Source organism: Cupressus sempervirens, chromosome 2 (genome assembly GCF_028749045.1).
Source record: "Cupressus sempervirens isolate cs-2001-9-10 chromosome 2, ASM2874904v1, whole genome shotgun sequence".
Taxonomy (NCBI): Eukaryota; Viridiplantae; Streptophyta; class Pinopsida; order Cupressales; family Cupressaceae; genus Cupressus; species Cupressus sempervirens.
Window position 1 is genome coordinate 552,436,532 of NC_143119.1, and position 144,179 is coordinate 552,580,710.

The 144,179-nt window shown below is 35.7% G+C and overlaps 2 protein-coding genes across 3 annotated transcripts; both read right to left on the bottom strand.

The window, feature by feature from the left end:
• Window positions 1-32,707: 32,707 nt before the first annotated feature.
• Window positions 32,708-86,263, bottom strand: SYP32 (syntaxin of plants 32). Of its 2 annotated transcripts, none has more exons than XM_089814529.1 (6): window positions 86,054-86,263; window positions 85,249-85,765; window positions 69,730-69,980; window positions 69,351-69,520; window positions 33,559-33,756; window positions 32,708-33,474 (listed from the first exon to the last, which is right to left on the bottom strand). In XM_089814529.1, exons 2-6 carry the CDS (start codon window positions 85,490-85,492, stop codon window positions 33,315-33,317), a joined length of 1,023 nt encoding a protein of 340 aa, XP_089670655.1. In that variant the 5' UTR covers window positions 85,493-85,765; window positions 86,054-86,263; the 3' UTR covers window positions 32,708-33,314. The 2 variants fall into 2 exon arrangements, with proteins under 2 accessions (XP_089670655.1, XP_089670656.1); XM_089814530.1 differs by having other exon boundaries at window positions 85,913-86,241.
• LOC149573560 (uncharacterized) lies at window positions 35,397-38,402 on the bottom strand. Its single transcript, XM_089814531.1, has one exon. The coding sequence runs from the start codon at window positions 37,742-37,744 to the stop codon at window positions 37,280-37,282; it is 465 nt and encodes a 154-aa protein (XP_089670657.1). The 5' UTR covers window positions 37,745-38,402; the 3' UTR covers window positions 35,397-37,279.
• Window positions 86,264-144,179: the final 57,916 nt, after the last annotated feature.

A 144,179-nucleotide genomic window follows, 5' to 3' on the forward strand; every position in this document is an offset into this window, starting at 1 on the left:
CTTTCTAGAATGTACTCCTAGTCCTTAACCCTCCGGGGTCTATTTAAGGAGATTTCTGGCATTGTAAAAGGAGTTCGGATTGGAGCTTGAGAGGAGGTGCTAAAAGGAGAAATATTCTCCAGATTTATGCTATTGTAAGCCCGCAGGGCATGTTTTGAGTTTATTTTCTCTGCACTGTTTGTACCAGCTTATTTTCTTAGTTAATATAATTTCCCCTTTCTTTTGTGTCTATTCGGGTTGTTGGGTTGTGTCCCCATCACATTTCCAGTGCTTATGGGGGACAATAGGTGTCAATTGGGTCCAAAACTTGTATATCTGATTTGTCCACCCATTCAATTGACTCACACTCATCCCAAATTTTCTTTGCACATGATGGACAATAACATGTCATTTTTCATGTGTGGATACTCCATGAACCTACATTAGAGCTTCTAAAAGAGTACTTGATCCTGTTAATGTGGAACAATCCTCGTATGGTGTAATGTTAGTATTATCTATCAACCAAAAAAACCTATGAACTATAGACTCACCTTCCTTACCTAGATAGACTCGCCTTCCTTACCTAGACCCATTGTAGTGTTACACCACTAGATGATGGATTTTGCATCTGTCAATATTGCTCCATCTTTGTACCTTAGATCTTCACATGCTAAGGCTCTTTTGATGCATGTCTCTACACCATCATGCTCTCCCTTTCCATGACTAGCCTCTATGAAATTCCACATATTATTGAATTCTAGACAACCTGTGCATCCTTCTCAACCAATAGAACATCTATGCATTCTTGAATTGAGATGTAAAATTCTCTAACCAAATAATGTGATGATGATATGGTATGCCTTTGTTATCCAAATCTCCATAAAATAGTTGAAAACAACCATGCACAAACTCCATATAATGTGATCAATCATTGCTGATGTAAAAATGGTACTCCCTCAAAATCTTCTTGTCATCCTCTATACTTGTAGGTGAATGCATGAATCTTATGTGAACAAATATGGAAACCTATTGAGAAGTATAATACTTTTCTTGCACCTAATATTGTGGTTGTAGTGTATAGTTCTCTGCAAATTCTACAACTAGAACAATGGTATCTAGTGGAAACATATCCTTGCACAACTTGAATTGCAAATCTAGCCATCGATCTCTATGTGTATGCCTTGCATACTTATAAATAATTTTTTCACAAAAAATCTCCATGAACTCATACACTAGAATGTTTTCAATGACTAAATCACATATTTTACCCTATTTCCCATCTTTTAGATCATATGTCACTGTCTTATATTTTCTGTAATCTACTATTTCATTTCCAATTGCATGTGTGTTATCCATATGTTCACAAGTTGATAAAAGTTGAAAAGAACCACAAAATAAGCATGTACCATCCAAGAATGTATCTTATAAAATTGTTGGTCATCCCCTATTTCACATAAAATGTTGGATATGAATTTCTTTGAAGATCTAGGTGGCTCATTCATGGCACAATCCTGCGAAACAAACTTAGAATGCAAAAACACACATATATGCTTAAAAACATCAAAATGGTTAGAAAATTCAATATGTATCCTAAAAAAAGTTGTGTGTGATTTATCTTCACATAAAAAGGTTTACCTATCTCAAAAAATCTTTGACTTATTCAAATTTGATGATACATACCAATAAATTTTGCAAAAAATTGTGTCTAATGTTGAGTCTAAAAAATGTTTCACATGTGGATCATGATTTTGGCTACCAATCCTCCTTCTTACAACATCTATTTGATTAGAGGAAAAAAGTGTGTTATTTGTCCAAAAATCTTCGATCAATAATTTTAAAGCTTAACTAATTTCTTTATCCTTTCATGGTAGTCTACTGCTAAATGTCCATAACTCATTTTTTGTTAGATCTTCCAATCTCTCACACCTTATCATGGCTCTCCTTAGAGTACCTCTATCTATTTTCAATGTTTTTCCTGTCTTTCTCATGAGTCAAACTTTCTTCATCTGGGTACTTAGTATTGTTGATGTAAGTATTCGTCTTGTGATATTACTATCTTTCATACATGATTTAGAACCCAATTTGTCATAAGCACTCATTAGATTTTTTATAACATTTTTTTTATTTGAATCACCCATTTTAATTAGCCCAATAATCTTCATGATAGGCCTAAATTTCAAATTCTTCATCATTTCAACAAATAATTGGCATTGACTTGTAATACTTAATTCTTCAAAGAATAATCTCCAAATACGATTAACTTTTTTTTGACAAGTATGCTTGCTAATCTTGTCAAGCAATGATTTCAAAATGTTAGTATCAATATTAATCAAATATTTTGGTCTTCTAAAATGAATTTTAGAAGGTGTTATAATCTCTTCCATTCCATCAACATTTTGAACATCAACATAAGGTTGACTACTTTGTGTACCTTGAACTGAAGATGATGTACCTTGGAAATAAGATGGAATATCATGTACTTGATATGTTTATGGTGTGCCTTTGACATGACATGATGGTGTGTGTATATTGTTGAATCTAAAAATTATTGTCTCTTCAACATGAGATGATGATATGACTCCAACATTGGATGATGGGTGTAGCTTCACAAATCAATTGTCTCCTTGAGTGTAACAATCTCATTCGTTCTCTTTTTCTTTCCAATTCTTCCTCTTTGTTTCTTTGTATCAGTAGTTTGCGTTCCTCTTCAAAAGATAATTGTTCATTATTGCTTTGCAATTTTCTTTGTTCACCCAATAGTTTCATTTTATCTCTTTTAATTGCCAAATCTCTCTCCCTCTTTTCTGTTGTTTGAGTTTTTGGTTTCTTCCTTGGCATGATGATGATTTTTATATGTCAAATTATTCAAATATCTAAAATACTTACAATTTATAAATTAAAAATCATTAAAATACATATACAAATTACAATTATTTCAATGAATACACAATATATATTAAACAACTTGTCAAATTTCTAACCATTTCCCAATAACAATTCATTCAAAGATACAAATTTCAATGAATTCACTATATATTAAACATGTCAAATTATAATCAAATTTGTCTCTATATAATAACAAAGAATATTTAAAAAGGACTGCACTAACCTTTTATATAGAAAGAATATTCAAAAAGCCTTAAAATAGTGTATCCAATTATTGAATTTGGTGTTTGCTAGCTTCAAATAGAATGAAAGAATGTTCAAAAAGCCTTCAAATAGTGTTTGCTAACTTCCAACATCTTGAAACCCATGTTTTCTGTCAGAACAACGGAATACACAATAGACAAAAAGTAGAATATGGATCAATGGGCACCCAAACTTTTGTTATGACCATTTTTTGGTGTTTTCATAAAGTGCATATGCACTATAGCACGTACACACTATAAAATGAATGCACATGCACTATGTGAAAAATAATCTCTCCCTATCCCACCATCCCCCATTCCCTGCTCTCTATCCTAACTCTCTTTGTCACTCTCTCTTGTCTCCTATCCCCTACTCTCTCTTGCTCTCTCTCCTCTCCCATCCCCTACTCTCTCTCAAGCTACTTTATCTCTCTATCTATCTCCCTCTCCCACTCCCTACTCTCCCTCTCACTGTCTCTCTCATCCCTTACTCTCTCTCACTCTCCGTCTACCATTGCCTACTCTCTCTCTCTCTCTCTCTCTCTCTCTCTCTCTCTCTCTCTCTCTCTCCTACTCTCTCTTGCTCTCCCTCTCCCACCACCTACTCTCTCTCACTCTCTCTCTCATCCCTTTTTCTCACATTCTCCTACCTCTACTCTCTTTATCTATCTATCTCCCTCTCCCACTGCCTACTCTCTCTCCCATCCCCTACTCAATCTCTCTCGCTCTCCCTCTCCCACTCCCTCTCCCACTACCTACTCTCTCTCACTCTCTCTCCCATCCCCTACTCTCTCTCTCTCTCTCAATCTCTCTCTCCCATCACCTCTCTCTCTCTCGCTCACTCTCCCACTCCCTCTCCCACTACCTACTCTCTCTCATTGTCTAGACCTCTCGCATCCCCTAATCTCTCTCCCAAGCTACTCTCACTCTCTCTCCTCTCCCATCCCCTACTCTATCTCTCTCTTGAGTTACTCTCTCTCTATCTATCTCCCTCTCCCACTCCCTCTCCATCTGCCTACTCTCTCTCACTCTCTCTCTCGCTCTCCCTCTCCTGCCGCTTACTCTCTCTCTCTCACTCTCTCTCTCTCCCATCCCTTACTCTCTTGCTCTCCCTCTCCCACTCCCTCTCTCAATGCCTACTTTCTCTCGCTCTCCCTCTCCCATTCCCTCCCCCACCACCTACTCTCTCTCACTCGCTCTCTCCCATCTCTCTCTCTCTCTCATTCTCTCCCTCTCTACTCTCTCTCTCCCATCCCCTACTCACTCTCTCTCTCCCATCTCGTACTCTCTCTATGCCACCCCCTACTCTCTCTCACTCACACTATCTCCCATCCCCTACTCTCTCTCTTACACACACTCTCATCCCCCGCTCTCTCCCTCTCCCACTCCATCTCCCATTGCCCACTCTCTCTCACTCTCTCTGTCATCCCCTACTCCCTCTCTTTCACACACACACACTCCCACCCCCCTCTCTCTGTCACTCTCCCTCTCCCACCGCCTACTCTCTCTCATTCTCTCTCTCTCCCTCTCTACTCTCTCTCCCATCCCCTACTCTCACTCTCTCTCATTCCTTACTCTCTCTCTCTCTGTCACCCCCTACTCTCTCTCATGCACACTTCCTCTCTACCATCCCCTACTCTCTGTCTTGCTCTCTCTCTCCCCTCTCCCATCCCCTACTCTCTCTCTCTCTCTCTCTCTCTCTCTCTCTCTCTCTCTCTCTCTCTCTCACACACACACACACACACACACACACACACTCCCATCCCCCCTCTCCTCTCTCTCTCTCTCTAACTCTCGCTCTCACTCTTGCTCTCCCACTCCCTCTCCCACCACCTACTCTCTCACACTCTCACTCCCCCATCCCCTACTCTCTCACTCTCACTCTCTATCACATCCCATCTCTCTCTCTCTTTCTCTCCCTCTCTCACTCCCTCTCCCATTGCCTACTCTCTCTCTCTCACATCCCCTACTCTCTCTCACTCTCTCTCCCATCCCCTACTCTCTCTTTATCTCTCACTCTCTCCCAACCCCTCTCTCTTGCTCTCCCTCTCCCACTACCTACTCTCTCTCTCTCCCCATCCCCTACTCTCTCTCACTCTCTCTCTCCCTCCCTACTCTCACTCTCTCTCTCCCACTCTCTCTCCCATCCCCTACTCTCTCTCTCTACCACCCCCTACTCTCTCTTACTCTCACTCTCTCCCTCTCTACTCTCTCTCCCATCCCCTACTCTCACTCTCTCTCTCCCATCCTATACTCTCTCTGCCACCCCCTACTCTCTCTCTCTCACTCTCACACTTTCTCCCATCCCCTACTCTCTCTCTTACACACACTCCCATCCCCCTCTCTCTCTCCCTCTCCCACTCTCTCTCCCACCACCTATTCTCTCTCTATCTCCCATCCCCTACTCTCTCTCTCTTTCACACATACACTCCTATCCCCCTCTCCCTCCTCTCCCATCCCCCTCTATCTCCTCTCTCCCATCCTCTACTCTCTCTCACACACACACTCACATCCCCCCTCTCTTTCTATTGCTCTCCCTCTCCCACAGCCTACTCTCTCTCACTCTCTCTCCCTCTCTACTCTCTCTCCCATCCCCTACTCACTCTCTCTCTCATCCCCTAATCTCTCTCTATCACTCCCTACTCTCTCTCACACACTTCCTCTCTGCCATCCCCTACTCTCTCTTGCTCTCTCTTCCCTCTCTTATCCCCTACTTTCCCTCTCTCACACACTCACTCTCCCATTCCCCCTATCCTCTCTCTCTCTTGCTCTCATTCTCCCACCACCTACTCTCTCTCACTCTGACTCCCTCATCCCCTACTCTCTCTTTCATCCCCTACTCTCTCTCACTCTCACTCTTTATCTCATCCCCTCTCTCTCTCTCTTGCTCTCCCTCTCCCATTGCCTATAATCTCTCTCACAACCCCTTCTCTCTCTCTCTCTCTCTCTCTCTCTCTCTCTCTCTCTCCCATCCCCATCCCCTACTCTCTCTTTATCTCTCTCTCATCCCCTCTCTCTTGCTCTCCCTCTCCCACTGCCTACTCTCTCTCTCCTCCATCCCCTACTCTTTCTCACACTCTCTCTCCCATCCCCTACTCTATCTCTCCCACTCTCTCCCATCCCCTACTCCCCCTCTCTCTCTCTCTCTCTCTCTCTCTCTCTCTCTCTCTCTCTCTCTCTCTCTCTCTCTCTCTCTCCCCCTTCCTCTCTCCCTATGCCACCTCCTACTCTCTTCCCATCTTATAATCTCTCATTGTCTACCCTCTCTACCTCTCTCCTTCCCTCTCTATTAAAATTTAGGTCTTAATAGTGTGTTTGAACTAAAGTGTGTACATGCTATTAGGACCAAAAGTTTAAAAATCTTTAAATAGCATACATGTGCTATAGTGCCCACGTTCTTTTCAAAGTTTTGCATTCTACCAAGCCTAAGGCTTGGTTTTTCCTTAGGGATCCAACCCAAAGATTTGGAGTCTCTAAACTAGTCTGAGACGTGTTTTGCTAAAAACATACAAAAAATGATTAATTTTTCTTGTGTGCTCTCCTTCAAGTTTCTTCATGGTTGAGCATCCATAAAATCAGGTTACATGACATTATAGGTCTCAATGTTAGTTATATAACCCTATAATTTATTTTTTATTTGAACTATTTCAAGCCTTTCAACTATAATTTCTTTTGAATGTATGTTCATTTTTTATCAAAAACCAACATGTATTGATTGGGCTATAGATTCTAGCTTGTTCATTGAATTTCGCAACAACTTAATTTTTTAGAAACTAGACTTCATTCTATACACTTTGAAAAAAAAGATGTTTTGATTTTAGATTACTTTTCAATCATTTGTAGGGGGAGGACACAAATAATTCACGTTTTTGGGATGTGTCCAATTAAAAATTTTATTTAAAAACAATACACATAATAAAATTACTTGAAAAATCTGGGATAAACTACAGTGTTAGGTAACTTTTGACGATAACAATTAAAGAATTTTTTTTTAAAAGTTAAAATTTTAGGGGGTGACACTTTGTACTATGTTATGTATTTTCTGAATAAATAGTACCACTTTCTATGGCCCCCTTTTTTGAGGACCTAAAACTAAATCATTTTGAAAAAAAATAGTAGTTTAGAAACTAAATTCAAAGAACTACTACTTTTGTTTTTATCATTTCTTAATATTTTTTGTAACTATGTTCAAATTCTTTTTGGAGTTTAGAGATTGTTGATTTTAGAAAAAAAAAGTTTCTACTTATACCCCTTTTGGCACCACAACTTGGTGCACTTACCCCTCTGACCTTTAGCTAGAGAGTAATGCATGATATGTAAATCATTCAAAGTTTAAAATGAGATAGTGTTTTCAGTTTATTATCTGTATCTATTATATTTGATTTAGTGATTGTTTGTCTATCCATGTGAGTGTTGTTGTCAAGATATTACTATTGAAGATATTCTTTCTTTATGTCAATTTGAATTGGATATTGTAGTAAACATGTATGGGTTGCGAGATTCCTTCGTGCCTTCTATAACTATCAATTTTGATAGTGGAAGAAGAATTAGTTAGGAAACTTCATGTTTTCCTTATGAATGCCTTTGTGTCTGAGAAGAGGAGGTGACTTATTATACCACCATGGGATGGAAAAATCTATGAGGCTTAGTCCTGCATAGGACGTGAGTAATGGTCATAGTGAAAGGTGGCGGATTATGGATGCCCTACATCTGCACATCCCGATCATGGCAGGGCTCGACAACTTGGGGATGAACTGCATGGGTGTTGATATTGAAAAATTTACTCGCTATCGAGACAAGGGTGGTGATTCTATTAGATCAAAGAGATGCATTGCAAGAGGGGAGACATGTTGGAAGAAGTTGACAATGGAGATAGAGTGGACAAATCCCTCACCAAATAGCTGCTAGGAAAAATGGCAATCTCAATTTTGTTCCTTGGCAATAACTGAAAGGTGGCAATTTCATTATTGAAATCCAATGGAACTAGGGAGAAGACTCAGATTTATTTGAGGAACTCGATATCTCTTTAAGAGATTGCAAATACATTTCATTTTGAGTCCTTGTTTCAACAACCTCATTACAAGGATGCTCATGGTGGATTCAAACAATGATTTTGGCATTATTGAATTTAGTGCCCACATGGAATTTGAAGACCCTTTGAAGGAGATAAGAGTCAAGATCATCGAGTGCAAACCTGTTTGCAACTTGGCCATGGAAATGGAAAAGGTGGCAACAAGGTTTTAGCCATGAGGTGGTGTTGGTGTTTGTAAACACTGGAGGGTTTTCAATTATCCTAATGAGAAGATGACATATCTAGGGGCAGCTAACTCCCATTTTTAATATGCCATTTTAGACATCAAGCCAACTATAAGGCTTGACCCTTTTTCTATTTCAGGTTTTGCAAGACCTAGGCGAGTAGACCTCAGATTCAATTGATATCGTACCGGTGCAAAACAAATCCCTAAATCTATTTACTACAAATGAAACCCCTCATATCTCCTAATTACTCATGAAATGACACAGATCTACAGTAGCTAAATGCAATTCTATGACATTCATAAGCTGAGTGAGGGTTAATTCCTTTTAGCCCACTACAAGACATGAAAAATGAATTTATTTGAATAAAAGATTTCTGCAAATGACATTCATATCAACTTGCATCTAATTTAGTGATTAGTGCCTTATCCATTGAAACATAGAGTCATTACCAGTAGGATGACCTAACTTGTTTGCATTACAATCAAGTTTATCAATCGAAATCCCATTCTTATGCAATATCCCCTTCATGCACCCAGAAACCCTATCAGAACACTGAAACATTTACCTAACTCCTTGAATTAGAAGCAACAAAAAATTTGATACACAACTCATCCAAGCTTCCTTAAAGCAAACAAACCTTATCCATTTAATCTCAAAGTTAATAGCACATGAAGAACTAGGAGATAGAATTAGAAGAATCAGATAATTCATGTAAATCCCCTATTGTATTTATCCATGGAAAGACCAAATACATAAAATGATAACACTAAATGAAACTCTAGACAATTCACATAATCCAGCAGCAATCTCCATTTAGGCTTACCAATCATAGGATCAAAGTTATAATGTTTCAAACAAGGGTACGGATCAATCAAGATACCTTAGCCGTAATAAAACAATGTAAATTGGGTTTTTAATCATGTTAGTAAACTGATCAAATGGATTCGTCATGATCTCAAAATTGGAACATATGAAGTATCTGACACCTAGAACATAGTGAAAAAATAATTTCTTCATTTGGGTCAACTAGGCCAAAGATATCATTGGTCGAACAAGGCTTCCCAAAATTGTGAATAACTACACATGCACGAAACAATAAATGACCAAATTTGAGGGGTTCAAAACCTATTCAAATGGATTCAAAATGGGCTAAAAATTGGAACACATGTTCTTTGATATGCATAATAAACATCCCCAAAGTGGTGGGTCATGAAACATTCTTGGGTAAAAGATATTCAAAGACAACCTAGGCCTCCTGTCACTATTTGACACTTGGGCAGAATTGCCAATTTTGACACTAGCTCAAAATGGGACTTCACCAAATCATTCAGGATGAAAAAATAACATTGTGGATCATATGCATATGTTAGATGAAAGGTGTTAAGCCACTCAAACACCATATAGGCCTCAAAAAAACAACTAGCTACATATGCATATAAAGCATCCATCGGGCATTGATTCTTCAAAAATTTCAATATGTGACTCAAAATTGACCATGCAATTTTTAGTCCCAACAGTGGCTCTATTTGGGAATGCATGTCCCTTGTGGGCATGGCAAGGATTCAAATCTCTGGAGGAAGCAGACCACTCACAACAATAACAAAAACTTCCTCTTGAACAACTTTATTGAAAGCAAAAACAACTCCTAAGGTTACGTACGAACGATGGCCCTGGGCCACCGAACTTCAAAAAAATTGTTTACCTCTATCATAAACATGATTCTCACCTGAACTTGCATGAAGTAAACTAAAATTGTCACTCATATCGGTTTCACCAATTAGATAAACATCTTGAATCTCACCACTTAGCAAAACTAAATCATCATCCCTACTTTCATAGTGCATGTAAAAACTTGGCATAACTTTAACCTCTTGCTCACTATGAAAAAGAACATCAGCATGCTCATGAATCTCAACATCAAACTGAAAATGATCTCTAGAAACTGACTCATGAACATCATCCAATGGAAATACAAAAGCCTTATACTCAACTTCATGAAATGAACTATATATGTCACTCATACCTTGACTTTGCATTTCCTCCCATGTTCTTTCTCACTATGAAAAAGAACATCAGCATGCTCATGAATCTCAACATCAAACTGAAAATGATCTCTAGAAACTGACTCATGAACATCATCAAATGGAAATACAAAAGCCTTATACTCAACTTCATGAAATGAACTATATATGTCACTCATACCTTGACTTTGCATTTCCTCCCATGTTCTTGGCTGAATTTCAAATGAGCAATTAGATTTGTATTGACACATAACATCATCATCACAATCTGAAAACATTTCATAACCTTCTGATGTATTTTCATAATTGAAGTGTTGATTGGATTTTACCTCATTTGAATCATCATAAAACTTACTATGAAGTGTCGATTTCTCTTCAAAGACAACTCCATCGAACACTTCATCTTCAAACTCACAAAATGCAGCATCATTAGAAGATTCAATGTCACAAATGGAAGAGCAATATTCTGACTTATCACAATAGTATGACAGTGTATCACCATTTACATCTAACCCTGCTAAATCTAAAACCTCCACCTCTTCCAAAAAAGGGTTAATGACTCCATGCAAGGATCCTCTTTGAACATTTGGACAAAAGATAGGTTGATCATCCTTAGGATTTTCATCATATAAAGCATTAGTATATACTTTAAAACCATTACCCATCTTTTCTTCATGGAGACTTTCAGCGTATGAAGAAAAGTCAAAATTATATGAAGACTCACTTGCTATTTCTTCTACCAGACATATAGTGTCAATAATAGCATTCTCTTCATTATCTTTTTTAGGATAACCATTATGAACAAACCCTGATTCATTCCTAAACCCCTCACTACATGCTGCAAATTTACTTTCTAATGTAGGAACTATTGACAACCCTTCACTGAAATATTCATATTCAAATTCATTAACATTAACTAGATTCAACATTTCTTTATATTCATACTTCAAGGACAAATCACTCTTAAATTCTTCCTTGGCTAACTGATTTGTATGATGCAAAAACTCAGATGCACTTTCCTTTTCAGATTCAAAAAAAGAAGTCATACCTTCAGCTTTGGATGAATGTTCACTGCCATCATTTCTTTCTTCTTCCCAATCAACATCAGACTCATATGAAGGTGAACATATTGTGTCATTTTCCTCACTTTGATTTGAGTAACCACTCTCATCATCTCCTTCATATGATGCTTCTTGATTATACATCAGATCAACAACTTCATTGTCATCACTTGGAAGATGACTTTTAGCTTTTTTGTACTCATATTGAGATGCATATCTTTCAACTTCAACCTTTGTAACATTTTCAACATAATGCAATCTCTCAATAAGATAATTCATTTCTTGTGTATCTGATTGATCAAGTGAATCTATCTTATCATCCACTGCTGAAACATTACAAACATATCTGCTTTGTTCCTCTAATTGTGACTAAGATAAATGTGACTGACATTTTTCATCTTGTGTTATCTCTCCATGACATGTCGGATCAGCAACATTAAACTCATGATCATAGAGATAACTCTCAACCTCCTCACTTGCACAAAACTAAGATGTAGGTGCAACAATCTCAAACTTTGAAGTGTTAGTTACATCATCATACATATAATCATCTTGATAAGAACTTACTGTTGTAACTAAACCTTGATTCGTAAAATCAACACAATGTTGAACTCTATCAAATTTTGAGATACATCCTACTACTATAACATCATGAACATGTGTGTTGTCATTTGTAACCAAACTAACCTTACTTATACACATATTTTGATCTGAATTTTTCACTTGATTAAAACCTACAGTAGGGGTATTGATATGCTTATTTGAAATTGAAGCATCAACACCATGTTCAAATTTTATTTCATGACCATTATACTAGAAATCATTCATAGAAAAATGACCTCTAATCAATCCATACTTCATATTATTCTCAATATCCCTAGCGGTCACAAAAGCCTAATACAATGTATGTGGTTCTTTATCCCTTAGTAGGTAATTCATTTTTTTGTCAAATGCATCAAGGTAAACAGCTAAACACATTTTATCATCAGGTCTATAACTCTCAGGGATCTCATTTAGAACCTTTGCAAATCTGATGTTAAATTGAGGAACAAGTTCATCACTCTCAATGTGAATCTTCAAGAACTTATCATAGGAATCAGATATGCTTATTCTTTCTCCAAATTGCTCCATGAAGGAGGAATGCAACTCACCCCAAGATGAAATGAAACGTGCTGGTAAAAAAGAAAACCAGTCTCTAGCATCACCTTCTAGGGTTTGAACAAATAATTTCATGTGAATGTCTTCATGAGCCATCTCATAGTCACCCATAAAATCATTGAACAATTCAACATGATGACTGGCTGAAACAAGATGGTTCCCACTAAACTTAGGCAAACATTTTCTAATATCATTAGGAATCACATTCGGGAAACCATAAATACCATCAAAACATAATGGTATATATCTCTTGGTAGAAATAGGTCTAAAAACTTTATTGATAGGCTACATCTTAGGTGAAATGAATCTTGACATCCTCTAAAAAATCTGAACTTTATTCACCCATATCCTAATTTGTAATTTGCAGCAAATCTACACCCTTCTACCAATGAATCACTTCAAACTATACACTTCACAAACTTATCATAACAAGCTGAAACTAATCTAGTGAAATATATAAAACTTATCAAATCATTCTCCTCCTCTTTGTGCTAAATTTCACTTGATGGAGAATACACTTTTCACAATCAATTTTCATGAAAAGAAAATACATGAAAATGAGAATACCTCAAGATCCAGATGGCTGAAAGTTCTCGGTCCACCTTTTACAATAGCAGACCCAAAGTTTTATCAAATCTTTACTAAGCCTTTTGAATCAACACACCACAAATCTTGCAACCATTTAAGTTGTTTCAACCTCTTCAAATTTTCTCTTCTCCTACAGTAACTAACCACAATTCATGCATAGAACTGCACTGGTACAGAGATTAATTTTGAGTCACCACTCACATTAAGTGAGACATGAATTGCATTAGATTTGAACATAACTACAAACTAATTTGCAACAATAGTAGGTAGAAGAACCCCTCTTCAGATTTATCTTGAAATTGAAACCTTTATACAGAGCTGAAACATGACTCTCTCAACATCATCAGATCAGGACTACACTTCTCTTTTCAAACAAAAATTTCAACAATGAATTCAAATCTACCCAAGAATGTGCTGAAAACCCTCAACAAAATACACATACAATTAAATGCCACTGGTTGCAGAGATAGAGTTGCCACTCACAATTGTGAGAAAAGATTGAAACATAGATTATTACTAATCTAATTCTGAACCAGACTTTAGCATGAAATAAAATTGCAAATCCTCAAATATTTTGAAAAGAGAACAAGATATTGATCAATCCTTTGACTTTGAAACTTTATAACAGCACTTCTAGAGACTGAACTGATTGAATACAAATTTATGGCATTCATAAAACACAATTTAAATCCAAGTCTCACAACATACTACCATAAAGGGATAAAACTTATTGGGGTGCATAAAACCTTGCATACAAAATTGAATATGCACAATGTATCAGAGATTTTCAACTCCTTATCAATGAATTCCTTCATAGACTACCCAACAGAGTCACCATTTTGTTGGTGTTTGAAAATACTGGAGGGTTTTCAATTATCCCAATGAGAAGATGGCATATCTAGGGGTAGCTAACTCCCATTTTCAACATACCATTTTAGACATCGGCCCAACTATAAGGCTTGACCCTTCTTCTACTTCAGGCTCTGCAAGACCTAGGCGGATAAACCTCAAATTCAATTGATATCATACCAATGCAAAACAAATCCTTGAATCTATTTATTGCAGATGAAACTCCTTATATCTCCTAATTACTCATGAAATGACATAGATCTACAGTAGCTAAATGCAATTCTATGACATTCATAAGCTGAGTGAGGGTTAATTCATTTTAGCCCACTACAAGACATGGAAAACTAAATTTATTTGAATAAAAGATTTGTACAAATGACATTCATATCAACTTGCATCTAATTTAGTGATCAATGCCTTATCCATTGAAACATAGAGTCATTACCAGTAGGATGACGTAACTTGTTTGCATTACAATCAAGTTTATCAACTAAAATCCCCAAATCCCATTCTTATGCAATATCCGCTTCATGCACCTAGAAACCCTATCAGAACACTGAAGCATTTACCTAACTCCTTGAATCATAAGCAACAACAAATCTGATACACAACTCATCCAATCTTCCTTAAATCAAATGAACCTTATCCATTTAATCTCAAAGTTAATAGCACATGAAGAACTAGGAGATAGAATTAGAAGACTCAGATAATTCATGTAAATCCCCTTTTGTATTCATCCATGGAAAGACCAAATACATAAACTGGTAACACTAAATGAAACTCTAGACAATTCACATAATCTAGCATCAATCTCCATTTAGGCTTACCAATCACAAGATCAAAGTTATAATGTTTCAAACAGGGGTACGGATCAATCAGGATACCTTAGTTGTAACAAAACAATGTAAACTAGGTTTTTAATCATGTTAGTAAACTGATCAAATGGATTCATAATTATCTCAAAATTGGAACATATGAAGTATTTGACCCCTAGAACACAGTGCAAAAATAATTTCTTCATTTGGGTCAACTGGGTCAAAGATATCATTGGTCGAACATGGTTTCCCAGAATTGTGAATAACTACCCAAATGCATAAAATAGTAAATGACCAACTTTGAGGGATTTGAAACCTATTCAAATGGATTCAAAATGGGCTGAAAATTGGAACACATGTTCTTTGATATTCATACTAAACATCCCCAAAGTGGTGGGTCATGAAACATTTTTGGGTAAAAGATATTCAAAGACAAACTAGGCCTCCTGTCGCTATTTGACATGGGCAGAATTGCCAATTTTGACACTAGCTCAAAATGGGACTTCACTGAATGATTCAGGATGGAAAAATAACATTTTGGATCACATGCATATGTTAGATGAAAGGTGTTAAGCCACCCAAACACCATCTAGGCCTCAAACTGACAACCAGCTACATATGCATAAAAAGCATCCATAGGGCATTGATTCTTCAAAATTTTCAATATGCAACTCAAAATTGACCATGCAATTTTTAATCCCAACAGGTGGTGAGGATGGTCTGACCATGAATGACCCACATGACACGCATAAGCAACAAAGATAAAACACCATTCGTGATTATGATTCAATGAGGTATTGAGTTCAATCTCGACCTGGTGGGAGGTGAAGTTGAATTGGTGAGTTTGATATGAGACTGGTATTTTCATTCAAGCAATAATTTTATTGTTATTAAAATATTAAAAGATGGTGAGCCTCTTATTTCAGTGTTTATTAAGACAATCTCAATCATATATGCAGATGATGATGGATCGACCACTTCTCTCTCTATCATGACCACTAAGAGGTGCCCACTCAATAAGAATTAACTCAACATTGTAGATAGATACATAAGAATGCATAATGATATTTTAGGACTTCAAAAAAAGATCACTTACCTTTACCTCATTGGCAGTCACTATTGCAGACAGAAAAAATGGTTGTTCCTAGTCTAAATCATCTTTGTTTATCCAAATTGAGAGCTTAAAACCAACCAAATTATGTAAAATAAAATTTATCTTGATTATATTTATACCAAACCTTATTTGGAGACTTCAAAGAAAATTTTATATGGTATACCAATATTTGGTGAACCCCAGTTAAGTATAACATGTCAAATAAACTAGCTATTATTATAGAGCTTCATAAGTGTTAGGTGAATTTGAGTCCTGCAAATAGATATTTATATGACTAAAAATGAGTTGTGGTCATTGATTAAGATAAGCTTCAAAATTGTAGGAGAAAATTTTTAATTTATCATGTGGAAAAGAAGATTCTATTGGTGAAATCGTGATAAAGATACAAATAATTACATGAAATAATGGGTGATAGGTTTGCGCATTGAACTGAACATTTATTAACTCTAGAAGACATGGGAACCTCAATAGGTTCAATTTATTTATCAAATTTGAGTCACCAAATGAAAATTTCTCATTTGTAGAATATTTGTCTCTAAATTAAATCGTGGAGTCCATAAAGACTTTCCTCAATCTACACACAAAATCTTGATTCCCATACAATTAAAAATATTCTAGTTTATCAAGATACACTACTTCTAATTCACCATTTAGAAATTTTAATTTGACAACCATTTGATATACCTTAAAATTCTCAAATGTTGATAAAGCTAAAAACGTTCTAATTGCTTCTAATCTAGCTACCAAAGAAAACAACCGTTCAAAATCAATTCCTTTCATTCATTCATGGGCATAGAAAATTAATCTAGCATTATTTCTAATTAATTTTTCTTATTCATTCAAATTTTATTTAGAACCCCACATTCTTACAAGAAAATTCTTCACTATTGATCTTGGAACAAGTTCCCAAGTCTATTTATCTCAATCTAGTACATGGTTCATTCATTACATCTAATATAATTTTCATCTTTGCTAGCTTCTGCAAAATCTCTTAGATCAATTTTTATAACAAAGAAAAATGTACCTATTAGGTTTTTATTGCTAACATTCTTCTAATTTAGACTTTAGTACCTATCTCCAAGAATTTAATTCTCAAAATAAATTTTCTAGACATATTTTATCAAGAATTTGTCAACTATCCTCTCAAGTTCATATTTAGTGTGTTTTTCACTATTATTGAGGTGTTCTTTTCAATGTCATCATCATTAAATTTGACTAAAGAAAAATTTATCATTAAATTTGACTAAAGTGAAATGTCTCACTGAGTTGCTATGTAGACAACACAGTTAGCACTCCCTTTTTAGCACATGTTGTCTACAACACTGATTTGTGTGATACACCATTGTAGGCTTATCCTCTCATCATCACACTTACTTCTTTGCTTAATGAAGGATAACCCATATCTAGTGGACATGTGCCTGGTTGTATGACTTATAATGTTGTTGACTTCTATGCATTCTAGAAGCTCTCTAGAGGCCTTTATATATAGGCACTCCTAGTGTACTTTCATATGGCATATTGAATGAATATATCGTCATTCTAATAATACTCTCTTTGGTCTACTGTTGTGCTTGTGTTTGAGTTCCTTGGTCTTGGGTGAATTCTACCCTAAGCCAAACTGTTACATGGTATCAAAGCTTAGGGAGATTCTCTACATAGCCATTCAAGACCATTCATACTATAGCACCTTGACCTGAATCTAGAGTACTATAGAAATTGGGAGTGTTTAGAGCCAGATATTATCTTGCCATTGCGTTCAGAACATTGATTTGGTGAAGATCGACTATAAATTTTCCTATTCTAAGCTAAAGTTGATTGCGAGGCAAAAAAAAATTGCAAAGCGACACCCGAAGGCACTGATTTGCAATTGGGTATGATCTAATCTATCTATTTTGATTAAGTAAAAGCAAGTTTTAAAGGACCCAAAACCTATACAACAGAAAAATTCTAGAAATAAGCAAGAGAAAAGAACTACAGAGAAAAGAAACCAAGACCAAGCATGAAATAGACCTCAGACAACAAAAAGAGGTCATAGAGGACAATGCTAGAAAAAATAGCAAAAGTCTAGCAAAGGAATAGCAACCGACTAGCTAAGGAGTATTGATCAAATTCACAACCTGGTCCACCAGAGAATGCATGGTTTCGGTAGCAGCTTTGACCTCATCTTTCCTACCGATTTCCTCAATCTTCTTCGAATGGGCCCAGGTACACATACTTGGTCCATGAGAATCAGCCCCCAAGGGAGAATCCTGGTTTTTACCTGCCTCGTTCTTCTTCAGGAAGATAGAAACATTTTCCACCATCTACTTAAGTTGTTTGTCCATGTTGCCTAGTCTAGATTCAAGTTTTGACACCTTCCCTAAGACACTACTAATATCCTTTTCCATAACCCTTTATTTAGCTTCCAACATAGGAATCTTATACATCAAATTTTTAACTTCTTCAACATTTCCTATGACCTCTGAGAGCTTGTCAATATGTTATCCTAGGAATCTTTCCCTTCGGCCATTTTGGAAAATTATTTCATTTCCTTGTTTAGAAAAAACATTTTATTCTTTAAGATGCCAATGTCCTTCTGAATAGAGCCTAGGTTGCCAAACATACCTTTACAAAACCCTAACCCACTATCACCCCCTCCAGATTTAGATCCCTACTCATCAATATCAGCATCAAAATCATCTTTAACTTTCTTAGCATTTTTATTGACCTGACACTGCACAGGCTTTCTTTTCCTCTCCAAGCATTGAGCCAAAGGCTCATCATCAGAATGCATAGACACTCTCTCATCTAGACAACCCTTACATTTACCTTTACTGCCTCCCCTATTTTTTATGTGCTCGTGAACAATTTCTTCAACAAAATCACTTTCCCTCTCCCGGTCAGAATCCTCCTTCTTAGTATTCTTCTTCTTTTTCTTATTGCTACCACTAGAACCAATTATAGGGCTAGATAGACCTCCTTTAGCCTCATGTTGTGTATCAGAGTCATAGCCTTTTTCTTGAATGCTCCCTTCAGTATCTTGATCTTCCACTTTAAAATTCCTCAGTTTCTGGATTTTTTCAGATTTGAGCACATTTTTTATCAAAACCATAAGCCCTTCATGGCATACATATTCCCCAGTTGGGTCACGTTGAATGGCTTGAGTAGAAATGGCAAAAGATTGCAATAGCTAGGAAGGAAAATTCACCCTAATACTATGTCAAAAATGCTTTGCAAGCACAAAGTGATAACCATAAAATTTGGTATATCTACCATCCAAAGTTAAATATTCCATAATGACAAAGAAAATAAACTGCCACAGATGAGACACAGAAGCCAAGTTAAATTAAGAAGTACCTATCTTAACCAGACAGTTTCTTTCCTATTCAGTTTCAACAAAATCATCAATTGCCTTGTTCGATATCTTCCTTTCCCTGTAGAAATTCATCCTATCCAAATCCAACCCAATAGCCTCTACAATGGTCTCAACTGTAACCTCCATCCTTTGATTCCCGACCAAAATCGAGCCATCCTTCCAAGATTTTACAAATTGGTGCATGATAGCAGGATTATTTCCTTTAAGTCTCTCCATGTAGTTGGTAAAATTTTCATGCCTAAGGATATCCCAAACCTCTGGTTTATTCTTCCATTCTACACAACTAGGCAATTCGACCCATTTTTGCTTTTCCCCCATAATCTCTACAACAAACACCCTAATTTTCTCTAATTGAGAAACCCAAACTCTCTACAAGATGAAGCTCTGGTTTCCTCACACTGAAGAACCCCAATCATCCTGCAATCACCACAACCTAAACACTAATAGAAAGAATTAATCCATAATTCGTGCGAGCTGCCCGCATTTCCAAAAATAATTTTCCACTTCACTACAAAGAGGTAAAAATCATAATTCCCTAACAGCATCATTATTAAAAGATGTTTGTTGGGATTTCCATTTGTCATGCTTGACAAACTCGCAGCCACCAGCAAGTAAAGTGGCATATGAATCCCATATGATTTTTTAATCATTATAAAATGCCACATTGGAAGCCCAATAGGCTAAGCCATTTGCTTCCCTATAATTATGAGAAATAATGCAATTTTGAAAAGAATTAATAATATCCCCAGCCTTAGATATAATGTTACTAATGTTCCATGATGGTGGGTATATCTTCTTTAAGAAATTTATAATGTTGAGGGAATCACGTTCAATCCAAATATTTACTAGATTTAAGTTTTTGGCATACATAAGACCATAAAGAGCAGTTGAGGCTTCCGTAATGTGATTGGTTTGACACCCCAAAGTTATAGCCATACTACCAACAAAATCACCATTAGAATTCCTAATCACCACTCCACAGCCAGCAATGCCCGGGTTCCCTTTTGAGGCCCCATCGAAGTTCAACTTAAACTAATTAGTTGAAGGACAATCCCATCTAGCACTTTCCCTTGGGTTAGGATCCTTTGTATCCAAAATTGGGCTCCTTGTATTCCAATTATTCATCACTCCCACATCCCAATCATTAGAAGGTTGCTATATCTTACCGCAAATTTTGATATTTTCATGTAGAAGGACCTTGATTTTATGGAAAACTTGAATAGAGTTGGATTCCACTCCTCTGAAGATCCTATCATTACATTCTTTCTAGACCCCCCAGCAAAGATAAGGAAGTATAAAATCCCACAATTCAATAATCAGAGGGTTCTTAGAAGGAGCTTTCCAAGACAAAGAGAACAGCTGGATAGTAGCATGAGGGACCCAGTCCATATTCATTAAGTCCCAAATTTTATCCCAAACCTCAATAGTAAAGGGATAATGGAGAATTAAATGATCCATTGATTCCTCATCATTCTTACAAAGAACACACCAATTAACAATGAAGAATCCTCTCTTCTTGAGATTATCTAGGGTTAAAATTTTGTTTTGCAAAAGGATCCAAAAAAAGATATTAATTTTAGGAGTCATACCTTTTACCCAAGCCATTGCCTAGCAAGGAACCTCATAATCTTCAAAAGAATTAGCAAAAGCTGACAAAGTAGAGTACACACACTAGGATCCTTTTTCCAAATCAAAACATCATCTTCATGGTTCAGACAATAAGCATTCAAGCATTTAGCGAGCTCAGCAAGATTCAAATCCACACTAAGAAGATTCACCCATGAGTCATTCTTCTAGTAATCACTAACTAGAGTACCAAACTGAGTCTTGCACTACTCCATTAATCCATTCCATCTTAGATCCTCACGAAGGGGTAATCCAAAATCCAAATATCTTCCCAAAAAAGTATCTAATCGATCTGTTAATCTATTGTTCAAATCTTATTATTAATTTTAATCTCTACAATTTTTTTGTTTGAATTTTATTTTTCAAAAAATTATTCTGCCCAGTTAGGTTGTCAAAGAAAAAAAATTTCCGAATTGGGCAATCACATCCCAACCCTGCAAAGGAATATTTGTATTTATTTTGCAAGGAATATTTTGATTTTCATCAGTGGGCTAATTTTTTCCGTCCTTACTAAATTTGGCCGAGAACAATTTTTGGCCATAGCCCTTACATTTTTTTCAATGGACATAGCACACTAGTGACATCAAATTTTGAGCCGGCAGCTTTTTATCATAAGCCTTGCAGGTTGTTTCTTTTATTCCTTGTGCTCTTTACAATTCCCACAAATGTGGGACTAACATATCAAAGTAAGGCAATGTGTTAAAATCCAGTGATGGCGCACATAAAATCTAATAGTCAAGTTTTTCAACAGGCGAAAATCTTTGTCATGCATTTTTTCTCCTCTCTGGCAGTGGCATTCAAAACTCTAACATGTTTTCATATATTCTGGTGACCATAGAGTTTACTCTAGCCACCCTTGCAACTCGCCACATGACCACTCCAAGTGCGCCATGCAGCACACCTTCAATGGGCCACATCAATATCCACGCGAACATGATCCATTTGAATGCAGACACGCAGGCTTGCCAATGTGGCAAACTAGTCACCAACCAATGTCAATAGATTGTACAATGTCCAATCAATAGTACATTTGATTAGAGTTAGTTATGGAAAATCATGCGCATAGTCACACAGTGACTTGACAACATGTTAGCACCAATGCAAAACCATATCGGACATGACAACAGCCACATCATTTTTGCCCTCCCTATCTGTACAGTTTGTATGGTTTGTATGATGATGATGTCATGCTGACATCATCATAAGTGTATAAGTCACTGACATCATCATTTTATGAGCTCAAATTTGACAACCATCTGACTGTCATTCCAAGGAAAATTAGAACTATTGCGATAGCCATATGACCATCAAATTTAACCCCGTCTTTTGCAGATGCAAACCCTCTCCAAATTGATTTTTTATTTTGTAGTCTGACTTTGGGAGGCCATATCTCAATCATTTGGACTCCAAATCAAGTGCAATTTTTTTTTGAAATTGGGTAGAATTTCCTAAAAAAATTAGTGATGTAGCTCTTTTTGGTTTTGGTGCATGGATTTATCAAAAATTGCATCTTTTGATGATTGTACCTGTTCAATCCTACATTCTACAACTTCAAACGCTCCGTACGGGCACATCTGGACTCAAAAATAGGGTCTTTTTTTTTTTAAGTGCATTATTTTTTTTCTACTTTCCATATCTATAGTCAAATTGTAGGGTTGTGTGGACAAAAGTTTCACTTTCATAAATAGGGCCTTTCTTTGCTTTGTATTACTTCAGAATTGTTGTACATTGTAAAGTTCCAGACTTGTAATTCATTAAGAGGTTGTAACAAGTAAAATCAGAAGTCCACCAAGGCCAAAATTGGCAAGTTTCCATTGTAATCACACTACTTATAAAGTGCCAAAAAAGCATCTCTTTTAGGGGGGTAACTTAATTTAGTGAAAAGGGGGGGTGTTCTTGGTGTTGTGTTTTTTCTTTTCAGCAATTTTCTTTCATTTTTTCCATCATGGGAAATTTTAAGTTTACAAAATTAACTCTACATAATTGTGCTACATGGTCCATCAAAATGTGATATCATTTAATGCACAATGGAGTTTCTCAATATGTAGATGGTACCCTTCCTAAACTAGCAAGTGATAATGTATTAGCAAGTAATATTTCAGCTTGGGTTGCAATGGATATGAAAGCGCTAGGTGATATATGTTTCGAGGTTGATCACAAGATCATGTATCAATTAAGAAGTCTTCTACATCCAAGGAAGATTGGGATACCCTCAAAAACCTATATGGTAAAGTGTTTGAAGAGGATGTTTTCAAAATTGAAGATGAGCTTGTCTCCTTAGATTCTAAGTCATTTAATTCTATACAGGATTTCATCATCAAGGTGAATGAACTAAGGACAAAGCTTAGTGATTGTGGGAGTTCTATCAAAGATGACAAATTGATCTATCTCATACATAACAAGCTGCCATTGGAGTATTCCACATTTGTATCTTCTTGTAACACCTCAAAGACTACATTAGGGTCTGCCTATAAGAAAGTCTCTTTTGATGAATATGCTAATCTATTAGATATAGAAGAAAAGAAGTTGAAATCAATGGGGATTCTCAAATCACCTAAGTGTAAAGCATTGGTCGCCAATAATGAGGATTCTCAAAATTTTAGTTGGGCAATATTCAAATAAAGGAATGGTAAGAATAAGAAGTGGAAGGAAAAATCAAAGGATGCAGAAAAGACAACACCACAATCCAATCAACAAGGCAAGTCTTCCTTGAGTTCCAACAACAAGGGGGACAAAATAAAGAGAAGAAAAAGTCTGCCTATTGCAAGAAAATGGGTCATGAAGAACATGAGTGTTATCATAAGAAGATTGATGAATTGACCAACATCATAAAGAAGCATAATGTTCTACTACTTAATGCTTGTAAGGATAAAGGGTCTTCTTCAGATTCAAAGGGAAAAGGGCAAGCACTCATGGAAAATTCAAATTCTTCAAAGGAATGGATTCTTGACTTGGGTGCCTCTTATCACATGGGTTCTTCAAAGGAGGATTTTTCTTCAATGAAGCAATCAAAGGTATCACACTTCTTTGTGGGAGATGATACTAAAATGGAAGTTGAAGGAAAAGGAAACATGGAAATGGAAAATGGAGAGTTTCAAGATGTTCTCTATGTTCCAAACCTAATTTCTAATCTCCTCTCAATTTTTCAAATCACTCACCTTGAAGATGGACATAGAGTTGAGTTTTTTCCAGACTTAGTACAAGTGCACAGTCTTAAAGATGACTCCTTGGTTGTAGTGGGGAAAGTGAATCATAACAAAAGGTTGTACTCTTTCTCCCATTTTGTTCCCAAGTCTCCTTCAAAGGCCTTGTTATCTCAATCAACTTCACAAATCCAATTATGGCATGAGCAGTTTGGACATCTTTCCTTCCGCTATCTTCAGCAATTTTGCACAAACAGAATGGTCAAAGGTCTACCTCAAATCAACTTTTTCCATGGTGAATGTTCAAGAGATTTAGTGGATATGTATCTAGAAGGGAAGTTACAAAAAGGGAATTCTTCAAGAGCATAATTTGTTCTACAGATGGTTCACATGGTATTAGTAGGACCTTTTGCAGTCAGCCAGGGTCGCCATATACTTACTTTCGTTGATGACTTTTCAAGATACACTTGGGTCTACTTTCTTTGTCATAAGAATGAAGTGTTGAACAAGTTTCTAGCCTTCAAGACTCATGTTGAATAGAAATCGAGGAAAGCTATCAAAATTCTATGATTGGACAATGGAAGCATGTATGTGAACAAAAGACTTAACTTTTATAGACTTAAGGGCATTGATCTTCAGAATCCACCGGCATTTAGTCTACATAAGACAAATGTTGCAGCAATGAGGATCCGCACTCTTAAGTCTATGGCAAGTTGCATGATACAGGCCAAGTCTCTAGATCCATCACTTGAAGTCAAAGCAATTAGCAGTGCCACTCACATTCTTAACTGATCTCCTCATCCAGGTTTAAATGGAAAGAATCCTTTTGAGGCATGGTGCAGCAAAAAACCTATTGTGACACACTTCAAATTCTTCGATTGTCCTACATGGGCAAACACATCTTCCAGGGGTTGCAAGGCATATTCACCTCAGCCTTGTACTTTCATTGGTTATGAAGACGATGTGAAGGCATACAGACTATTGAATCCAGAGACACATTAGATTTTTGTGGAGAAGGATGTACACTTTGAGGAAAGTTCACCAAGCTTGTCCTCTAATCCTCTCCACACATCATATCATGTGGAAACTAATAGTGACACCAGTGATAGTGCTTCAATAGATTTAGACACGTGGGGTTCTATCGACAGTTGCAGTGAGAGGTCACTACATCAATCTAGTTCACATGCATATATCACCACAATGATAGGTCTAGCACAGCAAGGTACATCCAATCTTCCAGGTCCAATATCAGTGACAGATTTGGGAGACAGTATTGATGATTTGCCTCTTCTTCTTGATGTAGCAGTACCTTCTTCAGTTGTCATCAAGCATCCATCTGACTCTCTTGTTCATTCTCTACATGATTGATTGTTGCATGTTGAAGTGATTGTGGATACTTATGATCAGCAATTGCAGAAGGATTCTTCATCAGTTTAGTAGATAGAGAGTTCTTTGAGACAAGTTCTTCAGCCAATTGAGCAAGTTTCAGAGACATCGCTTATCTATGGGATTATTTCCATGCATAGTGGAAGCGTCTCATTTGTACCCTTGGCATTATTTCTTCCTAAGGGGAGGAACACCATTTTGCAATCTTGGATCAACTTCTTCATCAGAGTAGTCACTAGTAGGCATTCTTCTTTGGGGGGGAGCCTATCCTGTCTCTCTTTCTTTTCTCATCATTCTCTTATGTATATACTAGATGTACGTTGTAATGGGGGGGTCTTGATTACTCCATCCATCCATACATCATATGTGTTTTTCATCTCTCTTTTTGGGGGAGGATTTTTCCCATGAGGTTTACCCTCTTTCTCTGCTTTATGAGAGATTGAATTTCATTATGTACATGGGTACCTAACATGACCTAGTAGCCGGGACCCATCATGCACTTCATCCTAGTTTTTGTAAGCTTACAGACCTTCCCCTAAGTTGCACTTAAGGGGGGGTTGGTGTAAATAAGTATTTACTATTTACACTTTACTTAAGTTCACTTAGGTTAATGCATTATTTTATTATTTTGCATTATTTTATTATTTATTTAGGTGAAACACTTAGGAGTTTGTGTACTCTCATGAGTTGTCATGTTGACAACACAAAAATACGCAACTCTATTTCAGCACATGGTGTCTACAACACTAGAGTTTGCATCATTCACTAAGTTGTCATGTAGACAACATAGTTATTCGCACTCCCTTTTTAGCACATGTTGTCTACAACATTGATTTGTGTGATACACCATTGTAGGCTTATCCTCTCATCATCGCACTTACTTATGTACTTAATGGAGGATAACCCATATCTGGTGGACATGTGCTTGGTTGTATGACTTATCATGTTGCTAACTTCTATGCATTCAAGAAGCTCTCCAAAGGCCTTTATAAACAAGCACTCCTAGTGTAATTTCATATGACATTAAATGAATATATCATCATTTTGATCATACTCTCTCTTTGGTCTACTGTTGTGCTTGTGTTTGAGTTCCTTGGTCTTGGGTGAATTCTGCCCTAAGCCAAATTCTTACATCTTCAAATCCAACAAAATTAAATTCACAGTCTTTATCAAATCTATGACATTTTATAGTGTGGTCAATCTTATTCTATATTATACTTTTCAAATTTATTTTGAACTTCTCAAAGGCCTTATATATTTCATTTATGAGGGTAAGAAGGTAAATCATGAACTTTAACAACTAATCAACAAGCATCATAGATTACCTCTCACCTTGTAGGATCGTTGCCCTCATTTGTCTACATAGGTTAGTGTAAAAACTCCAATGGCTTGAAAGATGAATATTTATTTTTCAGAAACTATACTCTTGTTTTCTTTTCATATTGACATTTTTTCTAGAAATTACATGGAGGTTTTACAATTACATGGACGTTTTACAATTTTAGCCATATAGCTTACTCTTTGTTTAGAACTAATCTTCACAAGATTATAAAAAATTGCATGATGCATCCTTCATAACTAGTTTTTATATTTATTTCCTATGAGACACTTCTTTCCATTAACTTCACTAAGGTTTTACCCTATTACAAAAAATTGTAAATTTTTCAACAAGCATCATAAAAATACCTCACTTTGTAAGCTCTTGGTCCTTATTTTCCTACGTAGGTCTGTGCAATAGCTCCAATGGGGAGTTGAATATTTTTCTTTCAAAAAGATTCTCTTGTTTTCTTTTCATCTAGACAATTCTTATAGAGATTGCATGGAGTTCTACAATTTTAGCCATAGTTCTCATTGTTTTCTTTGAACTAATCTCTGCAAGATTATTAAACTTTGTGTGACCTATCCTTCTATGAAATAATCAATTTTCAACATTTTTTTCTTGCAAGGTACTTGTTATTATTAACTTCACTAAGATTATAAACATCACGTTTAGTCTTACTTCCTCCTACAAAAATTGGCTAATACTTAAAGTACTAATTTCGCATCCATCCACATTGAATGAGAAAATGTAGTCTTTTTCATACATATTACACTCAAAAGATAATGTTTAACTAGATATAGAATATCAAATGTCTTGATTTTTCAACCATCAAGACTTTAGATGGCCTTGCCAAAAATCTTTGCAACTAAGTTGTTAGCATGAGGTATTACTATTGCATCATTTTACATTTTTAGATTGCTAATTCTACTTTATCTTTAATCATGTAACTAGAACATTTGCTTCAATGTTATAGAATTTTTTCTTTGTGTATTAAATATGGTATATGAATCAAATATTTCTTTCATCTCTTGTCTACTTTTTTCCTTTTCTAAAATTTCTCATACATTATCTTCTAATTAAAATAGTATTTTTTCCTCATCTTCTGATTAGAAGATATCCCAAAATCAGTTTTACAATGTCTTGAAATATGTCCAAAATTGTTGCACTTGTAAAAAAAATTAACATTGAAAAAGAAAGATGCAAATACATTTTTTTTACAAAGTTATTCTTTGTTGTAGGAAACCTTCTACAATATAATTTCATGTGATCAAAATTATTTTAATTATAACAATACATCAAACAAGAATTGTAGTTCTTATATGATATTTTTTTCTTCATTTTTTGAATATCATCTTCCCCTTGTAAACTTGAATTAAAGTATCGTCTTCCTTTAGTAGTCAAAGATCTCTTTAAATTTGATCGGACTAAACTTTGGGAAGCATTCTCATATAGGTTATTTGTAGTTCTCTTCATTTGATGTTTAGTAGTCTTAATCTTTTAACTTTCATCAAATAAAATGCTTGTCTTGATATGTGATGACCTCTTACTATTAATAATATCATCCATAATCATTGTGTTCTTTTTACACTTCAAATTATCTTTCGTCTTTTTTATAATTCTATGTTGTTGAGGGTATCATGTAGTTATGCTATTTTATACCATTATCTTTAAAATGGTACACTAGTTTTCAAAACTTGGATTTTTTTACAAGTTCAATTTTTCAAAGCTTTAAACTATTTAAGACTAAGCAATTCAATTTATGTTAAGCTTTAAACTATTTAAGACTAAGAAATTCGATTTATGTTTGGGAAAATAATCTCATGTCCTATTGTGGTCATCAATGAGATATACATAATATATAGATTTATAAGCTAGAAGAGCATTTAGAAGGCTAAAAGTCTAATATACAAAAAAAAAATTATGGAAAAAAAATAGAATGAAAATGAACACAATTTTTTATCATAAATGTAGTATTCACAAAACTTTAAGTCAAGATTGAAATTATTTAGTCACTAAATAAGCTTTTTATTTTTCACGTTTTGAAGAGCCTTCTCACATATTTGATCAAGCATCTAATGTTAAGACACTATTTTCTCAACATGACCTTTTTTATTCAAGCAATGAACACCTTTAGTTACCCAAGAAGTCATTGCAAGTGTGTACAAAACACATTTTTGTTGTGAGTTCCAATAGTGAAGATGAAGATTATAGACCTTTTCCCTTAAGCAAAATAAATATTGCACTATATTATACATGCACCAAGATAAAATAGAGTGTCAATATAAAAACCCTTAAATAGGACTATAGCTCCTTAAATGATCTTACATCTTACTTGTGAAAATAACTTACACTTCCACATCCTTTGTTATAGTTATAAATAAAATATTGCGTAAAATAAAGGATATATAACTCAAGGCAAGAGCCCACAACACAATAGTAAATTGTGAACCTCTTATTTGGGAGGTCTTGTGTTCAACTCTACTCGAGCTTAACAAATAATAATAACTAACATTGGTTTCAACCTAACCCCATTAAAAAAGAGAGATTATAACATTTCATTGACATTTGTCACTCATCTATTTGGAAATCTAATCAAAACTCTCCAAGAGTAATGATTTGCAACTGCAAATCATCTTCGCAATAGATGCACTCATCATCATTTTCTTCATAGATTGTTAACAAATCCCAACACATTCATATGGAACAAATATTTTCTAGAATTGATAATTCATTCACTTCCTTGTGTATGTAAGGCCAAGTATCCAAGGTATCGTTGTCATTTGAGGGGTATGTATTGCATTCATGATTAAAATCATTTACCTTTTATGTTTTCTTTTCTTTTTCTTACCCTCTTTGCAATATTTTAAATATGTCTAGGTTTACCATAGTTCTAACTAATATATTGTTAGACTTACTAGGAGACTTAGATATCCCAAAAGATTTACACATCAACTTCTCTTTTTTTCTATCATTGTTCATATCTTTTTCATTTTACTCTTGCATCTTGAACTTTATTATGGGCAAACATTAATTATCATAAGATCGTACCCTCAATCAATTAACATGGTAGAGCCATGCAATAGCCCTACTCCTTTATTTCCACTCCAACATAGCCCCACTAGGCAACTTGTATATTGGAGGCATTCAAATAAAAGATGTAGATACATCATGCATTCCAAGACACCTCAAATGTTTTTGGGAATAACTTATCTCTAGGGATTTAACCTAATAAATTTTACCAATATTCTTTTAAAATATTTTTGTATTAGTCTATCTAAGAAAATTCAAAACAAATGAATTCATCAAGTAGAGTCTCATAAGATTAAAGGTTCTCTATGTCCTAATCTTCCAATTCCATGCTTGATTTCACAATGAATTGTAACCTATAGACCTCTATCCACTACATATCCTTTACCTTAAATTTTTATTAATTAAAATTAACCCCATTCAACTTACCCATTTCTATGCTTGTCTTAAATATGTACATACTAAACATTAAATGCTTAAGATTTGATTGAGGCAATGAATTTAGGTCAAAAGAGTTCGACAAATATTGTAGAGCTCATGGTATTAGGAGACATCTATATTTTGTTAGGACACATCAACGGAATGGGGTAGAGAAAAAAATAGAACAATTCAAGAGATAAAAAGGACAATGATGAAATATGCAAATCCACCTAACCAAGGTATTTTTAAGTGGTTAATATTCGTAAATTGGCTAAATTTAGAATTGTTTGGCTAGTAATTTGTCTAATAATTTAAGATTTGATACAACCTAAATTGCCATAGTTTTATAAATTTAGTTCTAGAACATTTAAAATCACTCAATAATTTATTTTATTGAAAATTTTTAACTCAAATATTCGCCACAAAATTCATTACATGACTAGATTTGAACCACCTAAATATAATATATTATTGAAAAAATTAAATTAAATTGACCAATAATTATTATAATTATTAGTTACTTTAGGAATATATCACCAATATTTAGTTTTACTATTAATTTAACGTATATGTAATGATCCTCAACATATTCTACAAGGTAAAAAAATGTTCAATTTCGATTTGTAATATTCCATGGTGATTAATGAACTTTCTATTATTATTAAGATTCATCAATATTTTATATTAAAAAATTATAATTCAAAAATAATCACTAATATTATGCATATTTAGAATAATAAAATTGAAAAATTCACCAATAGAAATAACTTATTTTGAAAATAATAAAAGATTCCCCAATATTTTATATCTTTTTTAAAGGCGGATTTTTTAAAGTTTACCCTACTCCTGACATATATTGGAATTGAACAATTAATAATCTAGTCTATATTTTAAACGAAGTTTAATTGACGGTCAATAGCTCTAAGACCCCTTATGAGCTATTAAATGGGAAAATTGCTGCAATCAAGTATTTCGGAATTAAGACTTCTCAAGTTTAGAATCAAGATATGATGAAGAGATATTTCTTGTTTACTCAACTAATGCAAAGCTTATAAATGCTACAACAAGAATCTTGGGAGGATACTTGAAAGTACAAATGTCTAAGATATATGAAGATCGGTACATGTATTTATTGTTTGCGGCCACATTGGAAGATGTAATAAATTTGAGGTCCACTCTCTCCTCGTTTAGGCCACTTTCTCTACAATATGTTGTTCAAACTGACTTGTTAAGGTGTTCACCTCAAGTCAACCCAATTGATGTTTTTCTTGTTGATAGGATATGTGTCTAGAGAGAGGATTGAAGGCTTATATGCTATGATGTCTAAGTGTATCTTGCACTAAGATAGCGAGTCCCCTCAACAAGTCCTCTAAATAAGTCTTTGCAACAAGTCTACCAATAAGCTTTATTGTAATCAGTGTCTCTTACCATTTCTTTTTCACGTACATAATTTGATATTGTCTTGTAAATAGAGTGTTAGTTGCTTTATCTTTTATTGCCGCAGATTAAGGTTATATGTTTTGAAATTTGATTAAAAGAAATAAATTTGAATAAAGATTAAATCACCACGGTAACCGCAGAAAGAATGACGTTTGAAATAATTTAGAAACTTTTTGCTTTAACTCCTCCATGGAGATTTCATGTTGTAAGAACAAAAAAGAAATAACCAACGAAAAAACTGTTTGCCATATAGCTGAAAGAACAAAATATAAAATATTGTTCAAAATAATTTTGAAACTTTTCGCTTCAACTCTATCGAGACTTCACCTTGTAAGAACAAAATAAAAATAACTAACGAAATAATGTTTCCTAAATAACTGAGGGAACAGCTATCGGAACCAAAAGGGTAAAGTTGGTTATATGTAGACATGAGATGGGACACTTCATGCAAACCATCTATAGGTGCGAACAGACAATGTTACAAATCCCTATAATAAGATTCCCATTTTTTGTGGAATTTCACTAGTATGTTTCTTATCCATCTCCAGATGTATCTCTATCAGTATGTCTCCATTTTTGTTGGTAATAATTAAAATATACCTAGTTAGTAAAACGAATTTGATGCGTTAATTTGTTTGATAAAACCAAAATCTAAAAATACACACAAGAAACTAACTGAAATTTACTGAAATTTGGACGTAGGCTAGTGTCTGATGAATAGTTCTATTTAAATGGCATACCCCATCATTGATAATTAAAGTGATGGATGCACGCTACATTATTTATTTCATCGGGCTCAGATATACTATATACACGCACACACACAGAGGAATGGTATGTTCTGTTTCTGTTGCATATCAAATATTCTTATTGTAGTTGAGAGCAAGAGAGAAGTAGAGAGTCTGAAAAGATAGGGGATGATATTTGAATGTGCATAATGTCATTATAAGAGCTGAATAAAAGTATGAATGTGTAGTCTTTTTGATACAAGATAAAACAGCAAGGTGAAGCTCAAAGTTTTATAGGATAATATTGTTCATTTTTATTACAAAATAACTCTTGAAAACAGGACTTCATAAAAATCTTATGGGCCATGTCTTTCATTAGAGGCGGGAGTTCCAGAGAATATCACTGCCAGATTCAAGATATTTCACAATACATTAACAAATTGTCAAAAAGAGGAGAATATTGTCCCACGTTCATTTTCCTAACCTATGTTCACTAGGACTCAATATTTGTGCAATCCATCTACTGTGCTCATATATCTTACAAAGCAAAGGCTTGGAATAAGAAAAAGTTGACCATGAGAGAGTTGAATGCCATTCAAGTGGAACTCAAATAAGGCACTAAGAAGACACGAACTCAATCATTTTGGCTGGTACAAATGATATCTGCACATCTCAATAGCATTTGTTCCCAACATTTATAATGTAAGCCATAATGCTCAGGGTTGATACGATTCTGTCTGTCATGAAAGGAATTAAGGTGCCAGAGACTGCCACTAAAAATTTTGGAGCACTACAGAATTTTTATGCTATGTGTCACAAACTTAGCCTTCTCCAAAGCTAAGATTCTCCAGGAACTCGCATTTATGCCAAGGGATGATGCGTAACAAAGAATGACTTCAGGCAACAAAAACAACAAAGATTAGTAAAAAAATAATCAATACAAAAAATATCTTAATCATCAACCATCGATTTGATGATATGCGATTTAGATACTTCAGCAATGCTCCTTGTGCTCCCTCAACATTTCCCAATGTATCATCCATATTCTCATCAATCCTGCATGTAAGTAATCTGTCAAAATCATCATCCTTTAGATTATTATCTGATTAATATAAACAAAATATAAAATGAATAAAGCACCTAATTGCCAATTCGCCTTGCTGAGAAACCATGGTAGCCAACTGTGTGAAGATATTACTCAGCTCCAGGATGGTTGATTCCACATTTTGAAGAGCTTCAGCTCTGCTTTGAATATAGGTGTCTTGCAAAGGAACCATTTGCTGTTGAAGCTGTGTTTGTGTCCTTGCAGGGGCAGAAGACTCTCCCTCTGACTGCCGCCTATTGCACATAAATGGAAATAGTAAATTAAGCTTAAGCATTGATAAAATGTAACTATAAAACAGTCTAAATAAGTGATCATCATCTATCAATTCAAGCATACATGATGTGATAGAACATATAAACTTTGCTGAAAGTTCGAAAAACCAAGAAGATAGCAACCTTTCAATCTGAACATTTTTAAAATTGAAATTGTCTAACTTTTAGTTTTTCCCTCCTGCAACTTACAGGAAGCATTTTTTATTTATGGTTTTTTGGCTTTGTCTCTCAGACTCTTTAGACTTTTAGGTGCTTAATGGCTTTGGTTTAATGCTTGTAGTTAAGGCTTTCTAGTTTTTGGCTGTAGTTGAAGTTTCTGGTCCTTCAGGAGAATGTCTGTTCAGTCGGTTCTCTGTAGTTTATCTGGTAAGTGTCAGTTTCAGACTCGAGATGTTCTAATTTTGCTTGATAATGAATATACCATTTCCAGCCTTGGCCCCTTTATTTATCAAATAATAATAATTCCAAACAGATCAAGTATTTAATCTTATAGATAACTTGTTTGTAAAAGTGAAGTTGATGAAAATGGACCGGTGAATAAGTCATTCATAACAGCAATATTGATAAAACAAAAAATGATGGAATTTCCAATGTCTTCTTAAAAGCAGTTACCGGATCAAGAGATATGAAATCAAGACAAACTGAACATCCATTTTTGAGTATGCTGCATAATTGTAAACCAGAAGTTCATCTTGAATCATCACAGGACTCTCACCTTGCTTTGTGTAACATAATGTACAACTTTTCAAAAGACAACATCTGGTACACGTTGGCAGATTTATAGGTATATCCATTCATGTAGGAATCTCACACCAGAGCAACAAGATCAATAGTACGAAACTATAATCTGCTTTTAGTTCACACATGGTGATGTTTGGTAGCTTCAGTTGGATAAACTATGAGACTGAAGTGCAGAAAGAATTTTTTTTGTGTGTGTGTGTGTAATATATATGAGATATTATGCAATTAAAAAATCATTTGTTATTATGTTAATTAGATAATAATGCATAGACATGTCTCATGAGGAGACATGTCTCTCCATGTCTCTTCCTTAATATAAACTAGCACTTGCACCGAAAGAAGGTGCAAGGGTAAGCCAACAAGTTGTAATTGTGAAAGCAATAGTCAAAAAATAAATGTGATATTATGAAATGGCGGCTTGTACCATTTCAATCATTTCTACATATTAAAATTTCAAGTGAAAAAAATAATTATAAAATATTTTCTATTAACTAGATTTTTGAAAAAAAAAAAAAAAAAAGTGTATTGTAAGTAAAGCAAGGTTACTTTAAAGCCAACATAGTCTTAAAAAGAAATACAAAATAAAGCATAAAAGGAAACCACATTCTAGAGAGTGAAAATTGAATTGCAACTATTTTTTATCTTTTTTTTAAATCATTATTTTAAATGTGGTAGCTATCTTCAGTAAAACTCTATAGGACATGCATTACAATTTGAAAATTAATTGTCATAACATACTAAATACTTATTTTAAAATGGATGTCTATATTACATTAATTTATAAATTATAACTAAGAAATTATTTATTTATTATATATTAGTTATGTCTTCAAGTGAAAGGAACTTCAAAGCTATGTTGATTTTTTATTTTTATTTTATATTTAATTAAATTTAATGAAATTAAATTCTTATTTGATAGCGCAATCATTTTTCTTTTCTTGTAAATCAGAGCATGCATAAGTAGTTACTTTAAAATGGTTCTAGTTCTATAGACCATTCATCTAGTTATAACATAAAAATAAATTTATTTGAAGAATCGTGTGATGTTATCACTTACAACAATAGTATGTCGAGATCTTGTTTACTAGTATATGTTTTATAGAATAGAAATCATGGATAAATAGTTTAATCTCATATATTTGTGCCATGTCCTCAATATGCCTTATCATTTGATCATTAGCAAAGAATACCAATATTGTTTCACGAACATGTATATTTCTCTAATTTTTATCATTTCACGGTCTCATATTTCTTGGATAATTAAGCAACCCCTTGTTATGTACCTAATTTTTACTTTTAAGTCACAAGCTACTCTTGCAATGCATTCTCTCTAGTAAAACAAATTATAATATGTATACTTGAACATTGACGCATTTTAGGATCTATTATATTATATTAAACATCTTTGTATAATCTGATCAATAAATAATTACTGTACATATTTATTTAAGAATGTTAATACTTTGAGACGCACACTCAGTTTAGAATTTTGTTGGTAAACAGATTTGTTTCTTAGAAAGTACGTAATTTGGCCCAATGGAATGCATGGCAAATCAATTTCTCCAACAGTTGGATAGGTCCTTGGTATACGGCCTTCCTCTACATTTGAGAGGGGCAGCTCCCTCGCAAGATATAATTTTTTATTTTCAAATAAAGACGATTATAACTTAGCAGATTAAAAGAAAGCTATTGATGACGAATGCACCACACGAATTCAATCCTTCCCTATAACAACTTAAATTGCTAATAAGAACGATCATGAACTACGCTTGAAGGCTAGCATTAACTCAGTGATGATTCGATGGTTCACTAACAGATACACCATACCATGAGAACATTAATTACAACGAGAATCAACACCCAAACAGTTCAGACTTTGTAGAAAAGAGAATACAAAATGCACTTCCTTTTATTTCTTAGCACCAAGAACATGAGAGAATTGCTGATTACAAGAATAAGAATTGTAAGCACTTTTCAAAAAATGCCTTGCTATCATAAGTGTCCCTTGGTCTCTAAATCCAAAATGTCCCCCTTTTACATGACATGAGCCTTGTATTTATAAGCTTTAGAAGGTAACTACCTAGAGGTTACCCTTTCGGGTTTGTAACTACCTAAAAGGTTAGAGTTTGGAGGTTTGGAATACATTAATAACTCTAACTCATGTAAAGTTCAGGTTTTAAAAGCTAACCTCAACTAAGGGAAAGTTATCATCTTAATTTTGAATTACAATAAGTTTCATGTGTCACTTTTTAATGCAGGGTAATTAAAAATCTACAAGGAATGACCAGATTATTTCATTTTCCAAGATTGTCTTCCATTGTACTCCACCAAGTATGCATATCACTGTCCATGAATATAGCACACAAATTAATACCAATAGAGAGCTATTTCAAATTATCATCCTTTAGAATGAGAAGACCAAGTCCAAAGATTGAGGGTCGAGCACATTATATACTTCATTGGCAAGACTTAGCAGAACATGAGTCCAGTGATGATTATATCTGTCATTCACGAGTGCAACAAAGTCATTCCCATAGCATCTAAACTACGTAACTTTACATCCAATAGTGTGCCTACAGTAGCTGACATTGATAAACTGTGACCCCAAATTCAAGTGTGACCATCATGTGGTATTATATACCATGAGATTCATACAGACCATCAGAATCCCTTGATTACTAAACTCTGCACATTTCAAATTTCTAAATGCAGCCAGTGCTTCACCTTGACCCTCATCAGTGTTTCAACTTATATTCTGAGCATCTCTGCCCTGAATAGGACCACTCCTGTTAGTTCTTACCCCAAGTCCATCACATACTGTCCTAACATGCCTCACATCTGCATCATAAGGTAGCAGTGTTGGTGGAGCTCGATATACATCAGGAATTGATGTATCCAAAGATGTCCCAAATAAAAGCCCTGCAGAGACTGAAGATGACTCACCTTGCACAAACGATGAAGAATCCTGCTCTTCAGTATTAGAAGCACACATGTCACAGCAACACCCAAGGCTTGGAGGGCAACAGCAAAGTGTGCAGCAGCCTCCCAAACCTCCATCATTAAAATCATCTGCCCTCGAGCAGCAGCAACAACATCCTCCCATTTCTTGACTTGATTCTTTCCTTTTCAACTTGCTCCAGAAGCTTCTAGCTGTTCTTTGCACTACTCCATGTATGATTACGTGACCATGGCAAACTATGGACGGCATTCAACAACACTCAATAGACCTTCACCTTTTAAGTCAAATGCAGCTTGACACCACCTAAGCAACCCAATATCACTTGTCACTGTCAACTATGATCAGGTACTTCACCTGCTATAAGCTGTAGCTTGTATCAGGTGTACCCCTACCAATTTCACCTCCAACTTCATGCCTGCAAATTTCATTCTCCATACATGCATATACTGTAAGGTTATTGGATCTCGAAGTAGAGTCATTCTATCAAACATGTCGCATCCTTATCTTCATGGTTCCAAATGTTACTCACACTTTATCAGAGCTTCTTTGCCATCTATATTCGGTTGATAGTCCCTAAGCGGCTTCCAACATGCTGCATATGTCTCTCAATGAGCCATGAAGACTATTGTGCAAGTCCTTTTGAGCATATTCTTGACTATTTTATCCACCAAGCTGACATTTCATAAAGTATTTTGTCAAGTAATTGAAGTTCATTTGATGATCTAATATTGGGCAGGCGTGTCTTCTTGAATTTCATCACAAATGGAATTGGAGTCTCATTGACACCATTCTGTCAAATGGTTCCCAAACCTTGTGAATGCTACTGCACATACATGTTCATCACTCTAGCATCACACATAGAAGTGACCGAATTCTTTTCAGTCTTCTAAGCTCTACCTCAGGTACTTATTAGAAGCACAGATACCAGCGGTGACACTTATTTATGAAATATTGCAAAATAGTTTCCAAACCAAGTACACTTATGAGTCATAAACCTATTTTTGACAATATTTATGCATTTCTAATTGTTCAATCACCAAATAGCCACGACAGACCCCTTGAGCTCCTACATATGTTGCACAATATAATAAAGGACATGTGACGATGACATTTTGTCATATAATTACCATGCAAGCCCGGCAGGCTCCCTTCCTCATGGCTCGAACATGGACTCACCATTCTTGAAAATTTTGCATCTTAGCATCGATCTCTTGTCAACTATGTTGTGTGATTAATGAAATAGCTCCTCCATTATACGCTCAGCCAAATACATGGCATTGTGTGATCATTTTGAACTTAGAGAAATATAGTTAAGAGCACTGCTTGCATATAGCAATGTGGGTAGCAAGAACATTGGAAGCATCAAACATGATCTCAATCATCTTTAATTCACAGCTGGATTTGGAATTCAGCAAGGGTTCCATGAATAGGAGACCACACCATGCTCAACAGGATATTTGGGTGTCAAAATTCCATGCTTGATGTAGTGCCTCTCCCATTTGAATTCTGTAAGTCATCCTGATGGATGCAACCTTGGTGATCTTTCTTTGTGAAGTGATCGTGATTGGGACTATTAGTGGTGTACACCCTTGAAGTGATTAGATTTATATTACTATATCAATTGTTTTGATTATGCTTATGGCTGATTTATGAGATTATGATGTGTAAGATGGTTTCATTGAGGTTTGTGCCAGTGGTTACCAGGATTGATGTGGTATCATGATGTTGTTCCATGATTACCCTAAGATGTGTGTAGAGATTGCACTGTGTACTATTATCCTGCTACACTAGACTAGGTTCTTGTAGCAATGGTTAGTCATGTATTTGATCATGTTCACTTATGTGTTTTAAGTGTCTTATGTTGTTTAAACAACCATTATTAAATGCTTAAATAATTAGATATGAATGGTCCATGTCGGATTCATTGGTTATGTGCTACGGATATTTACCTTGTTCATTTTAGTAATTTATGCAAAATGGGTTATTTAAATAGATGATTTTAATGTGATTTGATGCATTTATCACTTCGGCTATATTATTATATGCAATTGCACTTGACTGTGTTGTTCAGTGTGTAGGATTTATGTCCCCAGCAGTGACACATGGAGTTAGTGATTCAGCTGTTCATATTTAGCCAATGTCATCCCTGTATGGTCGATGTATCCTATTTAATTGTTTAAATTAAACCCTCTAGCGATTTAATTAATTCAGACTCATTTACATTATGTGATTAGACCCGTGAGTGTGTCTATGCATTTTAGAGGTTAACAATTGTCACGAAAGTTATTAAGGAATTTTGTAGTTGTTGGTTTAAGGAAATTTTGAGCTTTATCTTATTTAATTGAATTCCTGACAACTTTGTCGTAATTGAATTCCAATTACTTGTAATACCTTGTTTTCATTTGGATGTATTTAGGTTTTAACTGGGTGATCTAATTAATAACCCTAATCCTCTATTCACTTAAAAAGTGAATATATATCCAAAAATAAATTTTATTTCTGACTTCTCACTTTTTGAAATAGAAATTTGAGAGCAAATTCCAAATCCTCTTCAAAAGGAAATACTGTTATGTTCGTTGTGAGAGCTACGGGTGTGGGATCATCGCGAGGTTTGTCTCATTGGATCCAACTCGAGGAAATCTTGGATAATCGTGATTTTCTGCAATTTATGCAGGGTTTTTATTTTACTGTTCAGATTCCTGTATTTGCCCTTTTGGCTGTCATGTAGAACTCTCCTATTTTACTTTTTCCGCTTTGTCTCTATTTTTGTTTTTGGTAGTTGTTTGTTAAGAGGTTGAGAACTAGTGTTCCCTCTATTTCTAAGTGTTGGCTCTACCCGGTTGGGAGGGTATGAGCATTTCCCTTATTTTTGGGATGGGGGTTTGGAGTTTTGCACCGTTATGCTAGCCGTTTTTGCATATGGTGGTCAAACCCGATTTTTATTGGATTTCTATGGCTCATTCACCCATGGGTTTGGTTTTATTTTTGTTGAGTTTCATCAACAATGGGTTTTTGAGATTTTTGCCTCGATTTGTGTGCCACCCAATTTTCTCGAGTTTTCTTAGCATGGTGTTGGTTGTGGATTTAGATTATCAGTAGGATTTTAATCCGACCATTGTTGCATCTTTTTGTTTGCATTGGGATTCGTGTCAAATTCTACACTCTTGACTATGTGTTTGGTTGGGTGATTTCATACCTGGTGTCATTGTTTCTGATCAAACCCTTGTTATTTCATGGATGCATGGATTCGTGTAGAATCCATACTCCTGGATTTAGGCCGGTGGAGTGAGTCATGATGTTTGGCTTTATTGTTCATTGGGATTCGTGTAGAACCCGTGCTCCCGGATATAGGTCGATTGAATGATTGTTATACTTGGTATTTTGCTTGTGTTCTCATCCAACCCTTGTTATTTATGATCTTCGTGTTGTTGGTGTGCCCACACAAACATGTGTGTGCGTTCATCGGGTGCTTACGAGGCTCGATCTCTCAGGTGTCATCTGTGGAGTTATGTTCATTGGGGTTGGGTTGGGAATATGCATTGCCCACAGGTACTCATCATGTGATGAGCATGGGTATGTAGGGTAGCACCATGGAGGGGCTTCTCTCGCAACCTTGGTGACTATTTCCCAAGTTGGCGTGAAGAAGTTTCACAATAACTAAATAAATTACTAGATAATAAATCTAAGATTAATAAAAATGTGAGCACTCGAAGTTGATTTAAGGACATGGTGTGTGAACCTCCCTGGGGAATTGATTCCGCAAGATACTTAGCTTGGGCTTCATGATGCCAAGCAACTTACTCTCCACCAAGTCCCTACATAGTTGACCCATAGAGTGTCTAACTAGACCCTATTGTACTTGCATTGTCTCATAATCTTGGTTTCTTTCCTCTTTACTATCTAGCGTGAGTGTTAGCCATGGACGTTGTTTATGTGTGTTTGTGGTTGGATCATTATCTCTATCAACATGGCAAGAGTGGGCCTACAGGTTCCACATGGTTGGGAGGTGTAGCTACCTATACCACTACTAGGGACTAGTGTACAGAGACGGTCTATTTCTCGTTGAGAGCGATGCTTGATGTTCGCTTGGTATTTCAAGTTTCTGGAGTATTTCCTTATGATTTATGCTTTAATTGGAACGGTTGGTTATCATGTTTAGATGACGTTAGTTTTCACTTGACGCATTCTTTATTATGATGTTGTAGCATATGGTTAGATGATGTGATTCACTACTAGTTGGAGTATCTATGCTTTGATGGATTAGCATGTGAGATCTTCTTGTTCTTATGATGTTATTTACGTTTGTAGCAGTAACACCCTCATAAGACAGCTCTGACTATCTGGTTGGCAATTTGGGATGTTACGCAAGGGGGATCGCAAGGGGGATGACTAGGGCCTTTGAGATTTCATGATATTATTATAGTTGGGAGGAACCAAGCACAAGTTTCAGTTATGTTGGTGCTTAGATGTTTATGGTTTCCTTCATATGACGTTTGGTTTATGAACCATGTATTTGCATTGCGATGTTGCTTTTCGCATGTTCTTTCATATGCTGTTATGGAATAGATGGATAGATATTTTTCTCCTTCGTGTTGCATGGTGTCTTGTCTCTTATGCTCTCGAGTGTTCATTCCTCGATTTACATGGATCCAGTACTCCCTAATGTGGAGGTTTTGTGTTTTTATGTTTTTCCATCTTGCCTTGTTATTGCGTTGTTGGAGTTTCTAGCATGGGAAGGGCAGTTCCTCGCGCGAGAATGTATTGTCTCACCCGAACATACATTCTCCCTCACACGAGCATGTACTTCCTCGCGTGGAGTGTGTACTTCCTTGCACGGCATGATGCAAATCCTTGCGCGGAGTAAAGCATTTTCTTGCACGCAGTGATGCAAAGTTCCGCGCGAGGCTAGAGATTGGTGCACTTCCTCGCTCAAGAAACAGTCGGCATTTAGACTTGGCGGAGGAAAGTTTGGAAGTTGGTTTTGGACACCCTGTTGAGTTTCACACCTTCCCAATTCAAAACAAATATATTTAATTCCTTATAATTAAGATATATTTTAATATATGGGACGATTCATTTGAGATAGGTTCCAGACCTCTCTGAGTTAAGATAAAGATTCTAGGAAATTTCAAGGCTTCAAAAATTCAGACTTAGCCAAATTTCAGGGATTCAAGATTTCTGACTTAGCCAAATTTCAGGAGTCAACAATTATCTTTCAGCATGGTGTTTAGTAGATGAGTGGTTGTAACTTGAGCCCTCGTCTTTTGCATGACCGTTGTAAGTCTCTGCTTGTGATTCTTGATTGTGACATGTTTAGTGGATATGGACTTGTATGTCTAACCATGCTAGGAGCTTTTACTTTGGGTTTGAAAGAGAACATCCCATTACTATATTCTCATGCTTCATGCAATCTTTGGTTCGTGTGTTGCAGTTTAGTGCTTGGAGATCTTTGGAACTAGTTGTAAGACTTCCGCTAGTGTAGGTGAACAAGTGAGTCTTGCCATGTTCCCTATTCTTATCACTTTGTTTTGATGCTTCACTCTTGCACTTGGTTACTTTATGTTGTTGTTAAGTAACTTATCTTAAGAAAAAAATTACTCAGTGCATGTTTTATCCTTGTGTTCCAAGGATTTCCGAGCAGGGCATTACACTTGAACTGCGCCTTATCACCCACATAAGCGTCCTTCCACATTATCAAACCAGGATCGCCAAACCTATCCCTTTGAATTCAATGGCAACATATATTTCTCATATCTCTTCCAGCTCTTCTATTACCTCTCATTACCCATAGGTGGTTACTTAAAAGTTGGAGTTTGTGTTCAAAAGTTTGATTTAGGATTAGGGCAAAAAGTTTGAGTGTGTAGAAAGAGATGGTTAGAGTACATGGAGAGAGAGTAGTACGTAGAGAGAGAAAACTTCTAGTACATAGAGAGAGAAGTTGGTGTACGTGGAGAGAGAGAGTTTTGGCATTTGCTCTCATTCCAGAATTAAACTCTCTTAACTTCTTGCGTAAATTATCCAAGTAACAAACTTATATATACACTTTTGTGCTAGTTTTATATTCATTTCAAATAAATATCTTCATACATGAACATGTCAAAAATTGAAAACAGCCAGTTGGAAATCATAACTACACACCCTTAAGTGGCATTAAAATACTAAATAATAAAGTAAAAAATTGTGATAGATTAAAGAATACATCTCCAAATAATCTTAAAAGTGATCCTTTTTTATACTAATGTTAAAAACATAGTTGGCATAATCGCCAAATAATCGGCGAGTTTCTACTAATCGCTGAGTTTTTGGGACTGGCGAGTTTTTCTCAAATTTAATCGCAAGAAAAAATCGCCGAGTTTTTGCAAAAAATCGGCGAGTTTTTCAGAAAAACTCTTTTTTTAATTTTTTTTTTTTTTAATTTAAAATTTTTTTTTTTTTTTTTTTCTTAAAAACAAAAGGCAAAAAGCCTATATATATTATGTAAGATAGAAAGTTACAATATGCTAGTAGAGCTAGGAAGAGGAAAATGTGATTGTAATGATGTTTTTACTTCTAGTTTGACACAAATTATTTACTATTATGCTTCCCGCCATCAGCATTCAACATGAGAATGTGATTTTGTACCCACTATGCATTTACATATATCTAAACTCCTGCTTCTTTCTTTTGTGTTCTCTATAATGAACTCATTAGATGCATCTTCTCATTGAAATTTGCAAAAAAATGTATTTTGAATTAAATTTTAGCGGTTTTTTTAGGTTCCCAAGTTTTCCCGAGTTTTTTTTTTTTAAATGGCTGAGTTTTTCCCGATTAAACTTTTGGGGGGCTCGGCGAGTTTTTGGATTTGGCGAGTTTTCCAACTATGGTTAAAAATACAAAAAAATTGTTTGATGAATGTTAAATAGATTAAAAGAATAATGTGTGAGCACACCTAAGACATTTTTTTATACAAACCATTATTCTTAAGCAATTTTAAATAAATTAGTATTTCAATCAACCTAATATATATTTTTTTAGGTTGGTGAATCAAATCTTATAAAGTAAAAAGCTTTAGTTTAAAGTTTAATGAGAAATTGTGTGCAAATTAAAAATATTTGAAAAAATGTTTCTTCATACTATGTATACTCAATGACGGATAAATTACATTCTAGAATCATTAGAATGTACTATAATTTTTTTTAATTAAATTTGATTTTTTAAAAATTGTGAACTTATAAGAAAAGAAAAAAATTAAGAATTACATTTTTTTCATCTACATTATTGACACTTACACAAATTGACATTATTGATATCTATACAGAGATAAGAATCCACCAACAGCAATGCAGGGGAGGGAAGGACTCGAAGGAAATGACATAGCATAGAATTAGGTATCAAGATATAAAGGAAATTTGACTCCCTCCACGCGACATCTCTACTTAAGGCATCCACATCAACCGCTGGTGGCTATACCTCCTGCAAGTTGCACTCAAGGACCTTAGTCACTGGGTTCGGCACCCTGCATACTATGTCGGATGACATGGTTCCCAACTTCCCACCAACTTAAGAACAAAGTCCGGCAGACACGTGTCCTTGATTCAGCCATGTACCACATCTTGGACCTGTTGATAATAACTTATTTGTTAGAGAGCATACGTGATCCTATTCTATGGATTTGGACTGAAAAAGGATTTTGGCTTTATGATTATTTTGGTTATAAAGACATTTCAGTTTGTGTCTCATCTGAAACTCTAGATGACATTATGTACACATCAAACATGCTGTGATTTCTCAAACATGCTGTGATTTCTCCAAAAAAAGCTGCCTTTTTTAAAGAATTTTACTATGTTGGGACATCTCATTCAAATGGCTACTAAGAAAACCTCAAACCACCATGATCCTTATGAAAATGGGAAGTGTTGAATTTCCTCCAAATAATGAGAAATATGCCACGACTTGCCTCAAAATGCAGCGGATAAAAACAAAAAACATAGCGCCCCTTTTAATCACCACAATCAACCTAAAAAATGAGTTTTGCCTGTTACAAAATCTGACCAACAATAACCTTAAATTGGCACTACAAATTTGTTCGAAAAGCGATGCAATTCAGCTCCAAATTTCAAATTGGTTTGCTTGAATAACATCGAATCAGTTGGTTGACCTAAATATGATGACATATTCTACACTTTAGTCGGCTTGCAATCTTGCAAACGAAATTGCTATAGTTACTCCAAAGAGTTAATGAAATCATACTGTTGAAACCACCATTAGTAAAAGATTAACAGTGATAACTTTTCGGGCAGAGGTAAGGGGAGGAAGGAACCGGACCCACACCAGCCGGCCCAAACTGTCACTGTAAAACAAAATTTGCAGTACAAAACCAGATACATGGCAATTTCAACCATGAGACAGGTTTTGTAGCTGCCGTACGCAAGTAACCTCACAAGTAAAGTCTATCGGCTAATAAGAGTGATATCGCTGCCATTAGAAAATATACACCAAAAATGGCAATGCAACTACATTTGCAGTGATCCACATAAAATCAACATGGTATTAGAGCCACATTGTTGTAAATGTAGAAAATCATTAAAACCATGATAGAAAGATTCATTCAGAAAATAGAGAACTATAAAATATCATCACTAGTCAAATATAAGTAAAATTATGAATGCAGAATGCAGAAAAAAATTTAAACAGAAGGGGACACTCCCATTGGCTCAAGCCCATTGAACAAAACGAAGAGGAATAAATAATTTGCAAACAAGAGACTCAAATCTACATAGGTCTGCAAGCATGTTAAGAGAAGACTGAATTAACTTGGCAGGTGAAAGGGTTTCGTACTACCATCAGCCCATAGCTATCTTACATCGATAATAAGTCCTTTGCCTCATTCACATGTTTCAAACTTTCAAAACAAGACATGATTGCCTTAAGTGATTGGTGAGGATTTAACATGCCTAAATGGAACTATCTTACATCGCTTGTTGAGTTTTCTATCAGTGAATTGTAATAAAGGCGGGATTAACAAGAAATCCAATCACAAGTAAAAAGGAAATATAGAAGGTAGAGATTGTAACTATCTCCCACATGAATGAGGATCAGCAAATACTTTGAACACTGCGCTCCAATAAAAGTATGCGATGTGGCAACGGTCAAACCAGCATTAAGTATGACTGGGATAAACCTCCATTCCCATTTAGACATAAGTGTATGCGAAGGTGGATGTAGAGGACACGGCCCCACCTGATATTAAATGCAATGTGATGGAATATCATCAACTGAACAAGCATATTCCCATCGATTAATGAGACTATGAATTTAATGATACCAAGGAGGGGCTTGTATAAATCCAATCTAGTAGATTTGTCCCAATAAGATAAATTCTCTTTTGAGTGAAACTTCCAATTATTCTATAATAAATCTCTCATATCTGTATTTAAGAGCTATGTACCTTGATCTTTTCCTCTAAAAATGTTATTGCAGGATGAGGGAGATTGAGATTTAGCGAGAGCTTAACATTTCATTAGAGAAGGAAACCTTGGAAAAACTTTAAAGTTAAGACCTCGAAAATGGGCATTTTTAGAGAGGCCATGATCCTGCAAGTCCTTGTGGATAACCAAGAAGAGACGAAGCTTGAAGAACTCATTGACCCGGCGATTGTGGTTATTTCGGACAAAGCTAGGGAAACCAGGCTGAATCTCTTGAACAATGCCCACAATAGCATTATTGATAACTTCAGATCAATCAAGTGGCTTTTCCATGAGCTGGAGGAGGTCAAAGAGCAGGTGGGTCATATGGAGGATAACAAGAATGGAGCGGACTCTGATAAAAGAGATGGCAACAGTGAGAGGCTTAGTCTAGCGGAGAGAAGGATTAACACCCTCAAAATCTACAATCATAATCTCTCAAATCAAATGATTTCGATGCTAAGCTCCATTAACAGCAACATCATATCTTTAACGGGTTGGATCAAAGATAGATTTATGAAGGATGATGAGGATGGTAAAGATAGGGAAGAAGCCAAAATGGGGGTCAACACTGCAAAGGACAACATCAACAATGGTCGGGACCAGGAGGATCAAAGGGCGCACCAACAAGAGGCTGAGGAGAACAAGATGGCCTATGAGGCAGGTCAGGTCATGCAAGACCTGGAGAGAAAGAATGAGGACTAATCCTCTGCCTGTTCTTTTGTTTCTTTTTGTGCCTTTTTTTGGCTTTTTGTAAGGGCTTTTGCCCTGGTCCTTTCTTGTTGTTTCTGTTCCTGGTCTTTTCTTTGGTTTTTGTCTGTCGGCTAGGCCTTGTGCTTATGTTCAGCCTTTGAACTGGAACTTTTTTGGCTAGGCTTTTCACGCTTATAATCAGCCTTGTTAATGTTTTAACTCTTGGGTTTCAGGGTCCCTATAAAACTTGTTTATCTAATCAAAACATTTCATTAGAGGGAACCTTGAAAGAAAGGGAGAAAATAGAGGATATGATTCATACAACCTTTGGTGATCTCGATCATATTAATTCAGAGGGAGTCGACCATGTTGAGATGGATTCCCCAGTGATCAATAAATTGCAACAACCAAGAGGACAATGATTTGTGAATATACTTTATAACTATTTGGGCCTATCCCTTGTGTACATCATGAGGAAGTGACGACTTCCAAATGATTATCTCTTGTATTTACAAAAGTTATTGAAAAGTAACGATCTTACAATAACTTAATTTTATATTATGATGGATATATTACAATGTCTATGCAGATCATGATAGGTTATACTTTGCATGGTGGATGTTTATATGGTAAGAATTATGATAGTGCATGTGCACATACCTTATAAACATTTTGAGTACATGGTGAATGCTAAGCAAATTGATGTTCCGGGGGCCATTAAACAAAGTACTTGGTGAATATCAAATGAGCTGACATTCAGGAGGCCATTACTCATATTACTTGGTGAATATCTTGCAACTCAACATTCAGTAGGCCATTGATCAAAAAGTACGTGGTGAATGTCAAATGAGTCTACATTCAAAAGGCCATTAATCCCAATATCATTATATTACATTGAGGTAATATATGTCATGTGTTTATCCTCCCTAGCTAAGAGGGAGTGTTGATATTTGGTGGGTTTAGTTGGATAAGTATAAACTATGAGACTAAAGTGCAGAAATATGTATATATGTGTGTGTGTATACATGTGTCTATTAAAATATATATATATGTATATATATAATATATGAGATATTCTATAATTAATTAACTATTTGTTATGATAATAATTAGAGAATAATTGATAGACATGTCTCAAAAGGAGACATGTCTCTCCATGTTTCTTCGTTAATATAAATAATAGTGATATCTCTGCCATTGGAAAATATATACCAAAAATGGCAATGCAACTGCATTTGTAGCAATCCACATAAAATCAACAACACTCTCTTGACTTTTAATTTGTAAAAACTAACCAGTCTTGGTTACCCAATGATGATTCCATTAGTTGCTACTTAAACCCTAATTCTACTCAAGTTCTCCTTCTGACATAAGGCAACTTCACGATGTTTTCACTTTCTTCTTCTTAGAAAAGTTCTCTCCAGACACCATTATAGCTTAGGTGGATATTACCATATATGAAAACAACACTTAACCTCCATACTTGAAACTGATTCTTGTTTTTTCTGGCAGCTACATTTGACACTCCAAATCCACTTAGAATTATAGTGTGTTTATACAGGCTGAAGTGTGACAAAGATTAATGGCTGAGGTTTTTATTGACGTAAGTTTGTTACTCTTAATAATACTAGCATTCATAAGTATTAACATGGATACGTATTAACATAGATTTGATTTGTGCTGGGCAGCATCCAAAAAACTCAATGGGGTAATCCCACAACATAATTCTAAAAACATATCAAATCAGCACATATCACTCCCCAGTCAGCCCATATCAAATCCATGTTAAGATGGATCTTGTCACAGGGTTCAGTAATTATTGTCCATGTAATCTGAAATCCGACAAATTTATGAAAAAATCAAAACAAACTTTTTTAATTGCCCTTAAATTTGTACACAAAATCTGAAATCTGATTAATTTATTTTTTTAAATGTTTCTATTGGCCCTTAAATTCATACAAAAAAGGTTAGGTTTTTCTAATAAAAAACATTTGTTTTCGGTAACCAGTAATATTTTATTAATAATCATAAAGCATTACATCAGCTATATGTCTTTACACCATCAAAAATAAGTTACTATCTATCAACTATAAAGATCATTCATCTGGCCTAATAACCTATTAACCTATTTAAATCTTGCCCGGAGTCTTACAATTTTCTAAGCTTGACATATTCAGTAACAACTTTTCCATATTCTTAACGAACAAAGAGGATCTTATAAGATCCAAGTCTTTTTTGAAAATGATTGACCTTTGCAGGGAAGGCACTGGTTCAAAATGCCTGCCACGCACGAGGGGAAACCATTCCTTGCTACTATTATCAACTCCTTCCACTAGTTTTCAAAAAAAATTTCCCCTATAAACATTATGCTTCGACATATCTTCCCTATTTCTTTAGCAGACTACCATCAAAAAGGTCTTTCAACCTATCCCAAGCTAAAAAGAGAGTGCAAACCTGAACATTCACTCCATCTCCCTTCGTCTATGATAACGAAAGCTCCTTCGACTATGGGGAAGATATGCATTATGAACCCTTTCTACCATTTCCAGCCATTGTTCATGCTTCACTATCTCCTCCTTTACCTTCTGCCAAGAAGCTGCAATATCCCTCTTATAATTAACTCTGTCAACTTTCTGCCACCACCACAGAAAAGTTACCATCCCAAACCTTCTGGCATCATCTTTATCCTCAAAGCACTCCTCACATCCAACACCCATGCTGGAACAGTCCATTCTAAAATGGATTCTCAACCCACCAACAACTCTTCCTCAAATAATGCCTTAATAATCCTCCTCACTTCATCTGTCCTTTCTCTTATGTCTAATCTCCAAGCCACAATAATGGAGATTACATCCAAATTAACTTTCTCTTTCATAACTGAAACTGTGGACCTATTGCCCCCAACACCACCTGAATCACGTTGTCACTCTTAATCTTTAACAAGCCATGCAAACTCTCTTCACTAACAGGCCCTTTCAAACCTTTATGTTGCTTCGCGTCTGTGTCAACAAAGAATGTAGCTTCCATGTCTAAAACACCAACTCCTGTCACTCCTGTCTTCTTAGATTGAAAGCTAATCACACCAAACTAATCACCTTATTTCATTGCCTTGGCTCTGCTTTCCAATCTTAAAAAAGTTTCCAGCTATCATACGCACACATTTCTTTACACGTCACGGTTTTACATGTCATGATATTAATGGGACTGACAGTACTTTTTTCTCATTAAATCATAAGCCTGTCAGCAACATTGCATTTTCACTTGCTTGTCAAATCATTTGTGATCATCCCATCTTGAAAAACATTAGTCTTTCTTTAATATCTCATCACCTCAATGTGCTCCAATCATTATTACATTCCATCATTAGATGACGCCCTTGTGCTATAATATCACAACACCCACGGCTCTTCTAATGTTAATTTGAAGATTTTAACAAGTCTCCCCTTCTTTATTGCTATCACTTAATCGATTTACATATTATCTTAATCTATTCATTATTAAACAAATTAAAATTATCCCATTTTTCAATCGCCAGATCATTCACTTGCTGAAAAAAAGCTGCCCATTTAAATATAATATGCAATGACACTTTTCTCCAAGATTCAAATAAGTAATTGCAGCAGAAAGAATAGATAAAATATTAATATTAGATCATTATAAGATGTGATCAATTTAATTTAAACATAGATAGAAATAACCATGACATATAATGATATTTAACAAGAATTATGAGACAAGTGTTAATATATGAAATCAATTAATACTTATATGTGAATCATGAATAAGAAGTCCACCAGAGAAGATTGATAGGCAGAGGATTAGTTACAGGTGTTGGCTTTTAAATGTGCAAGAAGCAATCACAAGAGGTAACAGTTCTTACTCAGAACCTTGTACACCTTCATGGTATGAAAAAACATGCCTCATAACATGAAAATAGCACAGCTCTGGCCAAGACACTCTCAGGTGTACACTGTACCCTGAGTTGGACACAAACTGTATGCTTCCTCTCCAATGCCTAATGTCCAACCAAAAAACTTAACTATGTCCTCTCACGTGCCCTTTGTAATTATTCATCTTCCTTGTACTACTATGCAGATTTCATTCCTTTTTTTTGTTCTCATGAGTTCTCTCCTATTTTCCCCTCCCATAAAAGAATTATATAACATTTTAAGGGGTGGTTTTCAAACCATCACATCGTTTCAACAAGGTTACCTTTATAACCCTTTCATAAATAAAGTTATAACTTTTTTTTTAAAGAGAGTTTTAATTAACCTGGTTTATTAATCATTCTTCAAATCAAAGAATTATAATATCCTTTATTTTTATCTCTTTAATACTTGAAGGTTTATTTCATAACTTTACCTTCTCTTGGGGAATTAGTCACATAACATAATGTCTGCTTCACAGTTGTCTTCTCTTGATGTATGACTAAATTTAAATTCTCTAAAATTGGATAATTCCATTCTTATCTTGAAATGGTATTTTGAAGATGCCAAGCTAAAATTTTCCCTGCTGAATTGCTTCCACAATTATCTTTATATCTCCCTCCAAGTGTAACTCATCAGAGTTTAAACATTTCCCCAATCTCAGAGTTAACAAAGCTGCTCTAGCCTCCGCTTGATTATTAGAACCGTCAGATAATTTCAAAGTTGCTAATGCAATGGTCTCCCCTTTCCAATCTAGTGCAATTGCCCCAGTCCCTAAGAAACCCAGGTTTCCTTGAGCAGACCCAACAAAATCAATCTTCACCCACCCTTCTTTTGGATTATGCCATGAAACATTCTTACTAACTACTTTCAAACCTTTCTTACCTTTATAATAATTCTTCAAACGAATTTTTATCCTCGGCCAACATCTTTGAACAGCACTATCCCATGAAGTGAAAGCAATGGTATGTTTTACATGAGATGTAGCAGCTCTATAATTTCTTCAATTTAACACCAATTCTTCTCATCTCTTTCGTAAGATTTATTGTTGCCTTGGAAAATTCTTCGATCACACTCTTTCCAAATCTCCCATATAATTACGGAAAGGCAAAGTTCCCATGCCAATTTGGCTCCTAGTGCTTTATCCATTAATTGCCAATTGTGCAGACCTACTCCTTTTTTTTATCTACAAATCTTCTCCCAAGCTATCAAAGCGATTTTATCTTCATCTTGTGACTTATTCCAAAACAAATTCCTCATCCTTTGTTCTATATTAATATATCTTAAAACTTTAATTGGGATCCTAAGACAACTCATGTAGAAGACCAGGATTGCAGAAATTACTAATTGAAGCATTAAGATTCTCCCCGAATAAGTTAACCATTTACCCTTCCAACATTCTAGCCTTTTCACATAGCTGTCTATCAGCTCCTTCCACAAATTGGTTCTGCATGTACCTTCAAACAGAGGGATTACAAGGTATTTCCCTTGTAATTTGCTAACTCTCATTCCAGGAATCCTAGTAATTTGTCTTCACATCTGAGGATCTGTGTTGAAAAAGAAGATTTCTGACTTTTAACCAATTAATATTCTAATCTAGGACTGCACCATATTTGTCAAATGTTGCCTTTATCAATATTGCTTCATTTAGAGTAGCTTCCCCCATTAGACATGTATCTACAAAATGTAGATGAGTAACTAGATCAACACCTGTAGCAATCTTAATCCCTTTCCACCGTCCACTTAATGTGGCTTGAATAATTGATCTCCCTAAATTCTTTGCTAACATTATAAAAATAAATGGGGATTTCCTTGACTTGTCCCAATTGTAGTCTCAAAGAAACCTTGGGGGTTGCCATTCACCAAGATAGAGAATCTTGGTGTGTTTATACATCGACTGACCCATTTTAGCCAATTTAAATTAAAATCAAGTTTGTCCAATACAGTTAACATGAACTCCTTATTTACAATATCATAGACTTTTTTAACATCAAGCTTTATCATCATTATATTAGTTTTGGCCAGCCTTATTGAATGAATTCTAAGTTACCAATTAGGAAGCAGATACGAGATGCAGGAAAAAAAATTACTGATGCGGGAGGAAGCGTGTGTGTATATATATATGCAAAGAAATGCAAGAAATATAGAAAAACAAATCATTTAAATCTCAAAATCATGTCTGCAAATTGAATTGGCCAAAATGTTTCTCAACTTGAATTAGATGTCCTTTCCTCAAGAACTACACTATATAAAGCATCCTCGTCTTCATGTCTACTATCTAAGAAGATGGCCTTCATTTCAAATAGATGATGCTTTTGCCACATTATACGATATGCCATCCTGATAAATTGTATCATCAACCTTGTATTCAATATATTTTTCTTTTTGGAGTCCTGTAGTAGATTGCACATGGATTCCAAGCCATCTTACACACCTTGTATTTCAATTCACTATCAGACAAGTGGCTTCAGTCTCTATGATTTTTATACTTTTGCCTATATAAGAAAATATACCTACTTCTTTGATGGTTACTACTGTATCATTTATATGGGATATTAGCCACCTTTCTACTTCTTATTTAAGCTATTGTAGTATGCTTAGAAATTGAGTTGAACAGAGTTTTATTATTTGTTTCAATTTTGTTCATAGGAAAGGATAGCAACATCAGTTCAAGACATACTATATCCCAGAAGATATGGTCCCATGCATTTTATCATCAGTTTATTTTCATAATTACTATGCACAAGCATCAAAAGGATCTTGATTCTGGTGCATACAAATCATTGTCAAGATATGACAATTATTGGTTAACTAGTGAGATGTCATCACAAATCAAAGCAAAGCCAAGTGAAGCAGACCAATTAGTATTAGGATTAGGTCCCATTCAGAAATCTTTTCGAAGGCTATCTAGATTTGTGCCTCCATGAGTACTCACAAGCAATTCAATTGGTTTGGATTCCTCTGGATGCATCTAGATTCCCTGTGGGTGTTGACCAAAAGCCAGCCACAGGCCTCTAGCTTCCAGACCCATCTGGAGGCCTATAGCTGGGTTTTTGCCAGCACCAACAGGGAATCCAAACACATCCAAAATCCACATGTATCCACTTCCAAATCTAGCTGATTTAGGGATGAATCAGTAACTTAGAATGAATTGATTAATGCACAACTATCGCACCCTCAAAAATTGATCTATTGGGAGCAAAACCACTTTGTTCCATAGAAATTACCAAGTTTAACAACATCTTCAATTTGTTAGCTATAATAATATTGCATAAAGCAATAGGTCTAAAATCCTCAAAAGTTGCCTTCTCACCTTTTTGGAGAACCGAAGTCAAGAAAGTATTATTGAAATCTCTAAATACAAAACCACTCATTATTGACTCCTTCACTACTTCCCATAACTCATCCCCTATAATATGTCACGCCTTTTGAAAAGGGATGGCTGTAAAAACATCTAGCTGAGGGGCCTTATCACCACCTAGGCTAAAGAGGGTTATCTTCACTTCCATTTTGGTAATCGGATTCATAAGCATTTCATTTTGATCTTTTGAGATAGATTTAGAAATAACATTTAGAACTTCCCCATCATTATTGATCACAGTCAACTTTTTGGCAAAAATGGTGGAGAAATCTGAAAAACCAAACAGTCTCTCTATTGATATCATCAGCATTCTCTAAGATATTTCCTTCATCTTTGATTGAAAAAAGATTGTTTTGGGAGCATCTTACCTTAACTGAATTGTGAAAAAAAATTGTATTTTTGACTCCATCATACAGCCATGTTTCTCTTGATTTCTGCCTCCAAAAGGTCTCCTCACGACCTAGAATTTCAAAGCAACTATTTTAAAGCTCTTTTTCTTTTATAAAGTCCTCATCACTTATACCATCCCTTATAACTTTCGAATTTAAAGTTTCCAACTTAGATTCAAATTTAAACTTTTCAGCAAACACGTTCTTAAATTCAACTATATTCCACACTTTCTATTGTTCCTTCAAAAACTATAATTTTTGTAGACCAAAAAACCTTTAAAACCTTCTCAAGGAGGAGCATTAGTCCACAAATAAGCAATTTTCTCCAAAAAGTTCACATTTCTAAACCACATTCCTTCAAATCTGAAGGGAGCTCTCTCTGGTGTTGAATTCTCATGAATCCTTAAACAAATTGGGAAGTGATCAAACCCGAAAAAAGGTAGGATCTCCGTCTGATAAAGCCAATTACACCCCAGTCACCTACTAGCAAAAAATGGTCTAGTTTCTCTGCAATATTTAAAAAACCACCTCCTTGGTTGGTCCATGTGTAATCAACATTTCATAATTCCACATCCACTTAGCCCTGATTGATGAAAAAATTTGTTAAGTACCTTTGACTTTGGCTCATCCACCCCCCTACCTCCTTTTTTATATGCTCGAGGTAGAATGGCATTAAAGTCTCTTCCCAACAAATGCAACCTATCTCGATGCATTTCCAAGTAGAAAGATAAATTCTCCTACAACCATTTTTTAGACCTTGATTATTTAAGCCATACACATTAAAAGTGTAAAATTTTATAAGTAGTTTAAAGGCAACCTCCACCTTTTGCCAGTTGACCCCTTGAGCCACAACCTACAAATCAGTAGAGACATCCTTCCAAAGGATTCCATGACCACTTGAAGCACCTTCAACCCCTACAAACACCCTTTTCCACTTAGAGAATCTCTTACCTAATTGATCTAAGCCATCTAAACCTATCTTAGTTTCTTGCAAAAACACAAAATTTAGTTATCTCTTGATCAAGCGCATCTTGTCGAGGGCATTACAACTCCTAACATTCCATGATAGGACCCTCATTGTTGTCGGGAAAAGGTTATTCTATTGCATTACCAGCTAACTATGTAAGAAAACTTGCAACACAAAATATAACTATTTCCACATAACCTATAATAAATATAGAATAAATATGAAATTGAAATCCACATGCAAGAAAGTAGACAACATACCCACAAAAAATGTGACACAAGATATACGCTAGGAAACCCCCATTGAGGGAAAAAACCCAGACTCCAAAAGCATCCATCACCATGTATTATTCAACAAAAAACACCATTGTAATACATCCATGGAAACCTCCAAAGCCATAGCCACAACCAAGCAATCCATGTGAGCAAGCATTAATCTACACATCCCATGCCATGCTTCTAACTTTCACAAATGCTCCTTTGGCTAACTTGTCAAGCCTAGTCCTGCTTGACTCTTTCCTTTTTGCCTTTTGTCTTGCGTCTACAACTGCTCGTGTGGCTGCTTATATAGTAGCAAGTCTTACAAAACCACCAAGTGGTATTACATAAACCATGTGCTACCTAACCCACTCACCCCACATTTAATATTGGACATTTAATTATTTTCCCCAATATTAAACAAGAGATGCAATGCGTTAAAGTTCCTGTCAATAATTGGAAAAGAAGGAAAATAGAAAATTATACATAGAAAGGAAGGATATGAAGATAGAGCTAAAATAGAGAATGATATGTTATTATAACGACAAGTAAATGTAGAATGATATAGACACTTGAAGGAAATTTTAAAAATATTAATAATTATATTATTTTAAGAAATATATAAATAATGATAGCAATTATATTATATGAATAAACTACTCATTTCTGCCAATTTAATTATAAGTTAAAATATTTAATTTTTCAAAAATAAATTGTTGATTACTTAATTCAAACTACCATAATACTTGGCTGTCGGCTTCGCATATCGGATCCCGGATCCGAATTTGGGTTCAATCCGGATCCAGATCCGCATGTGGATCCTTGAGGATTATGGATCCACAGGCAGGATTATGGATCATGCCCAAATCCTCAAGGATCCACGCGAATCTGCGCTAAACGAGCAAAGAAAACTCATAAAATGTGGGCCCATTTGATTTTTATAATTTTATTTTTTTTGCCTAAACCCTAAAAACAACCCTCTAAGTCATAATGCAAGTTCATTTAGTCTCTATTTTGCTCTCTCGTACTTGCTAGTTTGAATTAAAGTGCTTAGATTTAAAGGAGATCGGCTATAGAGCTCCAAATACCTTGCAAGAAGTGTTCAAGGTATGCATTTCAACCATATTCTTCAAGTTCATTTACTCTATATTTTGCTCTTCATTTTGCTCTCTCATACTTGCTAATTTGAAGTAAAATGCTTGGATTCAAAGGAGATCGGTTGTGGAGCTCCAAATACCTTGCAAGAAGTGTTTAAGGTACGCATTTCAACCATATTCTTGAGTTCTTTCATAGATTATTGATTTATTTTTAATTTTCCAAATTTTCAAGTTTTTTTTTAAGTGTGAAGCATGGTTTTCTTTCATTTTTTTTTCTAGATTGCAAAAATAGAACAATGAGTAGTCAAGGCTCAGTGGGTGGGGGTGGGGCTGCAACACCAAGCTTAAAAATTGGTAAGGGGTCTCCTTTATCGAGACACATAACAAGAGTCGCACAATGCCCTGGGGGTGGGGCATACATATAGAAATGTAATTATTGCAATATACAACATAGAAGTTCCTATTCCTGAGTGAAACTACATTTTTTGGGCCCTACGGGTGAAGGAATTAACATGTGTTAGGGTAGTGATAAGAAGGAATTACCAACTGCACAAATAGCAGTGTTGGCAAAAGAGCAAGATGATGTTGATAGAGCAGTTGCAAAAGCAAAACGTGGTGCTTCCAAAAGAACAAATACCAACACCATCATCCAATCAAACAAATACAAGAACACATCCTTCTTTGCCTATGCCAACTACAAATAATGAAGATGAAGACCCATCTCCACTCACCCGCAAGAGAGGCCACTAGATAGGGCATTCCAAAATGAAAAGAGAGACATTGTTGATCACAAAATTGGACGTTGTTTAATTGCAAATGGTGTTTCATTTAATTTTGTGAGATCACCTTATTTTAGGGAGATGGTGGAAGCAATAAATGAAGCACCCTGTGGTTACAAACCGCTTGGTTATGAGAAGTTGTGCACTACCATACTACGTGATTAGAGGAAATCTATAGAGGTTGAACTTCAACCAATAAGAAATTTTTGAATTCAATCGGGTGTGTCTATTATTTCGGATGGGTGGAAAGATTGTAGAAACAGTCCATTGATCAATGTTATTGTTGTATGCCCTAAGGGGGCAATGTTCTTGAAGGCAGTTGATTGTGAAGGGCAAGTGAAAAATGTAGAATTTATTTCACGCATTCTCGTTGATGCCATAGAATCAGTGGATCCTGATAATGTTGTCCAAGTGGTCATGGACAATGCAAAGGTTTGCAAGGCTGCAGGAATAATTGTAGAGTCTAGATATGATCATATCTTTTGGACATCATGCACTGTCCACTCTCTCAATTTAGTTATGAAAGCAATTGGCACCGAAATAGATTGGGTGAAAAAGATATATGAGGAAGCTAAAGAGATTCAAATGTTTGTGACAAATCACCACGTCACAAGCAATTTTTAAGAGTTTCTTGGACTTGGAATTATTGAAGGTAAATTTGTATATTTAATATATAATTGAATATCATTGGATTCCATAATTATTTTTTTTGTTTACATTAACATGTTTTAATTTTTAAATGTATTACTAACTTGAGTTTAACATGTTCTTAGGTTGTTGAAACCCGCTTTGCCTCTCACACAATCGTCTTGAGACAACTTGTGAAGGTAAAAGAAGCATTGAAACATATGATCATTAGCCCCCAATGGGGCATTTGGAAGAATTCCAATACAACAAGGGCCTTAAATGTGAAAAGAATGATACTAGATGAGGATTGGTGCGGTCTTGTGACTTATGTGTTGGAAATCACTGATCCAATAATGGCAATGCTTCGCTTTTCAAATAATGATGAGCCATGCCTTGGGGATATTTATGATTCTATAGACACTATGCTGGAAAAAATTAAAATGGTAAGTTCTACGCTCTTTTACAACAACTTTTTGTTTGAGAGATATCTGGATTCTAAAGTTTAAATTGTTCACTAATTATAATTGTTATTCATATCTCATATCCTAGATCATACAGAGGAGGGAGAATGATCATGAGGACACCCTTTACAAGAAGGTGGAATAAATTGTTCATCATCGATGGAACAAGATGACCACACCTTTGCACCTCCTTGCATATGCTCTATCCCAAGGTACTGTAGTTCTTACCAAATGCTTGTGCTTATTTTATCCAACGTTTGTGCTATTGATATTTGATATTGTTCAATTGTCTTTTGTTATCCCCAGGTACTATAGTGCAGATGTACTTCACCTTCTCGGTAGAGTGCCACCATTTAGAGATGTAGAGGTTGCAAATGGGTATAAGAGGGCACTAGCTATGATAGTCCAAGATCCAGAGATTGGGGCAATTGTGAGAAGTGAATTTGCTACCTTCATCTCAGGTGAGGATTTCCACCCTATTGCCATAGTAGACCAAAGCAGGATGGGTGCCATCAAATGGTGGTACCTTCATGGGCAAGCCTTCATGTACCTCCAACCTCTTACCATAAAGGTCCTATCCCAAGTAAGTTTGTAAAATTAAGCTCAAGGTTAACACTCTCAATTCCTTGAATTTATTATTTAATTTATTTATCTTGATTGTTGTATTGATAATTTTTTAATTTCTCTTTAGGTTGCCAGCTCTTCTGCAACTGAGCGGAATTGGAGTACTTACTCCTTTATCCACTCAGTCAAACGCAACTAGTTGGCTCCAAAAAAATCAAAAGACCTTGTGTTCATTCACAACAATTTGTGGTTGTTGTCATAGAAGGATCCAATGTACAAGAAGGGGCCCGAAAAGCTCTGGGATGTCGCACTCGAGACTCCTGATTTGGATATGACCATCCAGGATCTTGCTAGATCCACTTTGATTGATGTGGATGATGAGGAGGATTATGAGTTCACAATCCCCTCTGCTACTAGTGGTTTGGGTTCCTCTCCTAATACAGATGCAGCACTTGCAACTCATCAGTACCCCTTTGATGCGGATTTTCTTGAAAATCCATTTGATGATTAAATCAAAAACTTTAGTCTTGACTCTTGACTCTTTTATGAGTAAATCATGTTACAAATTTTAAGTTTAATAATCTATATTTTGAATGTTACAAACTGTCACTTTCAGTAATTCAATGTGAATGTGTTGATTTTCTTTATAATCGTGAAAATAGATTAATTATCATTGATCAAGTATACTAGAATCATAGATTCATACTATGAAATGATTTAGTTTTAGAATTATGTATAATTCTCTTATTTTTTAGTATATATAATGCATATATGTGTGTGTGTGTGTGTGTGCACAAATCCTCCACGAATCATAATTGGGGAAATTCAAAAATTAGAGCATGATTGTAAAATAGTAGTTAGTAAAACATAGTGTAAACTTAAAGAAATGACATTTTACAATTGGCAAAAATAAACATCAATGTAAAACTAATAAATATATTTAAAATAATAAATATAAAATATTTAAACTCTATATTTGAACTTGGTAATGAGAATAGATTGTGATAATTAATATTGATTAGACATTCATTTTTGCCCAAAGTGGTGTGAGATGGAAGATAAAAATGAATTTTTTTCTGAAAATCTAAACTTGTCACAAATGTGAAAAAGATAAAATTGTAATTAATGCATTCATTAATGCATGATAGAGTTGTTAGAAAATATTTGTATTTTTGCTGAAGAAAATTGAATTTTCTCCCTACCAAAAATAGTATGGTCCAATAGAATGAATGAAAATGTGATTTATAAAATAATGAAAAAATAGAAAAAGATATAAACATTTGAAGCTTCTTTTAATCTTTTAAATTCTATGAGTTGATTGATCAATTGAATTGAAAAATTGAATTGACTGAAAGCAATAGTATCCTAACTTTAGCAAAGTTCCTGCCAATAATTGGAAAAGAAGGATAATAGAGATTTATAGATAGAAAGAGAGAGCTAAAAGAGAAAATGATGTGTTATTATAAGGACAAGTAAAAGTAGAATGATAGAGAGTGTTGAAGGGAATTTTATAAATATTAATACTTATATCATTTTAAGAAATATATAAATAACAATAGAAATTATATTATATAAAGATTCTCACAATTCAATTATAAGTTGAAATATTTAATTTTAAGAAATAAATTGTTGGTTTATAATTCAAACTACCAAAATGTCTAGTAAGGTTGAGGGGTAGTATTAGTTTGACAATTTGTAAAATGGTATGAAAACATTAGAGCAAGATTGTAAAATAGTAGCTAGTAAAACATAAGGTAAACTTAAAGAAATAGCATTTTACAATTGGCAAAATAAACATCAATATAAACTTAATAAATATATTTAAAATATAAAATATAAAATATATAACTCTATATTTGAACTTGGTAAGAAAAATAGATTGTGATAATTAATATTGATTAGACATTCATTTTTGTTCAAAGTGGTGTGAGGTGGAAGATAAAAATATTACTTTTTTAAAAATCTAATGAACTTGTCACAAATGTGGAAAAGATAAAGTTGTAATTAATGCATTCATTAATGGATGATAGAGTTGTTAGAAAATATTTATATTTTTGTTGGAGAAAATTGAATTTTCTCCCCACCAAAAATAGAATGGTCCAATAGAGTGAATGAAAAATGTGATTTATAAAATAATGAAAAATTAGAAAAAGATATAAAAATTTGAAGTTTTTTTTAATCTTTTAAATCCTATGAGTTGATTCGTCAATTGAATTGAAAAATTGAATTCAATGAAAGCAATAGTATCTTGCCTTTGGTAAGAACTAATAATTACATCAAATATTATCACAATGTTGCAATACAACTCATCAAGTATATCCCATGGGAATCTTTCCATGTTGCATGTCCATCTAGGTGCCCCTAGGAGCATCATTATATAATAAAATAAAATAATACAATATAGCAATATTATGCAATGTGTGCAACACCCATAATCTCAACAAACTACAACTTCATCTGATTGGTTCTAGCACCCTATTTCTTATTTGCCCCTATCTTCGGTTGAGAAACCATTAATTGAGTTTGATATAAAACCTGATTTTCCAAAATATCTAACTGGTCATTTAATCCAAAGGTGTCTTGCTCCCTTCATCATCTTGAGTTTAATATTTTGAATCTGAATCCATTGTGTTTCCTCCCCTGTCACGAACCTCTTCAAATAACTACTCCAGATTTTTGATCAAGGAGATTTGTTTATACTTAAATGGAGAGCTTCCTCTTGCATCTTACGACTGCTCATTTGACCTTTTCTCTTCCTCAAAACCTCTATCATCTCTCTCATTATCTAGTTTAGCACTTCAACCCCTTGCAAATTGATCTCCTGCGAAAGATCCACTGAGCTTCGAAAGGATAGAATCTACAATCATAGAGGGCACTGCCTCTATAGGTCTCTCAATTCCTATTTCACCATCAACTCCACAGTTTCTACTATCCAAGACCAACTCAAGCTCGGCATCTCCTACCATCAAAGCTTGACTAGCATGTTAAGGGTCACCCAATTTCCTTTCTTCCAACTAAAAAGAGGTTGTGGTGTCTTTGACTACTTGCATGGAGACCATCTCCTCCTCAACCATTAACAATCTACTAGCATCCACTTTAAAGGATCGGTCAATCATATTCACAATGCTCTCATTTCTACAACCTAGGATTTCTGAAGATAGTGATCCCCTATTGTTGATCATGTCAAATTCATTAGGGGTATTCTTAGTTTCTATCATTTTTTATGACATCAAGAGATCTCTCTACATCTAAAGCTTTCCCTTTAGAGGGTTCCGCATTTTGATCGCTAGATAAATCCAAAGAGTACTCCACATCCACTTCAAGTTGTTGTTTCCATTCTCGTTTTCCTAAACCCAACACAATGTAATCTGGCACCTTGTGACACTCTTGGACTTTAACTAAGATCTTTGGAGTCATTGAAAAGCCTGTATCATCCACCAATTCTTCTAAGGTTAAGAATGAACCCAAGCAATCTCAGATTGCCTTTAGGGTTTCAACATCCATGGATTCAAAGGGGAGATTATACAACTTTATCCACACCACTATCTCCTTAAGTTTTTCTTATAAAAGATCAAAGTTTAAAAAGATCAAAGTTAGGAATCCATTCCTGTACATAAACACCTTTGCCAAAGATCAAATATGGTCCACTTCCAAGGATGCATTCCTTATCTTCCTTGGAGGAGCAAACTACCAAAAAGAAACCATTAGCCATTCTTTTCAAAATGCAATTCCTTCCCCATTATTTATCACACCAATTCTCAATTTTGCTTACTAGCGGCCATGGACCCATCCATTTCATTATCAAAGCTTTATTTCCTAGGGAAGAGACAAAGTCTTGCCATTGATGATTATTAATAAGCACAAACAAAGCAATAGCAAACCTTATATTCCCACTTAGCTCTTTTGCTTTCTCTGCATCCACTGATTGCCCTTTTGGTTTCCAAAATTTCTTTTCGATCTAGCTCAAAACTAAAGTTTTTGTTTAAAGGGAAAAATCCTTCATATAGCTTTCTCTTGAACCTTCCATTCCTAAAATCCAACCTTTTGAAATTTCTACTATCCCAAACCCCTTGCTTGTTTGCCAGTATGTTGAGTCTAACCTCAGTGTTAAAAACTCTGTTAATATTTTTTATTGAAAGGCCATCTACTTCCACCTCTGCGCCCATCCTACAAAACTCTCTGCTTCCAATGATGACCATCCCAATTAGAGTCTACTCTCCCTGCAAAGTCCTCTAAGATCTGCCGACTTAGACCCTGACAACGGATATTTTGCCCTTGCTAAAACCTATTAAATACCAAAATTTGCACCCGGTACTAAACTGAATGAGTTCAGTAATTCTAGTATAACATGGGAATCACTTCTATGTAGGACATGCAATGAAGTGAGACCTCCTATTTCTAGGTCGGTTCCTATCAAATGCTTCACTCAAAAACTTGAAAACTTATGAGGGAAAGGGATAGAAAGATGCAAAAAAGAAAAACTAAATCTATGGTGATTGTACCTAAAATTTGAAATGGTGACATTTACATAAACTTGAAACCCAAAAATCAGTAATAGATTCACACAGCTTGCCTCTGTGATGCATGCACATCAGTGTTTTGTAGAAAAGTTTAAACGCATACTTGCACAGTAAAGGAAAAGATAACTTTCACAATAATGAACCTATAACATTCATGTAACATAATCTACAACCTGCACATTGCACTTTTTATAGAATAGGCATAACAGTGAGACAAAACTGAAGGAAAAGAAGAATTTCACTAACAGCTTGATCCAATCACACTAATACACAACTCCATAATTAACAAGGTGATAAAAACTCATCAAAAATTGTCTCCAAGGTGATTTCTGAATATATCATCGAGTTACAAAGATAATGCAGCGAGAAAGGCCAAAGGATAGATAAAAATCACAAAGAAACCCACTTCTGCATAATTGAGAACTGCCTGAAATGAGTTGCCGAAACTCATTAAGTACAAAGCTAATTCAACCAACTGGGTCGAATTCTGGAAAAAAGGCACAAAAATAGCACCTAAAACATCTACAAACGGCATGCGCTTGATGACAAGGTCAAGCCACCTCATACCTCCCAATGAAAGCTCTTTAAAATCCCACTAACAAGCCTTCAAACTGAGTCAAAATACTCCTAAATGAACTCAACTATCTCCTAGATTCCTTCATTTGTTTTCAACAAATTGAACTTTTCCTTCAAACTAGGTCTCCTTATCAATGCAAATCCAGCAAAATAGGAGTCATCAACTCGAATTTGGAAGTAGTAAAAATAGGACTCTCATGACTCCAAAAAGATGTCAAATGTCCTTCTAACTCACACTCTATCATAGGTTGATGATGACTACTCAACTGAACTCATAGATTTCGCAAGAAAAGCTCACAAACTTGACAAAAGTCTCCAAGAGTAAGTCAACTAAGTTAACAAGTGGCAATAATTGATAACATCACCAACTCATCAAATTTCCAATCTATGAATTTATCGCCACTTGGTAACCATACTCAATTACTCCTATAATCAAATTTATGACTCTATTATTGCCATTTTAAATTTTTTATTAATTAATTGATTTATAAGATTACCAATTAGTTGATAACAATTACAATTTTAGTCAAATGCAATAATAGATATATTAATATAACTACAAAAAACTCAATAAAGTTTGAGTTAGAATTGTTATAATAATATAAATATTAATAACTGCTAATATAGTAAGATATAACTCAAATTATTATTAAATGAGTTACTAACTACTATATAAGTAGGGATTAATATAAAGGGAAAAGCCTTTTATCACTTATGACTCTCAGCCATATTCTTCATTAAGCCAGATTTGAAAGAAATTTAAAATTAAACATAAGAAAGGCATTCATTGAAAATGAATAACCTCACTCATTTGAAATCATTCGGTCATTTAAGATTTTGAAGAAATTTGGGAGCTTGAAACCCTTGGCCACCAACCATGGAAAAATATAGAGATTGCAGGATTGTTTTGCTGCACTTGGCATCTCATCTTGGTGCTATAGCCATGACTGGGTCTTTTTCTGGAGAAAAATGTGTCTGATTTTCCTCATTTCAAGGGCACGTTGGATGTTTCTCTACTATCTTTCTGGCTTTAGACAACTGCCATGAGCATCACCCTTTGAATCTGATCTTGTTGTTGACTTACTCTGGAGTTTGCTGAGAGTTTTACAGACCTTAGAAATGAGGTTTTATTTGCTTCTGATTCAATGCCAATCTCATATGTCATATTGGAGTTACTCCGCTGCTCGTTTCTGTGGCATTCTCAATGTCGAACTGGAGCCCTTTTAGCTGTGACTGGATCTTCATCTCATAGCTGTAAGTTATGAATAACTTAGAAATTCTGGTTCGAAATTCTTGTTGTTACTTAACGATTTTTACTATTTTCCATATATCTCTATCTAATCAGGCCGCCATTATTAAGAAATCTTGGGAGTTTTGAAGGCTAAAAATGTGGCTATCACTTGTAATTTTTTGAGCCATTAGCAGCAGCTATTATAAGTACCTCCATATGTCACCTTGGAATCCTCTCTCATGTCGTGATCCCTTAAGTCTGCTCTTTTTCCTTTATGAAAATTGTTCTTTTTGTCATAAATAACAACCTTGATTTGTTGTATTGCAGACATCTGTTAGTGGAAGAGATTGAGACCACTTTTTGATGACATTTATCCTCTCTTGCATTAGCTATTATCATGTTCAAACTGAAAATGTTTGTTGTTTTGCCATTCTGATAGTATTCTTGCAGTTAGTATCATATTTGCTGTGCTCATTGCAAGAAAGAATGTTGACAATAAATGAAATGTTCCTTTGTTTAAAAACAAAATCCATTTCTTATTATTGATTCATCATAGCTGCTGCATTTACTAGGTCCTTTTGACTATGAATTTGGCCATCAACTGTCGGAGAATCTGGAGCTGTTTCAGAGGTTAACGCTGCCATTATTGAAAGCTTCTCTTTAGTTTTTTAATTCATAAGAACATGAAACTGAAATGACATTATCTGTTCTCTTCTCCTCTAATATGATGCTTTGCATAACAACTTTTCTATAGCAGGTTGTTGATAGTGGATATTCATTACTTGCCTTGTAACTTGAGAGCTAGCATTGTGTATCCTTCTCTGTTGCATCCTTGCTGTGGCACCTTTCTATGTCTTCTATTTCACTTCTCTTGTTCAGTATGATCTTTGATTGTCCTTTGCTCTAATCAGCATTTTTACATAGTGATATAGCAGCACTTCATAAGAATCATTTTAACATTTCATGTTTCACTTGCATCCCTGTCTGTATATTGCTTCTACTTCATTCCGTACCTGTAGCTTGTTGCCCAGTTTGATCTTTCTGTAGTTTGCACTTTCAACACCTTTGTTCCATTATTTTCTCACTATTGTTGCCCCTATGTTTCTTTGATGACATTCTTGATCAAATTCTATGATCCCATCTCATAGGCACGCCAAGCTCAATAACCCTCATGGGAGCCTGCAGTTATATCCGCATACCTATTAGAGATAAGATTCTGCACAGGAAACAAACATGTTAGCAATAAAATCTTGATGTGATGATGATTGCCTCTTTGATGAGATAGGTTTCTATTTTATGCGAGTTCATGTTATGAAGGTAGCATAATTTGTTTGCACATGAGGTTAGGTGTTTCCTTCATTGCTTAGATCCATTGGATCTAACACAACTTTTCTTTGTATGCAGAACTCAGAGACCTGGAGGAAATGTGGTTCAGAACAGCCGACAAGCAGGATTGGAGCAATGCAATACGACCAGTCATTATATGCAATGACTGGAGCCCTATGACCCTCTCATTCTATGCACTTTCATAGAATAGAGATAGATATTAGTTGATCTGAAGGCTACTCTCACAGCCAATTGTGTGAGAGAAACTTACTTTCAATATTTCATTTCATTCTATCAGTTGTAAATATCAATTGTATCCGACTTTTAATGAATAATACAAAGACATTCTTGTGTGAAATGAATGGCATTCATGCACTTTCTTTGTCTCCATACTTAAATTTTACACGTGCAAAATTTTAGTAACAAAACCCTCTTGCAGTCGACTGTTCCAGAGGCACCATTGTTCTTACATTTTTCGAAACAAAATCAATAACCTATTTAAACTTTCACGTTAAGTTGCCTAACTTTTATACTGGATCAAGCTCTGGATGGATGTCCCCACGCAATATCTATAAGTTGGGTGGGCCCCTACTATTATAACCCTGCCCTACAGGTTGTCCTACTTTCGGAAGGAAGGGCCTAACCTGTCCACCTGATGGGTGAGATGGCAAGTCCACAATTTATAAAGGGGCCTGCTAACAGCGTTATAGCCGGTTGTAAATTTGGCTAAAAAGCATTTTAAAAGCAGGCTTTCAACAGATTTTTCACTGAAAATTTGTATCAAGAACTTCATCTTGGGCTGTAATGTTCATTATGTGAATTCACCCAACTGGATGTACATATCATTTGCCCTACTGACGATTGTAGGTCCAGTATCTGCCAAAAAGGCAAGAAATATAACATGTTGGGAAAAGAAATTGATAGAGAAATCTCAGCATAAGGTATTGCCTATAGCAGAGAATGCAGTTGAGTGGATGAAAATTGAAATGCAAACTAAGTTATTTTCCATTCAATAAGTGTGAGAGCTTGTCACTTATGTTTCGATCTTCTTTCTTTGTTTTTAATTTTGGTTTTCTTTTTCTTTTTTGTTTGTGTGTTTTTTAAAATTTAGCATACTAAAAATTATCACAATCCCTCTTGTTTTAATTTTAGAATGCTGAAGTATATATTTTTTTTAAATTATTTTAGAGTCTTAAATAAAAATACATTAAATTGTATGTATTTAGTTTTTAAAAGATTTATATTTATTTTTTAATACATTTATCTTCCCATATTTTTTACTTCATAAATAACGAATTATATTTAAAAAAATAGAATTATATTCTTCTTGATTTCACCTGATTTTTTTGTTGTTGAACTCAAACTCAAGCTCGAACCTTGTGACTAAGCTGCTAGTTATGTAAAACATCACAATATTTGTAAAGAGGGACTAATGGTAATACGAATTTAATTACAATTATTTTTAGAAGTTTACTCTTCTTGTCAAATTTCACCGGATTTTCTTTTGTGGTTGAACACAAACTCAAACCTTGTACTATGCTGCTAGTTATGTAAAACATCACAATATTTGTAAAGAGAGACTAATGGTAGACATGCTTTATATGCAAGTCCACGTTAATATTGGTGATGCAACCATACCTTGGATTAAAAATGTGTGATCCAGATGTAGATCCATTTGCCCAAGGAGGAGGAGAAGCACTTGTGCTACTAAGACTTGCAATAGGTCGTTGCCTAACAAAAGGGTTACCTGAATCCTTTGAAGCAGTGGCAGAGAAGAGCTGCCTTCTATTCTCGTGCACCTTCAAATTCTGCACAATGTCCAATTTAATCTCACATAAATGACTCCATACAGCAGTGGCATTAAAAAGCATGACCAAATGAAGTATGCTGTGATATAGAAACAGAACTAGAAAACTTAGGCAGAATATATAAATCCAGACTAATGTGTCTTTAGGCTATAAGGTATGACTAAATAAAGTTGAAAAAATCCAACATGTTTCATTGAGCTTGCTACTACCTCAGTACGCATGGTTAAAACCTCCTTGAACTCTTTAGTAGTGCTCATCAGTCGGCTTTTTAAGTTATCCACAACTGTAGTCGAATGTTCCGTTGTGTGTTTAGAGATATTGCCACTTTCATTTTGAGAATTACACAGAATTTGAAGGTCTGCAACTGCAGAATTCAATGCTGTAATGTCCTGCTTGATCACTGCTGTAAGCTCTTGGATCTCCACAGTTGGATCATCAAACACAGATGTCCTTTTTGCCACTGCAGAAATAATATAAAAAACATAAAGTCAACCTTTGACAAGGAAAACTAAATACTTATAAACTGAAGTACCCCACTGCAATGAAATTTGTAGATACTCCTAAAGATCTTTACACCATTTCAAAACATTATAGAATGCCAAGGCATTATGTCACATGTCAGTTCCTTCAAGTAATTTGCACATTACCAGCTTTTCAATATGACATAAGTGGAAATAAAAAGTGTCATTACACTCACTTGCTTATTGTGAATTGGCAGCATTATTTCTGAAACCAACAAGCCAAGCTTGCTTAAGTTGTCATTTCATATCAGACTATTGTAAATGAAGAGAGAAAAAATTAAACTAGATCAATATGAAATGGATTCAATATCTATGTTCCATAAAGTTTCCAAAAGAAGGGATGTGGGACATGTTTTGTGGACATGAGGGACCAAAAGCACAAGTTTGGGGATGGCAGAAGGTCAGTGGTGAGGAACTGTAAATTGTATAGTACCTGAAATAATGGTTGTAAAAAATGCGTAAGGAATTGGTATAAGAATTACATATAAAAATTAGGCATACTAAGTAAACTACCAAATAATAAACATATTGTGATGAATGCATTAAACATTAACATTGAAACCTAATATCTTTTTATAGGCTTTTGACAGGCCTCGGGGGAATGGGTGGGCCCATTAGCCATCAAGGTCAGTCAGTGTACAGGCACTAGAATCAACATAGTTTACATTTCTTATTTCAAAAAGAACATTTTCAGTGCTTTTCCAAGGGAGATGGCTGTGTATTTCCCTTAGACAAGGGTTGCCAAGGAGTCTCCTAGACATCCCATCAAAAGTTTTTTTATTAATAAAAAGTTTTTAAAATAATTTTTCAGCGCTTCTGTGGGGATTCCTACATGGTTCCTCTCAGGGTCCAGAGACCCCACGGAATCCCCCTAGATGTCCCCATTTAGAGGGAGATCAGGGACCCACTCCCTCAGACAGAAATGTCCCAAAGACATCTGAAAGGTGGCAGTGATGGTGGCTGAACTGTGGTGGGACATTTCCACATCCTTGTTCCAGAAAGTTGAATGGGGAGGTGGAGAAGGGGGACACATCCTTATAGAACAAGAATCAATATCCTCATAAGAATAAAAAAATAACAGTAAAACAATGATTAAAAAAATAAAACTAGATCAATGAAAAATTAAATCAATATCCTCGTGACAAGAAAAGCAATTTTTGTAGCTAGCAAAACTAAATCCCTGAAAACAAATCAAAGAAATCTATTCGTTCATTGTTGGATAAATACAACTACAATGAATTTGTCTATGAAGTCAGACAGAAATAAATTTCTTCGCTAAACTTCCTTTTCCAAATTTATCAGAACAATTATCAAATTAATTTTACCATGATCATGTCAATCCTGAAAATTTTAGAATGAAGCATAAAGATTTTAAAATGATTGTACCTATATTTGCAAGTGATGAAATGCATAAGAGTCTAAGGCACAGGTGATGAAGTGCATAAGGTTCTAAGGCAGGTTCAAGTCTACATGAATTGTATTCCTGTGATTCATAGGTAATGACCTACAACCTAGGTTATAGGGTTCTGCTCCCATACCACCCTCCTGCCCCCTCCACTCACCCCCAAGCCTCTTGGATCTATAGGAATTAAAGCCGAACTCTGAGATCCCAAGGTGGATCACATTTTGAAACAGTCCACGTACATTTTTATTTTGATAACCTCCGCTGCTCAAACCTCACATTTTCTATTTTTCCATATGCAAAATAAAAGGAAAAGAAAAAGGTAAGCATCCATTAATGCTCTAGACTGATACCTAATATTTTAGGTATATTATGTTTACTTTCATTTATTTTCCTGAAATTTTCATAATTTTTTATACAGATGTACACCACATAGGGCAAAAAACCAGGGATCTTCTGTACGTGAACTGTATGAGGACTGTCAAATCAACCTCTTACTGTAATCTCAAAAAGGTAGAATATAAAAGCTTCCCATTCTCTCACATGCTTTGTAATGAAAAGTTGAGGCACAATCAAAATATTTGCATCTCCTGGGGAAACAGTGTATTATTGAACGGCTCTCAAATGCCAACTTTAAGGTTTCAAAACCTGGAAATATATATGATAGAAAATGCTTCTAGTAAAAGATGTGAATATTTTTCTATTTTTACTTCAACGTTTTGGATCATACTCCATTAAATTTTTTCTTTCATCTTGATGATGGAACATGGAGTACAATAAGAAACTTTGATGCAAACATACAAAAATTTTACCAAAATTCTATATTGTTTACATGGACTATAGAAATATCATTTGTTACTGTGAAATGTCCCTTTACTGGTTTTGTATGATATTTCTATTACAATAATAGATAAGACGTCTATTATTAGTTAATGGTTATCTTGTAAATATCTTTAGCTTTAGTTTGCTTTCGTTTTTTGCTTTCTCTGGAATAGAATGTTTCTATTCTTTACGATCGTTTCCTAAGGAAACATCGTCTCTTCCTTTTGTATAAATTGACCTTTCGGTCTCTGTTATTAATAAGCAAGTATTTACCAATTACCTTGTAATATGGTATCAGAGCTAAATACTTAAATTTTTTCGGAAAAACTTATAATTTCTTCTTAAAATTATTTGTTTAAATTTTTCCAAAATTATTTTAGCTAATTTCTCCAAAACCCACCTAGGGTTTTTCTGCTTTGAGAAATTCCCGAATTACGGGTCTGCAAATCGCATGGAAATCGTGGCCATTTTTTGAAGACTCGCGTTTTTGGGGTGAAAATCTGCATGTTTCTGTATCAAATCTTCATGCTCTTAGCCGTCTCAGTCTGTCATCGTGCTCTGGGAAGCAGATTCGACCATTTTTCATCAAGAAATCTGAAGTTTTTTCAAGCTTTTTTCAGCTAGGGCCGTTTTTTTTTCGAAACCCTAATTTTTGGGGTCGAAAAAAATTTTTGTTTGCAAATTCTTGGTGGGTTTTTCGAGAGCTCAACTGGGTTGTCGTCCGTTTTTCTGGGTGCCTCGATTTTTGAGCCAGCGGATTCAAAAAACGACAGTAGATTCCTTCTGCGCTTTTCGAGCTCTCTTTTGGGTCATTCTCTGATTTTTCTGGGTCTTCCGTATTTTTGCCTCGAAGAACGTGCCTTCACAGATTTTCACAATTTTTCATTGAAAAACGTGCCATGGCATCTCTGACAAATATTCTGCTCGAGCATAATTCCAAATTCAATGGTCACAATTATGGAACCTGGAAGCAGCGCATCATCGCAATCTTCGAATATCGAAACACCGATCAACTTGTTTTGGGTGTTAACCAGCGTCCGACTTCTCCAGGTCCTGATCAAGATACATGGGATCTGAACAATCGAGAGGCAGTAATGCTTCTCAAACTCTCCGTAGCTGATGACCAGCTTTCTCAGATTCCATCCGGCAAGACAGCGGCCGAAATCTGGACACATCTAAAAGGTCTTCATGAGACTTCCGACAAGAGCAGAGCCTTCTTTTTGAAAAACACTCTGTTTTCTATTGTCATGGATGAGCACACCTCGCTCCAGGCACACCTGAATCGCATTCAGGAAATCCGTGATCAGTTACTTGCCAATGGTCGCAAGATGGAGGAAGAGGATATTGTGGTAATCACTCTTCGGAGTTTACCAAATTCCTATGAGCATTTTATCGAGACTCTCAACATCACATCTACTGGTGTTGATCAAAAGTTCACTGATCTCTGCACCCTGCTACTTCAGCAAGATCGGTGGAAACAACAGTTCGTTAGCAGCTCCAGTTCCACCTCCACTGAGCAAGCCTTTGCTGCGAAATCCTTTCAGAAGGATAAGGGCAAGTTTCAGCAACCATCTCAGCAGAAGTCTTCTGCTCCAGCATCCAATGGTACCAAAAAGAAGAACATTCAATGCAACTATTGCCACAAGTATGGTCACATGAAGATTGCATGTCGGAAACGCTTAGCTGCCCAGTCTAAGCAATCAGGTTCGCAACCCAAAGCGAACAGTGCAGAGCACACTGAGCAGGTGGAATCTGCCTTTTATGCCTTCATGGCTAAAAGACCCGCAGATCATGTACAGTCATCTGCCTGGTACATTGATTCAGGTGCCTCTCGACATTTCACTCACCGCAGAGACTGGTTTACTGACTACCAGCCTTATTCAGATTCTGTTATCTTTGGTGGTGGAGAAGAGTACACGGTTGTTGGTAAAGGCAACATTCAAATTCAGTCTATTGGGAGGAAGCTCATATTCCTTGATGTGTACTACGTTCCAGGGATGGAACTAAATCTACTCTCGATCAGTCAGTTGCTGCGACATTCTCCACACTTGGCAGTCACCTTCAATTCACATCAGTGCACCATCACTGATCGGGCGACTAAGTCTACTGTTGCAGTTGGTCTTGAGGATCATGGTCTTTTCAGACTTACTGATTCTGGTGATTCTCAGGACTTAGCTATGGCTGCTCGGCGATCTTCCATCAGCACACTTTGGCATCAGCAATATGTGCACTTAAATGTGCATTCTCTCACAACTTGCTCGGGATGAGCTTGTTCTTGGTTTGCCAGAGATTCAAACCCAACACCTTGGAGTTTGTGATGCATGTCAGGCTGGGAAGCAACATCGCACACCTTTCCCCAGTGGCGATTCTTGGCGAGCTTCTCAAGTACTTCAGCTTGTTCATGTTGATATCTGCGGCCCTATGGCCACTCCTTCTGTTCTTGGGTACAGGTATTTTCTGTTGTTTGTAGCTGATTTCAGTAGAAAAATGTGGGTGTATTTCCTTAAAAAGAAATCCGATGCATTTATTGTATTTCAGAAGTTTAAACCCTTAGTTGAAAAGGAGTCTGAGAAATCTATTATTACTCTTAGATCAGTCAATGGGGGGGAATTTTGTTCTAATGTTTTCTCCAGCTTCTTGGATACACATGGCATCCAACGCCAGTTCACCACACCCCACACGCCACAACAGAACAGTGTAGTTGAACGTCGGAACAGGACAATCACCGAGATGGCTCGTTCCATGCTCGAACACAGACATGTTCCGAAGCATTTTTGGGCAGAAGCAGTTAACACTGCAGTTTATCTGTTGAACCGGTCACCCACAGTGGCGGTCAAAGGTAAAACTCCGGAAGAGGCCTGGTCAGGTCGCAAGCCCAGAATCAGTCACCTGAAGGTTTTTGGCTCTCTTGCTTTTGTTTGGATCCCTGATGCTTCACGCACCAAGTTGGATGCCAAGAGTCAGAAACTGATGCTTGCTGGATATAGCAGTCTTCACAAAGCCTACCGCCTTATTGATGTTAAGACATCTCGTCTCATATACAGCCGCGATGTAGTCTTTGATGAGCAGTGAGGACCATTCATGCCTGTTTCTCCTGTTCCTGATCCAGCAGACCAGCCTATGCAGGTTCATGATTTGGGAGTTCGGCTTCCATTAGGTCCACCTGATGGGAGGGCTCCAGTAGCTCCTACAGCTCCAGTCCTGCCAGTGATACCTGTACAGCCACCTCCGGCTTCTCCTGCAGGATCACCTCGTTTTGAAGATGCTTCACCTGAGTTTGATCCAAATTCTTCTGATCAGGATCCTGCTGATCAAGCATCTCCTAGTACTACTGTTGGTCATTCTCCTCTCCGGCCTAAGTGGTGGGCTAAGACACTTGTTGATCTTCATGATGATGAGCTCGTTGATGGGAGAACTATTCGAAAAAAGAGCAAAACTATAGATTCTGTTAACTTTGCTCTTATGGCCAACATTCACAGTGTGTTTGAACCTCAAACATATTCCGAGGCTAAAGGAATTCCAGAGTGGGAACAGGCCATGCAATCTGAACACCAGAGCCTGCTGAAGAACAACACTTGGGTCCTTTCTGATCTTCCCCTAGGGAAGAAACCCATTAGCTGCAAATGGGTCTACAAAATCAAAGACAAATCAGATGGTACTTTGGATAAGTACAAAGCTCGTTTAGTGGCAAAGGGCTTTTCTCAGCGTCAGGGCATTGATTATGAGGAGACCTTTGCTCCTACTGCAAAGATGAGCACCATCAGATTAGTCCTAGCTATGGCAGCACAGTTTGGCTGGAAGGTTCATCAGATGGACGTAAAGAGTGCTTTCCTGAGTGGTGATCTCCATGAAGAGGTCTACATGACGCAGCCTCCTGGTTTCAAGGTTGCTGGTAAAGACCATCAGGTTCTCAGATTGGTAAAAGCTCTCTATGGTTTGAAGCAGACCCTCGGGCATGGTACATCAAGATTGATACGTACCTCAGTGATCAAGGCTTCAAGAGGAGTTCTTCAGACTCAAATCTGTACATCAAGACTACTGACAGTGACATCATCCTTCTGGTTATCTATGTGGATGATCTGATCATCACTGGCAGTTCGGCATCTTTGATTCAGGGAATCAAACAACACTTATGTCAGTCTTTTGATATGACTGACCTTGGGATCATGCATTATTGCTTAGGTGTTGAAGTTTGGCAACAGTCTTCTGGTATATTCATCTCTCAGTCCAAATATGCCAGAGCCTTGTTAGACAAATTTCGAATGCAGGATTGCAAACCTGCATCTACACCTATGGAGAAAGGTCTCAAGTTATCAGCCAAGTCTGATTCTCCTTCCGTTGATGATACTACGTATAGGCAACTAGTAGGCAGCCTCATCTACCTATCTTCTACTAGGCCTGATATCAGCTTCGCAGTCAGCTATATTTCACGTTTTATGACAGCTCCTAAGGCTGATCATTGGATGGTAGCAAAGCGTGTGCTTCGTTATGTGAAGGGCACTTCTGATTATGGACTTCTGTATTCTCAGAGTTCTAATCCTAAACTCAGTGGGTTCACAGATTCAGATTGGGTAGGCTCTGTTGATGATAAAAGTCAACATCTGGATATGTGTTCAGTTTGGGATCCGGTGCAGTCACATGGACCAGCAAGAAGCAGCAGGCAGTTTCTCTCTCTTCTACAGAGGCTGAATATAGAGGGACTGTTAAGGCAGGATGTGAAGCTATCTGGCTTCGTCGGATGCTTGGGGATATGCAGATGTCACCAGCAGGACCGACTACTCTGTTTGTTGATAACGAAGGCGTTATCAAGTTAGCACGGAATCCAGTCTTCCATGAACGAACCAAGCATGTGGATGTTCATTGTCATTACATACGACAACTGGTTGAAGACGGGACTATAGATCTGCAGTATGTTCCTACCTCAGATCAGACTGCAGACATTCTCACCAAGCCTCTTGGTCCTGATAAGTTTGTCAAATTCAGAGGACAGCTTGGTGTGTTAGATAGATTAACCATTAAGGGAGGGTATTACAATAATAGATAAGACGTCTATTATTAGTTAATGGTTATCTTGTAAATATCTTTAGCTTTAGTTTGCTTTCGTTTTTTGCTTTCTCTGGAATAGAATGTTTCTATTCTTTACGATCGTTTCCTAAGGAAACATCGTCTCTTCCTTTTGTATAAATTGACCTTTCGGTCTCTGTTATTAATAAGCAAGTATTTACCAATTACCTTGTAATAATTTCCAACCTCTAATCAGATCTTTAAAATCAAACAACCAATATTTCAAAGATCCACCAATTTCTCAATAAACCCCAAATCGGGTATGCCAGAAATAGTGCCACAAGCTTCACAGCTTCACCTATTATTAATAAATTTGAAAGTGGACATTTTTACAGAAATTTGAGCAACATAACAGCCTATAAAATGACATTTCCAGATCTGTATAACATGCACACAATAGCTCCCAAACGGAGAACAAAAACAATGCTCATCGAGCTCCCAAAAATAGCACAAAATAGCCAGGCAATCACCACAAAACCTTAATATTCTATCACAGAAGTATAATCATATCCAAATACATATTTTCAGCTCTATTTTAACATTTAAAAGTCTGATATACAGCAACAACCCAAACTGATATGAAATACTCAACCGGAAACACCAAACTCTTACAAAAAATACACCCGAAAACTCACAAATCTGCACTGTTCAGCACAAAGGCAAACTCTGCATGAGCATGCACATGGAATGGCTTCAAACTCCCGTCCTTAGCCTTCCTGGAAACCTGCAAACTCCCGTTCTTGGGTCTCCTTCTCCACAGGTTTGGCAGCCTCTGAAGAATAACAAGAAATGAGCAAAAATCAAGTTCTAGAATGAGCCTAGAATGCCTCCTAACCCCTTAAAAGAGGGCATAACCCTAACTCACGTCCAAGAGGGGTTAATAAAACATATTTTAATAATAATTTTTATTTATTAGTCCATTCGCTTCCAAAGATTATCCCCTTTTGCTGAAACTTCGCCTTTTTGGGCCTGCCTGCCTTAGCGAAGATTATTATTTTTAATTGTTTGAAAAAGGGACATGACAAGTCCTCCCCTTCCAAATATTGCTTGTCCTCAAGCAATGGCTGAACAATAAACCAATCAATCCACCTGAATCCCAAATATAGTCATAAACTATACTACTGCCAAATAACATAGGCTCCTGCAATATCCTCTGCAATATGACCAAGAGGAATCCATAATCAAACTGACAATTATAGCTCAACCAAACTCCAAAATCACCACTACCACAATCAGAAACCCACGAGACACAAACTCTTAGAACATCAGAACCCAAGTAAAGTGGACAAATCAAACTGCCAACACAATAAATACCATTAACGCATCCCACTGGCCTATACGAAATGTACAATCCAACTCTGCAACAATGGTGAACGCTCTCAAATGAAACTATACCAAGTATGGAGAATCCACACACTGTACAACTCCTACAATCAACACAACTCTGTAGATCATCGGCCACTGTCTCATAACCATAACTCCCATGCACCCCTGATGGTGAAAAGCCATCACAAGATAAACAGCAAGAAATGGAACCCAAACCAAATTTTCCTGCCATCAACTCCTCAACACAAGGATCAAATGCTAACTGATGTACATACCCTGCAATTTAATGTTGATTAAAAAAACCAACCTCAGTCAACAGCTCACCATGAACAAGTGATACAACCCACTGTGACTGATCACTAGCTAAGTCAGGAGATGTCATTGCCAAAGGAGTAGAATCAATAACAACACCCACTGAAGCATCACTCCCAAACTCCTGCTCTAAGTCACATATTATCAAGCTGTCAACTGCAGAACCTATCGCCATGTCATGCCCATCACAACTCTCATCTTGAGGCATCAAACTGTCCCATAACTGATGATAAGCACTAGGAACCAAAGTGCATCTCTGTATCATCATCTCATCAACATTGTCATCAAAGGTAGATTGATGAGCATACCTCACAGTGTAATGCTGATAGAATGCACCAATCTCACTCAGTGGCTCAGACTGCAATCTAGATGTAACTAACTGCAATCGATCACTAACCAAGTTGGAACTGACTAGTACCTCTGAAGACATCGCCAAGGGAGTAGTATTACTAGCAGGAACCATGCCAACTGTCGGCTCACCAATATCACACATGATCTTTGATACAACCTCTTTAGTCTCCGTGCCATTAGTACTAGAGGTCACCACCATGTCAGGCTACCACAACAATCTGCTACAGCACCCAACTCAACTGAACCTGACTCTAGTAGGGACGAACCCGATATGCCAACGTTAGTATCAAGGATGGATGCATCCCCATCTCCACTATCTTTGACAATCTCGACCATGGACATCCTCAAATCACTAGACACCACAGCTTGTGACTGTACAGAATCTGGTAAAGACTGTAGTTGCTCTAACTCCATGGTCACCTTAGCCAAATGAAACTGTGACTCCTTGAAAGCCAACTGTGTACTCTCAAGAATCTCAGAAGTCACTTCAAGCTGCTAAGTAAGCTCACTCACCTCATCTTCCTTGGCCAACAATGCATCGTATGTTGTACTGCCCCACTCAATAAGATAATCTCTACCGGCTACCAACTACATATAATCTTGTCTCAAAATTCGGATAGCCTCCCATAAAGAGTGGAACTCTGTCAAGGAAAGATAACTGCCTCCCTGCTCATCACTAGTAGAAGAACCCCATCCATAAACTGCTAACAATTGACGAGCAGCATCAAAATGCTGGCAAGCGATAGCAATGTCTCGCTCACTAACTCTCAACTGATTAGACACATGATGGCACTGGCTAGACTGTCTCCTACAAACCTCCTCTGATGCACTGTCTAAAGGAGTATCCTCAAAGTTACTAGTCTCTAGAGTATTACCATCCATATCCTGTGAATCAACTCCAAAGCTCATATCAACATATGGAGTATCAAAAATTGTAGCACTGATGTCTAACTCCTCTGTACCAAAAGAAACTGCTAAGGAAACTAAGTCTTCAAAACTACCCACTGCATCCTCCTGGATGTCATCAATGCCAATATGATCCTGGGATTCATCTGTACACACTGCCAAATATGAAAGATCATCAATACATTCCAGCAAGTATGGTCGACTGGATATATGAACAAAGCCCAACACCGGTGTATAAAAACTAATACCAGCATCGGACAAGCTGCTAGCACAAGAAAAGACAACACCGCGCAATCTGCTAATTTTATCCATGATAGCACCCAAACAAACACTGCTACCAAAAAGTGTTAAAGATCTCCAATCAACTAAATCCCAAATGCCAATATAACAATCTCGAGTCCATATACGTAAACTATAATCAGCTAGTAACTCAAGAAAACTCCTCACCTGAGTAATATGACCAATACCAACTCCACATACCTGTCATGATGAGATAATGAAGTCAACATAGTGTCTTTGTTCACTTTCAGCTGGTTGGACAAATCATGTGAAGTACTACCAGTCTCAACCTCATGTGTCGAAGCATCTAACTGTGCCTGATACTCTCTCTCAGAAAAGTCATGAATGCTCAATGTCTGCTCATCTCTACCAAGTATCTCACCATCATGCACAACAACATCCTCATAATCATCATCCTTGAGGTCAAATCTATCTATCACTCTTTGACTAAAATCATCAAATGTAGTTACCTGATCATGACCTTGAGTAGTCATTCCATGATACCACCAATCATAGGCTGCATCTTCCAAGTGTAGACTTGCAATTTGAACAGCATCACTCTCCTTCATGGGGTTAAGTGTGAAGAAGGTCTGTAATTTTTGTAGCCATGCTCTAGCTGAAATTTTATTTGTTCCATCAAAAGTAGGTGCTATAAACTTGCTTATTTTATTTTTGAGCTCTCTTCCACTTATGTCATGCTCCCTTCTGTACTCTTTCTTGGGCATCAAAGTGTTCATCATATCCACATATTCTCTAAAAAGAACTAAACTGCGAAAGTCATCATCTAAACCATTGTAAGTAGCTCTTAATGCAATCAAGTTACCTGTAACCTCTTCCATGGGATTAAGGGCTGGATTTGGCACTGGTGGCTCATCTGCATGCAGAAAAGTAGTTTTTGTTGATTGAGAGGGTGTGAGTTTCAGATTTCTTGACTCCTCTGAAGTGCTCCCTTTCTCATTAACAGATGCAACTCCTTGCAATTTTTCTGTCAATATTCTGCCAAACTATCCACTGTTTGCTTCTGAGTATTTTGGATGTCTTGGAAGAATTTTTTTGCCATCTCATCTAGATTAGCCATACTTTTTTCCTTCCTTGGATTTTATACTTTTACTTTCAACTGGAGGTTTGATCAAAATTTCTTTATTCTTTTCTCGCTGTAAATATCTCTTTTCTCTTTCACTTAGTTGCATGCAACCATAAATTTTGACATGCAGCTGATTAGAAGCAACATGCAACCATAAATTATGACATGCAAGATCTGGGTAGTTGTCAAAACTGACATGCAAGATTTGGGTATTTGTCAAAACTGACATGCAAGATCTGAGTAGTTGTCAAAACTAACATGCAAACTTCTACAAACCCTCAGGCTGGCAAGATCATGGCTCTGATACCACTGAAATGTCCCTTTACTGGTTTTGTATGATATTTCCAACATCTAATCAGATCTTTAAAATCAAACAACCAATATTTCAAAGATCCACCAATTTTTCAATAAACTCCAAATCGGGTATGCCAGAAATAGTGCCAAAAGCTTCACAGCTTCACCTATTATTAATAAATCTGAAAGAGGACATTTTCACAGAAATTTGCGCAGCATAACAGCCTATAAAATGACATTTCCAGATTTGTATAACATGCACACAATAGCTCCCAAACGAAGGACAAAAACAATGCTCGTCGAGCTCCTGAAAATAGCACAAAATAGCCAGAATCACCACAAAAACTTAATAATCTATCACAGAAGTATAATCATATCCAAATACATATTTTCAGCTCTATTTTAACATTTAAAAGTTTGATATACAGTAACAACCCAAACTGATATGAAATACTCAACCGGAAACACCGAACTCTTACAAAAAATACACCCGAAAACTCACAAATCTGCACTGTTCAGCACAAAGGCAAACTCTGCATGAGCATGCACATGGAATGGCTTCAAACTCCCGTCCTTAGCCTTCCTGGAAACCTGCAAACTCCCGTTCTTCGGTCTCCTTCTCCACAGGTTTGGCAGCCTCTGAAAAATAACAAAAAATGAGCAAAAATCAAGTTCTGGAATGAGCCTAGAATGCCTCCAAACCCCTTAAAAGAGGGCATAACCCTAACTCACGTCCAAGAGGGGTTAATAAAACATATTTTAATAATAATTTTTATTTATTAGTCCATTCGCTTCCAAAGATTATCCCCTTTTGCTGAAACTTCGCCTTTTTGGGCCTGCCTACCTTAGCAAAGATGATTATTTTTAATTATTTGAAAAGGGGACATGACATACTGTACATATATAGTTCCTTTTGGCTTTCGTCAATGCTTTACTGATTCAATCTCAACTTCAATCTAAGAGGGAATTATCATGGTTATTAGGTAATCAATATATATTATATTGTCAAAAGATGTATACCTTAGTTCAATGGTATTTACAGCATGCAATAAATAATTGCTGTATAACATGCTAAATGCTTTTCCTTTATCTCTTCATGAAACCTGATAAAATTCTGTGATTTCAAACAGCTACATTCTTACAGGTTCTTATTACATTCTTGCCTCTTTATATAGTTACTTTGCACCTTGCATTATTATTAATAATCCATTTCGCCCTTTCCTTGTGTATGATTCCAATTCTCCTCTATGTCATTCTTAATACTTTTCAAGTCATGAAAGCTATTTAATTCATTCAATTTAATATTTGAATTCATGTCATCTCACCTATAGATGCTAAACAAGCACTGTCATTGGTTGTATTCTCTCCAATTAAAAGTTTGGGTTCTACCCGTTTTCCAAATTTTGATATCAGCATTTATTTATTTTCTTCTTGAAGTGACTTTTGTGCCTCCTATGTGGTGAAATTCTTGATTATGCATGTCTTCCCTTTCATTTGATGACCACTAATAGCTTCTCACCTCAGAATGAGCTAAGCAAAGTTCAAAAGAATAAGAATGGATCTTTCCATATTTGTAAGAATGGACCTTTAAATTGTCTTGCTACTACTTTGCATTCTCCACACACACACACACACCTATTCCATGAATAATGCTAGGGTGACTTGACTGGTATTACATTTATTTGTAGAATGTGTTTTTCCACCAATTGAAGCTACTACTTGCGTCATACAAAACCAGTAATATAATACAACACACATTCAGAACAAGCCAACTAAGTTAATGAACCTCACATGTCAGGGTTAGCTGCTACACAGTGAAGAAAAATTATTTCAAATTCCCAACCAGTTCATTGTGTGAAAATCCAAATGTTGGGTTGAGTAAAAGTTTGTTAGAAAATACGAACTCTGCATATTTGTGGCACAGAGGAAGATTTTCCTTGACCTTTATAAAACCTTATATCTCGTTACTACCCTTGGCTGGTAATATGACATTTGTAACAGAGCACTTTATTGTTTGCTCTTTATTAGTATCATCATAAAGCCCATGGCAAACAGAATGTAGTAGTTCAGTGATAGTAGAAAGCAGATTTCCACAATCCAGAAAACAGTAACACAATTGAATCCAGAAGCATTTCAAAAGTTCAGTGATATTTAAAATAATACAAAACTTATTTCTGCATCCGAGGCATACACATGGGTGTGATATTAGCAATTGATTGGTTTTATAATTGAAACAGTTACAATTTGAGAGTACAAGCCAACACAGTTTACATGTAAAGAAATTATGCTAACAGGGGTAACTGCAGCAAAAAAGGCCTATAGGAATGTACTGGAAATAGAGAGGTGATAAAAAGGGAAGAAGCCAATAATATTAAAAATCAGAATAATAAAATTAGGTGAGAAAGGCAATGCATGTACCCGTTTGTTTGTTTTTTAATTTCTTTCATGTACATATGGCAATAACAATACCCAGTGGGCCAGTACCATTTGCATGAATTACTAACAGTCTTGCACTACAATGCAATGTTGAGAACATCAAATATTTAAGCATCAAATTACCATGAACATACCATGCATATGCTTTAAGAATTATACATTCCAAATTATCAACTCACAATTTCCATTATACAATCCTACAACCCTGATGAAATAATGAATGTTAATTATGAGTAATAGGCGGATGACTACTTATTACACCAAAACTAAGCTCGTACTCCTGACATAACCAGATCCTATTTAACTGTGAACACATAAAGTCAATTCAGGAAAGAAATTGCTTGCGTGCATGTATTCCAATGCTTCAACACCAAGAACACATCTATACTCTGACCAGTCGTTGAAGAAGATAAATCTCCTCTTTTGTTCCCAGGAAGACATTTACAAATTAAAAATGATTAAAAAGGCCACATCATTGAAATTCCATGAAAGCAACGCAACAACAATCATGAATATGCAATTAATCAAGACATAAAGCATAATCATAAGGAAGCCCCAGGCCCATAGATGGAGACCCAATCCACGTACACATATCCAATCTCTGTTCACTAGATTGAATGTTATTTAAAAATCATAAACGTATCCATACAACCCCACAACCTATTTCAAACTGAGATACACCCATTTCCATAGTCTTAGTACACGTCCTAAGTGGCATGCATAAATATTTGCAAATTCCCAATAACAATGTGCTAAAACTTGGTTTTAATTCTACAGTATAACATCTCAAACAACAAGAAAGACCGGCAGCAAAAAGCGTTCAGAGTTAAGAAAGCAAAGGATATTGACAATGCAATACGAATGGATAATCATGACAGAGTGCACATCACGGAAACAATTTAGAACATAATTTTTCGTATAGGCAACTTACATTTTGCCAATTTAGCAAGTTTTTGAGACGTCTGATGGATGCCAAATCCGACCCTGGATGCTCTCTTGTTGAATTCTGATTGCAGAGAACCGTTAGATCTTGGACCGGCGGAACTTGCACCATCTGTAGATCCATTTGACTGAGAAAAATTTGAAGAAGAATGTGACTTCTTTAACCTTTCTACCACGGTCTGAAATTCTGCTGTCCTATCCCGATAAGACGACTGGGTAGGTTTTACAGGCATTGCGGAATGTTAATTCTTTATCCAATTGCTTGCGAAACCCCGACGCCTGATTAAAACTTTGGATGTCTTTCAGATCTCTTTGTTTCGTCGGGATGGCAATAGAGTAGAACCTGTATCAATAGGTGCATTCACCCTCTAGTATTGCATTCGAGCTTTGCAAAATCTGCCAGACTGATACTCAAAACCAAGCCCTCTTTCCAGATCTATTCAACCGCACATGTGCAATATGGACACAACTAGCAGAAAACTTGCATGTCAAAACCTCGTTCGATCCTGCATTACAAAGGCGAAATTAAACCAAAAAAAGAACAAATAAAAAAATAAAAAAGTCGCCAACTTCTTAACCCTATGTCATTCAATTGCAGGATTCAAATGATTTTACTCCAGGACATTGAATCGTAGGGTTTTAACTAATTTAACCTTGGTCTGATATCAATCTCGTCCCAAAACTATCGCATCTGGTGTGATGTACAACTGTGAGGCAACTCATCGAAAATTGAACATGCGACCGCCAGGTAACAAAATAATTTCAGATGCACAACGAAATAAATTAAAACTGACCTCCTTCGAAGGAAACTGCGAGGCACAGAGCACCCACGGATGTTTATGGAGGCGTAGATTTAAGAATTGAACCTGCAATCTGAATAGGACTAAGAATTTGTGATTTTTCTTAGGTTCGATTTTTAACTTTTTCTGAAGGTCGACAGTTCAAATCCAGGTCGCTTAACTTTGGTGTCGGAATTCTAGTACATCGGGGGCAAAACATGCGAGGGATTTTTTTTTTGGAGGTCGTAGTGGGTAGAGGAGTAATTATAGTTTTTTTTTTTTTTTTTTTTTTTTTTTTTTTTTGTTGGTATTTCTCTTATTAAGTTTTAGTAATAGGTTTTTTTTAAATGATTTCTTTTTCATATTTGATAAATTGAATTTAATTGTAAGATGTTGAAATTATTGAACAATTTTTTAAGCAATATTCAAATTTTTTAAATATTGTAAATTTTATAACTATATTTTAATCTTCAACTTTTTTTTTTTTGTATTTTCATTTTTTAAAAACTTATATTTACATTATTTAATGTTCATTCTACATTTTTATCTTAAATTTCATTTCCTATCTACCCTCGTTGCATGTACAAAAGCATGCGACTACTAGTTTATTTTGTTTGTACATATAGAGAATTTGAATTAGTATGCATGTGAATTTGGTGTAATAGTAGTGTGGTTTGTCAATTTTATTTTTTATTTTTTCGGATGGGTAATTGCTCTTATTATGTCAAAGGTGTACTATATTGAGGAAAACAACTTAGGATTGTTGATCAAGAGTTGAAAGTCTATATAACATCTTGCAAGACCATTGAAATGATCTTGTCCATAGATTAGTTCTCTATCATTTTGGTGGAGTTTGTTCGTCACAAGTTATTTCTGCTCCACTTTTGCCTCCATATGCGATATGTTTGATAAGATGGTCACTGTGTGTCTGTTTTATAGTTTTACAGTTTCATGAATTATCTTATTAGCCTATTTTGGTCTCATATGCCATTTCTCTATGCGCTGTCAAATCCTTTATGAATGTGTTTGTTCAATGCCTCCCTTGTTCACTTTCCCCTGAATAAACTAAATTATTCTATTTTCCAAGTGAGTCTTATTAATAATAATTATCTATAACATAAATATGAATAAGTTTTAGAACTATTTTTCATTGTTAACTATAACATAAATATGAATGAGTTCAATAACTACTTTTCATACTCTACAATCACTCAATTCTCAATGAATATATGTTTTGATTTGTATAAAAGAATGTAGATAATGAATATTATTCTTGATATATAAAAATATTAAAATCAAATTTAAACATTTAAATCTTTTTTTTTATATATAGATATATATTAGATTAGATGAAAAGATATAATAAACAAATTATAAATATTTTTATACTCGTAATATTGATCTTAATTATAAAGAATTATTTCTTATCTTAACTTTAATTCTTATAAATTGATCGTCAATTTATTTTTCAAAACATTAAAACAAAATCTATATCTATATAATAAAGCGTGACAATCAATTTGATACAAATTATAATTAAGATAAGATTAATTATATAGAAACAAATTTTGTTTTGATGTCTTGAAAATTGATTTGACAATTAATTTAATAAGGATGGACACCAATAATTACATTTAAATATAAGTTTTTTAAATAAACTTAAATTTAAATTAGAGTTTGTTGAAGTTTATTGAATTAAATTAAATAAAAAATTCAACCAAGATTTTTTTTTTTTTTTTATAAGCTCTGCCTAGGGGGCAGTACCCATTTACATCAACTGACAAAATACCCTGATAAATTTGACCAGATTATTCTCCTCTACAACACACTTCTTGAAGATCTTCCAGGCTTTCTTCATGAATTTTTTTCTCTTTTACTTCAGAAGGATCAAAAAGTGCCTTTAATAACCTCCTGGGAGACTAGGGTCAGTGACATCTAAAGTCGCAGTCATTTGCAATTAGATCTTTCAGATCTGTTGGAATAGATTTGCCCTTTTCCAAACTCATCAGGGAATCACTGTCAATGCTTGCATTTGCCAGTTTGTCAGCGACTTGATTACCTTCTCTGTAAACGTGTTGAAACTTGTACTCCTTCAAACATAATAGTTGTGCTTTGATCTTGGGCATCCACTCAACCAGTTCCCAATTTTGCAATGAGCTATTCGCAATTCCATTTATGATTACTTGTGAGTCGCCTTCTATTACAACTTTTAAATGGTTGTTCGACACACTCCAATTTAATCCAGCCTCCAACGCTACTATTTTCGCAAAGTTATTAGATGCTATGCCCAAGCGTTTGGTGATGCCTCCCAGAACAACACCCTGTTCATTTTTAATTACAGCTCTGATCCCACTTGCCCCAGGGTTGTCGCGACTTGCTCCATCAAAGTTTAATTTCACCCAACCCGGTGGGGGAGGCATCCACTTCGTGATTGATCTCTCGGCCTTTTTAGCTTTCAAGCAATGCTCAGCCCTGATCTTGATATTCCACACCTTTTCCATATCTAAGTCCCACTTGACTAGATATTTGTATTTCAGTCCAATTGTTCTATTGTTAATCACTTCTTCAATTGCAAACTGGACTTTACTCAAGAACTGATCAACTTGCATCAATTTGTCTTGAATAATCATCGGTTTCTTTCTTTCCAAATGTGCCACAACAATATCGTAGGGCAAACATGCTAGAAAATACTCCATTTGGATTTTAATCTGTTTATTGGCCATGAAAATAGAAAATCCCTAAATCTCTGATTCTTGACTCCCTGTCATTGCAATTTGTCTAATAGCCAATCCCAACAAGCCTTACCAAAAGGGCACCACAACAGCAAATGGTCCACCGATTCCATTTCAGCTTTACACATAATGCACCGGTATGGCCCACAAAATTTGATGGCCTGCAGTCTCTCCCCTGTTAAAATGCGTCCATGCAATGCTATCCACAAGAAGGCCCCTGCTTTGGGCAAAGTCCACTTGCTCCAGCAAAGCTTAGACGGTCAGTACGAACCAATTTGTCTGGCTTTGAGTAACTCATATCTGTTGTTAACTTTATATGCTCCCGACTTAGCTGCACACCAGATCAGGAGATCCTCTTCACTAGTTGTCATTACCATTCTATTTAACAATAACTCATGCAAATACGAATTATTGGTTGAGCTTGAATCTCCCAGGGATCTCCATCTAACAAACATGCAGGAGACATCTGTAACTATATAATCAGCCACTTTTCGGCCATATACAGCTTCCATATTATCAACCCAGTCATTGTCCTGAATTAGATGATCCAAAGGGGCTTCCCCTTACCACGAGTCCCTCCAAAAAAGAGCTTTCCTACCATTGCCAATCCGCCAGGTGAGATGCTTTGTTAAGAGGAATCTGCAGTCCCAAAGAAAATTCCAAAATGTTGAACCAGCATTAGAATTTGCAACTATCAAGATTCTTTCTGGCTCTCTAGAATCCACATATTTTGCACACATTACTTTACACCAAGGTTTTTCTGGGCATTGATACATCCTCCACACCAACTTCGCCCCCAGGGCAATATTTTATTTAGTGATGCTTCGAAGACCAGCTCCTCCATCTATCTTGGGTAAGCAAGCCGTATCCCACTTTATAAGATGAATCTTTTTCTCCTCCTTAGCTCCTTCCCATTAAGAATTTTTTGAACAAACTTTCAAAAGCTACTGCACATTTCTTAGTAATTTTATACGCTGACAGATAATAAATGGGAATAGCAGATAAAACAGACTTAATCATGGGGATTCGTCTTGCTTGAGACAACCATCGATTTTTCCAGGAGGAAATTTTATTACTAATTTTGTCATCAATCCCTGTCTACATTCTACTGATCCTGCTTCCTACAAATAGTGGTACACCCAGGTAATGAATTGGAAAGGACCCCTCCTCAAAGCGCATAATCTTGATGATAGCCCCTTTTAATTTTTTACAAGTTTGAGTAAAGAAAATCTGTGACTTCTGGACATTCATGACCTATCCAGAATCTCTTTCATATCTAGATAGCACTGACTTAATGCATTTGGCTTCGCTAATGGTAGCCTCTCCAAATAATATTGCATCATCCGCAAATTGTGAATGAGTAACAGGATCTAAATCATTAGATATAGACACACCTCTCTAATTCCCAAGACTAGAGCAAAGCTTTATAAAGCGGCCTAATGATTCCGCCATTAAAACAAATAGAAAAGGAGATAGGGGATCTCCTTGTCTAAGGCCATTTGTTGCTTGGAAAAAAATCATAAATGGAACCATTAACAAAAATTGAAAAACGAACTGTAGATAACCAAAATTGTATGCATCTAATCCATTCAGGGCAAAAGCCAAACCTTTTTAGAAGATCCACCAAAAAAGACCAGCGTACTCCGTCATAAGCTTTACTCACATCCAATTTGATAATCATGCTCGGCATCCTTTTGCAATTCATGCTATGTATAGTTTCTCCTACTAATATGATACTGTATGATATTTCTCTACCCAAAACAAATCCATGTTGTTCCTCTGAGATAATTCTGCCAAGCAGGGGTTTAAGACGGTTGACCATTGCCTTTGCAATAATTTTATACAGGGTACTACAAAGAGCAATTGGTCTGAAATCATCCATTGAAGTCAGATCACTCTTCTTCAGAATCAGAGCAATAATTGTATTGTTTAATTCTTTTACAAATTGGCCCTTATTTCGAAAGGATTCCACCACCCTTAAAATATCTTCTCCCGTGAACATCCAACACCTTTGGAAAAACTCAGCTAGGAATCCATCCAAACCTGTCGCTTTGAATGCAGGGTTACCAAAGATTGCCTTCTTGGTTTCTTGCAGAGAGAAAGGCTTCATAAGCATCGCATTATCTTCGGCTGTAATAATATTAGGAATGACATCAAATAATGAAACATGAGTTGAATGTTGGGAATCAACAGAAGACCCCCAATATCTGTTGAAAATGGGAAATTGCTGCAACTTCAATAGATTCTTTGTTCTTGTGCCACCCTCCCATACCATCTTGAATTTGATTGATAATATTTTGAGCTCTTTTAGCTTTATCAGAGGCATGAAAGAATTTTGTATTGCTGTCTCCATCTTGTATCCAAATTTCAAAAGATTTATCTCTCCAGTAAATTTCTTCTCTTAGAAGTAGCTCCACAAGTTCTTCCTTTAATGATTTTTCTTTTTCAAATTCTACATTAGTCATCCCCGAGGCTAACACCAAATTGTTCAGATCTTCCAATTCTTATTATACTCTTAGCTTCTTAGAAAATATGTTTTTGAAAGAGAACTTATTCCATACCTTAATTCATTTTTTGATCTCCTTTAAACAATTAACCATAACGAAGCTAGGGGTGCCCTTAAAATGATCACTTGATTTCCACCAATTCTCCAAATTATGCAGAAAGGAAGCATCTCTCCACCACATGTTTTGAAATCTGAAACTGCGTTTATTCTTCACAACAGAGGATGAAATAACAAGCTGAATAGGAAAGTGATCAGATAAGGACAGAGGTAAGATGAATGATTCTACCTCGAAATCAGAAGAAAACCATTCTGAGTTAATTAAAAATATGTCTAATCTTTCAGAAATCCTAGTGAAATTTACTCTTCAATTCGACTAAGTGAAGAAACTATTTGAAGTTACGACATCAAACAACTTGTTGCCATTTACGAATGCTCCAAAGTCCTCCATAACTTTTGACACTTTCTTACTACCTCTGACTTTCTCCTCTAATGCCAATGTGGCATTGAAATCCCCAGCCAAAATGAATTTGCTTGTGCCTAATCCAGCAATATACATAGAAAGATATTTCCATATCGCACATTTGTCTTCAGTGCGGATAGGGCCATAAATATTAAAGATTAGAAAGGATATATCTTCCTGAATGTTGTCCACCTTGCTTACTATCTAGTTTTCATGCTTTTCCAAAAGAGACATTTTAATTGAGGAAAGTTTCCATAAGAAACCAATTCCTCTTGAAGTCCCTCTTGCTTCTTGAAAATATCCTTCCCATAGTTTGATTGAATGGATGAGGCTGAGAGCTCTATCCAAATTAAGTTTTGTTTCCTGAATAAGAATTAAATCACAATCCAGTTTTTGAAGCGCTCTCAGGAACAAGTGCTTTTTGTCAGGGGATGCCAATCCCCTGACATTCCAAGATGAAATCTTCATTTCTCACCAAGGGAGTGCATTCCTCCCTTGGCTTTCTTCATAAAATCCCTAACACTAACAATACCTTTTTCATTTGCTTTCTCCTCTCTTCCTTGCTTGTTTGACCTTCTTCCTTTGCCCACTTTTGATTTGCCCAGAAGAATGTTTCCCAATTGACTGATACATCTTGGTTCAATGTTATCGAGTTCATCATTCAAGAAATCCTCCATTGAACACCTGTCATACTCGATATCTGAGTTCGATTTTCATTGAATTTTTCGGGATGTCACCTTGATGCTCAAATTGCCCCTGGCCGAATCTTGCCTAACATACGAACATTCCCCCTCTTTCTTATTAGCCCCTGCCATTGGAGAGATAGGCTTATCCTTCGTTAAAGATTCCCTACTATTGTGCAAAGGGGATTGCTTTTTCAACGATATTGCCTCCTCTCTGGCTTCCTTTCTAGAAACCATTGGTCTCTCCTTTCTTTTCCAAATTTTGACTTGTTTTACAATGGTTCTGCAATTATTTGTGTCATGATTCTTTAAGCCGCATCTCATACACATATTCTGTTGTCATTCCACTTCTATGGATTGTGTCCAACAAAAATCTCCAGACACCAATTTGGTTGCTGCCAAAATTTTCTGTACAGCCACAATTTTAATCCTAGCGAAAAGATATGAGTCACTATTTACAATTGGCTCATCAATTTCCAATAACATTCCCAATGATCTACCAATATGCTCCAACAATGAGTCTCCCCAAAATTCTAGAGGCAAATTGTACAAACGAATCCAAATGGGATATTGATAAACACCCAGCGGCAATGAATCAAAAAATAGTTGCCAAGGTTGAATGAATAATGGAGAAATCCCAAAGTATCAAGTCTAGCCAGAAAGGATTGAGTTTCTGGTTCCTTTATCTTGGAAGATAACTATGAAAAAATTCTTGGGCATGAATTTAACAATGGCTTCTTTGCACCAGTTCTTAGAGATCCAAATCTTGGTTTGCTCCCTAGAAACCCTCATACCAATGAATCTTCCAATGATGGCTAATTTCTTCCACATATCCACATCTTCCTTCGCTTCTTTGGGCATTTGAATTTCCAAGAAATATGTGTCCTGAACAAGATTCTTCTCCTTGTTTCTACCATTATTACGTGCAGGTTGCAGACTCTCCCTCCCTTTCGCCATCAAATCTTTTTAAAAAAATTTAACCAAGATTTATTAATTAGTAATTTATTTTATTTATAAAACAATAATAAATAATTGTTATGGTGCTATTTCTTTTTAATATTAACACTATATAACATAATATAATATAGTATATTGTAATATATACATAATAAATATTCTATTATTTTTAATGTATGAGACTTAAGTAAGTTAGCATATTCATTATTTATAATATGCAAACTTCACAACACATTATTATAGAATAATTAAAATTAATATAAATTACAATAATTTATGATTTTTTCAATTTATTGAATTATTCAAGTATAATCATATTTTTAAATGATCTTTAATTTAAATAATATTATATTATTAATTTATTCATGGAATATATTATTAAAAAATTAGCGATCAATGCAAAAAATATGAAAAAAGCGGGCTCAACAATTAATAAACAAGAAAAGGAATATGCGAACATTTCATTAAAAAAACTAGTGAATAAACCTTTTCAAAGATTTAATCCTAAACCACACTACAGTTATCAATATAGACCCCCTTCTCTACTGGTGAGCAATAGATTTGATGCATTAGCTAAAGAAAAGAAAGTAGAAAAAACGCAAAATAATTTTAAGGCTACAACCATAGCACACAAAGCCAGACAAAAGGAATTATCCAGAGTAGTAAAAAGCAAGGCAATACCCAACAAGGAAGGAGAGGAATGGCAGTAGGTCATAAACAAGAAGAATATCATAAATACGAAACTAAATCTCTGAGAAAAACCTTGGTAAAGATTAGAAGTAGTAGAATTAACTAACAAACAAAGGACATTCTTCAGCAAACCCGATATGCGAAAAATCGAGAGTATATCAACAGCCACCAAGTAAGGGCAGGACAACTTGTAAAAGCTAGGGCTAATAAGATTATGTAGCCTAACATAATCTCAAAAGTAAACCAGGTACCACTAGGGCATAAGCAATGGTATATAGAGCTCAAAAAGGATATCAAGGCTTCTCCAAAAAAGGCACAAAACCAACAAAGATACAGTCAAAAAACTTGGAGATCTGGCTACACTCACTACCCTAAACCCCACTTTATCTCAAGAGATAACAATATTTTGATTATATCAAATACCAAAAAACCCTCTTAACACTGCAATCAAAATTTACTCCATCATCAAAACCCATTTTTCAATTTGGCAATTTCCCCAAACAAAAACCAAATGTGGCAACTATAAATCAGGGCAATCAAAAGGAAGAAACTGAAGCATCCATAGTAATCTTCAACAATGAGGTAAGCGGAAAGCTCTGGCTTGAGTCTGGAAAAAATGAGATTTATGCTGTCTGGATTGGACCAAAATCGGCCCAATTAGATATGCTTGAAAGGCTTAAAACCCTCTTTGATAAACAGGTAGGTATGACCTTTCTCTTTGATGATTTAACTTACTTAGAAAGCAAGGAAGATAAATATAAAAAATCTTTATTAGAAAATCCTCTTAATTTTTTTAAAGGACATAGTTTGAATTTCTTTAGATGGTTTCCAAACAACTTCCTTGAACTTACCAGTGTGGATTACAGTAGATAATATTCCTGTGGAGCTCATTGACATAAAATTATTTATTCAAATTGGTGAATCTCTAAGGGGATTGTTGAGTTATGAACCTCATAATGATAAAACTAACATAGTAAAGCTCTTGGTTTGTCTCAAACCAAATATGTACTATTAGAGGGTAGTAAAAGTTATTTCTAATAGATCTATTTACAGAGTTAATTATTCAATCTACAAAGGAATAATTAACAACATAATGCTTATTAAAGATAGACAGATTGCAACAATTAATACTTTAGACTTTGAAGAAGTTAATATGGATACTGAATTGGAGAAATAATATCCAGAAATAAGGATTGTAGCACAAAAATCATCCCATAGATGGTTTGATGAAGTTCCAGAGGAAGAAACTACAAGAGCCCTGAATTCTTCTATCATTAAGGAAGTACTAGAGGAAGGTGAAGTAACGGAACTGGCAATTCTACAAAGTTACCATGAAAATGTAAGGAAATAGTCAAAAATCAAACATATAGCAGATTTTAACCAAGTGGCCCAGACAAGATATAATGAAGGTATAGAATTCTTAAAAGGCATGGATCAATAAACCTCACTCTTAAAGGAAAGCAATATGAAAACAATTGAAGAGATATTAGAAACTATAGAGAATATATCAAGCATTAAATCTCTTAATGAAGAAATTACACTAAGAATCAATGATACTATTGACCAAATAGTATTAGCTCAAAATAAAACTCAAGAAAAGAGTAAAGTGGACACAACCAAGAAAGATAACCATCAAATAAAAAATCATAAAAAGAAGAAGAACCGGAAGAGAAAAACCTAACTACCTGCCTCATGCAAATAGGATCAAAAAGCTGATATAGCAATTACTCAGAATAAGATTAAGGAATTAGTAACCACTATTGAAGAAATTGAGGCCCTTAAAATAGTAGGGGGGCCTATAGATAGTAGGGTTCATATAGGGGAGTGCAAGACTTTTTTTAGTAGTAATCCCAAAAAATAATGTAAAGGGGTCACTAAAAGATAATCTAAATAGAGAACACGCAATGGCAGAGGATAACAAGGATAAGGTAACCCCAAAAAAAGAAGGCAAAAAACTCACAAAAGTTTAGCAAACACCAGAGAAGAGGACAATAAAGGAAAGAATTACAAAGGACAACAATAATATTCTAGAGGAAAAGGAGTTGATGATGGGAGCAAGAGAAATCTTTCCACATGAAGATGAGATCTCAAAAGAAGTTAAAGATAAGATGGAATACTTAGACCAACTGACAGAAGAAATTAATGAAGTATTCTACAAGGAAATAAATGAGGAAGGAATGGAAGAACATAAAGCAGTTTTGGTTCAAAAACTCCTAGAACTGGGGGGTGAGAACTACACCTTTGAAGACCTCAGAAGAGATGTTGAAGCTTTCAATCTAGAATTAGACACTAGAGGAATATAACAATCAAAGCCAACTCTTAATAGCCCAAATGTTACAAAGATCTATAAGAAAAGAGGAAGAAAATCCCACAAGGAACTTCGAACTAGGAGTGCAACAACAGAAGGACAAATAGAGCTTACTGACATTGACGTTAGGAAGGGGAAGATCCTTCCCTAAGAGGTATGAAGATTCTATCTTAGAATGTTAGAGGCCTTGATGCCTCTAGCAAGCAACAACTTTTAAAAAATTGTATTAATAAATATAAACTTGATTTTTCATTAATCCAAGAAACCAAATTAAGTAACTTAGAATTAGAAAAGTTTAGAGAAAAATTGGGTTGTAGTAAAGTAATAGGAGTCCCTTCATAAGGAGCCTTTGGAGGGCTAGCTATCATCTAGAACCCTAAATCTTACCAAGCTAATACATTAAGGAATGAAAAGAATTGGTTAAGTATTAAAGTAGTTCATTGGAATAATTCTTTTAACTTTTAAACTTATTAACATTTGTGGCCCTACAATTAATTCTAGAAAAAAATTGGTATGGGCTAACATTAGTTAGCATATTCAACAAGATAGTACCTTCACCTTTCTAGGAGGGGACTTCATTGCTATTACATCCTTAAAAGAGAAATTAGGAGGGTTGGGTAAATTACCACAGGCAACATCTGACTTCAATTAATGGATACAAACCAATGCATTAATTGAAGTCTCATCTAAAGATAATGCATTCACATGGAATAATAGAAGACAAGTATGCAAACAAGTAGCAAAGATACTTGATAGATTCTTCTATAATGGCCACCTTCCAACAAATATCTCCAAAATCACATTGGAAATCATCCCTTATTCGAGCTCAAACCACTTCCCTATTTGCCTAATAGTGGAGAAGGAAGCTACACCTAAAAGGAACCCTTTTGGAGTGGAACAAATGTGGTTTAAAGATGAAAACCTTTTGAACCTATTAGAACTCTGGTGGAACAATACTAAAATAGAGGGATCTAGGATGTTTAGAGTAGTCCAAAAACTTAAAATGGTTAAAATTAACTTAATACAATGGAACAAACATCATTTTGGAAACATCTTTGAGCTAAAATGAGATACTGAAGAAACTTTAAAAAACATCAACCTAGAAATAATGAACGATGACATGAATGAAAAAATATATACCCAAGAAAAAAACTTAAGACTAAAATTGGAAGATATTTTGGCAAAAGAAACAATATACTAGAGACAAAAATCAAGGGAAGTTTGGCTTAGAGAAGGGGATAAGAATACCAATTTTTTCCATAACTGCACCAAGGTCAAAAGATCAATCAATAGTATAACCAAAATCCATTCAAAAGAAGATCATATCTTAGAAGATAAAGAGGAAATATCCAAAGAGACCTTGAATTATTTTCAAATTATTTTAAATGAAGAGTCATATTATAAAGACAAATCACCATGATTATTAGTGATAAGGAAAACTAGTTTCTAATGATTAAACTCTCTAAAGATGAAGTAACTAAGGTCCTCTTTAATATGAATCCAAACAAAGTCCCAGGACCAGATGGCTTTCCAACTTTCTTTTTTCAAAAATGTTGACATTTCATAGGGGAGGAGATTACAAAGGCTTTGGAAAGTATGAGGAATTTTGGAAGAATACTTAAAGAAATCAACCATACCTTCCTTGCAATCATTCTAAAATCATATCATTGTAAGGACTTTAGTGACTTTAGACCTATTACCCTCTATAATACCCTCTACAAACTCTTAACCAAAACTTTAGCGTGAAGACTTCAAATGTTCCTCCTTATGCTCATAAGTGAGGAACAATCTGGATTTGTTCAAGGAAGATTGATTTATGATGGTATGATCATTACCCAGGAAACAATTCATTCACTAAAATTAAGTAAAAAACTAGGAATGCTTATCAAACTGGACATAAGTAAGGCTTATGATAAAGTTAATTGGAGATTTTTATGAAAATGCCTACAGGCCTTTGGGTTCACAAAAGCTTGGAGTAACTTAATTTTTGAATGTAATTCTACATCAAAATTCTCAATTCTCATTAATGGCACCTCGATGTTAGGATTAAACCATGAACAAAAATAGCAATTACATGCAAATATAACCAATAAAAGAAAAGAATAGATCACACAGAAAAGAACATAAGACACCAAGATTTAACGTGGTTCACCCAATCCTGGGCTACGTCCACCAAACAACAAGTCCGATATTATTACGATCCAGTGATTACAACCTGATTACAATTTGTAATCCCTTACAGCTCAATACCGTGGCAAGAACCGATTTTCATACAACTCAATAAAAATACCTAACCCTAAGACCTTTTATACAAGTAATTTTATGCTACTTTAGGGTTACAACATGTCGGCCATGGCCCAAAAAATTTTCCTAGTACTTTCCTAATCAATCACCACAAACTAACATTCTACACCAAAATTCTTGATTCTCATTAATGGCACCTCAGAAGGCTTCTTCTCCCTGTTTAGGGTATTAGACAAGGAGATCTTATATCACCCTTTCTTTTCATTCTACTCTTTGAAGTACTTGGCAGGTCCCTTAAACAAAAGAACATGGAATAGTCCCTGAATGGGCTCAAGATTGCCAATAGCAACAAACTAGAAACCCATCAAAAATTTGTTGATGATACCTTTCTTTGTGGTGAGGCAAGTGAAAAAGAAGCTAACATAATTAATTCTACACTAAAAGAATATACAAAGGTATTTGGACAAGAAATCAATAGAGCAAAATCTAAAATTTTCTTTTTTAATACAAAGGTAGTAACTCAAAAGAGGATTAGCTCCGTCTTTAATAGATCAACGGGCTCCCTTCACTACAAATATCTAGGTTTCCAATTAAATGATTCTTCTAATCAAGCTAAATTATGGGAGCCCCTATTAAGGAAAAAAAAAGATTCAATCATGGAAAGGAAAATGCCTCTCTCTAGCAGGAAGAACTACTATGCTAAAATTAGTACTATCCAGCATACCTATCTATCAATTGTCACTTCAAAATCCCCCTACCTATATAGAAAATTCACTAAACACATCCCTAAAGGATTTCTTCTAGCAAGGAGCCTGATAATAAAAATAAATTGAACTTAATGGCTTGCAACAAAATTTGCAAAGATAAGGAGGAAGGTGGCTTTGGTATCTGAAATATTAAACTTCAAGCTCTTGCTTTAGGAGCAAGTTGATTTGGAGAATAATCCATAATCCTGAACTTTCTTGGGTTAGGTCTCTTTCAGACAAATATTCAAATTCCTCTGATCCCCTAAGTATCCTTAGAACTAAATCTCCCCCCCAAGGCTCTACAGTCTGGAATTTTATGTTGAAATGTCGTCATATTATTTTCAACAAAGTAACATGACAACTAGCAAATGGCAAGGAGGTTAGATTCTAGATAGACTTGTGGGAAGGATTCCCATCCCTATGCAAAATTGAGAGATTAACTCAGGTAAGGACTATTCTATCCTAAGCAATTGGAACCTCCTTAGCAAAGTATTGGGAAGTAGATTTATCCACAACCAAAGGATGGAAATGGAAAAACTTGGACATATATGAGAATATAGAAGAAGAACTCTCCATATTAAAATCATCCTTATCAATGTGGTCCTTTAAACTTTCATCCGCTAAGGATAAACTTGTATGGACTAGATCATATGAGAATCTAAGGCTAAAGATGGATATAAGTACTTATCCAATCATAAATCAAACACCTTGAAACTTTTACCAATTGATTTATGTTGCAATTCATTGTGTCTCCCTAAAGCAAGAACGTTTTCATGGTTAGCAATACAAAATTGAATTCTCACTATTGATAAATTCAAAAGAATGGGTTATACAGGACCATCTAGATTTCTACTATGTAGGATGGTCGAAGAGGACCCTAACTATCTCCTCTTACATTGCAATTTCTCCCATATCATATGGACATGGTTCTATAAAAAAAATGAACTTATCTATGGTTTCACATGATACCATTTTAAAACACTTATTATCATGGCCTAAATTCAACCACAATAATATTTTCAAAGGACTATGGATAATCTCACCTTCAATCATAGTTTCGGAAATATGGAAAGAGAGAAATAGATGCATCTTTAAGAATTAGGAGATATCGATTGATGCAGTTATCTCTAAAATAGAAACTTCAATAATTGAAACTTTGAATAGAAAATTAAATCAAACCAATGAAAATAAGACATCATGGGATGGATCTATGAGAAATAGGTGGATAGGCCTTAAGATCTCTCCCTTTAATGGAAAAGGTGGGGATTCTAGTCAAAGTATAAGGAAAACTTGTGTCTGGACCCCCCCGAAGGATGGATGGGTAAAACTTAATTTTGATGGGGCCTCCAGAGGCAATCCTGGCCCTCTAGGAATTGGATGGTGCATTAAGAATAGTTCATAAAGAGAATTAGTAGAAAGATCAAAGAAAATTGAACTAACCACAAATAATGTTGCATATTTTAAGGCCTTAATAGAAGGCTTATAGCTCTGTTCCAAATTCAATTTCAAAAATGTTTCCATTGAAGGAGACTCCACGATTGTTATCAATGCCTTGGGTAATAAATCTACCCCTAATTGGAACTTGAGCAACTTTCTTAGCTAGGGCTTGGACCTTATTTCAAAACTAGAAAGAGTCACAATTAACCACATATATAGGGAAGGAAATACCTTAGCAAATGATCTTGCCAATAAAGGCGCTAATGGTTCTGAGACCTTGCATTTCTCTAACATTCAACGATTTCTTGGTTAAAAATTGTTGAACTAACCCATGATTAATTAAAAGTATTAGATGACACATCAAGGAATGATAGACTAAAACTATACTTATAAAAGAATTAATACAAATCAAGATAGTTTAACTTATAGACCTGTGTTTAAAGCTTAGTTTTTAGATAAGATATTGTTGCATCATTAATAATAATTATTAGTATCTTATCCTAAGTGTTCATTTTAAATCCCTCTTGATCTTCATGAATTTATCATTAATACCAACTTTAACCTTTAAGCATCATTTATAATCATCAACCAACATGTAAGTTGGCTTTGATCATAACCTTACACCCCTTACGATGTCATTTGCTCTTTAGGCACGAATTTTGTAATTTTTTATAACACTCTTTATAGTGATCTCTTGATAGCTGCTCTATTAATATGGAATCTTCAATAGCCATCTTTCACACAATAGAGATAAGGAAAATGGTGTTTTGGGGGCCTGTGAAGCAAGAGAGATGGAATAAGATTTTAAAGCTAGTAGATGATGTTACTAGATTTTCCATTACCTAGGTTTTGGGGGAAAAGAAGTTTAATTATGATTTCACTTGGCACACTAATAGCTCTATCATAGGTTGTCTAGCTAGGGCTTGTTAGGCATTCATTTTTCACGAGGTCAGTGGTAGGAATCTATTGTGTAATTCCTCTCTTGAAAAGAAAATCTTTTTAAGGATCCACTCCAAGGTTCAGTATTTGTCTTGCGACGTACCAAAATCCACTCAGTAGAAGATAAATGTGAGTGTTCATAAGGAGGCCTTTGTTGGTTCTAAAAACTCTTTTATCTCAGAATCGAAGTAAATCTGTTTGCTGTCTCAAAATATCACACCAAAAGAACAATATTTTTGTATTTTTCTAGTTTTCAATAAATGCAACTCTAAGAATGCAACTACTATGAGGTCCTATTCTAACAAGGGGTTAGCAAAGCAAATAACAAAACTGAAAGAAAATAACATGAAATCAAATGACTTGAAATTGAAATTCCTAAATGGACATAAGTTAAAGAACACAACACGTTGCGAGTTAAACCTTTGAAGAAATCGATAGGAAACCAATGAAAATAGGAGTAGCACTTCCTAGAATCCACTAATGCAATCGTCGGTGAGAATCTTTAACAAATCGAATGATGTTTCACTCTTCATCAAATCACAAGGCCACAGAAAGTGCACTCATGCGAGACCAAAAGCTATGTAGACACAATTGGGTGATCTCTTCTCAAGCTCGTTACGTCAGCAGAATTCGTATATCTATAGCAAACACCAGAACTAAAAGATTGCACAACTAGAAACAATGCAATAAACCTTTGTCTCAATCACAATATCATAAATAGAATTCATAAAACAATGACACATTTAGGCAAGAATCACTACACTCCAAATGCTAGCACCAAAAGCATAATTTTATTGCATAATAATAGTGGCCCCTTTTTATATTTTACAATGGGGTATTTATAAGAAATCATCTCCTCAATTTGTGTTGAGAGTGAGAGATATCTTGATGTAATAAAATGCTTTTAAAACATTAAAACAAACTAAATATATACAAACTAACAATCTAACTGGTGCTTAGAGGGACTCCATCCATATTTTATTTATTAATTGGATGCATGAGCCCTTTACATGTCAAAAACAATGAAAGCATGAGAGGGAAAGTAGGAGGAAGCCATCAATCGAAGTGGAAGTGCATGGAGGTGCCAAAAATAGAAGCTAGCCCTTCACTAGGCATGTGTCGGAGTTAAGTTGCCATCAAAACATGCTCCCGATGCATGGAAAGTGTTATTTTTGGAACTAGCAATCAATTGTCAGTGGACCTCTGAATTGTGAAGCTGTAGACCTGTAGAGTAGCAGACCTACATGAAAATGTGAAGCTATGAACCTATAGAGCTGCATGAAAATGCGAAGCTATGGACCTGTAGAGTTGTAGAGCTGCGGACCTCAACTGAGTCAAAATCTCAAAATTTTACTAAGTGTCAAAATTGAAATTCTGGCATCTGGGTTTTGTTCATCTTCATCCCAAAACTATATTTGGATATTTTCCCTTGAATTTCTCTATCATCTCAGTAATCTTAGTAGAATCTAGAAGATCCAAAGCCTCATACTTATCCTTGACCTTCTGCCTGTAGTTGTCCACCTCAATTCAAGTCTCTACAAAATCTCCAAGTTTGGTGTCCAACTCTAACAGTGCTTCCTCTGTCCTAAAGGCTTGTCTGATGTCTTCATCACTGGATGCTTCCTTTAAAGTCTTCTTGAAATTCTCCACTACTACTTCAACTGGCAACAACTTCTCTCATTCTTCATCTTCAAAGATATCCAAGCATGCATCATTGTACAACTTTTCTGCTTCCAAAATTTGCTCTCGGGCTTGATCCTTGAGCCTATGTATCTCATCACGCAATGTTTCCATCACTTTATTTCCATCCACAATCTTCTCTATCCAATCATCTATCACGTCTAACTCTTCTCTGGTATATACATGAATCCGAATGTGGTACCTTTGCCCTTTTATGGGTTGTAGAGTTTGCAAATCTTTGCTCCATGCTCATACCACATCCATGATACTAAAGTCCTACCTCAAAATTGCCATGATCTTATCAACATTTTATTGCCGCAGCAACTTCAAACTTCCTGTGATTATAGTGACACCTTTATCCTCAAGGCTGTCCCGCCATTCCTGACAAGCTTTCAAAAATGGATTGAACCGTACACTTTCCCCTTCTCTAAGAATGGTATTCAAAGTCTCCTCAGGGCGTTCAAGATCAAGAAGACCAATAAATTTGGCTAGATATCCTTTTAGGATCTCAACTTGCCTATGAAGTGTTCTGATTTCAATCTCATCCTATTCCATGTGCCTGAGACCCTCTTTGACTCCCATAGTCATCATTTGTTAGGATGTATCCCATGTAGGTTTTCCCAACATAATATCTTTTACTTCATAGTCATCAAGACTAACAAATTCTACATCTGTACCTTCAGGAGGGTGAGCCACTTGTGCAAATAAGTCTTGGTTCAGTATGGAAGTGATGAATGCAAATGGTGTTGCATCATGTAATGGAGACTCAGGCTTGTTCAAAATCTTTGCAATGTCACAAATGTCATCCTTTGAAGCATGGAACTGATGCTTGACACTTCTCATTATTTCTTTCTGAAACCACCTTGGGATATTTCTCTCTATAACTTTGGCTCTAGATGATGAAGGGATGTGTTCAACTACCTCCTTCCCTTTGTTGCTCTTGCTCGGAGTCTCTTGCTGTGAGGACTCTTCTTCTATAGTCTCGATCTCTGTAGATCCTATATTTTGATCCTCAACTTCCTGAGAAGGTTGTTGTGCATATTTTTCTATTTGTGCCTCTTTTGATGCTTCATTACCAACCCTTGGTTTAGGTTCCTCTTTTAATGATGGTTCCTTTTGAACATGTTCCTCTTCCAAACTTGGAGGTGGAGGAGTGACTGAACCCTTATCTACCATCATGACCTATGGTGGAGATGGAGGAGTGAGATGAGGACCTTGTGTTTCTGGTGGCATCTGCATCCAGTCTTGTTATTGAAGTTCACCTATATGGGTGTCCTTGATCTTATCTCCAACTAACTCCATACCCACAGGCATGAAATCAAAATTTGGGATGGAGAGAACATCTTCACCTTGCTCCCTTTGCTCATTCACCCATTGCTACACTTCATCTTCTGAAGAAGAGAGTTCTACAGGTTTTGCTTGGGTGGGTGGTGGGGTACTCGTGGTACTCTTCCTTTTCTCCAATTCTATGGCTTTTGCCAACCGAGTTCTCCTTTGTAAGGTTACTTGTTCTTCCTCCTCATCTGATTCTTCCTTTGGAATGGTCTCAAGAATAGATGGATTTGGCACTAATCTTTTACAGACCCTTTGCCTCTTATTCATTCTAATCTTGATCCTCTTTTGTTTCTATGGAATAATAGGAGAAACGGGCTCTTTGTGCACTGGAAGAATGGAGGTCTTTGGAATTTCTCCCTCTTCTCGTTGACTTGACAAAATAGGAGGGAATGGAAATTCAACCTAGATATGAGAAGCTCCACCATCCTGGGGCTCTTGTGGACTTGATTCCTGTTGCTAGGAGGAGACCTGTTCTTCAACATGCTCCATCTAAATCCTCTGAGGAGAGGCTCTCTTCCTCTTTCCTTTCCTCTTTGAAGGGTGGTATTATCCCACTGGATGATCAAGCTGGTAGACTATTTCAGGCTTGATAGGAGACTGGAGCACAAAGATAGGAACTGTGACTTTCCTTCCCTTACCCCTTTCTGGGAGAGCATGTGCATGGAATATCACTATATCTAGAATTGGATCAAGTGGGAAGGGTTTCTTAATCCAACTCTTTGTCATTCAAATAACATGTCTTGCTTGATGACTAATATCATCTCCTTCCTCTCTATCCACTTCTGCATTTGGAATGGGTCTCTCACCAACTTTATCTGCATTGAATAGAGGATCCAATAGTTCCTTGGAGTCTTGTAGCCTTATCTCATTAGGGATGGTCAAATGGATGGCCTTTCTGATAGATACAAAGTCATCCTACAATAGTCTCTAATGCAAACATTGTAGTCGTTTGTAGTGTTCATCCAATGATCTTCAATGGCATCCTCATGATAGAATTCCTTTCTTGCCAGGTTTTCCACTTTACCAACATTGTCGAAGAATGGCCGAGGAGAGTTATACTCTTCAAGAGGGTAGTTCTCCCATTCCCACTCGAAAGTCAGGATATTCTGCTTTCTCTTCACTTGATATGCTCCTATTACAAAAGGCCAATCCCAACAAGGTCTTCATTGTCTTTTGATCCTCTCATAAGTTGACTCAATCTACTGGGATATTTCCATTAGGACCACTTTGTCACTTAGGTACCTCAGGAGTTTCTTCGGATTGATAGATGCACCACCTACCCGAATGTATGTAAATGTCCTGATGAAATATGCTCCAAGAGCTGTGATCTGTGCCTTGGCTTCCTTGGACAATCTCTTCCCATAGTCCCCCTCTATGAATTGAATGAGGGTAAAGATGAAGGCATCATTTAAAATCCTGTACTCTTTGCTTTGTGGCGAGAGCTTCTTGTTTACCAACTGAGTATAGACTATATATGGCCAAGCATTGGGGTCCTGCATACTGCCCTTCTTGTATAACCCAGGATAGCTCGTTGCCCTTTTTGCAAGTAGGTACACCACATAAGAAGTCATATAGACCTTTTTATTATCCTTTACTATCCTCAACTAATCACACAAGTTTTCGCTTAGCATGGTGGCCCAATCCAGTGGTATCTTTGCATGCCTAATAGTCTCAATGAAGTTGACCATGAATGGAGTGAGATGACCTGTTGTAGGTAAGCCCATGACTCTACTCAAAAGAATGATGGAGTATCCGATGAAATCCTTCATGTATCCTCAAGTCATATCCACTTTGTTGATTATCTTTCCCTGAGGTGGCTCCTCAATGAAGTACAAGGAATGTATGATGTCGATGGCCTCTTGGTGATGATTGTTATAACATCTTTCAACTGCTTCATAGGAGGGTTAGATGAACTAATTGGCTCTAGGAAAATGAAAAACTCTCTCAATGTTGTTAGGTCACAAACCTAAGACCACTTCTCTAGTGACGTTCTTAACTACCCTCTCATCAAAAACAAAATGTCGAGATAAGGTCATGATCAACTCAACTGACTGTACTGACACAGGATGTGACACTGCATTCACTAATCTGGATCAGATCAATGTAGACACCAAGGTTGACCTTTGTGTCAGATTGTTGCATACTCTCAAGAATTCTCCTAAGTCTATGTGTCTGAGGTCAGTATCTTTGATCTCAACGTACTCATCATGTAATCTTGATTTTGGGGTCACGCATTGAAATTTGTAAACAACTAGTTTCGTTGTTGATCCATATGTGGATGCCATCTGATTATGTTACCTGTGCATCACAAGAAACAAAATATGATTAGTCATCAAATAGTGAGAAAAATGCAAGCGAGAAAAAAAAGGTCCCCCTTGTGGACTTATTCATTTTTTATCTAAAAACTTATTTTATTTTTTTGAAATTATTATTAATATTATTTTTTAAAAATATATATTTCTCTTTTTTTTAAAAAAAAATAAATAAATAAATTTTAAAACGTTTTTATTTATTTATTTAAAAAAAAATTGGTTTTTTTTTTCATTTTTTTTCAACTCTAAGACTAACTTTTAAACAAAGTTTTCTTCTCTCGACTCTCGAATCGTGAGTCCTGGAGTCGAAAAAAATTAGGGGGTCCCCATTCCTGGTGAGGAATGGGGCGTGTGTTGTGAATACCACAAAAAATAGCCCCAAAAAGAGGAAGAAATGACCAAGGCATTTCTTCATCAGCAAACATTCTTCCAACGTGTGTCAAACACCAACCCGATTTTGAACATCTCGAGTGTCTTTCGGGTGACTTTTCAATCAAAATTTTAGAACTCAAAACCTTCCAACTCAATGTGTGTATTGTGTATTCATTTCCTCTTGACATGCCAGGATGTAGTCAATAACCATTTTCCAATAACTTGAAACAATCTTCCACTCCTCCCAGCTCATTCATTTAGGATCTCCTCGAAGGTTTTTTTATATTAATCAATTACTTGACTAGATGAGAGAATCAGTTCGAGGGCTCTTTGCGAGATGTCACGTTCTTTTGAGTTTCTAGCTTTTTGAATAATCACTCCATATTGTTCAAAATGTTACTTTTGATGGAATGACACTTTGAATACAAGATATTTCATTTTGAGAGTGCATCTTTTTCCATTTTAGATCTTTAGAATCCTTCAAACTTAACACTATATTATTTCCTTTTCTTTTTTATTTTCTTCTATTTTTTTCTTATCCTAACTACGCTTACACTTTGTAGTCAGAACATCGGTGTCATTTCTCGGATTCGATCTCTTGTGAACATCCCTTGCGTTCCTCTTTTAGAACTTTTAGAAAACAAAACTCTCACGCCAAATCAATGATCTTAGTAACCTCTTGAGAAGACCCTTCCTATTTGAACTTAGTTGAAATTTGGATTGTCTCTCGCCATTTTTGACTTCAAATCAACAACACTTAAAACAATCAAATCTTTAAATTTGCAAAGTGTTGAGAACTTGATGGTCTAAGCCTTTGATTTCCAAATTGAGAGTCCTCTATTTCCACAAGAAATATCCGTTGCTTGGTTGGTATAAGACACGTAGTCATCTAAATGTTTTGACAAAGAAATACCTCTTCCTGAAATCGGGACCAAGAAGTGGTTAGTGAAGTCTTAAGAGAATTTCTCAAGTACACCTTACCCCCTAGGACTGGTGCAACTTTGAAAGGAAACACACAATTGAAAGCAAACACTCAACATGAAAGCAAACACACCTGCGAAAATAAACACACTTACAGGATTGAAAATCTAAGCTAAATGCATAAATGAAATCTAACTAATTATTTATTTATTTTTTTGTCTCTTAGGCTTCAAAATAATGCTTGAGAAATTGCCCATTTAAGGGTAAGGGAAGAAATTCTCCCTGTAAGGAACTGAGCCTAAAAGTGTTTTCTCCCAAAATTTTCACAATTTGATAAGGGCTCATCCACAAGCATTGAAATTTGGTATGACTGCCCAACTTTTCTTTTCCTTATCCCAAAGTAGAACAAGGTCAAAAATCCTGAATGATTTGATCTTGGCCCTCTTGTCGAACCATATTTTTACAACCACATGATGTTAATCCATGTGCTCTAATGTAGCTATTCATTTCTCGTCCATTTCTAGGAGATTCATCAATCTAATTTAACTTCATCAGCATCCTCAGCATACCCACTCATGAATTTCAAAACCAAAATTCTGAGATTGAGTGGGAACACTGGTTCTTGTCCGTAAATAAGCAAGTATGGAGAAGTCCCCAAGGCATTTTTGTCTCTCACTCAATCTATCCATAGGGCGTATTTTAGTTGTGTATGCCAATCCTTAGGATTCTCCTTTAACAATTGTTTTATTACTGTGATCAAGTTCTTATTTGTGGATTTCGCTACCCCATTTCCTTGCGGGTAGTAATTTGAAGAGAACTTGATAATGACCTTGTTTTCAAATATCCATTGGGTCAAGAATGCAGATGTGAAAGTAGATCTGTTATCACACACAAGGGCGAATGGCATTCCAAACCTGGTAACAATGTGTTCTTCCAAAAAGTCAGTCACCATCGCAGTGCAATTTTTGAATGTTATTGCCTTCGTCCATTGTGTGCAATAATCTGTAGTTGTAAGGATGAATGTATGTCTAGTTGATGATGGTGGATTGAATGGACCTATGAAATCTAGTCCCCATTTTGCAAAGGGGCACACCTCATACAACGGTTGTAATGGCATTGCTGGGTGCCTCTCTTTGTTAGCACTAGTTTGGTATATATGACAAGAGCACACATGTTCAAAAGTATCCTTGAATATCGATGGCCAAAAGTAACCTGATCTTAGAATCATGTGAGCTATTACTTCTACTGAACCATGTCCTATACCATACTTGTCATAGAAATGTTCCAAGACATCCTTAGCTTCTTCATGTCCTAAGCATTTTAGATAGATCCCTTCATAGTTCCTTTTATACAACTTGTTATCAAATAACATGTAAAGCTCGTATTTCATCTTAAGTCTCCTACATTGTGAACTGCTCATCCATCTGGGGCATTGGTCTTGTAAGAGATAATAAACAATGTCTTGGTACCACACATTGTTCCTTGTGATATAACCATCTTCATCTGCTTCATCGTTAAACTTGAAATCCTTTTCATTTCCATCCTAGTTATCAACTATCATTTTTTATAACCCTTGACCTCTGACTAATCTCATAGATTGAATTTTGAGATCGAATTCTTGAAGTATGGCCATCCACTTTCCTCTCCTTTCACCAAGTTCATTCTGCATCAAAAGTGTCTTTACTACTAGATCATGTACAATTGCATACACCTTACTTTTGAGTATGTAGTGACGAAACTTCTTTATTGCCTTGATTAATGTAAAGTACTATTTATCAAGATTTGAATATTTCAACTCTGCATTCTTCAAAGGACAACTCATAAAAGCAATTGGTTTCTCATCTTCCTTCTCTCTTTTTTGTGTCAGGATCCCTACACAAGAGTGTTCGAAAAAAAAGGAATAGATCTTGAATGATAACTCATAATCTGGACTCACCAAAACTGGGGCCATGGAAATGGCAACCTTAATATCTTCAAATGATTTCTTTATCTCTGGTACCCATTCTATCTTAGCCCTCTTTTTTAGTAAATCATTAAGGGGACGAACTATCTCTGCGAAACCACTTATGAATTTGAGTACAAAATTTATCTTTCCAAAGAAAGATTTCAATTCCTTCTGATTGTGTAGAGGTGCTAACTTCAAAATAGATTAAACTCTATCTGAATCAATGGAGATTCCAGCTTCAAAAATGACATGTCCTAGGAGCTTTCCTTTAGTAACACCGAATGAACATTTCTTAGGATTGAGGGATATGTTGTATTTACGACATCTATTGAATATCTGCTTTAGATCAACAATATGAGTATTTCAATCTTTTGAAAAGATAGTCAAGTGATTCACATAGATGACTATACACCTATTTATCAATCCTTTGAAAGCTTCATCCATTGCTCGTTGAAATGTAGCTCTCGCATTAATCAATTTGAAAGGCATCCTTCCATAAGCAAACGTTCCCCACTTGGTTGTGAAAGCAGTCTTTAGCCTATCTTCTTCGTCAACCATCACCTGATTATGTCCTGAGTAACCATCCAAGAATGACATCATGTTTGAACCATTAACAATTTGCAATACCTCATCCAATGAGGGTAGAGGATAGTTATCCTTATGAGATACTAGATTCAAGTTATGAAAGTCAACACAAAGATTAATCTCTCTAGTCTTCTTCTGCAAAGGAACCAAATTTGTCACCCATGTGCAATGACAGATAGGAAATATGATCTTAGCATCCAATAGTTTCTTTACTTCTTTCATAATCAGTGGTTTGATAATTGGATTTATTGATCTTTGTCTTTATCAAAATGGCTTTGCATCAAGTTTCAGCGGGATGTCATGTGTGATAATTGTAGGATCATAAGTCTTCAATTCTTCATAGCTCCACACAATGACATCCTTATATTTGGTGAGTAATTTGAGCATGTCCTCCCTTTCTTGTGAGGTACACACTTTTCCTATCTGTACCATTTTTGGTTCTTTGCCGGTACCCAAATTGTATGAATCACATTCTTCGATTCCCTTTTCTTGGGTTTCCCTTCTATTGAGTGCCGATTCATTACTATTAAAGATGCATTCAAGTTCGACCATCCCTTTCAGAATAGTGTTAGTTTTTAAATTCAAAATCTCATCTTCATCTTCAAGTCCATCATCTTTAGGTCTATCATTTGGTGTAGATGATCTGAAAGTTTGTGATATTATCAGGGATGGATGGAACATCGACTAATTTTACTAAAAATCTTTTCAACTTGGTCCTTTCAACTGGTTCCAATGCACTAGCTGAGATGGCAAGAGCATTTTCTACCATGTTCTTTCTCCTTGGAATGGATTTGATGTTTAAGGCCTCAAAGTCATCCAATATGTCCCATACCCTTTTCCTATAAGCAAGTAATATTTTTTCGTTACAAGAATATATGGATTTTACTTGTTGTATGACCAATTGGGAATCCCCCTCGATTTTAATAATTGTGACTCCCTTTTTGACTGCAAAGAGGAGTCCTCAGATGAATGCCTCATATTTTGCACCTTTGTTGGTACATCTGAATTGCAATCAATATGCGACATAGAAAGATCTACCTTTTGGGTTGATTAATTCAATACCAGCACTGGCTCCCATCTTGCACCGAGAACCATTGAAGTAGAGCATCCAAATTGCATCTTCCTTGGGTTTTATGACTTTATGCTTATTCGTCCTTAACTTCTCTTTCACCTAAGCCTTGAATGATTGTTTCTTAGGAACCCATTGTAACTTTCCTTGTGGAGGACTTGATGAGTCCCCTTCATAACCTGTAGATAGAGGAAGAGTGTGTTTTTGTTGTTTATCCTGAATTTCCCCTATTAACTCTTTGATTTTCTCAACTTTAGGTTTAGGATGAATGACTATTGAAGTCCATCCTTTACCTTTCACATATCATCTTCTTATTTGAACTTTAATCATCCTTGGAGGAGGAGAAGATAAACCTCCACCATCTGAAGAGGTATCACTATATGATACATTTAGATCTTCACTTTCTTCTTTAGTCTTTTCAACAAGGTTGGATGAATTCACTGAATCTTGACTTTCTGTGAGTTTATCTGTTGTGGTCTTTGTATCCTTGTTTTCCATCATGTGGGTCAATACCTTCTCAACTGCTTCTTGACATGATGAACATTCAAATTCAGAGTGACTAACTTTGTGTAATCGAGAAAATCCTAGAAGGAGGAGGATGTTGGGGCCAACTTCTCCTAAACATTGTAAATTAGTCACCATACTATCTATGAACTGTGTCACGGCTTCACTTTTGGGTACTGGCACCTTAGGTTCTTCCTTTTGATCTTGAGGTGTATTATTTGGAACCATATTCAATACCATCACTTTGTACAAACCCAAATCTGATTGTAAGAATGCTATCTCATTCAGGGCATTGTAATTTGTAATCATTGTTTTCAATTTGGGCTTAGCATCTATCTTGATTTGATTATTCAATCCTTTCAATGGCAACCACAATTGAGTGAAGTCTGTAGAGAACCATCCTCTGAGACATTTTTTCCATTCTCTACTTAGAACTAATTCATGTCTCCAGGATATCAACCACATGTATGTCAATAATATCCTGGATCCGAGGATCAACTGTTAACTGTATATGCACATCTTTCAATACTCCAATGACTTTTACCTCTATTTTATCCAACTATATCACCAATCAATTAGAGGGTTGAGGACTAACTCCTAGCCTTTGGGCTATTAATAATGGCATTACGTTACATGAAGCTCTTGAATCAATGAGGCAATTATGAAGATTCTTCCCATATATCCTTATGCTCAGCAAAAATGGGGGTACCTCAACTTTGTCCTTGAACATAGTGAGCATCGCTTCTACAACATTTACTTATTGCAACATCATCTTTTGAGGGACAACATTTGTATTTTGGGAAACCTTTGTATTATCCAATGTCTTCATGAGTGCTTCTCTTTGTTGTGGACAATTCTGCAACATGTCAAACATGGACATATTGGCTTTAGTTTTCTTTAGATCTTCTACTACGTTGTACTTTTCAGTGGACCAAGTAAGATTCTTCAGTATTGTCAGTACATTAACTTGATTCTAATACTGTTGTCCTCCTTGGGTTGGTCTTACCGGTGGCAGATTGTTGTTTGCTCTTAGATCAGGTGGAGTTGGTTGCAAACTAGGAGGAATTCCATTTGTCAAGGGATCCTTTTTATTTATGAGATTATATGTATTCCAATTGTCATTTCAAAAGGCAAACATCTCATCATGTTGAAGGTCGAGCTCTTAACTAAATGAGAATGAGAATTCCTCACTTGCTTGTTGTTCCACTTGTGTATTCTGTGTAGAATCATAAGATTCCAATAGTATCGCATTGAATTGAACAGGAGGAGGATTGTTATTTATTTGTGAGTTTTGATTCACCTCTTGATTACCATTGTAGTACAAACCATCATTGTTAGGCACATTTTGGCTATCATCATACTAATTGATATCAGCAAATTGAACATTGTTGTTGTCATTATTAGTAGGAATGCTTCCATTATTCGATCGAGTGTTCCATTGTAGATTTTGCCTTTGGAAGCCATTGTTGCGATCAAGAGGATTGAAGTTGTTTACTCCACCATTGTTGTTTCCTACATTGTTGTTACTATTATTGTTAAAATTCCTATTGTAATTCTGACCAAAATTGTTGTTGTAGGGGCCAACATTATTTCTTTGGAAGTTGTTATTTTGTCCTTGTGACAATCTAAGACATGTTAGCTCGTTGTTCATTTGTGACATGGTCTTCTTCATTTGACCAACTTCCAAAAGAAGATTGTTATCTACTTCCATAGGAACCATTTCTTTCTATTCAAAGAAAGCTATTTTTGGAGGCTCATACCTTGGATATGTTATCACTTGAGTTTGTGGAGCGGGTGCCTGCTATAATGGAACTGGGTTCATAGGTATGAACTAGCTAGGCATAGTGGGTGCCCCAATGGGGTATGTTGGCATCGTAGGGACTGTTTGTGCTAGAAGCATCATTCCTCCTCCATTAGGATTGGCCTGCTTCGTGAACGTGATTGCTTCTGCAAAGACTTTGTCCAATGTGTCAATATTTTCTATAGGAAGTCTTCTTAGAAAGATTACAGTAAGAGGGTCCATAGCATTCAAATAAATATGAATGATGGCTTCAACAAGTATTGTGTATGGCATTTCCAATTTGTGGTAGTCCATATGAAAGTGATTATTGAAGCGTGAAACTGTCTCAGCTGGGTCCCTTTTTAACGATATGAATTGTTAATGTATCACAACTGGATTGATGAATGTTTTGAATTGTTCCAAAAATAATTTTTTGAATGTATCCCAATCTCCAATTCATCCAAGTGGCAAATTGACGTACCAATTGAAGGCAATTTCTCCCAAAGAGTAGGGGAATAAATGAAGAACCACATCCTCATTAGCCACTTGCTTTTGGTTGCAAATTTCTTTGAAAACTTTGACATGATCATCGGAAATTTGTGTTTCACCATAGATGAATCTTGGGAAAAACTTCTCGGGATTCTTTGGGAGGTCATGGAGTGCACCTCTCAAGTTTATTGGTGAGTCTATAATGTTTGTGAAAAAGGCCATTGGAGGGTTTGGTGGACCTAATGGTGGTTGTTGGGGAGTAGCTATCGGAGTATGTGGTGGTTCACCAAGTGGTTGGAGTGGAGGTGGAGTTGAAGAAGATGATGAAAGTTTGAAAGGGAGTGGTTGAACTTGGTCCCTTGTCACTACGTAGTTTACAAAAGTGGGTAAGCTCGAGAAATTCATGTATACTTGGCATAGATCTTAATGCTCACTGAAATGAGGATTTTGGATCAATATCCTCTAGCTTGCATCAAATATTGGAGAGAGGTGCACCTCTGTAGAAGTACACTTTCTCATAGTTCTGGATTTTGCACATCACTGAGTTTTGCAGAGTTGCAGACCTGTGAACCTATGTACCTGCATACCTATGAAGTTGCAGACCTGCGAAGTTGCGTACCTAAATTTCTAAAATATTTAGAAGTATTTTTTGCACTTGTACGTAATGCAGTTTATTGCAAGGGTGCAAAATAATTCTGAAACTTTTTCAAATTTTCCTCATTTCTGGGAGTATGTTCTTTAGTTTGTGGCCCTCCTTCTAGCACCACTTCTATTGGGAGTTTATTTTGCACGAGGTCAATGACAGGAATCCATTGCATAATTCCTCTCTTGAAAAGAAAATCTTTTTAAGGATCCACTCCAAGGTTTAGTATTTGTCTTGTGACATACCAAAATTTTCTCAGTAGAAGATAAATGTGAGTGTTCACAAGGAGGCCTTTGCTGATTCTAAAAAATCTTTTATCTCAGAATCAAAGTAAATTTTTTTTTTGTCTCAAAATATCACACCAAAAGAACAATATTTTTCTATTTTTTCTATTTTTCAATAAATGCAACTCTCACAATGCAACTACTATGAGATCCTATTCTAACAAGGGGTTAGCAAAGAAAATAACGAAACTGAAAGAAAATAACATGAAATCAAATGACTTGAAATTGATATTCCTAAATGGACATAAGTTACAGAATGCAACACATTGTGAGTTAAACCTTCGAAGAAATCGATAGGAAACCAATGAAAATAGGAGCAACGCTTCCTAGAATCCACTAATGCAATCATCAATGAGAATATTTAACAAATCAAATAATGTTTCACTCTTCATCAAATCACAAGGCCACAGAAAGTGCACTCATGCAAGACAAAAAGCTATGTAGACACAATTGGGTGATCTCTTCTCAAGCTCGTTACATCACCAAAATTCATATATCTATAGCAAACACGAGAACTAAAAGATCGCACAACTAGAAACAATGCAATAAACCTTTGGCTCAATCACAATCTCATGAATAGAATTCACAAAACAATGACACATTCAGGCAAGAATCACTACACTCCAAATGCTAGCACCAAAAGCATAATTTTATTGCATAATAATGGCAACCCCTTTTTACATTTTACAATGGGGTATTTATAAGAAATCATCTCCTCAATTTGTGTTGAGAGTGAGAGGTATCTTGATGCAATAAAATGCTTTTAAAACATTAAAACAAACTAAATATATATAAACTAACAATCTAACTGGTGCTTAGAGGGACTCCATCCATATTTTATTCATTAATTGGATGCATGAGCCCTTTACATGTCAAAAACAATGAAAGCATGAGAGAGAAAGTAGGAGGAAGCCATCAGTCGAAGTGGAAGTGCATGGAGGTTCCAAAAATAGAAGCTAGCTCTTCACTTGGTGTGTGTCGGGGTTAACTTGCCATCAAAATGTGCTCTTGATGCATGGAAAGTGCTATATTTGGAACTGGCAGTCAACTATCAAGGACCTCTGAATTGCAAAGCTGCGAACCTATAGAGCTGCATGAAAATGTGAAGTTGTGGACATGCGAAGCTGCATGAAAATGCGAAGCTGTGGACCTACAGAGTTGTGAACCTCAACTGAGTTAAAATCTCAAAATTTTACTAAGTGCCAAAATTGAAATTCTGGCATGTGGGTTCTGTTCATCTTCATCCCAAAACTATGTTTGGATGTTTCCCCTTGAATTTCTCTATCATCTTAGTAATCTTAGTAGCATCTGGAAGATCCAAAGCCTCATACTTATCCTTGACCTTCTGCCTATAGTTGTCCACCTCAATTTGAGTATATGCAAAATCTCCAACTTTGGTGTCCAATTCTAACAATGCTTCCTCTAAAGTCTTCTTGAAATTCTAAACTACTACTTCAACTAGTAATAGCTTCTCTCATTCTTCACCTTCAAAGATATCCAAGCATCCATCACTGTACAACTTTTTCTGCTTTCAAAATTCGCTCTCAAGCTTGGTCCTTGAGCCTATGTATCTCATCATGCAATGTTTCCATCACTTTATTTCCATCTGTAATCTTTTTTATCCAATCATCTATCATGTCTAACTCTTCTTTGGTATATACATCAATCAGAATGCAATACCTTTGCCCTTTTATGGCTTGTAGAGTTTGCAAATATTTGCTCCATCCATGTACTTCATCCATGATACTGAAGTCCTGCCTCAAAATTGCCATGATCTTATCAACATTTTCTTGCGTAGCATGCAAAAACTTCAAACTTCCTAAGATTATAGTGACACCTTTATCCTCAAGGCTATCCCACCATTCTTGACAAGCTTTCAAAAATGGATTGAGCCATACGCTTTCCCCTTCTCTAAGAATGGTATTCAAAGTCTCCTCGGGGAGTTCAAGATCAAGAGGACCAATAATTTTGGCTAGATATCCTTTTAGGATCTCAACTTGCCTACAAAGTGTTCTCATTTCAATCTCATCCTGTTCCATGTGCCTGAGAACCTCTTTGACTCCCATAGTCATCATCTATTGGGATGTATCCTGTTTAGGCTTTCCCAACATAATATCTTTCACTTCATAGTCCTCAAGACTAACAACTTCTACATCAGTACCTTCAGGAGGGTGAGCCACTTGTGAAAATAAGTCTTGGTTCCATATGGAAGTGACGAACACAAATGGCATTGCATCATGTAATGGAGACTCAGGCTTGTTCAAAATCTCTGCAATGTCACAAATGGCATCCTCTGAAGCACCAAACTGATGCTTGACACTTCTCATTATTTCTTTCCAAAACCACCTTGGGATATGTCTCTCTACAACCTTGACTCTAGATGATGAAGGGATGTGTTCAACTACCTCCTTCTCTTTATCGCTCTTGCTCAGAGTCTCTTGCTGTGAGGACTCTTCTTCTGTAGTCTCAGTCTCTATAGATCTTGTAGTTTGATCCTCAACTTCTTGAGAAGGTTGTTGTGCATATTTTGCTATTTGTGCCTCTTTTGGTGCTTCATCATTAGCCCTTGGTTCAGGTTCCTCTTGTAATTATGCTTCCTTTTGAACATGTTCATCTTTCGAACTTGGAGGTAGAGGAGTGACTGAACCCTTATCTACCATTGTGATCTGTGGTGGAGATGGAGGAGTGAGATGAGGACCTTGTGTTTTTGGTGGCATTTGCATCCAGTCTTGCTATTGAAGTTCATCTGTAGGGCTATCTCTGATCTTATCTCCAACTAACTTTGTATGCACAGGCATGAAATCAAAATCTGGGATGGAGAGAACATCTTCACCTTGCTCCCTTTGCTCATTCACCCATCATTGCACTTCATCTTTCGAAGAAGAGAGTTCTATAGGTTTTGATTGGGTGGGTGGTGGGGTACTCGTGGCACTCTTTCTTTTCTCCAATTCTGTGGCTTTTGCCAACTGAGTTCTCCTTTGTAAGGGTACTTGTTCTTCCTCCTCATCTGATTCTATTTCTTCCTCATCTGATTCTTCCTCTAGAATGGTCTCAAGAATAGATGGATTAGGCACTAATCTTTTATGGACCCTTTGCCTCTTGTTCATTCTAACCTTGATCCTCTTTTGTTTCTACAGAATAATAGGAGAAGCAAGCTCTTCATGCACCAGAGGAATGGAGGTCTTTGGAATTTCTCCCTCTTCTTGTTGACTTGACAAAACAAGAGGCAATGGAAATTCAACCTGGATATGAGAAGCTCTTGCAGACTCGATTCTTGTTGCTGGGAGGAGACCTATTAATACTTCAACATGCTCTGCCTGAATCCTCTAAGGAGAGGCTCTCTTCCTCTTTCCTTGCCTCTTTGAAGGGTGGTAGTATCCCACTGGATGATCAAGTTGGTAGACTGTTTCAGACCTGATAGGAGATTGGAGTGCAAAGATAGGAATTGTGACTTTCCTTCCCTTACCCCTTTTTGGGTGAGCATGTGCATGGAAGATCATTGTATCTGGAATTGGATCAAGTGGGAAGGGTTTCTTAGTCCAACTCTTTGTCATTCGAATGACATGTCTCGCTCGATGATTAATATCATTCTCTTTCTTCTCTATCAACTTCTGCATTCAGAATGGGTCTCTCACCAACTTTATCTATATTGAATAGAGGATCCAGTAGTTCCTTGGACTCCTATAGCCTTATCTCATTAGGGATGGTCAAATAGAGAGCCTTTTCTGATAGATACAAAGTCATCCTACAATAGTCTTTGATTTGGACACCGTAGTCATTTGTGGCATTCATCCAATGATCTTGAATGGCATCCTGGTGATAGAATTCCTTTCCTGCCAGGTTTTCCATTTTACCAACATTGTCGAAGTATGGCCGAGGAGAGTTATACTCTTTAAGAGGATAGTTCTCCCATTCCCACTCTAAACTCAGGATATTTTGCTTTCTCTTCACTAGATATGCTCCTACTACAAAAGGCCAATCCCAAAAAGGTCTTCATTGTCTTTTGATCCTCTCATAAGCTGACTCAATTAACTAGGATATTTCCATTAGGACCAATTTGTCACTTGGGTACCTTGGGAGTTTCTTCAGATTAATAGATGCACCACCTACCCGAATGTATGTAAATGGCTTGAACTGGATGAAATATGCTCTGAGAGCTGTAATCTGTGCCTTGGCTTCCTTGGACAATCTCTTCCCATAGTCCCCCTCTATGAATCAAATGAGGACAAAGATGAAGGCATCGTTTACAATCCTATAATCTTTTCTCTATGGTGAGAGCTTCTTCTTTACCAACTGAGGATAGACTATATATGGCCAAGCATTGGGGTCCTACATACTGCCCTTCTTGTATAACTTGGGATAGCTCGTTGCCCTTGTTACAAGTAGGTACACCACATAAGAAGTCATATAGAACTTCTTCTTATCCTTTACTTTCTTCAACTAATCACACAAGTTTTCGCTTAGCATGGTGACCCAATCCAGTGATATCTTTGCATGCCTAATAGTCTCAATGAAGTTGACCATGAGTGGAGCGAGCCCATGACTCTGCTCAAAAGAATGATGGAGTATCTAATGTCATCCTTCATGGATCCTCGAGTCATATCCACTTTACTAATTGTCTTTCCTCGAGGTGGCTTCTCAATGAAGTACAAGGAATGTATGAATTTGATGGCCTCTTGGTGATGATCCTTACACCATCTTTCAGCTGCTTCGTAGGAGAGTCAGATGAACTGATCGACTCTAGGTAGATGAAAAACTCTCTCGATCTTGTCAGGTCACAAATCTAAGACCACTTCTTCGGTGACACTCTTAACTACCCTCTCATTAGGAACAAAATGCTGAGATAAGGTCATGATCAATTCAATTGACTGTATCGACATAGGATGTGACGCTGCATTCACTAATTTGGTTCAGATCAATGTGGACACCAAGGTTGACCTTTGTTTCAGATTGTTTCATACTCTAAAGAATTCTCCTAAGTATGTGTGTCCGAGGTTAGTATCTTTGATCTCAGTGTACTCATCTTGTAATCTTGATTTTGGGTTCACACCTTGAAATTTGTAAACAACTAGTTTTGTCATTGGCTCGGATGTGGATGCCATCTGATTATGTTACCTGCGCATCATAAGAAAGAAAATATGATCAGTCATCGGATAGTGAGAAAAAAAATGTCCCCCTTGTGGACTTATTCATTTTTTATCTGAAAACTTATTTTATTTTTTTGAAATTATTGTTATTATTATTATTATTATTTTAAAATATATATGTCTTTTAAAAAAAATAGTATCCCTTTAAAAAATAATAATAAATAAATTTTAAAAAATAATTTTCATATAAAAAAAGGGCATGTGCACTGAGGCGCATGTGCGTGGGGGATGTATGTGCAGGCCATGTAGTCAATGTGTGGTGCGTGGCTCGTGCACAACATGCGATCAGTGCATAGCCCTTAGCTTGCATAGCTCTCGGCCTGTGCGGTAAGCACGTGGTGTGCACAGTGCCCGTAGCCTACGCGGCCAACATGGCCAACACAATGTGTGCGTGACACTATGGAGACCGAGGGGGTTTACCTCTCCTTCTCTTCACCTTAGAAAATGGAAAATGAGGAAGGAGGGGAGGGAGGATTTTATAACCCTCCTCCTCTTGCACGTTGTGCCTCAATGTGCATGCACGAGAGGGTGAGATTTTTTTTTTGATTTTTTTCAACTCTAAGACTAAATTTTAAACAAATTTTTCTTCTCCCAACTCTCAAATCATGAGTTCAGGAGTCAAAAAAATTAGGGGGTCCCCATTCTTAGCGAGGAATGAGGCGCGTGTTCTAAATACCAGAATAGGGCTAATGTGGAGAAATGGGAAATTATTAGGTTATGCCTTAACATCTTTGATAGCACCTAGCTTGTAGGTGTGGAAAATGTTGTTATGAGTATGGATGAGAAACTACGTATTCCACTCCCTGATGTTTACATGGCATATGAACCTGTGGAATTCCTGCATTTCAATATTGTCAGGACGCTAGCTCTGCTCATCAGAGATAACATAAAATTATACAAAACGTGGCCAAAAATGGAGGCTAGCATTAATTTCCTGTTGAGGTGGAGAGGCATTCTTGAAGACCCTAGGAAGGATTGGCTATCCAACTTTCTACAAGCTTTGGAAGGCTATATCAAGATGGATGCCAGTTTTGACAACATGGGCAATCTAGAATTCATACTTCCTAATTTCATTAGGTCTAGCAGAGAGCTCATAATAATTGTTTATCCACCAAGATCAATTATGGATGACGTAGAAGACATAGCCATGTTCAGTTGGAAGAAAGGGGAGATGGCCCAATGTTAACTAGCCCCGTATTTTCTTAGGTTTTTGTTTTTTTTGGGTTATGATAGATTTGGGTTTCCTTAAGGTTCTGGTTTCATAATAGCTTTCTAGTTACTATAGCCTAAGGCCAACCTTGTGACCAGTTTTAAGGATGGTTGTTTTGGTTGTTGCATCATGTATCCTTATTAGGTTTTAGGGTTAAATAGCTTGTAAATGGCATGGTTGCAATCCTATTTTATAACATTTTGGGTATATGGTAAATTTCTGGTAACCTCAATTATGTGAATGGTTTAATGTATATATGGATTATTATTATACAAACAACTATTTTAAAGCACGATGAGGTTGTTTAAATTGAATAACATTAAAGGCTAGGTACATGGTTTTCTCTTTCTCAGCAATTTTCTTAAAGAAATCTATATTAATAAGGACTTATGAGCAGGGGTTCTAATGGTAGACCATAGTTTTTTATGATCAACTTCCCTTCTCACAAGCCTAAATAAAAACTTATCAAATGCATTATAGAAAGCAAACGTTAAACTAGCATCCTAAAGAATTCAAGTGGATGACTTCTTTAGTAAAAGCATAACAAAGGCCTGGATTACTAAGTCATCCCAAAGGTTAAACAAAGATTTGGGAAGTTTAGGGATTGGAACATTTTCCCCCTATTAAATCTTGGCAAAAATTAGAAGCTTAGCTATTAATATACAACCCATTAATGATTTATACCAAGTAGGATCAATCTTATAAGATGACTTCTTCAGTTAAAGCATAATAGAGGCCTAAATTACTAACTCATCCCAAAGGTTAAACAAAGATCTAGGAAGTTAGAGGATTGGAATATTTTCACCTATTAAATCTTGGTAAAAATTAGAAACTTGGTTATTATTATATAGTCTAATAATGATTAACACTGAATGGGATTTTCCTGTATACACGTATGCCTTAAAATTGAACTATGTGGACTTATTAAAATTTAACGAAATAAGAATAGGAGTCATTTACTAAGAACTTTGATGTGAAGATATTAATAGATAGTTCTTTTATTGATTCCTCCTCTTTTTCCTTTCTTATGATCTAATCTCTAACCCCATGTGGAAAGTTAGCGACTTTTTGTGTTGTAGATATTTGATCTAGTATTCCCATGGTTGGACTCGAAGAACACTTGGATATAGTCTTGCCCTTGCAGCTCTCATTTATCCTTATTAATGAAATTTCTTTGTAATAAATGGTTACAACACCATGTAAAATTTTGATGAATAGAGCTTCATACTTACTAGGGAATGCTTCTTTTAAATTTGTATAATATAGGACTTTGGTCCTAGTCTAGACTGGAGGTTTTCTTTCTCCATTCTTTCCTACTAGTGCCCATTTGAATGAAGTACTCTATTACTTCTTATTTATAATATAATACAAAGGCTTCGGTCATTTATTGATAAAAATAAATAAAATTATATTATTAATTTTAATTGTAATATTTTTTTAAAAAATTATGCTTTTATCAACTACATAAATTTATTATTTATTATTAGATAGTAGGCATATTTATTAAATAATAAATAACATTAAATAGTTATGATGGTTAGTATCATGGTTAAAATTAGGATTTTGATTACCATTCATGATAAGGGTTGAGGTTTACATCATCCTTACAATTATCTTAGGATAGTTATAAATATGATTCTAAAGTTCTAACTAGGTTTTGATGCTCAAGACTAGGGCTAGGGTTATAAGAAAACTATACAATTAGGTCATGGTTAGAGTTTGATTGAGTTTACAATTTGGATGATCTTGCCTAGAATTTACGATTTCATAGTTGGATTAGGGTTACAAAACAGATTGGGGTTAGGGTTCTAATGAATAGGGTTCAAGTTGACAATTATTATTAAGGTAAGAGACTACATCATTTAACTGTACTATTTTTTAATTATTTGTGTAACTTCTAATGCTCCATTGAGACTTTTGGCCAACTCATGTTATTAGTTTAGATGTTGCCTCTTTTTCGACATACCCATTGCACCCTAAGGTGTGATTGCTAGTTATTATTGTTAAGATCAATTATTATTATGTATTAAACTATAGTAGATTTGAAGGGAAGATTGCTCTTGCCCATTTATTAATTTATTTATTAAAAAAAAAAAGTTTTTTATTTTTAGAATGTTAAAAAAATATAAATATTTTATTTTTATTTATTTATTAGATTATGTAAAAATTTAGATAAGAGTTTATAACATAATGACTACTATAGATATATTAAAAAAATCTAAAGAAATGTCAATGAAATGATTAAAAATTAATATACAACATCTAAAAATATTTATATTTCCAAATATTTTCATTTATTTATTTTGCACTCCCTTAAGTTTTTTTTAGGTAAATGGTCGAAGCCTAGATTAATTATTATTATTTATTTGAATTAATTAATTTTATGTGTTAAGCAAATTCGAACCCAAGACCTCCCACATGAGAGGCTCACAAGTTACCGTTGTGTTGTAGGCTCTTGCCTACTCACTTAAAGTTTTTTATTTTAATTTCTAAAATTATGATTATTCGTATGTCCAAAGTTTATTATTTTAGAAAATATTTTATAAATATTTTATTAAATTATTTAAAAAAATATACTTTATTTATAATAATATTTTTTTTGGATGAATAGTTACGTTTTCTATTAATAAAATATACTTAGTTTACAATTCACAAATAAGGGGCCAGGGGATACAAGATCACCCTATGAAAGAGTTTAAACGACTGAAGCCAGACAAGAAACACAGCTAAAGCTAGACAAGAAACATGGCCGTAGCTAGAATTAGAAACTATTCATAAAAAAAAAACAAAACAAATAAGGCAACCTTAGGCTGCCAAAGCAGTGCCAACCGAGGGTGGTGGATCATCTTTATCTTGAAAACCCCAATCATCTTTGGGATTGGGGGCGGGCTGGGAACATTTTAGCCATCTTCACCAGTAGCAACAATAGTGGTAGCCTCCCCATCTTTAACCTCTAGCCGCGGAGGAGAAATCGCTAGGTCCAGGCGAGGCCACTTCCCTGAGTGTGCACAATGAGAATTAGGAGGAGGAGTCGGGGACCAACCAGAACCACCATGGGGTGGGGAAGCTGAGCGGTGCCTCCATCCGCCATCACCACTACTGGGAGAGTGATGGAGGGAAGCTTGAGAGCGCATGGTGTGCGAGTGGTAGTTGGAGGAGTGGTGCTGAGGATGGCAGCCGTGGGGTGTCGAGGTCTCTGCTAAGGCATCTAGAGGAGCTTTGGTGACAATACAAGGGGCATTGCCCCAATGATTGAGCAATTCTTGCAGGTGAGCAACTTCAAGTGCAACTTTATTAGCTTGCACCTATATCTGCATAATTACATTATTACAAATGCATGCCTTAGTATACATAGAAATGTTAACATCCATAAAATAGTGTGTGAAAAGAACAAAATTCCTATCTTTCCACAGAGAAAACATGATCTCCAGCCTAAAGGTATGCCAAATGTGGGTGAACTTCCAAGGAAATTTGGGAGAGTCACCCAGTAAAATCATATGTGAAGAGAAAAAATCAGGTCTAAATGGCTTGAAGAAATCATGAATCCAGTGCCAATAATTCTGAGCACACTTGCAGAACCAAAAAATATGCAAGAAAGACTCAAGTTGTCCACAAAAGGGGCATCTAGGGTCAGAAACCCTAATGTGTTTGAGCTGAGGCCCTAGGGGAAGACCTTGGAAGGCCAGACACCAAGCAAAATGCACAATCTTGTGTTCAATTATAGCATTCCATATGGTGTCAAAGCATATTCTCCATTGAGAAAGGGAAGATTGCAAATGCCATCTGTGGTTTAACGTATCCACCATGGGAAGATGAGGCGAAAGCCATCTGTAGCCCAAACTAAATATTATGTTTTTGAAATGTAAATGATTGTCAAATTTGACCTAAAATGATAAATGCTAACATTATCACACTCACACCATCTCAATCCACCCTTTTAGCCATTGTAGAATGTCTACCAGCATTAATAAATTATAAATCTATCATCCAAAAAGTTTTGGGTTCAAGTCTACTCAAACTTAATACATAATAATAACTAGCAATCACATACTTTTGTGCATGCAATAATGAGCTTAGAGAAGTTTTATTTATATAATTTTTAAAATTATATATAAGAAATGTTAGGTCATATGTTTTTTTGCAAATTATGTGTTTAGATTTGTGGCAAATTTGTGACTTATTTAATATCATAAAATAGACAACATGTTAGTATCATGGGCTAGACTAGGGGTTTTTTTCCCCATTCATTTTCCTCCAGTGCCTACACTTTGAACAAGGATAAACAATTATGTAAATTTTAAAAATTAATAAATATTGGCAAAAGCCTTTTATTGATAAAAAAAATGTGACTAATTTATTGCATATTATGGAAATCAAATGATTGATATATAGATTAAATAATGTTTATTTTTATGAAAGAGAGAAAATAGAAAATGTGAGAAAAGTGTACCATATAAATATTTAAAAAAGAATTAACAAAGATTAAATATTAAAACTAATATATTTTTATTAAAAATAGAACACAAATAAACGAACATCAAATGGTAGGCAAGAGCCTACAAGACAATGGTAAATTGTGAGCCTCTTATCAGAGAGGCCTTGGATTTGACTCTACACAAGCTTAATAAATCACATAATAATAATGAATCTTGGATTCAACCTCTTATCAGTTTGTATTTTTATTTTAAATGAACATCAAATGGTTTGATAAATAGAACATTATATCACAATTATTCTTGTGAAGAAAAAGTAGTAGAGTATCATATAAGTATAGAAAAAGAGTTAAGAAATTGTTGAAATGAAAGTCTATGTATGCATATCAATGTGATGAAAATATGGTTAAAATTTAATAAAGAAATAGGTTGCAAAAATAATTTAAAAATTTATTATTGAGATGTTCAAAAATATGAGAAAAATCTCTCATACACTACAATTTGGACAGCTAAAAAACTGTTGGGAGGTAGCTCATAAGATTATGAAATAAAACACATTGAAATTTGTTGAAACTCCAATAATCATGTCGTGAATTATGTGGTATAAAAATACTGTAGAGAAGATAGTGGGGCATATCTCTTGGTGCATGTACAAAATCTAATTGCATTCAAATTAAATTAGCAAGAAGTTTTTTGTGGTGCAATGTCACAATTAATTTTGACTATATTGGGTAACAAATATTACAAAATTAAGCATAAATATAAAGTAAATACAAAATTTGTTGTTTAATTTAGTATATTTTCTATTAGAATGAAAAGAAAATTGTTTTTAGATTTCCACCTTAAAATGGTATAATGTGCAGAAACAATGTGTATTATTCACAAAATAATTTTTGAAACAATTGTAATGAAAGAAGAAGAAGATTGAGAAATAATAGATTGAATGAGGTGAGCGGCCAATTTTTAAATTAGTACACTTGCACATCTAGCATATAAATTGAAAGGAAGCGAGAGCACCCCAGAAAGTCATCTCAGATCAGTATGCACATCTTGTATACAATAGTTCTATGACTAGCTTCTAATAAGAAAATACAAGTGCACACTACTATGCCATAAAAATAGAAATAGACATAATTGATTTCCCACAATTAAAACCTTAACGTCCTAAAAGTGATTGCAATTTATCGATTAAATAAATTTTAGTAGCATTACGACATATAGATTATTATTCTACAACCATAAAACTAGAAGAATAAGACAAAATAAAGAACACAAATATACATGGGGAAAACTATTCTAGGTAAAAACCTCACCCTCCAAACCATCAAGCTAATGTATTATTCAACAACAAGTTACAATATATTTTTAGCTTTCACATGGAGATTTACATCTTGCTCCATTCTAGAGAAAATCCAACAACATAACCATGTGCAAAAAACTTCTCATCTCTCTCTTAATTCTCTACAACAATGACTTCTACTTATAGAGTTTTCATACAAAAGGATGTTAGAGTAATAAAGTATTTTGTTATTAATTAAACCAATTTCTTATTAATTAAATCATATTGATTTAATTATTAAGTCACTTATTATCTCTAGTTTACTTAAGCTAAACTTTGGGCATATAATAATTAATTCCTTTATTAATTGTTATCATGCAACCTAGGTTTTACTTGTTAGGGTTTTGATCTCCTTTTATAAGGATTGATCTCTTTGTAATTTTATTAATTCACTTTTGATAATAGTAATATCTCTTTTTACTCATCAAGAATATCTCATCTATGGATCTGGAAATTCCAACCTCCATAGCTTTTTGCTTCTCTTTTCTGTGATAGCTGTTTGCATGCAGGTGATTCTTGGGAGCTATGGGGTTGACCTTTCATCAAATTCAACATGGTATCAGAGCCCCAGATCTTCATGCCCATGTTTTGTTTATAAGAGGTTTGGTTTGGATTTCAAATATGTATTTTTTATTCTAGAGGGTTTTAGTTTTTAGAAGTATTTTGCATTAGATCTAGAATGGTCATTTTTATGGTATATTTTAAGCCCAAACGGACCTCACCCTTGGATTTGTAACACCTAAAAACCCCTATTTTCATAAAAATTTGTCCAATTTGGACATAGTTGTAATCTAAGGCAAAAAAGTTTGCCCCTAGACTTGGGCACACTTCCCAAGGAGAGATTTTTTTTTTAAAGGTTTTTTTTAAAAAAATACTTTATTTAAAAACAAACACATGGTCTTTGTTTAAAAAAGTTTGGAAAACAAATAAATCAAAAAAATCTCCTTTTATTTTTTAAAAAAATGCATGCACTTTTGGCATTTAAAGTGCTGAAATTAGTAGGGTACACATGCATAGTTTTGACATGAGCTAAGTACTAACGTAGGCAGGTGCATCTGACAATAGTGTAGGTCATAACATGAGCTAAAAATTGATGGCCTTAAAACTGTCACCTTTTTGAGTTTTTTTTGGTCATAAAAATAACTTGGCAATATTTTGGTCATATCTTCATCATATGGAGGTATTTTTGACAAATCTTACATCGGAAAGCTCTTTTCAAGCCTATCATGATGATGTAGGTTATTTGGACTTTTGATGTTGTTTGGTTTCTTATTTATTCAATTAAAGCCAAAAGCTCTATTTTGCACTCCGGGAGACATATCTTGAGAATCCAATCTCCAATTTGAGAATTCTTTATATCATTGGAAAGGTCTTTGAGAGACATTTCCATTGATGTTGGTTGTTTTTCTAGATTCTACTCCAGGCACATTCATTTCAGTCTTTTGAATTTTTGCATTCTGGTGGATATCTTGGTTGTTTCAAGTATGAGGATTGATTTTGTTGCTTCAGACAATTCCTCATGGGTTTTACTAGCTCTTGTATGAACATTATGTCTCTTTTGATCTTTTTTGACATCATTTTGTAGTATTTTTGCAAATGCAATGAGATAAAGTGTCACTCTATTGCATTTTGGGATCTTTGTGTTTTGTTGTACTTGCACTATATTATAAAGTGTCTTAGGGGGTTTCATGTTGGCCATATGCATCATCTTCCTTTGTCAAGTGAGTGTTCCTTCCATGACATTAGCCTCATGATGTGTCAATGACACATGCCATTATAGGTGTTTGTACTTCTTTTGCACTCTCGATGTTCCTAGTTCTTCTTTCTACAAGGGATATTGTATTCAATTTCAGTGTTCATGTCTTACCTATCAACAATATAGGGGGGTTATGTTGGTTATATTTCTTTTGTGATTTGATGGAGTGAGCTATGAATTCAGTATTTGATCCTATGTACTAGGTGATTTCAATGGCTAGATACCTATGCATTTTGGTGAGATGAATCATTTACCATATAGACATTCTTTCATTCCTATTTTTGGAGGCCATGGAGATACCTTCCATCTTTGATTGATCAACTCTTCAGACTTAGTCTTCTCTACATGGTCATGCTTTATAGAGTGGAGGTTCTTAAGATTAGTAGTTTGGTAATGTTTGCAGTTTCATGCTTTACCAGTGTTCTTCATGATTATTTTTTGTTCCTATCTTCTGGGACATTCCCTGGTTTGGAGGCTTCTTTAGTCCTTCATTAGTTATTTTCAACATTATTTCTATCTCTTTTTGGAGTAGGGGTTTTCCCATGTGTTTTCTCTATTTCTCCTCTGTAGAGAGATTTGGTTGTGCTTGGGTACCTCATCAGGCCTTGTTGACGGGACCCAAATTTACTTTCAATAGTAGTTTCTAGGTTTATAGCTACTCCCTAAGTTTATCTTAAGAGTTGGGGGGGGGGGGAGGGGTGCTAGAGTAATAAATTATTTTCTTATTAATTAAATCATATTGACTCAATTATTAAGTCACTTATTATCTCTAGTTTACTTAAGCTAAATTTTAGGCATATAATAATTAATTCTTTTATTAATTATTATCATGCAACCTAGGTTTTACTTGTCAGGGTTTTGATCTCCTTTTATAAGGATTGATCTCTTTGCAATTTTATTAATTCACTTTTGATAATAACAATCTCTTTTTTTCTCATTGAGAATGTCTCATCTATGGATATGACAATTCTAGCCTCCATAGCTTTTTACTTCTCTTTCTGTGATAGCTTTTCGCATTTAGGTGATTCTTGGGAGCTGTGGGGTAGATCTTTCATCAACTTCAACAAAGAAAATAGTTTCTAAAGCATCTGCATTCAACACATCTCCAAATTATTTTAGAAACTTCCTTATTCACAACCCTTGCATAAAAATAAAGCACAAGATAATAAATCACCAAAAAATATAAGCTCTTTATTTTTCTACTTCAAGTCTTTTCTTGTGGAAGAATCAAGCTTCATTTAGCAACTTTCTAAGAAAACACAAATAAAATGATAAATCATGGTAAATCTAAGTCATCTTATCCCAAGAATCTCCCACATGACGAAGACCTTACAAGATTCAAACTAATGAAACTATATAATCACATCCATTCATGAAACCACATAACACATGCTCTTGTGCTCTAATTAGACACCAGTCCAACCAACATAAGCATAAGATTCTAGTGATAACAAAGGTTGAAAAATAATGCCACCACTCCATTGTTCTCATGAGCTACAAAAAAACATTAAAAAAATCAACTTCTTAGCCCAACACAACTGTGAAGTTGTCCTTTGGTAAACAAGATGAAGCATTAGCCAAAACAACAACCAAACTGATTGGTCCAATCCAACTGATAAATCCATGAGATTGAAAATACCATCCACATTATATGCTAACCCATTCAATATCTCATACCTCAAAGGTATCCAACACTAGAAAAATCATGCAAGCAACATAACCAACCCATAAACTACAACCTCAAGCTCTATGTGCAAATTGGTTGATGAAGACCAAACACATACAAGAACTCCCATTGCATGGATAATGTCAAATCTAAAAAATCAAATGAGATACTGAGTCTACTAATAACAACACAAATAAAGTGTAACCATGTAGTACCAAGGACCATCCACAAATATATATACAAATCCTATAGTAAGAACATTACAAGAAACCACTCTCTCATCCAGTCTCCATAACTCTCCCATGCTCTCTACATCCAAGAAAGAAAAGAGACAAAGGAACCACCTCATCATCACCAAAAAATAATGAAGTACAAGTGATAAAAAATGAACACCAATGAGTGACCACCATAGCTCCAAAAAATATTAAAAAAAAAATGTTATGTGAACCCAAACATCCAAGAAGATAACCAATATCAAAGAGAGAACCTACAAATCATAAGCATGTAGCATGTCCTCCTACAAACACTTCTAAATTTCAGTTGTATAAAGTATGATCTCCTTCACAACCCCAAGAGAAAAGCCACAACAACATCCAAAACTATTTAACCTCAAGATATCAAATGTAACATGATATCATGAATCTATATAGATGTAAACCTCTCAAAGAAGACCAAACAACTCCATTTCCCATTTCAGGAAATCAGCCCACAACCATCTCCTATTGTCATCATAAATGAAAATACACCTCAAGGAGATAATCATGTTACCCATCTCTCACAATGAATCCTCCAAAACCATCTAACTACATGTCAAGATCCATGAATATGAAAGTAAACATAAAGCACCTGAAAGTAACATTGGGCAATACCTCTCAAGTGATAAACTATTGAGTAGACCCAGAGTGGGGAATGAGAATGCTCCTCCAAGATATGCAAGTCACCTTGTGAATTATCAAAGAACAATCTCCTCATAGATCTCCATTAAAATCACATCCAACAAAGATGTAGGCTCTTTAGACTTTTGATTGAAATCTCATTAAGAGTATACATCTCAACAACATGTCTCTTGTATCAAGAGAAATCTAGCCTCACATAAGTCTCCAAGTATCCACAAGCACCTTGAATCAATCACTCTATGCAAAAATCCACTACGATATAGCACTGTCATGAAGTATCAAACAAATGATCAAATTTTTCAATACCAAGAAACTAAACCAAGATCAATGTCAAAGATCCAACCATGGAATTAGGAACATAAACATGACATCATGATCCAAACCATCTCCTCCAAAGATATAACATGCTTCATGTGGTCATATGGAATAAATGTATCATGTCACAACTCTAAACTGGTAATAAAGAGAAATCCAATACACAAAAGCCACCATGATAACATATCAAATAAAAGAATAAAAAACATCTCTACCATGGACTCCTTGAATCCTAAAGATGTTAACATATCCAATCACACAAAGATACCATCTCCAATTAGTTAACTAAAAAATTTGAAAGACCCTTCTACAACAATAGGATCTAAGGCATCCTCCAACATCTGCAACATTGAAGAAGATCATTTATCACCATGTGATGGAAAAATATAGCCACTACTAAAGCTCCCACTAAAACATGATACCAAAATATCTAAGCATATGATACACCATCCCCCAAATATGAAAATCATCTAGGTCCATACATCATATTGAGTGAAACAAAGATCTCCATATAAAGAAAATTCACCATGCTATAGGACTCCATAACTAACTATCCAAGTTCTCAAATATCATCCATCATATCATCCCAAAGAAACCACAAAAATGCACAAGTGACCACATACAAGGCTAGCTAACAAGTCTATACCAACATTGAATCAAATATGGTGGATATAGACAATCTACATCCAAGTTATCCCACTGCAATTAAATGGGTGGCCTACCTACTTGACTGCATAACTTGTAGATCCAATCATTGCAAGATGCAAACCCACTATCACATTAGTGACATGTACAAATGAGATCAAAGAGAATAATCATGTAGACAACATGACTTAAACACCAAATCAAGCATAAATCTGATTTGTGAATTTTGTCCACATTGAGCACCATAGTTTAGGAATCCAACAAAACATCACCATAAAAATGTTGAGTGACTGATCACGTATCAACATCTCCATAAAGAGAAAGAAACACACCTCCTCTCACCATGCAAAAAGCATGCATGTATGTAGAATTGAAAATATCTCATCCAACAACACCCTAAAGGAACTAGAGTCTAGAAAACAACTCTTCAATAGATCCACAAAAAACCACAATTTTTTGTTTTAGCATGCAAAACCTGCAAAAATATTGTGTTTAAGAACACTTATGCACATCCACATCCACTTGCCATTTGAAAGACTCAAAATTATGGAAAAAAACACCAAATAATTGAATCTAGAATAATGGATTTTCACAAATGAGCATCATCATAGATTTTAGGAAAAATCTATAAACCCCTCAAATCCAACAAACAAGAATCCAAGCCATGCATGTATAAACATCCAAGATGAAAACATAGTCCACAAACTCCAAGGTTCACTTGTTGACCAATTCCACAACCACCACTAGTACATGCATCTTAGAGAGATAGGCTATCCAAAAGCTTCCAAATCATCCAATGATTAATTCCATAGCCTATATGCATTTTGGGTAACAAAAGAGACATCTTCCAATACCAATGCAACATGAATTATTCAGTTGTCAACCAAGAGTTCTAGATCAATATCATTTTAGCATGACCAACCCTATTTTCTCTATCTTCACCATCCTTCAAGAAATGTTTGTTGTCTCTTGAAAAACTAAGTCAACTACAAGACTTCCACTCATCAAAGGATTAATTATTAGCCAATTTCTTCAAAAACTCTTCAAACTCTACAAGACAAGAAATCTTAACAAAAGAAATACCCATAACCATAAATAGTATGAAAATTGAGCTCTAATGCTAATTAAAGGGAAATGAGCGCACCCCCAAAAGTCATCTAAGATCAATATACACATCATATATATGATACTCCTATGAATAACTTATAATAAGAAAATACAAGTGCATACTACTATGACATAAAAGAGGAAACAAACATAGTTGATTTCCCACAATTAAAACCTTAAAGTAAAGTGATTAAAATTTACTGATTAAATAAATTTTAGTAGCATTATGATATACAAATTATTATTCTACAATCATAAAACTAGAAGAATAAGACAAATAGAGAACACGTATATACATGGGGAAAACCTTTTCAAGTAAAAACCCCACTTTTCAAACCATCAAGTTAATGTATCATTCAACAACAAGTTACAATACATTTTTAGCCTTCACATTGAGATTTACATCTTGCTTCATTCTAGAGAAAATTTGGTAGCATAACCTTGTGCAAAAAACTTCCCATCTCTCTCTTAATTCTCTACAAGAATGCCTTGTACTTATAGAGTTTTTGGTGCACGGGCATCTAGATGGGCTAAGGAATGCCTAGGATCCCTTTGGTATTTTGGCTTGTAGTGGTACTAGCCACACCACTAGGTGAATAAAGGGACTAATGTAGTCCTAAGAATGTAAGTGTTAGGTGTGGCAAGCTGAAATAGGTCAAAGTTGCTCCTAGTTGTGTACTAGGCCAAACTAGGTGTTTTGGGGTCTAGAAGGGCACAATGATAAAAATAGAGGTTTGGAGGTCATATTAAGGTGGTTTAATTCTTATTTGGACATTGTAAAAATTTTTATGGCCTTTGGAGTAAGTTTGAGAGTCTAACTCAACAACATGCAAAAGTTACTCAATTGTTGTCAATGTTATCAATGACAACATTGACAACTTTTCTTGCATTTTGTGCAACTTTGTCAAGAAGAGGAGATAACTATCTTAAAAATTTAGGAGTACTCATGGTAATCCTATGTGAGGCCATTCTCAACCCATTCAAGGGGTTGGAGAAGTTTTCCATTGGAATGTATGAACTATGCAACAAGTTCTTAGTAATAGTTTTATGCTTTTGAGTTCTTTTGGCACGTAAATAGATTAGATTTGGATCTTTTTAGAATGAACATGTTAAAGTAGGTTGATTTGAGATTCTATACAGACTTATTTTTTCATTTCATAAGGTTTTGAGTGCATTTTAAATTACTTTGTTTTCCACCAGCTTGTTGTCTTGAAGCAGGTTGTTTGCAATAATGGGGTCATAGGGCCACTTTGTTGGAAATTCGTTCAACACTCTCCTCAGGATTCATGAAAAGGGCTTGACCACCTTTTGTGTACTATAAGTTGAGTAGTTGTATCAGGCATTGACAGATCTATCTTTTGGTGTAATGACAACCCCACTCTAACAAGTGGTATCAAAGCTTGGTCATAGGTTCAAATCCTTAGACCCTCGAGTAACATTGAGGGGGAGATTGTTGGAATTTTTTTTAGTGCTCCCCTCAAGATTCATGACAAGGGATCAACTACCTCCTATGTACTATAAGTTGAGTGGTTGTATCGAGCATTGATAGATTGGTCTTTTGGTGCAACAACAACCCCACTCTAACACACTTCCCTCCATAGATTGTGTATGACCTTTTGGGATTTAAAACATGACTCTATGTACATATTGTACAATGAATATGGGCCCCTGGAATGCTAAGGAGTTTTTTTTGAAGTGATGCCCTAGGAAAGTCCTAGTAACTTGGTTATGGATCATGGTGCAAAGCAAGTGGATTTGGAGAGGTTGAATGTTTGTGATACTTCAACCATAGCTTGGAATATGTTAGAAGATGTTGTGGTGTAACCCCAATCCCAATGGGAAGCATTGAGAGAATACCTAAGGAAGGAAAAACCCTCTTTGCATTAGACTGCTTGCCAAACCCTTAAAACCCTTATTTTAAGGCTAAAATTGTACCCATACTATATAGACAAATTGAGAACCTTAGACCCCCAAAATCCTTAAGATCTCTAAAAAGGGTGTCTAGATTGGTGGTTTTTTCTACCCCTTGTTAAGGTTTTACCTCAGTTGGAGGGCTAATTGCTTGTAACCCTATTACAAGAATTTGGATGCATTATGACTTGGTTGGTGGGACTTGATTAGGGTTCCAAGTCTGATTGTGACTAAGGACATTGAAGGAAGTCCAAATACCTTCTTAGATGACCATTCATCCATTTGGAAAGTCAAATGAACATTTGGCATTACTTGTGATGTTGGTGAGTTAGCAAGCATGTTTGTTCTACCTAATTGATGTACACCAATTGAATGGTTTAGGATTTATTGAATAGAGTCCTAAGGAGTATAGGTGAGTAGAAGCCTTATTTGGTTAAGTGGATGACCTAAGGAAGCCCTAAGAGAGCTTGGGGGAGAAATAAGATTGGTTGTCACATTAGAGTGGTATCAAATCAAGTTAAAGACTTGGGAATTTAGTATATGTCTACAACTATTGGAGAACTAGTGGGTGAGTCAAGCATGGTGACTAATGTAGAGATAGCTAAGGAAGTTGATGAGCAGAAGGAGAAAAATAAACTCCTTGAAGTAGCCTTGGAAGAGGTGAAGATATACTTGGAAGAAGTTGTTGATGTAGCTAAAAAGAAGGAAGAAGAAGATAATGAGAAGGGTAAGGAGGTAGTAGAAGAAGATGTTGTACCTAAACTAGGCCATATCTTGAATGAGGAACCTTTCTTGAAAGCTATAAAAGCCCTAGGTGGAAAATCTTTGAAAGGTGTGCCACTATTTAGTGGAAAGATGGATATAGATGTAGTGATCATTTTGAGTGTAAAGGGGTTCAAAGGCACAAAAGGTCAAAGTGGCTGAGTTGAGACTTAAAGGTTTAGCTTTGACATGGTGGAAGTATGTACAAGATGAGAGGATCAGCATGGGCAAGAAGCCTATAGCCAACTAGAATGCCATGGTTACCAAGTTGAAAGAGAAATTCTTACCAGAAGACTTTGAAATCTAACATCACAAAAGGAGACAAGGATTAAAACAAAAGGACTTGGATGTGGCCTCTTATATAGAGAAATTTTAGAGGTTATGCCTTAGATCCAAGAAGAAATAAGAGGAGCCCATAAAGGTGGCTAGATATTTGGGTGGTTTGAAGTGGCATATTCAAGAGGAGCTTAGCTTGTGGATGCCTACTACAATTCAAAGGTGCCATCAAATAGCCTTAAAGGTGGAGGAAAAGAATAAGAAAAAAGGAGATTCCAACTTCAAGGATAGAGGTAAGGGTAGAAACCAAAGAGGACAAAGAGGAGCTTACCAAGGTAAAGGAAATGAATAGAGGAATTAAGGTGAAAACAAGTTGACATAGCAAGCCACTAAAAGTACTCCTAGAGGAGGTTATAATAGAGGGAGAGGTAACCAAGGAGGTTCTAAGAGGGGTAGAGGATTAGTTAGAAGTAATTCATACTTTTTTAGTATGAAGTCTTACAACTGTGGACAATTAAGCCACCCTACATATCGATGCCCTAATAAACCCTCTACTTCAAACCATGAAAAGAGTAGCCTATGCACAAGAGGATAGATGCAAGGAGAGTGAAGTGGATCACATAGATTCAAAAAAAGGTAAGAACTTATGTTTAGAAGGATACTAATAAAACAACTTGCTCTTAATGAACCTAGGCATAGGAGAGCTCTATTTAGGATTGGATGCAAAATTCTTGGTAAAGTTTGTAAGGTGCTGGTAGATTCAGGCTCTATTGATAATATAATATCAAAGGAGGTAGTGGAAAAGCTTAAGCTAACTAAGGTGTCACATGTGAACCCATACAAAGTGACTTGGCTTAATAAAGGATAGAGTATACTAGTCAATGAATAGACTTGGGAAGACATTTCCATAATAGGGTATAAGGACAGATTATTATGTGGTATCTTACCTATGGATGCTTGCCATCTGCTATTAGGTAGACCTTGAAAATTTGATAGAGAAGCAGTATATGATGGAAGGGAAAATTCCATCTCATTTAAGAAGGGAGGTAGGACATTCAAAATCCAATCTTTCTTGGAGGGAGAAGAGCCATAGTCTAAGGTGCCTAGTGTGTTGTTATGTAGTGGGAAGACATTTTTTAAGGACCTTAAATATGAAGAGAGTCAAGGTTATGCAATGGTGTTGAAGTCCAATGGAGGAGACAATACAAAGAAGGAGCCATTACCTATAGAAGTACAAGCATTGCTTGAGAAGTACAAATATATTGTGAGTGATGACACTCATGTTACCCTACACCCTAGAAGAATCATAAGCCACCAAATAGACTTTGTTCCTAGTGCATCCCTACCTAACAAAGCAACATACAAGCTCACTCCAAACCAAAACTTGGAAGTGGCAAGACAAGTGCAAAAATGATTAAACCAAGGTCTGATTCAAAAGAGCATAAGCCCATGTGTAGTCCCTATATTAATAACATCTAAAAAGGGAGGAAAATGGAGATTATGTATGGATTCAAGGGCCATAAATAATATCACAATCAGGTATAGGTTCCCCATACCTAGGATTGAGTATCTTATGGATTATCTTGGAGGATCTATGTATCTCAACAAATTGGATTTGAAGAGTGGTTGCCACCAAATCAGGATTAAGGAGGGTGATGAATGGAAGACAACATTCAAGACCACATATGGGTTGTATAAATGGCTAGTGATGTCATTTGGTCTCTCTAATGCTCCTAACACATTCATGAGGCTCATGAGTGAAGTGCTTAAAGACTTCACATGAAGATTTGTGGTGTTGTATCTAGATGATATTCTCATCTTCAACAAGACTAAGGAGGAACACATCAATCATGTGGAGGCAATGTTGCATAGGCTTCATGAGGAACATCTTGCTATAAACCTTGAAAAGTGTGACTTCTTCAAGCAAGAGCTTGTGTACTTAGGCTTTGTGGTATCTAAGGGAACCCCAAAGATGGATCGAGAGAAGGTTGCCACAATCCTCAACTGGCAACAACCTACTACATCTACTGAGGTAAGGAATTTTCATGGTCTAGCTCAATTCTTTAGGAAATTCATTAGGAAATTTAGTGGCATATGTGCATCTTTGCTAGATACCATAAAGGGCAGAGACAAGTCCAAGTTTAGATGGACCTTAGAAGCTGAAAAACCATTTGAGATGCTCAAGAAGCAAGTAGCTACTTAACATGTTTTGCAACTACCTAGCTTTGAAAAACTCTTCACCCTAGAATGTGATGCAAGTGGCCTAGCAACAGGGGAAGTGTTGAGTCAAGAAGGTAGACCAGTAGCCTTCTTTAGTGAAAAGTTCAATGAATCCAAAAAGAAATATTCTTCCTATGACCTTGAACTCTATGCCTTAGTTTAGTCCCTTAGGAAGTGGAGGTACTATCTCTTGCCCAAGGAGGTTGTTGTATTTACAGATAATGATGCATGAGCATCTTGCATCATAAAATAAAGTGGGAAATACTATTTTTTTTGTTTGTTTTGCAAAAAAAGGGGAAAAAATTTGTGGAGGAGAGAGAAAGTGACAAAAACTAGAAGAAAAATAAATTAAAATAAATAAAAAATAGAGAAAAGAGGGATTGAATAGGAAGCATTATTAAATGTAAATTATGGCTAGAGGATTTATTTAATCTAAATTGCTAAGATGACTTGTGGCTTGAGGGTTTATTTAATGTAACTTGCTAGTGGCTGACTTGTGGCTTGGTTTGGTATAAGTAGAGGGCTTTGCCTTGTCATTATTCATTCATTTGAAGGAGTGAGTGTGGAGAGTAGCTAAAGAACAAGTTTTACCTAAGATGGTGGATAGAGCACTGAATGTGAAGCAGTTTATAGTAGGATTGTGATTAATCATCTAGCTTGGAGAAGAGCATGGAATATGGAGTAGCTAAGTGAGAGAAAATTTTTAGAGTGTGTGGACAGAGCGCCATTTTTGAGGCAATATACACTTGGATCTTGGATAAATTTTGAGAAGGGCTAGTAGTTGTGGCTTGGAAAACAAGGAGATTGCTTGGTGGCCTTGCAAGCACAAGTTGAGATCTTCCTTGGAGGTTTCTACTAGATTGTGGATCTAGACTAGCTAGTGTTTGGGTTGGATCTTGAGGGATCTTATAGAATTGTTATTGTAATTGCCTTGTATTTAACTATAACTAGGAAGGCCTTACAACCTAGCACATTGCATGTAACAACTATTTTATGAATAAAGTGTTGTGATTTGATATAAGATCTTGCATTATTATTGTGTTTCTACTATGTAGTTATTCACTAAGGGCTAGGACATCTCATTTGGGGATTCTCCTGCCTTGCACTGCATCAAGTGGTATCAGAGTAAAGGTTGTTCTTGAGCATGCAAACAGATTATTGAAGTTGAGGAAGTTTTCACCAAGACCTTGGGAGGACATGTAGAAGGATATATGGTTGTGAAGATGGAAGCTTGATCTTGTTTGATATGTTGGTAATTTTTTGCAAAGGGTTTGTGAATATCTTGGAAGATGGCTCTAAGAGAATTGGACCCTGGGATGATTGCAAAATTACTGTCATATAGTGGAGAGGAGGATTAATGAGACAATAGCTAGGGTGGATGTTGTGATGGATGCTACTTTTTCTAAATGAGTTGAGGCACCAAAGAAGGAATTTTTATATTGTTGGAGTTGGAGTCTACCAACTTGAAAGAGATTTGTTTGGCCAATTAGAAGACATGTTCAAGAGAGAAGATGGCATTGCAAGGTTGAGGTGGAAGAGTTTGGTTTTCTTGATTAGTTTGTGGAGCCTGATACAGAACCTATAGAGAAATTGGAGGTTGTTGCTGAGGATATTCCTAACCTTCTTGATGCTAAGATGGAGATTGGTTTTTATGATCAGTTGGTTGAGTCTGACATGGAGATTACAAAGTACTTAGTCATGGATAATCAAGTCATTGGTTTTTATGATCATGCTATAGAGCATCTTGTTGTGAGTAATAATATGATTAGTGTTGAGAGTTTGGAATGTGTTGATGGAGATTTACATATTTCTATTAATATGGGGTTTTTTGTTGCTGGTGTGGATTCACTAGTTACCGATATGGATGAGGGTTTGTTGATGAAGCATTATGTTCAGTTTGATCTTGGAAATGAGCATGCTGATTGGATGGTTGAGATTCTAGTGTTTGATAGAGTGGTGTAAATGTGGATGATTTTCATGTTATTTTTCTTGCCTCTATTGGAGTGGAAGCCTTTGGTGAAGATAAAGATGGTTGCAGATATTTCTTTTGCCGTCAAAGTGTGGGACACACTTTTCTATCTACCTAAGAGAGTTTGATGTAGGAGCATCTTGCATCAAAAAATAAAGTGGGAAGTAATTTTGTTTTTGTTTATTTTTCAAAAAAAATAAAATTATGGAGGAGAGAGAAAGTGACGAAAATTAGAAGAAAAATAAATTAAAAATGGAGAAGGGTTTATTTAATGTAACTTGTTAAGTTGACTTGTGGCTTGAGGGTTTATTTAATGTAACTTTCTAGTGGCTACTGTGTGGCTTGGTGTGGTATAAATAGAGGGTTTTTTCTTGTCATTATTCATTCATTCAAAGGAGGAATGAGTGTGGAGAGTAGCTAAACAGAGAGTTTTTCCAAAGACTGTGGACAGAGCACCAAATGTGAGGCAGTTTATAGTAGGATTGTGATTAATCATCTAGCTTGGAGAAGAGCATGGAAGATGGAGTAGCTGAGTGAGAGAAGATTTTCAAAGTATGTGGACAAAGCACCAAATGTGAGGTAGTTTACACTTGGATCTTGGATAAAGTTTGAGAAGGGCTAGTAGCTATGGCTTGGAAAACAAGGAGATTGCTTGGTGGCCTTGCGAGCACAAGTTGAGATCTTCCTTGGAGGTTTCTAATAGAGTGTGGATCTGGACTAGTTAGTATTTGGGTTGGATCTTGAGGGATCTTACAAAACTATTATTGTAATTGCTTTGTATTTGGTCATAATCGAGAAGGCCCTTACAGCCTGGCACATTGCATGTAACAACTATTTTATGAATAAAGTTGCAATTTGATATAATATCTTACATTATTATTGTGTCTCCATTGTGTGGTTATTTGTTGGGGGCTAGGAAATCTCCTTTATGAATTCTTCTTCCTTGAACTATGTTAGTTAAGTAGGCCCTAAGCTACATTAACACTCATGAAAAGTTGAGTAATAGGCACTTGAAGTGGATGGAGTTCTTGCGGGCATTCACTTTCACAATCAAGAACAAGAAAGGGCAGATGAACAAGGTAGCAGATACCTTGAGAAGGAAGTTGCTAATTGTCTAAGAAGTACATTTACATAGCATTGGGATAGATATTTTCAAGAGTCTCTATAAGGAGGATGAATATTTTGTAGAAGCATACAAGGTATGTTCTGATTTTGAGAACCACTTTCATAGCAAATTTTTTGAATTTACTTTACAAAATGAATTGCTCTTTAAGGGCAATCAATTGTGTACCAAGGTGATCCATAAGAGAGAACCTAATACAAGAGAAACATAATGGGAGTCTAAGTGGACTCTTTGGTGTAAGCAAGACCCTAGAATTGGTCCAAAGATTCTACTATTGGCCTAAATTAGTCAGAGATGTGACTAAGTATGTGGAACAATGTATGCTATGTATGAAGGCTAAAGGAGGGATGAGTAATGTAGGTCTCTATCAGCCCTTACCAATCCAAAATAGGCCATGGGAGTGTGTGAGAATGGACTTTATAGTAGGATTGCCCAAGACAAAACAAGGTTATGATAGTCTCTATGTAGTTGTTGATAGGTTCAAAAAGATGGGGAACTTCATTCCATGTAAAACTATCAATAATGCAAGCCACATTGCACATTTTTTCTTCAAAGAGGTTGTGAGGATTCATGGCCTTCCATTGAGTATAGTGTTAGATAGGGATGTCAAATTCATGAGTCACTTTTGGAAAACCTTATGGAGTAGACTTGGGATAGACTTGTCATTTGGATCAGCTTACCATCCCTAAATAGATGGTCAGATTGAAGTAGTTAATAGGGTACTAGGTAATCTCTTGAGGTGCTTGACTAAGGAGTATGGAAAAACATGGGATATGGTTATCTCCCAAGCAGAGTATGCATATAATAATAGCAAGAATAAATACCACATGAAGAAGTCCATTTGAGATTATATATGGGATGGATCCAAGGGGTGTATGTGAGTTGAGAGATCTTGGAGGTATGGATAATAGGAGTGGATATGTTGATAATTTTTCCCAAAAAATGAAGGAAATACAAGAGTAGGTGAAAAAGACCATCCAAGACAATACACAAGGGCTAAAAGCCAAGGTAGATGAAAGGAGAAAGGGCATTCAATTATCCAATGGAGATTATATCATGGTGCACTTAAACAAGGAAAGATTGCATAAAGGTGTACCTACTAAGTTGAAGATAAAAAGAGTAGGACCTTGCAAGATCATAGCAAAATATGGGGAAAATGAATACAAGGTTGATTTACCATCAGATTTGGGCATATCTCCAATTTTTAATGTGCATGACTTGATTCAGTTCAAAGGTCCATGGCCTAATGATGTTCACAATAGTCAAGGAGTTTAGAATGACTTGGAACATATAGCAGTCCCACCAAGAAGTTGGAAGCTGAAAAGGTTTTAGACTCAAAAGTCAAGAAAGCCACTAGGAACAAGGTGTGCATGCAACACTTTATCAAGTGGAGACAAAAACCAAACTCAGAAGCCACATGGATATCTATAGAAGACTTCAAAAATTTGGGAATTAGTACAAACCTATTTTCCATAGGAGTGACATAGTTTTCTCTATGAGGGTGTATGATGCAGGGGCACCTAGGTGGGATAAGGAATGCTTAGGGATCCCTTTGGTATTTTGTCTTGTAGTGGTGCTAGCCACACCACTAGGTGAATAAAGGAACTAATTTAGTCCTAATAATGTAAGTGTTAGGTTTTAGAAGCTCAAATAAGTCAAAGTTGATCCTAGTTACATACTAGGCCAAACTAGGGGTTTTGGGGCCTTGAAGGGTATAATGATCAAATAGAGGTTTGGAGGGTCAT

Bases quoted from the DNA above. Each gene is read 5' to 3' on its own strand.
- SYP32 (XM_089814529.1), bottom strand. From the start codon at position 85,492: ATGCCTGTAAAACCTACCCAGTCGTCTTATCGGGATAGGACAGCAGAA. The intron at 69,981-85,248 runs GTAAGTTGCCTA...TTATTTCTGCAG, and splicing joins ACTTGCTAAATTGGCAAAAT to TGGCAAAAAGGACATCTGTG. The intron at 33,757-69,350 runs GTATGGTTGCAT...TATGTGCAATAG, and splicing joins TCACACATTTTTAATCCAAG to GCGGCAGTCAGAGGGAGAGT.
- LOC149573560 (XM_089814531.1), bottom strand. From the start codon at position 37,744: ATGCCGTCCATAGTTTGCCATGGTCACGTAATCATACATGGAGTAGTG.